The sequence below is a fragment of the Manis pentadactyla genome, chromosome X (genome assembly GCF_030020395.1).
Source record: "Manis pentadactyla isolate mManPen7 chromosome X, mManPen7.hap1, whole genome shotgun sequence".
Classification (NCBI taxonomy): Eukaryota; Metazoa; Chordata; class Mammalia; order Pholidota; family Manidae; genus Manis; species Manis pentadactyla.
Window position 1 is genome coordinate 57867711 of NC_080038.1, and position 132468 is coordinate 58000178.

Below are 132468 nucleotides of genomic sequence, written 5' to 3' on the forward strand. Positions count from 1 at the left end.
TATTTTTGATCAATAATCCCTATCTCATATGGTTAGGATGAGGATTTAGTGAAATAATTTATATAAACCACTGAACATGGTGTTCAGTATGTTTTAATCTTTCAATGAATGGCAGTTACCACTATTATTATCATGGATGTTATCAATTATGTGTATCTCTGCCTATATGAGTATATATGTCCATTTCTAGAAGTGATCATAAATACATGTGATTGCATGCTTCTGAGTGTTTGGGATTTTCCCAGATATGGCTATAACTATGGGTATATATGTGTTCTCTGTGTATATGCATGTGAGTGTGTAAGTATGTTTTATGGAAGGTAGTATAGCATAGTGATTAAGAGCCATACTTCTTGGGCTCAGAACCCAACTTTACTGAATGTTATCTAGGTGACCTTTGCACTGCTGTTCTATTGTTTCTCCTTCTGTAGTATGGTGATAATAATGGCATCTGCTTCATAATGTGGTTGTGGGGATTTAACAATTTAACCTTTGTGAAACACTTAGAATAGTGTCTGGCATGCCAGCACACACAATAAATATTGACTTATTATTATTATTATTATCATTCTGAAAATGACTAAGGCTCTATGTGATGGTGTGGTTTTATGTGCAGATACAAATGTATGCATCGCTGCTTGTAGATAAGAAATATATGTGCCTATATGTATGCAAGTATCTGTATATGTATGTTTATTTTATGTTTTCTGTATTTCTTGGTTTAACTGTAGCTGTGTATGGTATAACTGAGTGCTTTATCCCAGCCCCAAGAAGTCTATCCTCCTGGCTGATGTACTAGAATGAGAGGCTAAAGGCTTAGTTCTGACTCTGACTCAGCATTGGATCTGTGAAATGGTTTTGTGCATAACAGAGAACATTTCTTTTCAGAAGTTAATAATATTCCCCAATATTCTTATTATATTTTGTTTCATTTTCCACTTTTGTTGAAATATATATGCAAAAAAATGCACAAATGCAAAGCGCATAGCTCAATGTATTTTCACAGACTGAATAAACCTGCATAATCAAGTATGTGGATTAAGAAACAGAACATTTGATACTTGTCTTTTTCCACCTGGCTTATTTCACAGAGCATAATACCCTCTAGCTCCATCCATGTTGTTGCAAATGATAAGATTTGTTTTCTTCTTATGGCTGAATAATATTCCATTGTATATATGTTCACTCATTTGTGGAGTATAAGAACAAAGAAAAAAACTGTTGGAAAAAAACAGCAGCAAACTCACAGAACCCAAGAATGGACTAACAGTTACCAAAGGGAAAGGGACTGGGGAGGATGGGTGGGAAGAAAGGGATAAAGGGGAAAAGGGGGCATTACAATTAGTACACATAATGTAGAGGGGGCCCACGGGGAGGGCTGTACAACACAGAGAAGACAAGAGATGATTCTATAGCATCTTACTACATTGATGGACAGTGACTGTAATGGGGTATGTGGGGGGGGACTTGACGATGGGGGGAGTCGAGTAAACATAATGTTTCTCATGTAATTGTAGATTAATAATACCAAAAAAAAGAAACAAAAAATTATTAAGAAGCCTTCCTTCTCTTCACTTCCAAGTAATTGATATCTCTCTCAAAGGCAATCACTATCCTGGCTTCTAACAGCATAGATTAGTTTTACCAGATTGTGTACTTTATGTAAATGAAATCACACAGTATATACTCTTTGTGTCTGATTTCTTTCTGCAACATTATGTTTGTGAGAGGCATCCATATTTTTGTGTGTACTTGTAGTTTGTTCATTATCATTGCTATATAGAATTCCATAGTATGAATAAAATACAATTAACTCACTCATTTTAGTGTTAATAGACATTTTGGCTGTTTCAACTTTAGGTTTATTAACATTCTCTAAATGTCTTTTGGTGAATTCTCATTTGTTTTTAAACACAATTCATAGAGGATTGAAAATGGCAAAAATTAAAACTGGCACAGGGAAAATTAGTGACTTGATTCAGGAACTGAGTGGTCTAATCGGGCTTCTGGTGTCTATTTCCTGATTCTTGCACACAAGTACATTCTTCCTTCTGCACTGCTGAAGGAACTGGATTCAAATTTCTCTTCTGAAGAAGTGATATATAATTATCAGTATAAGTGACTTTAACTTTGCCTTCCAAAGTCCAAACTGTAGAGGTCATTGAATTCTTATTGAACTGAAAGGAATCAGGTAAGGTAGAGATTCTGGGCTAATTGCTTTTTGCTTTGTCAGTCACTTAGTCTGGGTCTCGACTCTTTAGTTTTCCAGACACATGCAAAACCCCTTTGTTCTTTTTCTTCCACAACAGCAGCTATTCATTTGCCTGTTTCCCAGAGTAATGAGGGCCATGGAGCCAGGCCATCTCCTCTGGGCTCTGCTGTTCATGCAATCCTTGTGTTCCCAACTGGCTGATGGGGCCACTCGAGTCTACTACCTGGGCATCTGGGATGTGCAGTGGAACTATGCTCCCAAAGGCAGGAATGTCATCACAAACCAGCCTCTGGACAATGACACGTAGGTTAATCTCTTGTGGAATTAGAGTTGGAGTTGGGGGGCTCACTCTTGAGGTTAGGAGGTAGCCTCCTGAGGACTTTTTTCAGGATGTGGTAGCAGCTGGCTCCTGATCTCTCTGGGCTGTACAGCCAGTGGTATGTTCCTGGGAAAAGGGCTAGTTGACGCAGGAGCCAGCATCCCATATGGAGTCTGTTTTTCTACACTGAGGTGCCTCAACATTAACAGGGTCCTAAAGGTAATTTCATATTCCCTTGATTCTAAGATGATACCCATGATGCTGTTTTAATAATAACAGTTTAGCTTTGAAAAAAAGAAGTAAACATGAAACATATACAGTGTTTAAAAGGTGTGTGTGGTAGAACTATGCTTCTACAGTTCAGTGGAAATATAGTGATTTTTAGAAAGTGTGAAACTATGAGAAAACAAGGTAAGCCTTAGAATTAAGGAAGTAACAATAATAGCTATCACTTATGTAACACTCAGTGAAAGGCACCATACTAGTTTACATACTTTGTCTCACCTTATTCTTACAAAAGCTCTAGGAGTTGAGTATAAATATCTTCATCTTATTGACGAGAAACCTGAGGCTCAGGGAGGTCAAGTGACTTGCCTCAGTCCCATAGCAGGTAAATGGAAGAGCTAGTATTTGAACCTGGATAATGTGGATGCAAAACTGATACTTTTTTCACCATTCTGTCTTATACACATCCCATAGAATTAACCTTCTCTAATCTTAGAGGCTTGCAGGTGCTCCACAAATATTTGTTGAAAAAAATGAATGAATGCATTAAAGAATCTCTTGTGATCATGAATCACTTTGTCTCTCCAAGGTCTCAGACTTTTCCAAAGTTGACTATAAAATCTCAGAGCTCTCAAGGGAGAATTAGAGTAAGAAAAGCAGTTACTTTTTTTTTTTTTTTTTAGCAAGCCATCTCCCTACCCATCTAGTTTTGGAGTCACAGTCTTTCTAGTAAAAGTGTTTTTGAGAGATATCTTTGTTATATTCCATCCTATACTTTGAAGTAATATTTAACATTTATTGTTTCTACTATTTTTTAAGTCATTGTCCTAATCTCATACTATATACAATGTATTTTAATTATTTTAGTCACCAGTAACAACTGTCTGAGTTTGGACTATGATTATATCCATTTTACAGACAGGGAAATTGTTCACAGGACAGTTAAGTAGCTTGTTCAGTTTCACAGATTTGGAAGTGGCAATATTGGAATTTAACCAAGCCGTCCTGTGTCCATAGCTTGTGATATTAACCACCATGCTATAAGACTTCTCATATATAGCAGGACACATGGATAGGGAGTTGATCACTTAAAAAGTCAATCCATAGTTGGTTGTCTCTACATTACTACATATTAGGTTGAACCATGTGAAATTGCCTTTTTAAGGTTAAAAGTGGTTAAACATTAGCAATTTCATATGCTTTAACTTAATACTTACCATTATCTTAAAATTAGACTCTAACCTAAGACTTTCATGTTTTGATCAGTACAATACCATTTCCTCTTCTTTTGCCCTGAACAGAGATGGACACTTTTTGGTAAGCCTCCTCTGGAAAATAACTCTCCAGAGGTTTGAAGATTGTAGCAAAATTGTGACTCTCTTTTTCTTTCTTTCCCAGAGTAGCTTCCAGCTTCCTTAAGTCTGGCAGGAATCGTATAGGGAGCAGCTACAAGAAGACCATCTACAAGGAATACAGGGATGGCTCATATAAAGATGAAATGGCCCAGCCTGCCTGGTTGGGCTTCCTGGGGCCAGTGTTGCAGGCTGAGGTGGGAGATGTTATCCTTATCCACCTGAAGAATTTTGCCACTCGTCCCTATACTATCCACCCCCATGGTGTTTTCTATAAGAAGGACTCAGAAGGTAAATCAGCTCATCCTTTCTGTCTTCTGCCCACAACAAATATCATTTTTCCTTTTCTGCCAGAGAGAGGAGCTGGGAGTGAGGATACTCTTTTCTTCTTTACTGATCTGAGGTGGCATGAACTCTCCTCAGAGAAATTATGGTTGGGTACTGTTATCAGTTATGCTATTCATATACTCTTGACTTTGGGTGAGTCACTGTCCCTCCCTGGGCCTCAGATTCTTCATTAGGAATGTGGACATTCAATCTGACTTTTATTGCAAATAATTACTTGAATGACTGTTCCATAAAATATTTAACTGTGTTTTGTAAAAAGAAGAGTGTTCTGTGAATGTAAGTGTTATTCTAGTGCCACAGTCTTTCAAAAGGTCCATCTTTTTTTCTTGAGAGTGAGTTACAGTTACTCATCTGTACATTCCACTATCCCAGGCCCAGTGGCCTATAATACTGACACAACAATGAGGGAGGGAAATAAAGCGGGATGTCAGAAAGCCCTGACTTGACCACTAATTCCCGATATGACCTTGGGTAAGTTACTTTTCCTGTTATATCTTTTGTAAAATGGGGAAGTGGACCAACTAATCATTAATTGCCTTTAGACTAAAATTCTGTGATTGTTTGTTTTCTGTTTTCCAAAGTAAATACTTGAAGGGAGGGAAATCTGTCTTCTCCCTTGCCTTTGTGCCACCAGCTTTGCCCTAGGGCACTGCTAGATCAGGCTGTGCAGCCTTTCTATGTGTATAGATTCTTTCCCCATGGCTGCCTTTATTGATGTGACGTCTGGGGTTCTTTGGCTAGATATTATTTGAATTTGGGCCCTCCTCAGGTTGTGAGGAACACTGTGCTGGACCCTAAAACTCTATCTTCCACAAGACTATGTCTTGGTGTCCCATATGTTGGCCCTGTCTTGGTTTCTATATCTTTCAGGCTCCCTCTCACTCACCCTGGGATTGAATATGTGCAATTTAATTTTCTAGGCTCCCTATACCCAGATGGCTCCTCTGGTTGGCAGAAAGCTGATGACTCTGTTCCCCCGGGAGGCAGCCACATCTACAACTGGACCATTCCAGAAGGTCACGCGCCCACTGATGCTGACCCAACTTGCCTCACCTGGATCTACCATTCTCATGTAGATGCTCCACGGGACATTGCAGCTGGCCTCATTGGACCCCTTATCACCTGTAAAAGAGGTACAGAACCCAAGGGTGAGCTATGCGATACAATTTGGGATAGTTAGGGGACGCAGTGATAGAGAAGAATCACCTACATACTGAACAGCTGCTGAGAAATGTTAACTCAGCACCCTTGTTTATTAACAGGAACAAACCCAGTCAAACTCCATTTCTATTCTTTTCCCCTATTTCATTTCCTTTTTCTCTAAAACAAAACAAAACAAATTTTCTACCTTCATATTTTTTCCTTTTTTGCTTTAAAAACTCAGAGTAGTAACGATGAAAGTTACACAAAAAAGTAAAGTGTGTGATAAGAGTAAGTGTGGATAGCATTGAAGGTGTAGCATCATAGTTGGGGAGGATTGTGGATTTGGTTGGAAGTAGGATATATTTAAGGTGTAGTCAGGCCTGAAGACCTGGGTCTTGCAAAGGTGATGTCAGGTTAAGATCCTGAGTTGGAGGCATAAGTGGAGATGGTGAAAGGGAATTAGTCTAGACCTTATGTGTCCCACCTTCAAGACTTAGGCTCAGCTGAATTGGTGGCTTTATCTGGGGAATTTAGAAATAGCAATTAGCAGCAGAAGGCTCTACCTGCTTTTCTTTTGCTGACAGACTCTTAAATGCGCCTCTCTTTCTATTCCTATTTTATGAGTATCCCCTTGCAGCTTACTGTTACTAAGGAAAAGAAGTTCTCAAGGGCACCTTTCTTACTTGCCCTAGGAACCCTGGATAGGAATTACCCTCCTCGGCGGCAGGATGTGGACAGTGATTTCTTCCTGCTCTTCAGTGTGGTGGATGAGAACCTTAGCTGGCATATTGATGAAAACATTGCCACTTACTGCTTGGACCCTGCCTCAGTGGACAAAGAGGATGAGGCCTTTCAGGAGAGCAACAGGATGCATGGTGAGCTGGAAGGAGGTGGCTATACCATGACAGTGAATGTTGATGGAGGGTCTCTAATGGGCCCAGCATTTGGTGGGTGCTTTCACATACCTGGTCCTTTTTAATCCTCACAAGGACCAGGAGTATTAGGTGGCTTTTCCATGTTTTACCTATGAGGCAACAGGCTCCAGGTTTACACAGCATATAAACAGCACAGATAAAATTCCAACCCTCATCTGACTGATCTGAGTATTTAAGTTGTGCTCTTGCCATTAGGTGTCCTGTCTCCTAATGTGGAGTAGCCCAGGTTATTGACTCAGAGTCATACATGTGCTCAGTCACTTTGGTGAGGATTCCCACTGATATAATTAGTTAACATTTCTTTGTTCTAAAATGGATGCCAGCTAGAAGAATTACCCACTATATGAAAAAAATGATTGCTTTTAAGGGATTTGATCATCTTAATTAAATTTAAAACAAACTAGAGGCACACAGGCCCGGAGGCATAGACAAACTCATTTTAGAAATAGAAGCACATTGATTTTCTTTTGTCTAATTAAGAGAATGATTTACCTTTGGTGACAAAGGAGGACTCAAAGCCAGGCAGTTCCAAGGGGAGGTGAAGACATAGAGGTAAGATGTAAGGGATAGTTTGGACAGCTTAAATTTCTCTTAGATTTTATACCAATTGCTTATAATAACCAGGGTTTTTAGTCAGCTGACTTGACAATTGCCTGCTGAAATTTCAGGAGGAAATTGGTCTGGCAGGAAAGAAGAGCTTGCAATATAAACTTCATTCCTTAGAAACCTTCCTCAGTCTGCTAAGTTGGGATCTTGGTTCTACCATTTAACAGCTCTGTGGTCTTGGAAGAAATTAACTTTACCTCTCTGAGCCTTGGTTGTCTCATTTTTTTGGGATGAGATCAATGATATCTACCTGATTCCCAGGGCTCTTTATGAAATTCAAATGAGCTAATGCATATGGTCAGCACATTGTCTTTAAAATATCATTTAAATGTTATCTATTATTATTGCAAGAAGGTAAGGCTTCTCCCATTGGGCTGTCCTTTCTAAACTCTGATACTTTCTTTTGGGTTTTCTTTTTCAGCAATTAATGGCTTTGTCTTTGGGAATTTACCAGAACTGAGCATGTGTACACAGAAGCATGTGGCCTGGCACTTATTTGGTATGGGCAATGAAGTAGATGTCCACACAGCTTTCTTCCATGGACAGATACTGACAATCCGGGGCCACCGCACTGATGTGGCTCACATCTTTCCAGCCACTTTTGTAACTGCTGAGATGGTTCCCCACGAACCTGGTTCCTGGTTAATTAGCTGTCAAGTGAATAGTCACTTACACGGTGAGATCCAACATCTCTGACCCTTGAGGTATAGGAGGGAGGTGGCAATAATGGTCATCAGTGACCTGGGTTTCTGGCCCGGAGCTGTACGATAGTTCTTTCAGGTAAAGATGGCTAGCTATAAAGGGTGAAACATTAGACTAGAACTCCTGGCTTGGTCATTAACTTTCAAGGTGACATTGGGCACAATTTTCCAGGTTTCATCATTCCTATCTCTAACATAATATGGTATAAGGATGAATAAGTGGACTTTTAAGCTGCCTTTTTTTTTTGCTCAGAATTCTAAGGAATTTAGACCTGGAGGTATTTGTAACTGATTGAACAGGGAATAAAAGAGAGACTAGTTAAAGAAGAGTAAGACTTCTGCAGAAGATCATGGAATATTAGGAAAATAGTGACACTTTAGTTGGGACCCAACAACAGAGGTAGAAGTTTTGGTTTTCAGAGAGATAGTGGTTGAAATGATGGCATAGTGCATTGAAGAGTACCAAAGGAGAGGAGAGACATATGAGGCAATGGAAAGAAAACTAGACAAGTGGTTAGAAGATTTGAATTGTTGTCTCAGCTCTCTGAAAAATTCACTGTATAAGTTTAGGAAAATTCCCTCCCATTTCTAGGACTCATTTGACACATCTATGAAACGGAGAATTTGGTCTAAATAGTTTCTAAGATCCTCTTCAGTTCTCACTTTCTAGAATTATTTTATGTATGGTAAATTACATGGGTGCCAGGAAAGTGATACATGAGTATGTGAAAGTGGATTTGAGTAGTTGAGGAATCATAGACTGGTGGGATAATGAGTCTAGGATGGTAGGTTTGACCCAATAGGGGCTAGTTACCCACGCTCCATCATCCAGGGTCTGCCCTTGGTCTCAAAGGTGCCTGAGTCAGAGAGTATGAATGTGGATGGAGGTTAGGGATGCTGCACAATAGTGGAACAAGTATGGGCCTTAGAGCCAGAAAAGCCAGGATTCAAATCCTGATTCTGCCAGTTGTTTAGTTAGCTTTGGTAAGTCATATCATTTCTCTGAGACTCTATTTTCTCATCTGAAAATTGCAATAATGATTCCTACCTCATAAAGTTGTAATGAGGTTTCAGAGAGCTAATGTAATTTTGGAACTTAGAGACTAGTGTAATGATGTGACCAAGGTAGTGGATATAAGAGAAGAAAATGAGCACTCAAATTTGACATTAGTCTCAACATCACCACTGACTAGCTATGAACTTAACTGCTCTGATCCTTAGTTGTGTTCGTCTGCAAAAGAGGACTTTAAAAATAAATTTTACATGAAGGTTATGGAGATTTAAGTAGATAACATATGTAAAACACCTGACACAGGGCTTGGCATGTAATACATATTCATCAAAAATGAATATCCTTTCCTCCTCCTTCTTTGTACCTTAGACTCATATTTACAAATTTCAAATATCCTTGGGATATTGTGAAACTCAAATGAGATAGAGTACCTGAATGACCTCTATAAGTTGCCAAGCAAATATAAGGCAGTATCACCTATTACCACTACTATTACCATTATGCATCAAAGCAGCATCTACATTTAGAAACACTACTTAGGATCTACATTTTCCTGACAGTCCTAAGTCTGAAGCTTCATAGTCGTATATAGAAGATGTTCCATTATTTTTGGCACTTAGCACTTTATAAATAACTTACTCCTATATATATATTTAAATTTGATGTTCCTACCAGCCCAGTGTGGTAGATTTTCCTGTTCTCCCTATTTACAAAACAATAGTTATTGTTCATGTCTAAGAAGTGACTTGCCCAAGGTTCTACAGATGAGGCAATGGAAAGAAAACTAGAAAACTGATAAAGCTTGGACTTAAACTCATATATTCTGACTTCAAGCTCTGCAATGTTGCTACAATGTAAACCTTTTGCAGAGAGGCAGGAATGAGGATCTGGTAATGAGTTAGTGGTGGTGAACAGGTGGAGGTACTTGAATTCCCACCTGGGCTCTCTCTTTCCCAGCCAGGATTTTGAGGAGTGAGAAAAAGTGTTCCATTTGAAGGTATGGGTAAAGAGCCTAGCAGAGGATGGAAGGGGAAAACAGAAGGTAGAAGGTGGGTCATCTGGGTAAAAGACCTGTTGGGTGGAATGGGGCTATCCATGATGTTCTTCCTCCAGATGGCATGCAAGCAATCTACAAGGTCAACTCTTGCTCCATGGCCCCTCCCATGATCCAACTTACAGGCAAAGTCCGACAGTACTTCATTGAGGCCCGTGAGATTCAATGGGACTATGGCCCAATAGGGCATGATGGGAGTACTGGGAAGAATTTGAGGGAGCCAGGCAGGTAAGAGTCAGTGGGCTTCCTCTCCCTATTTCTGAGCCAAGCCCCAAACACCTATTACTCCTTCATACATTTTTCACTTAGGAGTCACAATTATTGTCTATCTGGAGTTATATGACATAACTGTTAGCTAAATTCTTGTGGCCCCTTAAAGAGCTTGCTCTTTGGGATCTACAAAACTGTATGTAGGATTATGCCATATTCCCAGAGAAGGGTCTAAACAGATTTTAAATTGGTCCTTCTATAATCCCAGAAGAAGAATGCATTCAGAGAAGAAGGCCCAAGTGGAACCAGATCAGTTAAAATGTCATTTCTCTAACTCCTCTTTATTTTAACCATTATTTGCCTTCTTGCTCCTTGCTTTCTCTTCCATAGCCCAAAGGAAGTATTTAAGCAGGAGTGTATAAGGAACTCTGAAAAATATAGGAAGAGGGGAAACAATCTGCCTTGTGACCATTCAATGCCTAGCCTCTTGGAGGAATTTCTCCAAATTCTTCTGCCTCATCCATAACTCAGATGTGGGCAAAATAGAGAAGGTTAGTGCTCTATTCAGTTGATAGGCCTTAAATTATACTGACTCACTGCGATATCGCTGACTTCAGGTCTTTCACAGAAAAAGCACTTGGTAGATGAAAAGGAGAGCTGTGGGGGTATATCTTAGGGCACCCACCATGCTTATTTTCCATCAGGAAATAATGGAACAAATCTATAGAAAATATAAGAAAGTAGGCACTTGCATTTCAGTTGTACTTGCTAAGTTAATGGGCTTTCATTTTAGAAAGAAAGATATTCTTGATTAAGGGAAGAAAGGATCTTGAGTATCTGAGGATGATTAGGACAGATATAAGGCTACATTTATACTCCAGAGGGAAGAACTGGTCCCAGTGGTTGGAACTTACAAGCAATAAGATTTCAGCCCAATCATTAAAACTATCCAGCAGTAATAGGGATTGCTTTATCTGAAAATAAGTTCCCTGACCTTGGAAAGGCTCAAGCAGAAGATGTATATTACTTATTAGTGGTGTCACCAGAGGAGATACCTTCACTGGCTAGAATTTAACCTGGATGATCTCTGAGGACCTTCCTAGCCATAAATTTCCATAACGTGATTAGACCAAGGGTGAGTGGAGAGTCTATTTCACACATAATTGAATCACGTGTCATTTGCTTCCTTATGTGCCAGCGGCTCAAATAAATTCTTCCAGAAGAGCTCCAGCCGAATTGGGGGTACATACTGGAAAGTTCGATATGAAGCCTTCCTAGATGAGACATTCCAGGAAAAGCTGCAGCTAGAGGAAGATAAGCATCTTGGAATCTTGGGTGAGGAATCCTTAACTTATTAAATTCGTTGACTAGAGCCAGAGAACTGGGGAGGACTTAGAAACTGGAGCCTGGGGGCAGCTCAGAGGAGCACTTAAGACCAGCATTTTCCAAAATGAGTCCCAAGAGACAAGTGTTTGGTGTAAAAGGGCTATGGTTATGAATGTGTTTGCAAAACACTAGATTACTCACAGCAAATAGTGTTCTTTGTTGCAGGGCATTTCTGAGACTTGGATGTATTTTTGTTTATCATGAATCTCCAAGACTGGAATGGACCGTGTACTTTACTACTGGACCTTTTCTCAGTAAATATCTTCCAGTAGCACTGTTGTACAGATCACACCTTTAGAAGTTCTACTCTAGGTGTATTTCTGAAGGGCTATATAAGACAGTAACACTCTCCAGGTTCTTGGAAGTATGGAACCAGGAACAGATTGATGTGATATGCTGACATGCTTGCTATATATGGTACAGGATGCAGAACAAGACTTAGAGACTGACATTGAAGAAGACATCCAGAAAGTCTATTGAAATAGTATAGCACAGTATTGAAATAGTACATGTAGCAATGTTTGGTGTGGTGTACTCACTTGGTGGATCCAGGAAATAAATAGATCAGATGGAAGAAAACTTTGGAAACAAAAGTAACGCAATGGAACATATTCTGGGAATAGGTGTATGTCAGTTGATTCTAGGAGATCTGAGCATGGGCAATAGTCCTAACATCAGATGAATATGGAGATATAAGAAGCAGAAACCCACCTGGAGAATGAGGGTTGGCAGGGACTATCAAGGAGCTATAATTAGCTGGTGTTCAGTATGGGTCTCCAGGTTTTCTTTAATATTTTATTAGGGTAAAAACACATAACATGAAATTTACCATATTCAGCATTTTTAAGTTTACAGTGCAATGGTATTAAATGAATTCATAATGTTGTACAATCATCACTACCATCCAGTTTAAAAACTCTTTTCATTTTATAAAACTGAAACTCTGCACTCATTAAACACTAACTACCCATTCCCTACCTCTGCCCTGCCAAGCTTCTTGCAGGGCTTTTCTGCTATCTTCTTTAGAAAGGAGTAATTACTGTTCTACTTTCTGTGCCTATAATTTTGACTACTCTAAGTACTTCATATATAAATGGAATACAATATTTTTATTTGTGTGACTGGCTTATTTCATTTAGCATAATATCCTCAAGTTTCATCCATGTTCTACAATATGCAGAATTTCCTTCCTTTTAAAGGCTGAATTCCATTGTGTGTATATACTATGCTTTGCCTATACATTCATCCATCAATGGACACTTGGGTTGTTTCCACATTTTAGTTATAGGAAACAATGGTGCTTTGAGTGTGGGTGTACAAATATCTCTTTGAGACATGTTTTCAATTCTTTTGGGTATATAGACAGAAGTGGAATTGCTGAATCGTATGGTAATTCTCTTTTTATATTTGGAGGATCCACCATACCATATTCTACAGTGGCTGTACCATTTTACATTCCCACCAGGAGTGAACAAGAATTCCAATTCCTCCACATCCTTGCCAACACTTGATTTCTCTTTTTCTGATAGCCTTCCTAATGGGTGTGAGATGGTATCTCATTGTGGTTTTGATCGACAATTCCCTAATGGTTAGTGATGTTGAGCATCTTCTATGTGTCTATTGGCCATTTATATATCTTCTCTGGAGAAATATCTGTTTAAGTCTTTTGCCCGTCTGTAGTTGGGTTGCTTATGTTATTTTTTGTTGAGTTTCAGGGGTTCTCTCTATATACTGGATATTATAGCTATATGAGTTGCAAATATTTTCTCCCATTATGTGTGTTGCTTTTTTGCTCTGTTGATAATGTCTTTTGATGCACAAGTTAAAAATTATGAAGTACAGTATATCTATTTTTTTGTTACCTTTTCATTTGGTGTCACATCCAAGAAATCATTGCTAAACCCAGTGTTGTGATGATGTTGTACTATGTTTTCTTACAAGAGTTGTACTGTTTTAGGTCTCACATTTAGGTCTTTGATCCATTCTGAGAAAATTTTTGTTTTATTTTTATGATTTTTAATTAATTTTTATTTATTTATTGAAATATAGGTGATATACAATATTATGTTGGTTTCAAGTACACAACACAGTGATTCAACAGTCATCTACATTATTAAATGCTCATCCCAAAAGTTGTAGTTGCTACCTGTCAACATAGAAAGATATTAAAGTATTATTGACTATATCTTCTATGCTATACTTTTATCCCCATAACTGATTTATATTATAATTGAGATTTTGTGCCTTTTTATCCCTTTCACCCATTTCACCCACCCAACCTTAACACTCCCCCATGGTAATCACCTGTCTCCTTTCATTTTGAGTTAATTTTTATATATGGTGTTAGGTAAGAGTCCAACTTCATTCTTTTGCATGTGGAAATCCAGTCTTCCCAGCACAGTTTGTTTAAAAGACTGTCCTCAAATATGTGAAGGTCTATTTCTGGGCTCTCTTCTCTATTCCATTTTTCTATATATCTGTCTTTATGCTAGTACCACATTGTTTTATTTCTGTAGCTTTGTAATAAGTTTTGAAATTTTGAAGTGTGAGTCTTCTAGTTTTTTCTTTTTCAAGATTGTTTTGGCTATTTGAGGTCCCTTGAGATTCCATAGGAATTTTATGATGGGTTATCTATTTCTGAAAAGAATCATTGGGATTTCATTGGATCTGTACATTGCTTTGGCCAATCAAGGGCAACTTCCTTACTATCTAACAGTCTAACTTAACTTGGTCATTATGTTATTTCAAACACAAGCTAAAGGTTCTTTTTTTCTCCCTTCTTCTTCCTCCTCCACTCTTTATACATTAGATGTCATATTCTGTACTCTTTGTGTATCCCCTGACTGACTTTGTGGGTAGTTCATTTAATTTTACATTTGCTTAGTAATTAATTGGTCTACTTCCTTTACTGTGGTTTTATTTTCTCTGGTGACACCTATTTAGCCATAGGAGCACTTCGATCTACAGCAATCCCTTTAAAATACACTGTAGAGATGGTTTGTGGGCTGTAAATTCACTCAATTTTTGCTTACCTGGAAATGTTAAATCCGTCCTTCAAATTTAAATGATATTCTTGCTGGGTAGATATTCTTAGTTTCTCATCCCCCTTCTGTTTCATTGCTTTAAATATGGCACTCTTTTCTGGCCTGTAAGGTTTCTGCTGAGAAGTCTGATGATAACCTGATGGACTTTCCTTTACACATGATCTTTTTTTCTCTCTGTCTGCTTTTAATAATCTTTCCTTTTCTTTGACCTTTGCCATTTAAATTATTATGTCTTGTTGTTGTCCTTCTATGGTCCCTTGTGTTGGGAGTTCTCTGCACTTACATGACCTGAGAGACTTCCTTCCCCAGACTGGGAAAGTTTTCAGCAATTATTTCCTCAAATAGACTTTCTATCCCTTTTTCTCTCTCTTCTTCTTCTGGTACCCATATAATGTGAATATTGTTCAGTTTGGGTTGGTTGCACAGTTCTCTTATTTTTTCTTTCTGTGCCTCAGTTTCTTTGGTTTACTGTTCTCTAATTTCTATTTCATTTACAGTCTCCTCTACCTCATCTAATCTACTTTCAAATTCCTCCATTGTGTGTTTCATTTCAGATACTGTATTTTTCAAAGTTTCCATCTCTGTTGAAGTCCTCCCTGAGGTCTTACACATTTTCGGGTAGTTCTGTGAGCATGTTTATGTTTTTATTTTGAAATATTTATCAAAAAGATTGGTGACTGCTGTTTCACTTTGCTCTATTTCTGGAATCTGCTGAATTTTTGTTTGTACACATTTTTTTTGCTGATTCATTTTTCTAGTGATTCCTGTGGAATAATAACTGTGCAGGCAGTGCCCTCTAGTGTCCAGATGCTCTACTCTCTCCATCTGCTGAGCACCTGGAGCAATGGTGGGGGTAGCAGGTCAACGGCACCAGTGCCTGCCAGGAGGAAAGAGCTCTTTCCTGCTTCCTGGCTGCATTGCCTGCCTCAACTCTCAGGGCCAGTGGGCTGACCATGCAGGGAGTAGCCTCTGCATTATGCCCTTGTTGCTGCCCTATGCATTACAACCCTCCAGCTGGCCTGGCACAATGGCTGGGGCAGCAGGTGTGTGGACTGGTGACTGCCAGGGGGAAGGAACAGCAGTCTGAATGTCTCAATGGGGAACTTGGGGCTGTGTTGCCAGCCAGGGGTCTCGAGCGTTTGAAGCTCCTGAAAGTACCCAACCTGCTGGGATGACTGTGCCAGAGTGATTTTTCCCACCTCCGCTATTTCCTGAGCATCAAGCTCTGTGTAATCATTGCCCCTTTAGCACCACTCTCATTGTTGTGAAGGCTTTCAAAGTGCCTGCTTTTCTTTTGTACCAGAGTGGCCCATTGTGTGTATCTGTTCTCCACAAGTGGCTGGAATCTCAGTCTCTCCAATTATTCTGCCTGTCTTTGCTTTGGAACCCCTCTAATCTCCAGAGCACCATGTAATGTGGGTTTGTGCTCCTGGAACAGATCTCCATGGCTAGGTGTTTAGCAGGCCTGGACTTCTACTCCCTCCTTGCTCTGTTTCTCTTCCTCCTGCCTGTGAGCTGGGTTTGGGGGAGGACTTGGGTCCTGCTGGAGCATGGCTTTGCTACTTTACCCTTTTCTGTGAGGTCTTCTCTTTTCCCCAGATATAGGCAGTCTGTTCTGCAGTCTTTGGGTCACTCCTTCAGGATTAGTTGGTTTTTGCTGTATTTTCATGTTATATGTAGTTTTTAGAGGAGCTTTCTGCCTCACTTCTCATGCTGCCAAATTTTTGAATCTCAATAGCTATATAGTTTTCTTTTGAAATGTCTTTGACTTTGGTGTCAGGGTAATGCTGGCCCCATAGAATGATTTTGGCAGTATTCCTTCCTCTTAATTTTTTTTTGAAAAATTTGAGAAGTACTGGTATTATTTCCTTAAATGTTTACTGAAAGTCACCAGGGAAGTCATCAGGTCCTGGGATTTTCTTTGTTAGGAGATTTTTATATAGCAATTCAATCTTCATACTAGTTACAGATGTATTCATATTTTTTAATTCTTTATGATTTAGTCTTGTTAGACTTTCTGTTTCAGGCATTTGTTTATTTCATCTAGGTAATCCAATTTGTTGGCATACAATTTTTCATACTACTCTCATAATCTTTTTCATTTCTGAAGAGTCCATAGTAAAGTTCCACATTTATTTCTGATTTTATTCAAGTCATCCTTTTTCTTAGTCCCTATAGCTAGAGATTTGTCATTTCTGTTAATTTTTCAAAGAATCAACATTTGTTTTCACTAATTTTATTTATTGCTTTTCAATTCTCTATTTTGTTTACCACTGCTCTAATCTTTATTACCATCGTCCTTCCTCTAGCTTTGAGTGTAGTTTGTTTATCTTTTCATAAGTTATAAATTCCTTAAGTTATAAATTTGGATTGTTAATTTGAGATTTTTTTTGTGTTTATAGTTATAAATTTCCCCCTTAGTACAGCTTTCATTGCATCTCATATTTTAGTATATTGCATTTTCATTTTAATTTGCCTTTGAATATTTCTAATTTCCTTTGTGGTTTCTTCTTTGATCCATTGGTTGTTTAAAATTGTGTTGTTTAATTTCCATAATTTTGTGAGTTTTCCTTTTCTGTTATTAGTTTCTATCTTCATTCCATAGTGTTGGGGGAAATGCTTTGTATGATATCTTTTCAAATCTATTAAGACTTAATTGGCAGCCTAGTATATGTCCTATCCTGGGAAGTATCCCATGTGCACATAAAAAAATGTGTATTTTGTTGTTGTTGGGAGAGTATTCTGTATATATTAGATCTAGTTGTTTTTTTCTGTTAAGTCTTCTATTTCCTTACTTATCTTCTCTCTAGTTGTTTTATCCGTTATTGTGAGTGGGGTATTGGTCCCTAGTCTTTGAGAAGACGTGGAGCATTAGGTATGGAAATTAAGTAGAAACCAAGCCAGAAACTCTGAACTAGAGTTAGAGACAGCATAAGTGTTGAGGGTATTGTCTTGGTATTTCTGGTTGGTCTCTAAGGTGACCCAAGCTAGGTTAGAGGTGGTGGTTAGTAGAGCAAAGATAAGTCCAGAACTAGATTACCTAGTTCAGGGCCTGGATAGAAGATATAATAATTTTATATCTTCAGAATTGGTTTAGGATTGAAGCGTGATCAGATATTTAGATGGGTCAAACCAGGAAATGTAGCTATGGGAAGTGAGGCAATAAAGATAGGGAAAATGGGATTGGATCTGACAGTGCAGTGGGAGGAAGCACTGTCTTCAGGTACTGGCTCTGTTACTAATCAGTCATTTGAATTTGCACAGATGAATTCCACTTTTCTGAGCAGCATTTTCCTCATCTGTACAATGAAGATTTCCTGTGCCCTGTAATTTTTGGAGTGATGTTTAATGAGATAATAGATTTTAAAGTGTTTTTCTTATAACTGTAACTTGCAATATACTTGGAAAGGATTATTCTTATTTTTTCAGAGATTTATTCTTTTTTTTCACTTCCCTTTTCTTTCCTTCCTTCTTCTGTTTCCATCCTCTCTGGTCATCCTGTTTTCATTCCCATTGTATCTCCCTGACATTTTGCAGGACCAGTTATCAGGGCTGAAGTGGGTGACACCATCCAGGTAATCTTCTACAACCGTGCCTCCCAGCCATTCAGCATACAGCCTCATGGGGTCTTTTATGAGAAAGACTACGAGGGAACTGTGTACAATGATGGTGAGCATGCAGGGTTTCTAAGTAATGTTGGCTTTAGCTAAAAGCAGGCAGCTCTAGAGGACAGGTCAATAGGGGAGGGAAGGAGGGAGAAAAGGCAGAATTAGTTGCTGTGCATGTAGAGATGTGCTCATTAAGGGAAAACTTATTTTAAATATGTGTAAATATGTTCTGATTATAACTGTAACATGTACATATTATGGAATTTTGAAAAGCATGGGAAATTATAAAATAAATAAGCATCATTCATATAAAATAAACACCATTACATTTCAATATACATTTTAATATTTTTCTGTGCTTATAAAAATGTATATATTTACAGATTTGTGGTCATATGATCTATATAATTTTGTATCATACTACTTTAACTTATCATTATATTATGTCCATTGTCCCAAGACATCATAATGTTATAAACATTTTAAGTACTATATAATAGTCTATGACATGACTCTGCTATAATTTATTCATCTGGTTCTCTATTGTTTGCACATTAGTTTTTTTCAATTTTTCAATATTGTAAATATGTTGTAGTGAATGGATGCATACATTTGTTTTGGATTACTGTATCAGAAAAGAATCCTAGAAGTGGGATTATTGGGTAATTAATTTCTTATTTTCTCTGAGAAAAATATTAACATATACTAATCTCAAGGTAACATATTTTTTTAAATAGTGAAAGCATAAAAGGCAAAGTTACAGACAAATCTAGAATAAAATAACATTCTACAAGGCAATTAGTGTAGTCTCTTAAAGAAGATAATGACACAAGGAAAAAAATTAAAGAGACAAAACAAAGGGCAACACATAACACTCATCTGATCCTGTTTATAAAAGATAGCCTTAAGGTATATTTTCGAGATAATTGGAAATATTTTATATAGATTGGATATTACATGATTTTAGAGTATTTTCTTAGGTGCGGCCATGTCATTGTAGTCATATAGGGGATGCTTACTGATGTATCTAGAAATAATATGTCATGATGCTTGTATTTTACTTCCAAATGATTTAGAAAAAGCAAACAAAAATTGTGTGTGTGTAGATATACATACACATAGATATTGATGAACTAAAGGTGGCAAAAGACAAAGGATCAACTCCACATGGTAGGGTAATTATTGTGCTATCTCTTAAATATTTCTATATGTTTGAAAATTTAGTGAGGATAAATGAATAAAAAAGAAAAGATAGGAGGGCGGAGCCAAGATGGCAGCGTGAGTAGTACAGTGGGGTGGGAATCTCCTCCCAAAAATATATATATTTTTGAAAATACAACAAATACAGCTATCCTTAAAAGAGAGACCAGAAGACACAGGACAACAGCCAGAATACATCCGCACCTGTGAGAAACCAGTGCCTAGTGAAAGGGGTAAGATACAAGCTGCAGCCCAGTGGGACCCGAGGCCCCTCACCCCAGCTCCTGGCGGGAGGACAGGAGTTGGAGCGGGGAGGGAGAGGGAGCCCAGGACTGCTAAACACCCAGCCCTAGCCATACGCACCAGAGCGCAGACACACAGTGCATGCGTGGGGTGCTGGAAACTAGGGGAGCAGGACCGTAAGAACTTTGAGTGGGTCCCAGAGCCAGCGCCTCTGGGACAAAGAAAAGTGAGTGCTTTTTGAAAGTCTTAAAGGGACAGGGACCCCAAAACTGGACGGAAGCATCCCAAGTCACAGTCCAGCAGCTGGAAATTCCAGGGAACTCCGGGCACACTAACCCCCTGGGCAAAATCTCTGAGACCCCTCACGGAGGCAAACAGCCAAATAGCCCCCCGTCTATTACCCTTCTGGGGCCCAGCCATAGAAGAGCAGCAACCTGATGCTGGCCATGCCCACAGCAAGGGAGCTTCGTCCATACTGGCCGGGCAAGGTACAGAGTCCCAGTCTACATGCAATTGCCCAAAACAAGCGACTAGGGGTCGCAGTTGTCCCAGAAAAGAAAGACCAGGAGCAAGTGGAAAAAGTCTTGGCTCTCCCAGCTGACACATGAGTCAATAGCATACCACTGCACATATCAACATGAAAAGGCAAAAAAATTTGATCCAGACAAGACTAACCCAGACATCTTTGACATCTTCTACATCTTCCCCTGAGAAGCAACATGGGGAGATAGATTAAACCAGTCTTCCTGAAAAAGAATTCAATACGAAAGGCATAACCATGCTGATGGACTTGCAGAGAAATATGCAAGAACTAAGGAGGGAGAATACAGAAATAAAACAATCTCTGGAAAGACTTCAAAGCAGAATGGACGAGATGCAAGAGACCATTAATGGACTAGAAAACAGAGAACAGGAACGCAGAGAAGCTGATTCAGAGAGAGATAAAAGGATTCCCAAGAATGAAAGAATATTAAGAGAACTGTGTGACCAATTGAAAGGGAACAATATCTGCATTATAGGGATACCAGAAGAAGAAGAGAGAGAAAAAGGGATAGAAAGTGTCTTTGAAGAAATCATTCCAGAAAACTTCCCCAAACTGGGGGATGAAATGGAATCTCAGACCACAGACGTACACAGAACTCCCATGACAAAGGATTCAAGGAGGGAAACACAAAGACACATAATAATTAAAATGGCAAAGACCAAACACCAGGAAAGAGTATTAAAGGCAGCAAGAGAGAAAAAAAAAGGACACCTACAAAGGAAAACCCATCAGGCTATCATCAGACCTCTCAACAGAAACTTTGCAGGCCAGAAGAGAATGGCATGATATACTTAATGCAATGAAACAGAAGGGCCTCGAACCAAGACTACTGTATCCAGCACGATTATCACTTAAATATGAAGGAGGGATTAAATAATTCCCAAACAAGCAAAAGTTGAGGGAATTTGCCTCCCACAAACCACCTCTACAGGGTATCTTACAGGGACTGCTCTAGATGGAAGCACTCCTAAAAATAGCACAGAACAAACACCCAACATATGAAGAATGGAGGAGGAGGAATGAGAAGGGAGATAAATAAAGAATCATCAGACCGTCTTTAAAAGAGCTCAATAAGCGAGTAAAGCTAGAAAGTTAGATAGCAAAGAAGTTAACCTTGAACCTTTGGTAACCACAAAATTAAAGCCTGCAATGGCAATAAGTGCATACCTTTCAATAATCACCCTAAATGTAAATGGACTGAATGCACCAAAAGACACAGGTAATAGACTGGATAAAAAAGCAAGACCCATCCATATACTGCTTACAAGAGCCTCACCTCAAACCAAAGACATGCACAGACTTAAAGTCAAGGGAAGGAAAAATATATTTCATCCAAATAACAGAAAGGTAAAAGCAGGTGTTGAATACTAGTATCAGACAAAATAGACTTCAAAATAAACAAAGTAACAAGAGATAAAAAAAAGGATATTACATAATGATAAATGGCTCAGTCCAACAAGGGAATATAACCATTATAAACATATATGCACCCAATACAGGAGCACCAATATATGTGAAACAAATACTAACAGAATTAAAGGAGGAAATAGAATGCAATGCATTCATTCTGGGAGACTTCAACACACCACTCACTCCAAAGGACAGATCCACCAGACAGAAAATAAGTAAGGACACAGAGGCACTGAACAACACACTAGAACAGATGGACCTAATAGACATCTACAGAACTCTACATCCAAAAGCAACAGGATACACATTCTTCTCAAGTGCACATGGAACATTCTCCAGAATAGACCACATACTAGGCCACAAAAAGAGCCTCAGTAAATTCCAAAAGATTGAAATCCTACCAACCAACTTTTCAGACCACAAAGGCATAAAATTAGAACTAAATTGTACAAAGAAAGCAAAAAGTCTCACAAACACATGGAGGCTTAACAACAAGCTCCTATATAATCATGGATCAATGACGAAATTAAAATGGAGATCCAGCAATATATGGAAACAAACGTCAACAACAACACAAAGCCCAACTTCTGTGGGACGCAGCAAAAGCAGTCTTAAGAGGAAAGTATATAGCAATAAAGGCATATTAAAAGAAGGAAGAACAATCCTAAATAAATGGTCTAATGTTACAATTATCGAAATTGGAAAAAGAAGAACCAGTGGGGCCTAAGGTCAGCAGAAGGAGGGACATAATAAAGATCACAGGAGAAATAAATAAAATTGAGAAGAATAAAACAATAGCAAAAATCAGGGAAACCAAGAGCTGGTTCTTCGAGAAAATAAACAAAATAGATAAGCCTCTAGCCAGACTTATTAAGAGAAAAAGAGAGTCAACACACATCAACAGAATCAGAAACGAGAAAGGAAAAATCACGATGCACCCCACAGAAATAAAAAGAATAATTAGAAAGTACTATGAAAACCTATATGATAACAAGCTGGGAAACCTAGGAGAAATGGACCCATTCCTAGAAAAATAGAACTTTCTAAGACTGACCCAGAGAGAAACAGAAAATCTAAACCAACCAATTACCAGCAATGTAATTGAACCGGTTATCAATAAACTACCCAAGAACAAAACCCCTGGGCAAGGTGGATTAACCTCGGAATTTTATCAGACATACAGAGAAGACATAACACCCATTCTCCTTAAAGTTTTGCAAAAAATAGTAGAGGAGGTAATACTCCCAAACTCATTCTATGAAGCCAACATCACCCTAACACCAAAACCAGGCAAAGACCTCACCAAAAAAGAAAATTACAGACCAATATTCCTGATAAATGTACATGCAAAAATACTCAATAAAATATTAACAAACTGAATTCAAAAATATATCAAAAGGATCATACACAATGACCAAGTGGGATTCATCCCAGGGATGCAAGGATCGTACAACATTCGAAAATCCATCAATATCACCCACCACATCAACAAAAAGAAAGACAAAAACCACATGATCATCTCCATAGATGCTGAAAAAGCATTAGACAAAATTCAACATCCATTCATGATAAAAACACTAAGCAAAATGGGAATAGAGTGCAAGTACCTCAACATAATAAAGGCCATATATGATAAACCCACAGCCAACATCATACTGAACAGCGAGAAGCTGAAAGCTTTTCCTCTGCGACTGGGAACAAGACAGGGTTGCCCACTCTCCCCACTGTTATTCTACATAGTACTGGAGGTCCTAGCCACAGCAATTAGACAAAACAAAGAAATACAAGGAATCCAGATTGGTAAAGAAGAAGATAAACTGCCACTATTTGCAGATGACATGATATTGTACATAAAAAACCCTAAACACTCCACTCCGAAACTACTAGAGCTAATAGCGGAACTCAGCAAAGTTGCAGGATACAAAATTAACACACAGAAATCTGGCTTTCCTATACACTAACAAAAAACTAATAGAAAGAGAAATCAGGAGGACAATTCCATTCACAATAGCATCAAAAAGGATAAAATACCTAGGAATAAACATAACCAAGGAAGTGAAAGACCTATACTCTGAAAACTATAAGACACTATTAAGAGAAATTAAAGAGGTCACAAACAAATGGAAACTCATCCCATACTCCTGGCTAGGACGAATTAATATCATCAAAATGGCCATCCTACCCAAAGCAATATGCAGATTTGATGCAATCCCTATCAAATTGCCAACAGCATTCTTCAATGAACTGGAACAAATAGTTAAAAAATTCATATGGAAACACCAAAGACCCCAAATAGCTAAAGCAATCCTGAGAAGGAAGAATAAAGTGGGGGGATCTCACTCCCCAACTTCAAGATCCAATACAAATCCACAGTAATCAAGACAATTTGGTACTGGCACAAGAACAGAGGCACAGACTAATGGAACAGAATAGAGACTCCAAACATTAACCCAAACATATATGGTCAACTTATATTCGATAAAGGGGCCATAGACATACAATGGGGAAATGACAGTCTCTTCAACAGATGGTGCTGGCAAAACTGGACAGCTCCATGTAAGAGAATGCAACTGCATCACTCTTTAACCCCATACACAAAAGTAAATTCTAAATGGATCAAATACTTTTATGTAAGTCATGAAACCATAGAACTCTTAGAAAAAAACAAAGTCAAAAATCTCTTAGACATAAACATGAGTGACCTCTTCTTGAACATATCTCCCCAAGCAAGGGAAACAAAAGCAAAAATGAATAAATGGGACTATATCAAGCTGAAAGACTTCTGTACAGCAAAGGACACCATCAATAGAACAAAAAGGTATCCTACAGTATGGGAGAATATATTCATAAATAAAAGATCTGAGAAAGGGTTGACATGCAAAATATATAAAGAGCTCACACACCTCAACAATCAAAAAGCAATTAATCCAATTAAAAAATGGGCAGAGGTGCTGAATAGACAGTTCTCTAAAGAAGATATTCAGATGGCCAACAGACACATGAAAAGATGCTCCACATCGCTTGTCATCAGAGAAATGCAAATTAAAACCACAGTGAAATATCATCTCACGCCACTAAGGATGGCTAACATCCAAAAGACAAACAACAGCAAATGTTGGCCAGGTTGTGGAGAAAGGGGAACCCTCCTACACTGCTGGTGGGAATGTAAATTAGTTCAACCATTGTGGAAAGCAGTATGGAGGTTCCTCAAAATGCTCAAAATAGAAATACTATTTCACCCAGGAATTCCACTTGTAGGAATTTACCCTAAGAATGCAGCACTCCAGTTTGAACAAGACAGATGCACCCCTATGTTTATTGCTGCACTATTTACAATAGCCAAGATATTGAAGCAACCTAAATGGATAAAGAAGATGTGGTACATATACACAATGGAATATTACTCAGCTATTAGAAAAAAATAGATCCTACCCTTTGCAACAATATGGCTGGAGCTTGAGGGTATTATGCTCAGTGAAGTAAGCCAGGTGGAGAAAGACAGGTACCAAATGATTTCACTCACATGTGGACTATAAGAACAAAAGAAAACTGAAGGAACAAAACAGCAGCAGAAGCACAGAACCCAAGAATGGACTAACAGTTACCAAAGGGAAAGGGACTGGGGAGGACGTGTGGGAAGGGAGGGATAAGGGTGGGAAAAAAGAAAGGGGGCATTAAGATTAACGTATACTCTGGGTGGGCATGGGGAGGGCTGTGGAACCCAAAGAAGACAAGTAGTGATTTTACAGCATCTTACTATGTTGATGGACAGTGACTGTGAATGGGTATTTGGTGGGGACTTGGTGAGGGGTGGAGGCTAGTGAACATAATGTCCTTCATGTAATTGTAGATTAATGATACCAAAATAAAATTAAAGAAAAACAAGAAAATACAAGTTATACCATTTGAAATTATACTGCCTTGTTATGTTAAATAAGAAAAGATAAGTTAGAGGGTCACGGGAATATGGCAGCGTAAGTATTTCAGAGGAAATCTCCTCCCCAAAACATATATATTTATGAAAATACAATAAATACAACTATTCTTAAAAGAGACATCAGTGGATGCAGTACAACAGCCAGGATAAATCTACATCTGCGAGAACTCAACATCACACAAAGGGGATAAGATACCAGCCGTGGCCAGGTGAAACCTGAATGCTCCCCCACCCCAGAACCCGGCGGGAAGAAAGGAGTTGGAATGGGGAGGGAGTGAAAGCCCAGGACTGCTAAACAACTGGCTCTAGGAATACGCATCCGGAGCGCAGACACAAGGTGCACGGGGTGCTGAATATTAGAGAAACAGAAAAGCAAAACCTGTGGGCAGGTCCCCGCAACCGGTGCCCCTGAGACAAAAGAAAAGCTAGTGCTTTCTGCAAGTCTTAAAGAGACAGGGACCCCATAGTTGGACAAAGTCGTCCCGGCACACTTAGCCAGCAGCTGGGAATACCGGGGAACCTTAGGCACCATAAACCCTGGGGAGGCAGCGCAGCTCTGAAGCCCCTCATGGCACTAAGCAGCCTGCCAGTCATTCCTCCAACTGGCGCAGATCCCAACACACTGGCCCAGTAGCCGGAGAGTGTCAGTACATGCCAGTGGCGGCAGTGCCGAAAGGGACCGGGAGCAGATTGCATGCACCAACGACACCAGAGGGGACCAGGAGAGGCTTGTGAAAGCCCGCAGCAGTGGGGACCGAACAGCCCAGGTGTGGCTCACGTACACTGGCAGCAGTGGAGCCAGAGAAGCCCTGTAGAGGCCTGAGAGTGAGAGCCCTGGGAGCACCTACAGTGGAGCCAGAGGTAGAAGGCAGGCTCCCAGCAGCCAACCAGAATCCCAGCCCAACGCACAGCTGCCTGGGCCAGAACAAAAAGCCGTTACTGGCACACAGCTGACCGGCAGGGTTGCCGCTAACATGGAGGAACGCACCTGGCATGTCTGCCATTCCCTGCACGACTCCGCGCTGCTCTGATGGAGACCCTGACCACAGCAGCTTAGGGGACTAACAAAGTGGCTGTTCCAGGAGTGTAGGTAACTGACACAGGAAGCGGAGAAGGGCAAGGCATCCAGCAAGCAGGAAAGGACTTTCTTCTCCCAGCTGACACACTTGTAACCTGCCTACAGCCACCGCAATCACCAGGAAAAGGCAAAAAAGTTTAGTCCAGTCAAAGATAGTTCAGACAACACCTGAGAGAGGATATGCAGAGACAGATCTAACCAGTTTCCCTGAAAAAGAATTCAAAATGAAAATCTTAAACATGCTAACAGAGCTGCAGAGAAATATGCAAGAGCTAAGGGATGAAGTCCGGAGGGAGATTACAGACATCCAGAGGGAGATTAGAGAATAGACACAAACTCTGGAAGTATTTATAAGCAAAATGGAAAAGAAGCAAGAGGCCACTGATGGAATAGAAACCAGAGAACAGGAATGCATAGAAGCTGATGCAGAGAGAGATAAAAGAATCTCCAAGAATGAAACAATGTTAACAGAACTGTGAGACTGATCCAAAAGGAAATAACCGCATTATAAGGGTACCAGAAGAAGAAGAGAGAGAAAAAGGGATAGAAAGTGTCTTTGAAGAAATCATTGCGGAAACTTCCCCAAAATGGGGGAGGAAATAATTGCTCACACTACGGAGGCACACAGAACTCCCAAGAGATGGGATCCAAAGAGGTCAACACCAAGACACATAATAATTAAAATGGCAAAGATCAAGGACAGGGACAGAGTATTAAAGGAAGCCAGAGAGGGAAAAAAGGTCACCTACAAAGGAAAACCCATCAGGCTATTATCAGAGTTCTAAACAGAAACCTTACAGGCCTAAAGAGAATGGCATGATATATTTAACGCAATGAAACAGAAGGGCCTTGAGCCAAGTATACTCTATCCAGCGCGATTATCATTTAATATGAAGGAGGGATTGAACAATTCTCAGACAATCAAAAGTTCAAGGAATTTGCCTCCCACAAACCACCTCTACAGGGTATCTTAGAGGGAATGCTCTAGATGGGAGCACTTCTAAAAAGAGCACAGAACAAAACACCCAACATATGAAGAATGGAGGAGGAGGAATGAGAAGGGAGAGAAATAATCATCAGACTGTGTTTATAATAGCTCAATAAGCTAGTTATTTTAGACAGTAAGGTAGTAAACAAGCTAACTTTGAACCTTTGGTAACCACGAATCTAAAGCCTGCAATGTCAATTAGTACATATCTTTCAATAATCACCCTAAATATAAATGGAATGAATGCACCAATCAAAAGACACAGAGTAATAGAATGGATAAAAAAGCAAGACCCATCTATATGCTGCTTACCAGAGACCCACTTCAAACCCAAAGACATGCACAGATTAAATGTCAAAGGATGGAGAAAGATATTTCATGCAAATAGCAGAGAGATAAAAGCAGGTGTTGCAATACTAGTATCAGACAAAATAGATTTCAAAATAAACAAAGTAACAAGAGATAAAAAAGGACATTACATAATGATAAATGGCTCAGTCCAACAAGAGGATATAACCAATATAAACATATATGCACCCAATACAGGAGCACCAATATACGTGAAACAAATACTAACAGAATTAAAGGAGGAAATAGAATGCAATGCATTCAATTTGGGAGAATTCAACACACCACTCACTCCAAAGGACAGATCCACCAGACAGAAAATAAGTAAGGACACAGAGGCACTGAAGAACGCGCTAGAACAGATGGGCCTAATAGACATCTATAGAACTCTACATCCAAAAGCAACAGGATACACATTCTTCTCAAGTGCACATGGAACATTCTCCAGAATAGACCACATACTAGGCCACAAAAAGAGCCTCAGTAAATGCCAAAAGATTGAAAATCCTACCAAACAACTTTCCAGACCACAAAGGCATAAAAGAAGAAGTAAATTGTACAAAGAGAGCAAAAAGGTTCACAAACACATGGAGGCTTAACAACATGCTCCTAAATAATCAATGGATCAAAGAACAAATTAAAATGGAGATCCCGCAATATATGGAAACAAATGACAACAACAACACAAAGCCCCAAATTCTGTGGGACACAGCAAAAGCAGTCTTAAGAGGAAAGTATATAGCAATCCAGGCATATTTAAAGAAGGAAGCAGTATCCAAAATGAATAGTCTAAGGTCACAATTATTGAAAGTGGAAAAAGAAGGACAAATGAGGCCTAAGATCAGCAGACGGAGAGACATAATAAAGATCAGAGAATAAATAAATAAAATTGAGAAGAACAAAACAATGGAAAAAATCAATGAAACCAAGAGCTGGTTCTTTGAGAAAATAAAGAAAATAGATAAGCCTCTAGCCAGACTTATTAAGAGGAAAAGAGAGTTAACACACATCAACAGAATCAGAAACGAGAAAGGAAAAGTCACAACGGACCCTACAGAAATACAAAAAATTATTAGAGAATACTATGAAAACCTACATGCTAACAAGCTGGAAAACCTAGGAGAAATGCACAACTTCCTAGAAAAATACAACTTTCCAAGACTGACCCAGAAAGAAACAGAAAATCTAAACAGACCAATTAACAGCAATGAAATTGTATCAGTAATCAAAAAACTACCCAAGAAAAAAACCCCCGGTCCAAATGGATTTACCTTGGAATTTTATCAGACATACAGGGAAGATATAATACCCATTCTCCTTAAAGTTTTCCAAAAAATGGAAGAGGAGGGAATACTCCCAAACTCATTCTCTGAAGCCAACATCAGCCTAATAACAAAACCAGGCAAAGACCCTACGAAAAAAGAAAACTACAGACCAATATCCCTGATGAACGTAGATGCAAAAATATTCAACAAAATATTAGCAAACCGAATTCAAAAATACATCAAAGGGATCATACACCATGACCAAGTGGGATTCATCCCAGGGTTGCAAGGAATGTACAACATTTGGAAAATACATCAACATCATCCACCACATCAACAAAAATAAGAAGAAAATCCCCATGATCATCTCCATAGACACTGAGAAAGTATTCGATAAAATCCTACATCCATTCATGATAAAAACTTTCAACACAATCGGCATATAGGGCAAGTACCTCAACATAATATAGGCCATATATGATAAACACACAGCTAACATCATACTGAACCGCGAGAGGCTGAAAGCTTTTCCTCTGAAATCAGGAAAAAGACAGAGATGGCCACTCTCCCCACTGCTATTTAACATAGTAATGGAGGTCCTCGCCATGTCAATGAGACAAAACAAAGAAATACAAGGAATCCAGATTGGTAAAGAAGAAGTCAAACTGTCACTACTTGCAGAAGACATGATGTTGTACATAAAAAACCCTAAAGACTCCACTGCAAAACTACTAGAACTAATATCGGAATTCAGCAAATTTGCAGGATACAAAATTAACACACAGAAATCTGTAGCTTTCCTATACACTAACAATGAACTAATAGAAAGAGAAATCAGGAAAACAATTCCATTCACAATAGCATCAGAAACAATAAAATACCTAGGAATAAACCTAACCAAGGAAGTGAAAGACCTATACCCTGAAAACTACAAGACACTCTTAAGAGAAATTAAAGAGTTCACTAACAAATGGAAACTCATCCCATGCTCCTGGCTAGGAAGAATTAATATCATCAAAATGGGCATCCTGCCTAAAATAATATACAGATTCAATGCAATCCCTATCAAATTACCAACAGCATTCTTCAATAAACTGGAACAAATAGTTCAAAAATTCTTATGGAACCGTCAAAGACCCTGAATAGGCAACGCAAACCTGAGAAGGAAGAATTAAGTGGGGGGGAATCTCACTCCCCAACTTCAAGCTCTGCTACAAAGCCACAGTAATCAAATCAATTTGGTACTGGCACAAGAACAGAGCCACCGACCAGTGGAACAGAATAGAGACTCCAGACATTAACCCAAACATATATGGCCAATTAATATGTGATAAAGTTTCCATGGACGTACAATGGGGGAAATGACAGTCTCTTCAACAGATGGTGCTGGTGAACCTGGACAGCTACATGTAAGAGAATGAAACTGGATCACGGTCTAACCCCATACACAAAAGTAAATTCTAAATGGATCAAAGACCTGAATGTAAGTCATGAAACCATAAAACTCTTAGGAAAAAACATAGGCAAAAATCTCATGGATATAAACATGAGTGACTTCTTCATGAACATATCTCCCTGGGCAAGGGAAACAAAGGCAAAAATGAACAATTGGGACTATATCAAGCTAAAAAGCTTCTTTACAGCAAAGGACACCATCAATAGAATAAAAAGGTATCCTACAGTGTGGGAGAATATATTCATAAATGAAAGATCCGATAAAGGATTGACATCCAATATATATAAAGAACTCACACACCTCAACAAACAAAAAGCAAATAATCTGATTAAAAAATGGGCAGAGGAGCTGAATAGACAGTTCTCTAAAGAAGAAATCCAGATGGCCAACAGGCACATGAAAAGATGCTCACATCGCTAATCATCAGAGAAATGTAAATTAAAACCACAATGAGATATCACCTCACACCAGTAAGGATCGCCATCATCCAAAAGACAAACAACAACAAATGTTGGCGAGGGTGTGGAGAAAGGGGAACCCTCCTACACTGCTGGTGGGAATGTAATTTAGTTCAACCATTGTGGAAAGCAGTATGGAGGTTCCTCAGAGTGCTCAAAATAGAAATACCATTTGACCCAGGAATTCCACTTCTAGGAATTTACCTGAAGAATGCAGCACTCCAGTTTGAAAAGGACAAATGCACCCCTATGTTTATCACTGCACTATTTACAATAGCCAAGATATGGAAGCAACCTAAATGTCCATCAGTAGATGAATGGATAAAGAAGAGGTGGTACATATACACAATGGAATATTACTCAGCCATAAGAAAAAACAGATCCTACCATTCGCAACTACATGGATGGAGCTAGAGGGTATTATGCTCAGTGAAATAAGCCAGGCGGAGAAAGACAAGTACCAAATGATTTCACTCGTATGTGGAGTATAAGAACAAAGGAAAACTGAAGGAACAAAACAGCAGCAGAATCACAGAACCCAAGAATGGACTAACAGTTACCAAACGGAAAGGGACTGGGAAGGATGTGTGGGAAGGGAGGGCTAAGGGTGGGGAAAAGGAAAGGTTTCATTACGATTAGCGTGTATAGTGTGGTGGTGGGCACGTGGAGGGCTGTGCAACACAGAGAATACAAGTAGTGATTTTACAGCATCTTACTACGCAGATGGACAGTGACTGTGAAGGGGTTTGTGGGGAGTTACTTGGTGAAGGGGGAGCCTAGTAAACATAATGTTCTTCATGTAACTGTAGATTAATGATACCAAAATAAAAAAAATGAAGAAAAGAAAAGTTAAACCATTCTAAATTATACTACCTTCTGAATGCTTCTTTGAACACATTTATGATTATTTCTTCAGAATATATATTTAAGATGTGGAGTTGCTCTATCAGATGGTACACACATTAAAATTTTTGGTGTCTATGTCCAAATTGCTCTCCAGAAAAATTTCCAGTCACATCCATTTGGAGTTCCATCAATAGTAGCTAAGAGGAAGGACCAATTTTCTTATAATTTCACTAGCATAGAGCATCCATTTTAATAGTTAACAAAATTTCAGTCTTGTAGGTAAACAACAAAACTCAGCTGTTTTGATTTGCACTAGGTTGAACATTCTTGTCAGTACTGCAGGTCTCATTTTTTTGTGGGCATGAACCTTATTAATTCTTTTGATCCATTTTGTTAACATTTTTCCTAGAAAGAATATTCTCATTTACATTTACCCTCTTTACAGGTGAGTGAAAGGAGTAGATGCCATCTGAGTGACTTCTCCCCAGCCCTGATTATTATAATTTGTAAAATTTTCCTAATTTGATAGGCAAGATATTATCTAGATATTTTCATTTGTACTTTTTTGATTACTAATAAATTTGAAAATTTTAAATAAAATGTCTGTGCATTGTCTGAACATGACTTGTGTCCTTTTAAGAAATTATAACCTTAGTGTTTTTTACATATATACACACATAAATACATAACATAAGCACATCCACACATACAGGCACACATAAAGAAAGGAGAAAGTGTTCCATAATCAGAACCACTCAAAGATGAATCAGGCTATGATATTAGTTAGTGAATCTCCCATCGCTGGAGATTTTTAAACAGAGGTAGATATATAAGAGCAGATGAATGTGTGTTTTCAAATGAGGGGTGTTCCAAATAAGTTTTAAAGGCCCTTTTAATACTTAGGTACTATAAGTTTGGAAAATTATAAACTGGGAAATTTAAAGTTCCCTAGTTCATATAACAAGTAGCAGTAGAACCAGAGACCAAACAGGTCTCTCGAATCCTACCAACAATCCTTTTTGGTATTAAAAGTCCATATTGCTGCTAGTTCTGCTGTTTGGAACTAATGATGCTCACTTTAGCCACTGTGAGTAAATGAGTCCCATGTTTTCCCTGCAGGCTCATCCCACCATGCCATGGTGGCCAAGCCTTTTGAGAAAGTAACATATCGCTGGACAGTACCCCCACATGCTGGTCCCGCTGCTCAGGATCCTGCCTGTCTCACCTGGATATACTTTTCTGCTGCAGATCCAATAAGGGATACAAATTCTGGCCTGGTGGGCCCCCTGCTGGTGTGCAAGGCTGGTGTCTTGGGTGCAGATGGCAAACAGGTACTTCCAGGATTTCTGGTTGCAAGGCCTGCTGGGAGGAGGATAGGGCTGATTTGGTGAATAGAAGTTAAATATGAAACTGGGTTCTAGAGGTGCAGAAATAGAAAGAAAACAGCTATGGAATCAAAAAATAATAGTTGGTGACCTCATGCTATCTTGCATGTTGTTCTTACACTCACAAATACACTTCTTTCTTAGTCTGTATTCCTTTCTTTTTTTGTGGGTGTTGCTGTAAAATTTTTTTTTTAATAAAGGCTTCATCGATATGAAGGTTTCACATGAAAAACATTGTGGTTACTACATTCACCCATTTTATCAAGTTCCCCCCCCACACCCCACACAGTCACTGTCCATCAGCATGGTAAGATGCCACAGAATCACTACTTGTTTCTCTGTTCTACATTGTTTTCCCGTGACCACCCCAAACCATTTTTACCAGTCATAACACCACTGAATCCCCTTTTCCCTCCTTCCCCACCTACCATCTCCCACAGTGCCCCTTTGGTAATTGTGAGTCCCTTCTTGGATTCTGTGTGTCTGATGCTGTTTTGTTCCTTCAGTTTTGCTTTGTTGTTATATGCCACAAATGAGGAAAATCATTTGGTACTTGTCTTTCTCTGGCTTATTTCACTGAGCATAATACCCTCTAGCTCCATCCATGTTGTTGCAAATGGTAGGATTTGTTTTCTTCTTATGGCTGAATAATATTCCATTGTGTATTTGTACCACCTCTTCTTTATCCATTCATCTACTGATGAACACTTAGGTTGCTTCCATTTCTTGGCTATTGTAAATAGTGCTGCGATAAACATAGGGGTGCATATTTCTTTTTCAAACTGGGCTGCTGCATTCTTATGGTTAATTCCTAGGAGTGGAATTCCTGGGTCAAATGATACTTATATTTTGAGTTTTTTGAGGAACCTCCATACTGCTTTCCACAATGGTTGAACTAGTTTACATTCCCACCAGCAGTGCAGGAGGGTTCCCCTTTCTCCACAACCTCGCCGACATTTGTTGTTCCTTGTCTTTTGAATGTTGGCCATCCTAACTGGTGTGACATAATATCTCGTTGAGGTTTTATTTGCATTTCCCTGATAATCAGCAATGTGGAGCATATTTTCATGTGCCTGTTGGCCATCTGAATTTATTCTTTGGAGAAGTGTCTGTTCAGATCCTCCACCCATTTTTTAATAAGGTTATTTGATATTTGGGTGTTGAAGCATTTTAGTTCTTTATATATTTTGTATGCTAACCCCTTGTTGGATATGTCATTTATGAATATATACTCCCATACTGTAGGATGCCTGTTTGTTCTGCTGTTGGTGTCCTTTGCTGTACAGAAGCTTTTTAGTTTGATGTAGTCCCATGTGTTCATTTTTTCTTTTGTTTCCCTTACCCTAGTAGATGTGTTCAGGAAAAATTTTCTCATGTTTATATTCAAGATATTTTTGCTTATGTTTTCTTCTAAGAGTTTCATGGTTTCATGACTTAGGTTCAGGTCTTTGATCCATTTCAAGTTTACTTCTGAGTATGGAGTTAGACAATAATCCAGTTTCATTTTCTTACATGTACTGACCAGTTTTGCCAACATCACTTGTTGAAGAGGCTGTCATTTTTCCATTGTATATCCATTACTCCTTTATGGTATTTTAAGTGACCATATACGCTTAGGTTTATATCTGGGATCTTTATTTTGTTCGATTGATCTATGGGTCTGTTCTTGTTTCAGTACCAAATTGTCTTGATTACTGTGGCTTTGTAGTAGAGCTTGAAGTCAAGGAGCATAATCCTACCAGCTTTATTCTTTCTTCTCAGAATTGCTTTGTCTCTTCGTGGACTTTTGTGGTTCCTTATGAATTTTAGAACTAATTGTTCCAGTTATTTGAAGAATGCCATTTGTGTTTTGATGGGGATTGCATTGAATCTGTAGATTGCTTTAGGTAGCATGGCCATTTTGATAATATTAATTCTTCCTATCCATGAGCACAGATGTATTTCCATTTATTGGTGTCTTCTTTAATTTCTCTCATGAGTGCCTTGTAATGTTCAGGCTATAGTTCTTTCACTTCCTTGGTTAGGTTTATTCCTAGGTATTTTATTCTTTTTGATGCAATTGTGAATGGAATTGTTTTCTTTATTTCTCTTTCTGTTAGTTCATTGTTAGTGTATAGGAATGCAACAGATTTCTGCTTATTAATCTTGTATCCTGCAACTTTGCTGAATTCAGATATTAGATCTAGTAGTTTTGGAGTGTATTCTTTAGGGTTTTTTATGTACAATACAATGTCATCTGCAAACAGTAATGGTTTGACTTTCCTTACCAGTCTGGATGCCTTTTATTTCTTTGCATTGTCTGATTGCCATGGCTAGGATCTCCAGTACTATGTTGAATTAAAGTGGGGCAGTGGGCATCCTTGTCTTGTTCCCCATCTTAAAGGAAAAGCTTTCAGCTTTTTACTATTAGGTATGATATTGGCTGTGGGTTTGTCATATATAGGCTTTATTATGTTGAGGTACTTGCTCTCTATACACATTTTCTTGAGAGTTTTTATTGTGATAGGATGTTGAATTTTGTCAAATGCTTTTTCAGCATCTACAGAGATGATCATGTGATTTTTGTCTTATGTTGATGTGGTATATGATGTTGATGGATTTTTGAATATTGTAACATCCTTGCATGATTGCAATAAATCATACTTGATCATAATGGATGATTTTTTGATATATTTTTGAATTCAGTTTGCTAATATTTTGTTGAGTATTTTTCCATCTATATTGATCAGGAATATTGGTCTGTAATTTTCTTTTTTATGGTGTCTTTGCCTGGTTTGGTTATTAGAGTGATGCTGCTCTCATAGAATTACTTTGGAAGTGTTCCCTCTTCTACTTTTTGGAAAACTTTAAGGAGAATGGGTATTAGGCCTTCAGCAAATATTTGATAAAATTCAATGGTGAAGCCATCTGGTCCAGGCATTTTGTTCTTATGAAGTTTTTTATTCCCAGTACCATTTCATTGCTGGTAATTGGTCTGTTAAGGTTTTCTGTATATTTCTCAGTCACCCTTGGAAGGTTGTATTTTTCTAGAAAGTGGTCCATTTCTTCTCGGTTATCCAATTTGTTAGCATATAATTTTCATAGTATTCTCTAAAAATTATTTGTATTTTTGTTGTTTTTGTAGTGATTTTTCCTTTCTCATTTCTGATTCAGTTTATGTGTGTAGACTTTCCTTTTTTCTTGATAAGTCTGGCTAGAGGTTTATCTATTTTGTTTGTTTTCTCAAAGAACAAGTTCCTGGTTCCATTCATTCTTTCTATTCTTTTATTCTTCTCCATTTTATTTATTTCTACTCTAATCTTTATTATGTCCCACCTTCTACTGGCATTGTGCCTCATTCTCCTTTGTCTAATTTTATAAATTGTGGGTTTAGACTGTATAATTGGGATTGTTCTCTCTTCAGATAGGCCTGTGTTGCAATATATATACTTCCCTGTTTGAACAGCCTTCACTGAATCCCACAGATTTTGCAGTGTTGTGTTATTGCTTTCATTTGTCTCCATATATTGTGTGATCTCTGTTTTTATTTGGTCGTTGATCCATTGATTATTTTAGAGCATGTCATTAAGCATCCATGTGTTTGTGAGATTTTTTGTTTTCTTTGCATAATTTATTTCCACTTTCATACCTTTGTATTCTGAGAAGCTGTTTTTAAAACTTCAATTCTTCTGAATTTACTGAGACTCTTGTTGTGGCCTAGTAAATGATCTATTCTTAAAAGTGTTCCATGTGCACTTGAGAATAATGTGCATCCTGCTGCTTTTCTGTAGATGTCTGTTAGGTCCATCTGTTCTAATGTGTTGTTCAGTGCCTCTTTCTGCTTACTTATGTTCTGTCTGGTCAATCTGTCCTTTGGAATGAGTGGTGTGTTGAAGTCATCTAAAATGAACGTATTCCATTCTATTTCCTCTTTTAATTATGTTAGTATTTGTTTCACATATGTAGGTGCTCCTATATTGGGTGCATAGATATTTATAATGGTTATATCCTCTTTTTAGACTGACCCCCTTATCATTATGTAATGTCCTTTGTCTCTTGTTACTTTGTTTTGAAGTCTATTTTGTCTGACACAAGTACTGCACTTGTTGTTTTTTTCTCCCTACTACTTGCATGAAATATTTTTCCCATCCCTTCACTTTTAGTCTGTGTATGTCTTTCAGTTGAAGTGAGTCTCTTTTAGGCAGCATATGGATGGGACTTTTTTTATCCATTCAGTGCCACTATGTGTTTTGATTCGTTTACTCAGACCATTTACATTTAGGGTGATTATAGATATATGTACTTCTTTCCATTGCAGGCTTAGATTCATAGTTACGAAAGGTTCAAGACTTGATTCTTTTTTATCTAACAGTATAACTTAACTCACTTAGTATGCTATTACAAACACAATCTAAAAGTTCTTCTTTTTTCTTCCTCCTCCATTCTTTATGTATTAGGTATCAAATTCTGTACTCTTTGTATATCCATTGAGTGACTTTGTGGGTAGTTGAATTAATTTTGAATTTGCTTCATAATTAATTTTTCTACTTCATTTACTGTGGTTTCATTTCCTCTGCTGACAGCTATTTAGCTTTAGGAACACTTCTGTCTATAGTAGTCCCTCCAAAGTACACTGTAGAGATCGTTTGTGGTCAGTAAATTCTCTCAACTTTTGCTTATCTGGAAATTGTTTAATCCCTCTTTCAAATTTAAATTATAATCTTGCCAGGTAGAGTATTCTTGGTTTGAGGCCCTTCTGTTTCATTACATTAAATATATCATGCCACTACCTTCTGGCCTGTTAGGTTTCTGTTGAGAATTCTGATGATAGCCTGTTCGGTTTCCTTTGTATGTGATCATTTTTCTCTCTCTCTGGCTGCTTTTAATACTCTGTACTTATCCTTGATCTTTGCCATTTTAATTACTATATGTCTTGGTGTTGTCTTCCTTGGGTCCCTTTTGTTGAGAGATCTGACCTCAGAGACTATCTCCTTCCCCAGATTGGGGAAGTTTTCAGCAATTACCTCCTCAAAGACACTTTCTATCCCTTTTTCTCTCCTCTTCTTCTCATACCCTTATGATATGAATATTGTTCCATTTGGATTGGTCACACAGTTATGTCAGTATTCTTTTCATTCCTAGAGATAGTTTTCCTCTCTGTGCCTCAGCTTCTTTGTATTCCGCTTCCCTAGTTTCTATTTCATTTCTTGTCTCCTCCACCATATGTAATCTGCTTTTAATACCCTCCATTGTGCTCTTCAATTATTGGATCTCTGTTCTAAATTCGTTCCTGAGTTCTTGAATATTTTTCTGTACCTCCATTAGCATGTTTATGATTTTTATTTTGAAATCTTTTCCAGGAAGATTGGTGAGTTCAGTTTCACTTTGCCCTCTTTCTGATGTTTGTGGGATTTTTGTTTGTACCAGGTTCTTTTGATATTATTTGCAATAATTTGATGTAGGTGGCACCCTTGACTGCCCAGAATGTCTGCTCTTTGGATCTGCTTATCCCCTGGAGCAAAGGCGGGTGTCACAGGTGACTGGTTCTGGTGCCTGCTGGGAAGAAAGAGCTCTTTCCTGCTTCATGCCTAGAGTACTTGTTTCCACTTCCAGGGCCAGTGCACTGAGCATGCAAGGAGTCTGTGCTACACCCCACTAACTTCCCTAGGCAGGGCTACCCTCTAGGTGGCCTGGCTTAATGGTGGGGTCAGCAGGTTTCCAAGATGGTGCCAGGTGGTAGGAAGGAGTGGGGCCTCGGAGGTGCATTGCCAGTCAGACGGATGGAGTGTCTGAAGCTCCTGAACATTCCCAACCTGCTGGGCTGAGTGTGCTGGGGCAATTTCATCCACCTATCCTTTCTCCTGAGCAACAATCTCTGTGCAATCCTTCTCCATTTAGCAGCCCTCTTGCTGTTGGAAAGTCTCTCAGAGTGCTCACCTTTCTTTTGTCCCAGAGTGGCTGGTTGTGGGTAACTGATCTCCACAAGTGGCTGGAATTTCAGTCTCTCCAAGTATTCTGCCTGTTTTAGCTTTCCAATCCCACTAATCTCTAGAGCACTATGTAATGTAGGTTCGTGCTCCCAGAGGAGATCTCCAGGGCTCAGTGTTCAGTAGTCCTAGGCCTCCATCTGCTCCCTGTCTCATTTTTCTTCCTCTGGCTGGTAAGCTTGTGTGGGGGAAGGACTTGGGTCCCACCAGATTGTGGCTTTGGCACTTTACCATTTTCCATGAGCTCTGCTTTTTTCTCCAGTTGTAAGCAGTTTGTTGCAGCCTTCTTTCCTGTTGCTTTTTCAGGATAAGTTGTATTTGCTATATTTATATATTATATGTGGTTTTAGGAGGTGGTTTCTGTCTCACCTCTCATGCCACCATCATTAATTCCATCGTGCTCTCTCCACTCTATTTTTTAAATTAAAGTGTAATTGATATAGACTCTTATGAAGGTTTCACAAGAAAAACAATGTGGTTACTACATTTAACCATATTATCGAGTCCCCCCATAACCCATTGCAGTCACTGTCCATCATCATAGTAAGATGCCACAAAGTCACTACTTGTCTTCTCTGTGCTACACTGTCTTCCCCTTGACCTCTCCCACACCATGTGAACTAATCGTAATACCCCTCAATCCCCTTCTACTTCCTTCCCCACCCATCTTCCCCCTCTCCTCCCCTTTGGTAACTGCTAGTCCCTTCTTGGAGTCTGTGAATCTGCTGCTATTTTGTTCCTTCAGTTTTGCTTCATTGTTATACTCCACAAATGATCTCTCTTTTCTATTTTATATCCTTCTATCATCTCCTCATTAAAAAAAAACCTTATCAGCCTCTAAACCTTGCTCCTAATTCCTATATATGCTTCAATATTTGGTTGTCTTATTTCATATATAGCTCACTATTTCCACTTGTGTAACCTTGGGCAAGTTACTTAACCTTGCTTTTCCTTAGTTTCCTCATCTGTAGTTATAGGTTAAAAATGGAAGAAGGTATCTTGGGTTTCTGTGTAGATTAATTAAAATAATCCATATAAGTACTTAGCAGAGTGTTATATAGCAAGCACTCAGTACATTTTAGCAGTAATAATAATAATTAACAATAATAAAAATAGTATATCCATAATAATAATAATTTTTATCCTACTTTTGAATCACCTCCCCCAGAATTCTGCCCTGCTCTCTTAGCCACTTTTCGCCAATCCTCTTCCCAGGTGACTTCAGGTTCTCTTCAATAACTCTGTACCTCTTCTCTATAGTCCTCATCTTTTACTTCTTCCCTGCCCCCTTTCATACATTTCTCCTCTCCTGTCTTGTCACATTATTCTAATTCCTCCACCCACTTGTGATTTGAGGTTACTTGAGGGAAAACTACCTAGCAACAATTTCAGCTCTAGGAAGGAGATGTGAGCTTGCCTCTTCTCTGGGAAAAGATTGAGGAAGAATCAGGGATCATTGGTTCAGGAGCTGCACAGTCCACCACTACTGAAACCATTGTCATTCCTCCCTCTGTTCTCTTCCACTGGGCCTTCAGAAAGGAGTGGATAAAGAATTCTTCCTCCTTTTCACTGTGTTCGATGAGAACAAGAGCTGGTACAGCAATGCCAATCAAGCGGCTGCTATGTTGGATTCCCGGCTGCTCTTAGAGGACATCAAAGGTTTCCAAGACTCCAATAGGATGCATGGTATGGGAAGTACTTTTGCCCTGAACTACAATTGAGAAGTTACAAGTAAAATCTAACTTAAACTTAATCATGATCCATCTCTGAAAGCACTGATCCCATTGGTCAAGTTTGACTAAGAGAAGGGCTACATTGAGAGATCAAACCCAAGACAGTCTTATACTTAGCACCTTATTGCTGCTGTGTCCTGTGTTACATGTATAAAATACACTGAAAAAATGTACTGTGAAGTGAGGATTGCAAACACTGAATTGACAAGAGAATGAGGAGTGTGAACTGGGATGATACTGGTTTTATGTCATTCTCTCTTATTACCCACTACCCTCACTCCCCAAACTCATACTACAGACAAAAAGGGTTAGTTTTTTCTATATGTGGAAAAACCTTCTATTTTTATGATTACATGATTTTGCAGTCATTTGCCTTCTACTATAAATGCCCCACCTTACATCTTTGCCCTCAGCCTGTGGAAATTCTTCCCATTCTTTGAATCCCTACTCAAAAGCTACCTCCTTCATGTAACCATTTTTATCACCTAATTTCAGGGTGATGACACCTTCTGAATTACTATTGCATTTTTATCAGACTATTTTAATAGAAAATTCAATACACTACTAAATATTGTAGTTGTTTGTTACATGGCTTTTTACTTCTGCTGGGGTGTATTCTCCTTGAAGGTAAATATTGTTTGTTGCTTACCTTTTTATTTGCTACACTGTTTCATACATGGTAAATGTTTATTGAATCAGTGACCTATCAAATTAATGAGTGGGTGGGTGAATAAATAAATGGGAAGATAAAGGTCCCACTTTCCAAGGAGCTCCCAGCATTTGCAATACGACTAATAACAACCATGAAACAATTGTAGAGTAATCCAAGACAGACTATAATTAAGTGCTAAATTGTGTGAAACAGCTTTTAACTGACATAGAGTTCAGAAGATGAGAAAATTAATTAGAAAGAATCAAGTAAAATATTCCTGGAAGAAGGGAATACTTAAGTTGAAGGTTGAAGGCTAGACAGGATTGTAATCAGACATTACAGTTAAGGGAAGCAAAATCAGTAGGTTAGCAGTATTCCTGTCAGCATTCCAGGGAACTACCAAATAAGGTACTCATTAAAGCTTGTTCCAGTGGATATTGAAAAAGGGTCAGCTTCAAGCAGACTTCCCTGTATATCTGAGGGGAATGTGGAGGGCAGAAGGGGGATCATGACTAAAGGTGTTATCTTTTGCTCCATTTATTGGTTCCCATCAAGTCAGTTATATCAGATGTAAAAGGTAATTCTTGTTCAAAACATGTTCATTCCATTTTGAATTTATGGATCATCTGATTAGTACCAGGAAACATGAAGAAAAATGATGTGTTTCCTGCAAGGTCAGGCTAGTGTGGAAGATAGATTAGAGTTGAACTATGTGGGTAGTGATATAGAAGAATTTTGTTGGGAGGAATATTTCATTCCAGAGGTGTTATTTGAACGGGGGCATGAAGAATGAGTATCAGTTTGCAACAGAGAGACACTAGAGGAAAAGTTTATTCCAGTAAGAGGGAGAAGCATATGGAAAGTCAACAAGTGTTTTCTAAGCACCTGCCATGTTTAAAGCCTTGGAGATGCAAAGGCAAATAAAGCTAACAGGATAGTGGTATGAGTGTGTAAGAGAGGGCAGACTGTAAGCAGATGTGCCTCGAAAGTGCTATTGCAGGAGTTCAATCCAGAAATAATGAGGGCCAGAACCATGGCAGTAGCAGTGAGGATGAAGAGGAGGAGACAGATTGAAAACTGATAATGGAACCTTGGGGGAACCATTACCCTTTACAGAGGGATTGAAATTGAGAACAAGTTGGAGGAGGAACAATCATAGAGGTTGTAAGAGAACCAGAAAACTGTGATGCTACAAAAGCCAAAGGAGGAGAGTTTCAAGAGAGTGGGAATAGGAGAGATTGATAGTTTCGTGTGTGTTTATGAAGGAATTCTGGTCGTGGGAATAGTTCAATTTTGCAAAGATGTGGAGCAGAGTGGATGAGGGGACAGAAAGTGAGGCCAGAGATGCCAGTTAGGCTCTTATCCAAAAGAGGTAGATTTTCATAAGTAGAACTAATGTGGTTTATGGAAGAAGGCAAAAATGTTGAGGATGACTCAGAAATTTGAAATTGTAGGAAACCATAGTACAAAGCTGATGCCATGTGGCTGGCCAGTGCCTGGGCATTCTGGTTTCATCTCCCCATCCTGTCTTGTGTTTTTTGTTTTCCAGCCATTAACGGGTTTCTGTTCTCTAACCTGCCCAGGCTGGACATGTGCAAGGGTGACACAGTGGCCTGGCACCTGCTTGGCCTGGGCACGGAGACTGATGTGCATGGGGTCATGTTCCAGGGCAACACTGTGCAGCTTCAGGGCATGAGGAAGAGTGCAGCCATGCTCTTTCCTCACACCTTTGTCATGGCCATCATGCAGCCTGACAATCCTGGTAAGTGCTTCATCAGTTGGCCCTAGGTTCGGACACTGTTGGGTATGCTACTGGATAAGAGGGAACCTGGTGAAAAGAAAACAAGAGTCATGCTGAGTGTCTTTGGGAAATTTTCAAAACACTTCTGTCTTCTCCATCCTCAGTTTTCACCATGTTCTGGTTATTTGTATTCTCTTCTCATCTCAGTAGATTTTTACTTATTTGTGTCTTCACAATAAGTAGTAGATTTCACAACACATGTAGTAGATTTCTACTTATTTGTGTCTTCAATTTCTTTCGTGTTATAGATTTTACAATACAGGTTTTCTACCTTGTTGATTAAGTTTATTCCTAAGTATTTGATTCTCCTTGACGAAATTATAAATAGTATTGTTTTCCTGATATCTCCTTCTACTGGTTTGTTGTTAGTATACAGGAATGCAACAGATTTCTGTATATTGATTTTTTTCCTGCAACTCTGCTGAATCCAGTTATTAGTTCTAATAGATTTTGGTGAAGTCTTCAGGGTTTTCTATATACTGTGTCATGCAATTTTCAAACAGTGGCAGGTTTACTTCTTCCTTACCAACTTGGATGACATTTATCCCTTTATCTTGTCTCATTGCCATATCTAAAACTTCCAGTACTATGTTGAATAAAAGTGGTGAATGTGGATATCCTTGTCTTGTCCCTGATCTTAGAAGAAAATCTTTTAGCTTTTCACTATTCATTATGATGTTAGCTGTGGGTTTGTCTTATTATATTGTCTTTATTATAGTGAGGTACATACCTTTATACCCATTTTGTGGAGAGTTTTTATCATGAATGGATGTTGAATTTTGTCAAATGATTTTTCAACTTCTGTTAGGATGATCATATGGTTTTTATCCTTCCTTTTGTCAATGTGGTATATGATATTGATGGATTTATGAATATTGTACCTTCATCCTTGCATCTCTGGAATAAATCCCACATGGTTATGATGGATGACTCATCCATCATATTTTTCAATTTGGTTTTCTAAAATTTTGTTGATGATTTTTGCATCTATGTTCATCAAGGATATCGGTCTTTAAGTTTCTATTTTTGTATTGTCTTTGGTTTTGGTATTAGAATGATGGCCTCATAGAATGAGTTTGTAAGTATTTTCTCTTCTTCTACTTTTTGGAATACTTTAAGAAGGATGGGTATCTGCTCTTCTTTAAGTGTTTCATAGAATTCAGCTGTGAAGCCATCTGTTCCTGGATTTTTGTTAGTTGGGAGCTTTTGATTTCCAGTTCAATTTCCTTACTGGTAATTAGTCTGGTCAAATACTTCGTTTCTTCCTAGGTCAGACTTGGAAGATCATACTTTTCTAGTAATTTGTACATTTCTTTTAGGTTGTCTAATTTATTAACATATACTTTTCATAGAATTCTCATAATTATTTGTATTTCTGTGATATGTGTTGTGACTATTCCTTCTTAGTTTCTGTCTTTTTTTCCCTAATGTCTGGCTAAGGGTTTGTCTATTTTGTTTATCTCCTCAAAGAACCATATCGTGGTTTCATTCATTTTCTTTTCTATTCTTTTATTTTGCTGTATTTTATTTATTTTTGCTCTGAATTTTATTATGTCTCTCCTACAAACTTTGGGTTTCATTTGTTCTTTTTTTGCTAATTTCTTTAAATATGAGTTCAGATTGTTTATTGGGTGTTTTCTTGTTTCTCGAGGTAGGCTTGTATTGCTGTTACCCCCCTCTTAGAACTGCTTTTGCTGCATCGCACATATTTTGAACTGTTGTGTTTCTCTTTTCATTTGTGTCTGTGTATTTTTTATTTTCTCTTTGATTTATTAATTGATGCATTGATTATTTAGAAGTATGTTGTTCAGGCTCCTTGCGTTTGTGGGGTGTTTTTTTGTTTTCTTCATGTAATTTATTTCTAGTTTCATACCATTGTGAGCTGAAAAGCTGCTTGATACAATTTCAATCTATTTCCCACTTTAGGTCTGTTAAACTTTTACATATTTAGTTGCTTCTTTATTGGGTGCATATATATTTAGAGTTTTTATAGCCTACTGTTAGACTGACTCTTTTATCATTATGTAATATCCTTCTTTCACTCTTGTTGTTTTGTTTTGAAATCTATTTTGTCTGATATAAGTACTGCTACTCCTGCTTTTTTCTTCTTTTGTTGTACAGAACGTCTTTTTGCATCCCTTCACTCTTAGTCTATGTATGTGTTTAGGTCTGAAATGAGGCTCTTGGAGGCAGCATATAAATGTTTCTTTACCCATTCTGCCATCCTGTGTCTTTTGATTGGTCTATAAGAGTTTCTCTTATAGTTAACTGTCTGCTTCTCTTGTGCTGCTTTCAGTACCTCCTCTTTATCTTTAATTTTTGCCAGTTAATTATCATAGGTCTTGGTGTTGTCTGCTAGGGGTTCCTTTTGATAAGGGATCTCGGTGCTTCCAGGACCTGGGTGTCTATTTTCTTCCATGGACTGGGGAATTTTTCAGCTATTATGTCTTCAAATAGACTTTCTACTCCTTTGCCTCTCTCTTCTCCTTTTGGGACTCCTGTTATGTGAATATTGTTTCATGTGGAGTTGTCACACAGCTCTCTTAGCATCTTCTTTTTTAGAAATTTTTTCTTTCTGTTCCTCAGCTTGGTTGTTTTCCTGTTCTCTATTTTACATCTCATTGATTCTTTTCTCTTCTTTCAGAAGTCTACTATTCATTACTTCCACTGTATTTTTCATTTCAGTTATTATATTCAGATCTGAGTGGTTCTTTTTCAGACCTTCTATTACTTCGTTGAAGTTTTCACTGAGATCATCAATTATTTTCTCAGGTCAGTGAGCATTTTTGTGACTGTTACTTTGAAACCTTTGTCAAGAAGACTGGTAATTTCCATTTTTATTTAGCTCTATTCTGGTGTCTTATCTTGTTCTTTTGTTTAGAACATATTACTCAGCATCCTCATTTTGTCAGGGTTTCTGTGTTTCTTCTTTTGTATTAGATCAGCTATTCCTCCTGCTCTAGAAAGTAATGACTTTATGAAGTAGATGTCCTTTGTTGCCCAGAAACTCAAGACTCTTTTCTCACCAGTTCATGGTTCCCCTTTGCAGTGGAGCTGAAATTGTTGGTGGGCTGTGGGTAGAGAAACTTTTCTGCCTGGCTGCCATTAGTGACTCATCTTTGTCAGCAGAGGATATCAGCTCACCTCAGCTTCCTCTTTGTGTGCATTGAGGAACTTCTGATATAATTCATTGTGGGTGGGGTTACCCTCTGCTCTCTGCTCAGCAATAGCAGCTATTGCTGGACCAGGCATGCTGGGTATGTTGAGGGCATAGGGTGGTGTGCCACAGGGCTATGCTGCCATTGAGGAAGATAGAGCATTTAGAGCTGTCTCCCTCAGGCACCCAACAAGTTGGTCTGAAGCATCATCCACCTGATCTTTCTCCTCTGGAGAAAGCTCCCTTCAGTCACCTTTCTGGCACACTTCCTCCTGCTAGCAAATCTTTCAAACTGCTTTCTCCATGTTGGGTCTTAAAGGAACCAAGGTAGTGTGCCTGTCCTCCACAACGGGCAGGAGTTTTAGCCTCCCAGAATGCTCCAACTCACCCTGGTGTCCAGCTCCATTAATCACCAAACCCAATTGCAATGTGGACTTATGTTCTCAGAGAAGGTCTCCAGTGCCAGGTATACAGGATTTCTGAGTGCTTATCCCCTCCCCTCTGTGTTCCTCTTCCTCCTGTTTATGGGCTGGGATGAGGGAAGGACTTGAGTCCCAATTAATCATGGCTCTGCCACTTTACCCTTCTCATTGTGGTCTTCTCTTCTTCACCAGGTATAGACAATCTGTTCCGCAGTCTTTGGGTCACTTTCAGGGTTAGTTGTATATGTGAGAGGTGGTTTTTATTTTTGTGTATGTGAGAGGTGGTTTCCACCATGCAGTCCTACTCTGCCGTCTTTTCCATCACAGTCCCTCATTCCATTCTTTTTGTACCTACTCTTTCTTCTCTTCCTTCTTTTTCTTTTTTCCTTCCCTTTTTTCTCTTTTCTCGCTTGTATTTCTTAATTTTTTGTCTTTGATTTTTCCATCCCATGTTTTCACTTCCCTTCACTCCACTCCCCTCCCTTTATTTCTGTATCTTTATCTTCCTTTCTTCTTTTTTCTTTATTTCTTTTCCTTTACCCTTCCTCCTATTTCCTTTACTTCTTTTCCTTTTCCTCTCATTTGTATGTTTTCTTTCCCCCTCTCCTTGTCTTTTCTGTTTTTCCCTCCTTTTTTCTAACTTACTTTTTTTTTCATTTTCTTTTACAATTACACTTCCCCTAATGAAGTAAACATGTTTTCTTCCATTCATTGGCCTAGATGCTAGGAACATGAGAATGGATGACGAAGGTCACAATTAGTGTGAAAGTGAGATAGGCATTTATTCACAAGGTTATGGTGATGCTATCTGCAAGAGCTATGGCAATACAAAGGAATTTAAAACAAATTCTCCCTGACTCATGGAGTAAAACTTTCCTAGAAAGTGGACATTAACACTGATCTTTTAAGGATGAGTATCTCCCACCAGGCAAAGAAAGGGCATGGATGATGAAGAAGACATTATAGGCAGTACAAACCATGTGGGTGTGATTTGAAGTAGTGTCTTCCTTGAGAAAGTTGTGTAAACTAATTTGATTCAGGGATTCTCAACTCAAGGCAGTATGCTAAATGTTGTTTTGAAAGGTGTGGCAGTACTTTTAGTTGTCACATGACTCACAATATGGAGGAACTGATATTGTCATTTGGATGGTGGGAGTTAGAGATGCTAAATTTTCTGTAATATATAGGACATTCTCAAACAATGAAGAATAATTCCATGCAAAATACTAATATAAGCCTTGTTGTGGAATACCAAGAAATAAGGTTTACAGTAAGGCAAAACAGGATTCTCTTGCAAGAGGTCAGGACAGCCCGCTAATAATGCAGTAAGGATGAAGGATTGAGTTGATAGTTTGGACTACAGTTATAGAAGCCTTTAAAATCCAGCAAGAAGAGTTATAGTGATGGGATAGGCAGTTGGTATCAATGAAAGGAATGATGAAAAAAATGTTCCAAGAATCTTACTTTCTCCTGATCAGTGTTCTATAAATTTTAATGTTCTTGACATAGAAACCGGGAGATTGAGATCAGGTCCAGGCAGCTCTACAACTCAGATGTTTAAGACTGCTATCAAAACATTAAATTTTAAAAACCTAGGGGAGGCCAGACCAATATTCTGTAATGTAAGAATCCTCGTGATCAAGATGCATTTTTTTCAGACTTACATTCATGGATTATTCTGTAAAAATAAAACTTAGGGATTGACTGTGCTTTATCTGAGTCAATAATTTGGGCCAAACTTTTCAATGGAAAATGAAACTTCACACCACACCCTGTCAAAAAAAACTTTGAATACATTAAAAATAATGTAATCCTTATAATTTTGCATGAATATTTTGATTACAGATCTACTATAATATTAGAAACATCTATTCAACTCAAGTGTGTAGCAGCTACTTGTAGGGTTTTTTTTTCAGACTTACTTTCATGGATTTATTCTGTAAAATAAAACTTGGGGATTGACTGTGATTTATCTGAGTCAATAATTTGGGCCAAACTTTTCACTGGAAAGTGCAATTTCACACCACACAATGTCAAAAAAAATTTTGAATGCATTAAAAATAATGTAATCCTTATAATGTTGCATGAATATTTTGATTACAGATCTATTTTAATGTTAGAAACATCTATTCAACTCAAGTGTGTAGCAGCTACTTGTAGGTTTTTCTCTTGGTATCATTAATCTACAATTACTGAAAGAACATTATGTTTACTAGGTTCCCCCCTTCACCAAGTCCCCCACACATACCCCTTCACAGTCACTGTCCATCAGCGTAGTAAGATGCTTTAAAATCACTATTTGTCTTCTCTGTGTTGTGCAGCTCTCCACGTGCCCCCCACGCACTATACATGCTAATCATAATGCCAACTTTCTTTCTCCCCACCCTTATCCCTCCCTTCCCACCCATCGTCCCTGTCCCCTTCCCTTTGGTAACTATAATGCATTCCTGGGTTCTGTGATTCTGCTGCTGTTTTTTCCTTCAGTTTTCCTTTGTTCTTATACTCCACATATGAGTGAAATCATTTGGTACTTGTCTTTCTCCGCCTGGCTTATTTCACTGAGCATAATACCCTCTAGCTCCATCCATGTTGTTGCAAATGGTAGGATCTGTTTTTTTCTTAAGGCTGCTTAATATTCCATTGTGTATATGTACCACCTCTTCTTTATCCATTCATCTACTGATGGACATTTAGGTTGCTTCCCTATCTTGGCTATTGTAAACACTGCAGTGATAAACATAGGGGTGCATCTGTCTTTTTCAAACTTGAGTGCTGCATTCTTAGGGTAAATTCCTAGAAGTGGAGTTCCAGGGTCAAATGGTATTTCTATTTTGAGCATTCTGAGGAACCTCCATACTGCTTTCCACAATGGTTGAACTAATATACATTCCCACCAGCAGTGTAGGAGGGTTCCCCTTTCTCCACAACCTGGCCAACATTTGTTGTTGTTTGTCTTTTCAATGATGGTGATCCTTACTGGTGTGAGGTGATATCTCACTGTGGTTTTAATTTGCATTTCTCTGATAATTAGCGATGTGGAGCATCTTTTCATGTGCCTGTTGGCCATCTGGATTTCTTCTTTACAGAAATGTCTATTCAGCTCCTCTGCCCATTTTTAATTTGATTATTTGCTTTCTGTTTGTTGAGGCATGTGAGCTCTTTATATATTTTGAATGTCAATCCTTTATCGGATCTGTCATTTATGAATATCTTCTCCCATACTGTAGGATACCTTTTTGTTCTGTTGATGGTGTCCTTTGCTGTACAAACGCTTTTCAGCTTGATATAGTCCCATTAATTCAGTATTACTTTTGTTTCCCTTGCCATGGGAGATATGTTCAAGAAGAGGTCACTCATGTTTATCTCTAAGAGATTTTTGCCTATGTTTTTTTCTAAGAGTTCCATGGTTTCATAACTTACATTCAGGTCTTTGATCCATTTGGAGTTTACTTTTGTGTATGGGGTTAGACAGTGATCCAGTTTCATTCACTTCCATGGAACTGTCCATTTTTGCCAGCACCATCTGTTGAAGAGACTGTCATTTCCCCATTGTATGTCCATGGCTCCTTTATTAAATATTATTTGGCCATATATGTTTGGGTTAATGTCTGGAGTCTCTATTCTGTTCCACTGGTCTGTGGCTCTGTTCTTGTGCCAGTACCAAATTGTTTTGATTACTGTGGCTGTGTAGTAGAGATTGAAGTTGGGGAGTGAGATCCCCCCACTTTATTCTTTCTTCTCAGGATTCCGTTGGCTATTCGGGGTCTTTGACGGTTCCATATGAATCTTTGAACTATATGTTCCAGTTCATTGAAGAATGCTGTTGGTAATTTGATAGGGATTGCATCGAATCTGTATATTGCTTTGGGCAGGATGGCCATTTTGACGATATTAATTCTTCCTAGCCAGGAGCATGGAATGAATTTCCATTTGTTAGTGACCTCTTCAATTTCTCTTAAGAGTGTCTTATAGTTTTCAGGGTATAGGCCTTTCACTTCCTTGGTTAGGTTTATTCCTAGGTATTTTATTCTTTTTTATGCTATTGTGAATGGAATTGTTTTCCTGATTTCTTTTTCTATTAGTTCATTGTTAGTTTATAGGAAAGCTACAGAATTCTGTGTGTTAATTTTGTTTCCAGCAACTTGGCTGAATTCCGATATTAGTTCTAGTAGTTTTGCAGTGGAGTCTTTAGGGTTTTTTATGTAATATATCATGTCATCTGCAAATAGTAACAGTTTGACTTCTTCTTTACCAATCTGGATCCCTTGTATTTCTTTCTTTTGTCTGATTGCCAAGCCTAGGACCTCCAGTACCACATTGAATAACAGTGGGGAGAGTGGGCATCCCTGTGTTGTTCACGATCTCAGAGGAAAAGCTTTCAGCCTTTCGCTGTTCAGTATGATTTAGCTGTGGGTTTATCATATATGGCCTTTATGGTGTTGAGGTACTTGCCCTCTATGCCCATTTTGTTGAGAGTTTTTATCATGAAAGGATGTTGAATTTTGTTGAATGCTTTTTTTTTTTTTAATAATTATTTTTTTATTGAAGGGTAGTTGACGCACAGTATTACATTACATTAGTTTCAAGTGTACAACACAGTGGTAGAACATTTATATACATAATTCGAGGTTCCAGCTATCACCCTACCAGGCTGTAATAAATAAGTAACCGGGATGTAATGTATAGCATAAGGAATATAGTCAAGATAATGTTGAATGCTTTTTCAGCATCTATGGAGATGATCATGTGGTTTTTGTCTTTCTTTTTGTTGATGTGGTGGATGATGTTGATGAATTTTCAAATGTTGTACCATCCTTGCATCCCTGGGATGAATCCCACTTGGTCATGGTGTATGATCCTTTTGGTAGATTTTTAAATTAGGTTTGCTAATATTTTATTGAGTATTTTTGCATCTACATTCATCAGGGATATTGGTCTGTAATTTTCTTTTTGGTGGGGTCTTTGCCTGGTATTGTTATTAGGGTGATGTTGGCTTCATTGAATGAGTTTGGGAGTATTCCCTCCTATTCTATTTTTTGGAAAACTTTAAGGAGAAAGATTGTTATATCTTCTCTGTATGTTTGATAAAATTCTGAGGTAAATCCATTTGGCCCGGGGGTTTTGTTATTGAGTAGTTGTTTGATTACTGATTCAATTTCATTGCTGTTAGTTGGTCTGTTTAGATTTTCTGTTTCTTTCTGGGTCAGTTTTGGAAGGTTGTATTTTTCTAAGAAGTTGTCCATTTCTCCTAGGTTTTTCAGCTTGTTAGCATATAGGTTTTCAAAGAATTCTCTAATAATTCTTTGTATTTATATGGTGTCCGTTGTGATTATTCCTTTCCCGTTTCTAATTATGTTGATGTGTGTTGACTCTCTTTTCCTCTTAATAAGTCTAGTTAGAGGCTTATCTATTTTGTTTATTTTCTTGAAGATCCAGCTCTTGGTTTCATTGACTTTTTCTATTGTTTTATTCTCAATTTTATTTATTTCTTCTCTGATCTTTATTATGTCCCTCTGGCTGCTGACCTTAGGCCTCATTTGTTCTTCTTTTTCCAATTTAGATAACTGTGACTATAGACTATTCATGTGGGATTGTTCTTCCTTCTTTAAATATGCCTGGATTGCTATATACTTTCCTCTTAAGACTGCTTTTGCTTCATCCCACAGAATTTGGGGCTTTGTGTTATTGCCGTCACTTGTTTCCATATACTTCTGGAACTCCATTTTAATTTGGTCATTGATCCAATGATTGTTTAGGAGCATGTTGTTAAGCCTCCATGTGTTTGTGAGCCTTTTTGCTTTCTTTGCACAATTTATTTCTAGTTTTATACCGTTGTGGTATGAAAAGTTGGTTGGTAGGATTTCAATCCTTTGGAATTTACTGAGGTTCTTTTTGTGGCCTATTATGTGGTCTACTCTGGAGAATGTTCCATGTACACTTGAAAAGAATGTGTATCTTGTTGCTTTTGGATGTACAGTTCTATAGATGTCTAGTAGGTCCATCTGTTTTAGTGTGTTGTTCAGTGCCTCTGTGTCCTTACTTATTTTCTGTCTGCTGGATCTGTCCTTTGGAGTGAATGGTGTGTTGAAATCTCCCAAAAGGAATGCGTTGCATTCTATATCCTCCTTTAATTCTGTTAGTATTTGTTTCGCATATGCTGGTGCTCCTGTATTGGGTGCATATATGTTTATAATGGTTATATCCTCTTGTTGGACTGAGCCCTTTATCATTATGTAATGTCCTTCTTTATCTCTTATTACTTTCTTTATTTTGAAGTCTATTTTGTCTGATACTGGTATTGCAACACCTGCTTTTTTCTTTCTGTTGTTTGCATGAAAATCTTTCTCCAACCCTTGACTTTAATCTGTGCATGCCTTTGGGTTTGAGGTGAGTCTCTTCTAAACAGCATATAGATGTGTCTTTCTTTTTTTATCCATTCTATTACTCTGTGTCTTTTGATTGGTGCATTCAATCCATTTACATTTAGGGTGATTATTGAAAGATATGTACTTATTGCCGTTGCAGGCTTTAGATTTATGGTTACCAAAGGTGCAAGGTTAGCTTGTTTACTACCTTACTGTCTGACCTCTCTCGCTTATTGAGCTGTTATAAACACAGTCTGATGATTATTTCTCTCCCCTCTCATTCCTCCTCCTCCATTCTTCATATGTTGTGTGTTTTGTTCTGTGCTCCTTTTAGGAGTGCTCCCATCTAGAGTAGTTCCTCTAAGATATCCTGTAGAGGTGATTTGTGGGAGGCAAATTCCCTAAACTTTTTCTTGTCTGGGAATTGTTTAATCCCTCCTTCATATTTAAATGATAATCATGCTGGATACAGTATCCTTGGTTCAAGGCCTTTCTGTTTCATTGCATTAAATATATCATGCCTTTCTCTTCTGGCCTGTAAGGTTTCTGTTGAGAAGTCTGATCATAGCCTGATGGGTTTTCCTTTGTAGGTGACTTTTTACTCTCTCTGGCAGCCTTTAATACTAGGTCCCTGTCCTTGATCTTTGCTATTTTAATTATTATGTGTCTTGGTGTTGACCTCTTTGGATCCCGTCTCTCGGGAGTTCTGTGTGCCTCCGTAATCTGAGCAACTATTTCCTCCCCCAGTTTGTGGAAGTTCTCAGGAAGTATTTATCCAAAGACACTTTCTATCTCTTTTTCTCTCTCTTCTTCCTCTGGTAACCCTATAATGTGGATATTATTCCTTTTGGATTGGTCACACAGTTCTCTTAATATTGTTTCATTCCTGGAGATCCTTTTATCTCTCTGCATCAGCTTCTATGCATTCCTGTTCTCTGGTTTCTATTCCATTAGTGGCATTTTGCATTTAATCCATTCTGCTTATTAATCCTCCCAGAGTTTGTTTCACTTATGTAATCTTCCTCTGGACATCTGTTATCTCCCTCTGGACTTCATCCCTTAGCTCTTGCATATTTCTCTGCAGCTCTTTCAACATGTTTATGATTTTTATTTTGAATTCTTTTTCAGGGAGAGTGGTTAGGTCTGCCTCTGCAGATCCTTTCTCAGGTGTAACTATCTTCGACTGGACCAGATATTTTTGCCTTTTCAAGGTGATAGCAGTGGCTGTAGGCAGGTTGTGTGTGTGTCAGCCTGGAGAAGAAAGTCCTTCCCTGCTTGCTGGATGCCTTGCCCTTCTCCGCTGCCTGTGACTGCTACGTGCACTACTGGAGCAGCCACTGAGTTAATCTCCTAAGCTTCTGTGAGCGGGGTGTCTGTCAGAGCATCACGGAGCCCTGCAGGTAGTGGCAGGCATGCCAGGTGCATTCCTCCATGCTAGCAGCAACCCTGCTAGGCAGCTGTGTGGCAGCAGCGGCCTTTGGGTCTGGCCCGGGTGGCTGTGCATTGGGCTGGGAAGTGTGCTTGCTCCCTCTGGCTCTGCTGCAGGTGTGCCTGGGTCTCTTCTGTGCAGGCTTCTACCGAGCTGTGTCTTCACTGCCACCAGTGCACGCGAGCTGCGCCCAGGCTGTTCGGTCTCGCCTCTGTGGCCTAGCCCAAACCTCTCCTGTGGTGCACGGATCTGCTCTTGGTTCCTTCCAGAGCTTCCGCCCCCGGTGCGCGCTGCTACTCTCCTGCTACTGGGTCCGTGTTTCTGGGTCCACGCCAGTTTGAGGAATGGCTGGCAGGCTGCTTAGTAGTGTGAGGGGCTTCAGAGCTGCACTGCCTCCATTTGGGGCACCTAAGTTTCCCCGGTATTCCCAGCTGCTGGGACAACTTCATCCAGCTATGGGGTCCCTGTCTCTTTAAGACTTGCAGAAAGCACTCGCTTTTCTTTTGTCTCAGGGGCGCCAGTTACGGGGACCTGCCCACAGGTATTGCTTTTCCATTTCTCTACTATCCAGTACCCCGTGCACCTTGTGTCTGCGTTCCAGGTGCGGATTTCTAGAGCTGGTTGTTTAGCAGTCCTGGGCTTTCACTCCCTCCCCGTTCTGACTCCTTTCTTCCTGCCAGGTTTTGGGGTGGGGGAGTGTTCGGGTCCCTCCTGGCCACGGCTTGTATCTTACCCCCTTCGTTTGATGCTGAGTTCTCGCAGATGTAGATGTATTCTGGCTGTTGTACTGCATCCACTGGTGTCTCTTTCAGGGATAGTTGTATTTATTGTATTTTCATAAATATATATGTTTTGGGGAGATTTCCTCTGAACTACTCATGCTGCCTTCTTCCCGTGATCCCAAGATGCACTTTTTAAAAACACCTATTTAAGCTCACCCTTTGTTTCTTTCTCTCTTGGTAGAAAAGTGAGACTGCTGGTAAGTACCTTCCTTGGAAAGTAATTACTACACCTTTATTTACTTATTTATAGATTCACTTATTAAACATTTACTGTATTCTCTGGTAAGCAATGTGTGCATACTATTTTATTTAATTATAAAATAATCTGAAGAAATATGTAAAGTGATCCCCATTTTACCATGAAGGAAGTGAAACATATAAATCTTGCCTCTAACTAATGTCATATAGGGTGATCAACCACTCCAATTTGCTCAGAACTGAGGAGTTTCCAGAGATATGGAACTTTGAGTACTAAAACTGGGAAAGCCCTCAGTACACAGGGAAGAGTTGGCTATCTTAGTGGCAGAGTTAGTTTTAAACCCAGGCAGTGAAATTTTTGAGCCAGAGTTTTAACCTCTATGCTCATTGCTTTCAATAAACTTGTAACAATATTTTATCTAATGCATAGAAGAACTTTATCTGAATCTATCCACTCTCTGCAGTATGTGTAGAAAGAGGCAAAGAAATCCCCTGGGCACTACATGGTGGTATTCTGATTCAGATTTTGCTCTCTCTTCCTTCGTCAGGCACATTTGAGATTTACTGCCAAGCAGGCAGCCATAGAGAAGCAGGGATGAGGGCAATATATAATGTATCCCAGTGTCCTGGCCATCATGCTACCCATCACCAACACTACCAAGCTGCAAGAATCTACTACATCATGGCAGAAGAGGTGGAGTGGGACTATTGCCCTGATAGGAGCTGGGAACTGGAATGGCACAACCAGTCTGAGAAGGAAAGGTAGGCTTAAGAAAAGAAAAAGAGATCACACTTTCATAGATTCTGGACTATTTTACAGTTTAGAAAGTTACTGAAATTCTGTGGTGTGGATGTACTTATCTAAAGTCACCTAACAAGATACCAACAATTCTAAACCAGAGACTAGTATGTACGTAATCTGGAAGTCCATGCTTCTTCTGTATTACTGTACTATGGTGCTGAAATAAAATACTTTTCCCACTTCTTTATGCTTTTAATCTTTCCTTTCCTCTGGTTATCCAGAAGTACCTATACTGAGACTTAAAATTTCTAGAGAACTTACTCAAGGGACTGAATATGCCAAGCTCAGCTGCCTCTTGACAAAATGTCGTTAATTTACAGGTAAGCTGTATAGCAGCAAAAGCACAAAATTGAGTGGCTTAAATAAATTATATTTGTTTTATGTCTTGCTCACATGACAACAAAATTATCAGCAGTCGCGGGCTAGTAGGTTAACTAGTCACCCATAACAACTGCTTTCATCTTGGGAACGAAGATGCCCGTTTCAGTTGTAGTCATTCCCAGATATTAAGAAAGGGGAAAGAAATCCATGGCAAGCAGTATTGTCTGTAATGGTATGACCTGGAAATTATATACATCACTTTCTCATACCCCATCATCTTGAATTTATTCATATGACCATATCTACCTGCAAGAAAGTCTAGGAAATGTAATATCTGATTAGGTAGCCATGTGCTTAGCTAAAACATAGGTAATTTTATTACTGAAAAGGAAGGAGGGGAGAATAAAAACTAAGGTACAGTGGCAATTTCCACTACAGTTCATTTTTGTGCTGTCATTACCCTTTGTCAATTCTTGTCTCTATGTTGGTTGTTGAAAGTTGAAGCCTTCTTGCCAACTTGTTCTGAAACCTAGGAAAAGTGATTTATATTCTCTGGGCCTTGGTTTACTCATCTTTAAAGTGATGTGATATACTTGAGAGAACTTGACTAGAATGAGGTAGGTAAGGAACAGAAGACTTGAATCCACATCTGGGTTACCTTTCTGCATGACAGTATCAATGAAAACAAGTCCCATTACCTCTGTATCACTGATTCCACCTCTGGGACGTACCTACCTTATCAGCCTATTAGAAATGTCAAATGATTAAAATGAATAATAAAGCCCTTTGTAAACAGGAATGCATCCCATAAGGAAAAATTTGCGAGATTCCATTTCCTATCTATGTCTTCCCATCCCTTATCCTCCAGCAGCAGAAACAGTTACTACTATCCTGCCTCCTTGTACACTGTCCTTTTGACAGACTAATTCCATGTAAGACAACACTAAGGCTGGGGCCAGAGTCTAGGGCTTCTGACTCTTATCCCATTGTTCTTGCAATACTAATTGTATGTCAAATTACTATCAGGATGATGGCAAAGAAGAAAACATAAATAGATATTGAAATCTTCCATCTTTAGTTGTAGTTATGCAGGCAATGTTGTGGGAAATCTGACATTAGAAAGAGTAAGTCCCATCCCTCTTCTATCTGATATGAGGTTGGGTCTGACTTAGCTTTCCATACCTGAAAATGAGGGTTTGAGGTCCAAGTGCTAATACCAGTCTTTTGGATTCCTTTAGTTACGGTAACATCTTCCTGAGCAACAAGGATGGACTTCTGGGTTCCAGATACAAGAAAGCTCTATTCAGGGAATATACTGATGGTACATTTAGGATCCCTCAGCCAAGGACTGGACCAGAGGAGCACTTGGGAATTTTAGGTAAGGTGCTTTCACTTCCCTCTTTGTACATAGAAAAACTGTGAAACTAGTAGGGAGACTATGTCATATCAGGAGTCCTCCCCATTCCCCATTATAAGTTTTCATGATGATATACTAGAAATATAGTCATACTTTACAAATCATCCATGAAAATAAGAACGAAAGGGGGGAGATTCATGAATTCTGTTGCATCATGAACCAGGTTTTTCCAGGCTTCTATATCTATAGATTTCTGAGCATGATAGATTTTTTTAAAATATTAAAGTCAGGGTGCCCAAAGTCAGTAGAAAGGGGACATAATAAAGATCAGACAATAAATAAATAAAATTGAGAAGAATAAAATAATAGAAAAAATTAATAAAACCAAGAGCTGGTTCTTTGAGAAAATAAACAAAATAGAAAAACCGTTAGCCAAACTTATCAAGAAAAAAAGAGAATCTACACACATAATCACAAATGAGAAAGAAAAATTCACTACAGACACCACAGAAATACAAAGAATTGTTAGAGAACACTATGAAAAATTGTATGCTAACAAATTGGATAACCTAGAAGAAATGGACAATTTTCTAGAAAAATGCAACCTTCCAAGACTGATCCAGGAAGAAACAGAAAATCTAAACAGAGCAATAACAAGCAATGTAATTGAGTCTGTAATAAAAAAGATACACAAGAACAAAACCCCCAGACCAGATGGCTTCACCACTGGATATTATCAGACATTAGGGAAGACATAATACCCATCCTCCTTAAAGTTTTCCAAAAAAAAAGAAGAGGAGGGAATACTTCCAAACTCATTCCGTGAAGCCAGAATCACTCTAATACCAAAACCAGGCAAAGACATCACAAAAAAAGAAAACTACAGACCATTATTTCTGATGAACATAGATGAAAAATACTCAACAAAATATTAGCAAACTAAATTCAAAAATACATCAAGAGGATCATACATCATGATCAAGTGGGATTCACCTCAGAAATGCAAATATGGTACAACATTAAAAAATCCATCAACAGCATCCCTTATATCAACAGAAAGGACAAAAATCATATGATCTTCCAGCATCTCCATAAATGTTGAAAAAGAATTTGACAAAATTCAACACCCATTCATGATAAAAAGTCTCCACAAAATGGGTATATATGGCAAGTGCCTCAACATAATAAAGGCCATATATGACAAACCCACAGCTAACATCACACTTAAAAATGAAAAGCTGAAAGCTTTTCCTCCAAGATCAGAAAAAAGATCGGAATAATGCCCATTCTCCCCACTTTTACTCAACATAGTACTGGAGGTCCTAGCCAAGACAATCAGAAAACACAAAGAAATAAAAGGCATCCAGATAGGTAAAGAAGTCAAACTGTCACTCTTTTCAGATGACATGGTATTGTACATAAAAAACCCTAAAGAGATGGAAAGATGGCAGCGTGAGTAGTTCAGAGCAAATTTCCTCCCTAAAACATATATATTTATGAAAATACAATAAATACAACTATTCCTAAAATAGACACCAGTGGATGCAGTACAACAGCCAGGATACATCTACATCTGTGAGAACTCAGCATTACATGAAGGGGGTAAGATACAAGCCGTGGCCAGGAGGGACCTGAACACTCCCCCACCCCAAAACCTGGCAGGAAGAAAGGAGTCAGAACGGGGAGGGAGTGAAAGCCCAGGACTGCTAAACAACCAGCTCTAGAAATCCGCACCAGGAATGCAGACACAAGGTGCACAGGGTACTGGATATTAGAGAAACGGAAAAGCAACCGGCACCCCTGAGACAAAAGAAAAGCGAGTGCTTACTGCAAGTCTTAAAGAGACAGGGACCCCATAGCTGGACGAAGTTGTTTCAGTAGGTGGGAGTACTGGAGAAACTTCGGCGCCCTAAATGGAGGCAGTACAGCTCTGAAGCCCCTCACAGCACTAGGCAGCCTGCCAGTCGTTCCTCCAGCTGGCACGGACCCGGACACATGGGCCCAGTAGCAGGAGAATAGTAGCACACGCCGGGGACAGCAGCACTGGAAGGAACTGAGGGCAGATCCGTGCGCCACAGGAGAGGCTTGGGCTAGGCCACAGTGGCGTGACTGAAGAGCCCGGGCACGGCTCGAGTGCACTGGTGGCAATGAAACCACAGCCTGGTAGAAGCCTGCACGGAAGAGCCCTGTGCGCACCTGAAGCGGAGCCAGAGGGAGCAGGCGTGCTCTCAGGAGCTGACTGGAATACAAGCCCAACGCACAGCCACCTGGGCCAGACTCAAAGGCCGCAGCTGCCACACAGCTGCCCAGAAGGGTCGCCAAGGAGGAGGTGGAAGAAGAAGGGAAAGAAATAATCAGACTGTGTTTATAACAGCTCAATAAGCGAGAGAGGTCAGACAGTAAGGTAGTAAACAAGCTAACCTTGAACCTTTGGTAACCACAAATCTAAAGCTTACAATGGCAGTAAGTACATATCTTCCAATAATCACCTTAAATGTAAATGGACTGAATGCACCAATCAAAAGACACAGAGTAATAGAATGGATAAAAAAGAAAGGCACATCTACATGGTGCTTAGAAGAGACTCACCTCAAATGCAAAGACATACACAGATTAAAAGTCAAGGGTTGGAGAAAGATGTTTCATGCAAACAACAGAGAGAAAAAAGCAGGTGTTGCAATACTAGTATCAGACAAAATAGACTTCAAAATAAAGAAAGTAATAAGAGATAAAGAAGGACATTACATAATGACAAAGGGCTCAGTCCAACAAGAGGATATAACCATTATAAATATATATGCACCCAATACAGGAGCACCAATATATATGAAACAAATACTAACTGAATTAAAGGAGGAAAGAGAATTCAGTGCATTCATTTTGGGAAACTTTAACACGCCACTCATTCCAAAGGACAGATCCACCAGACAGAAAATAAGTAAGGACACAGAGGCACTGAAAAACACGCTAGAACAGATGGACCTAATAGACATCTATACAACTGTACATCCAAAAGCAACAGGATACACATTCTTCTCAAGTGCACATGGAACATTCTCCAGAATAGACCACATACTACGCCACAAAAAGAACCTCAGTAAATTCCAAAAGATTGAAATCCTACCAGCCAAGTTTTCAGAACACAAAAGTATAAATCTAGAAATAAATTGTACAAAGAAAGCAAAAAGGCTCACAAACACATAGAGTTTTAAAACATGCTCCTAAATAATCAATGGCTCAATGACCAAATTAAAATGGAGATCCAGCAATATATGGAAACAAATGACAACAATAACACAAAGCCCCGACTTCTGTGGGATGCAGCAAAAGCAGTCTTAAGAGGAAAGTATATAGCAATCCAGGCATATTTGAAGAAGGAAGAACAATCCAAAATGAATAGTCTAATGTCACAATAATCGAAATTGGAAAAAGAAGAACAAATGAGGCCTAAGGTCAGCAGACAGAGGGACATAATAAAGATCAGAGAAGAAATAAATAAAATTGAGAAGAATAAAACAATGGAAAAAATCAATGAAACCAAGAGCTGATTCATCGAGAAAATAAACAAAATAGATAAGCCTCTAGCCAGACTTATTAAGAGGAAAAGAGTGTCAACACACATCAAGAGAATCAGAAACGAGAAAGGAAAAATCATGACGGACCCCACAGAAATACAAAGAATTATTAGACAGTACTATGAAAACCTGTATGCTAACAAGCTGGGAAACCTAGGAGAAATGGACATCTTCCAGGAAAAATACAATCTTCCAAGACAGACCCAGAAAGAAACAGAAAATCTAAACAGACCAATTACCAGCAATGAAATTGAATCAGTTATTAATAAACTATCCAAGAACAAAACCCCCGGGCCAGATGCGTTTACCTCCAAATTTTATCAGACAGACAGAGAAGACAAAACACCCATTCTTCATAAAGTTTTCCAAAAAATAGAAGAGGAGGGAATACTCCCAAACTCTTTCTATAAAGCCAACATCACCCTAATACCAAAACCAGGCAAAGACCCCACCAAAAAAGAAAACTACAGACCAATATCCCTGATGAACGTAGATGCAAAAATACTCAACAAAATATTAGCAAACTGAATTCAAAAATACATCAAGTGGATCATACAACATGACCAAGTGGGATTCATCCCAGGGATGCAAGGATGGTACAACATTAGAAAATCCATCAACATCATCCACCACATCAACAAAAAGGACAAAAGCCACATGATCATCTCCATAGATGCTGAAAAAGCATTCGACAAAATTCAACATCCATTCATGATAAAAACTCTCAACAAAATGGGCATAGAGGGCAAACACCTGAGCACCATAAAGGCCATATATGACAAACCCACAGCTAACATCATACTGAACAGCAAGAGGCTGAAAGCTTTTCCTCTGCGATCGGGAACAAGACAGGGATGCCCACTCGCCCCACTCTTATTTAACGTGGTACTGGAGGTCCTAGCCACGGCAATTAGACAAAACAAAGGAATACAAAGAATCCAGATTGGTAAAGAAGAAGTCACACTGTCACTATTTGCAGATGACATGATATTGTACATAAAACCAATAAAGACTCCACTGCAAAACTGCTAGAACTGATGTTGGAATAAAGCAAAGTTTCAGGATACAAAATTAACACACAGAAATCTGTGGCTTTCCTATACACTAACAATGAACTAAGAGAAAGAGAAATCAGGAAAACAATTCCATTCACAATAGCATCAAAAAATACAATACCTAGGAATAAACCTAACCAAGGAAGTGAAACACCTATACCCTGAAAACTACAAGACACTCTTAAGAGAAATTAAAGAGGTCACTAACAAATGGAAACCCATCCCATGCTCCTGGCTAGGAAGAATTAATATCGTCAAAATGGCCATCCTTCCCAAATCCATATACAAATTTGATGCAATCCTTATCAAATTACCAACAGCATTCTTTAATGAACTGGAACATATAGTTCAAAGATTCATATGGAACTGTCAAAGACCACGAATAGCCAATGTAATCCTGAGAAGGAAGAGTAAAGTTGGGGGGATCTCGCTCCCAACTTCAATCTCTACTGCAAAGCCATAGTGATCAAGTCAATTTGGTACTGGAACAAGAACAGTGTCACAGAGCAGTGGAATAGAGACTCCAGACATTAACCCAAACATATATGGCCAACTAATATTTGATAAAGGAGCCATGGACATTCAATGGGGAAATGACAGTCTCTTCAACAGATGGTGCTGGCAAAAATGGACAGCTCCATGGAAGAGAATGAAACTGGATCACTGTTTAAACCCATACAGAAAAGTAAACTCCAAGTGGATCAAAGACCTGAACGTAAGTTATGAAACCATAAAACTCTTATAAATAAACATAGGCAAAAATCTCATGGACATAAACATGAGTGACTTCTTCAAGAACATATCTCCCCAGGCAAGGGAAATAAAGGCATAAATGAACAAGTGGGACTATATCAAGCTAAAAAGCTTCTGTACAGCAAAGGACACCATCAATAGAACAAAAAGGTATCCTACAGTATGGGGGAACATATTCATAAATGACAGATCTGATAAAGGATTAACATCCAAAATATTTAAAGAGCTCACACACCTCAATAAACAAGAAGCAAATAATCCAATTAAAAAATGGGCAGAGGAGCTGAATAGACATTTCTGTAAAGAAGAAATCCAGATGGCCAACAGGCACATGAAAAGATGCTTCACATCGCTAATCATAAGAGAAATGCAAATTAAAACCACAATGAGATATCACCTCACACCAGTAAGGATCACCATCATTGAAAAGACAAACAACAAGAAATGTTGGCGAGGTTGTGGAGAAAGGGGAACCCTCCTACACTGCTAGTGGGAATGTAAACTAGTTCAACCATTGTGGAAAGCAGTATGGAGTTTCCTCAGAATGCTCAAAATAGTAATACCATTTCTCCCAGGAATTCCACTTCTAGGAATTTACCCTAAGAATGCAGCACTCCAGTTGTAAAAGATAGATACACCCCTATGTTTATCACTTCACTGTTTACAATAGCCAAGATATGGAAGCAACCTAAATGTCCATCAGTAGATGAATGGATAAAGAAGAGGTGGTACATATACACAATGGAATATTATGCAGCCATAAGAAAAAACAGATCCTACCATTCGCAACAACATGGATGGTGCTAGAGGATATTATGCTCAGTGAAATAAGCCCAGTGGAGAAGGACAAGTACCAAATGATTTCACTCATATGTGGAGTATAAGAACAAAGGAAAACTGAAGGAACAAAACAGCAGCAGAATCACAGAACCCAAGAATGGACTAATAGTTAGCAAAGGGAAAGGGTCTGGGGACCATGGGTGTGAAGGGAGGGGTAAGGGCAGGGAAAAATAAAGAGGGCATTATGATTAGCATGTATAGTGTGTGTGGGGCACGTGGAGGGCTGCGCAACAGAGAGAAGACAAGTAGTGATATTACATCATCTTACTACACAGATGGACAGTGACTGTGAAGGGGTATGTGGGGGGACTTGTTAAAGGGGGGAACCTAGTAAACATAATGTTCTTCCTGTAATTGCAGATTAATGATACCAAAATTAAAAAAAAACCCTAAAGAATCCACTCCAAAATTACTATAACTTATGTCTGAATTCAGCAAATTTGCAGGATACAAAGTTAATACACAGAAATCTGTTGCATTCCTATACATTAAAGATGAACTAGCAGTAAGAGAAATCAGGAAAACAATTTCATTCACTATTGAATCAAAAATTATAAAATATTTAGGAATAAACCTAACCAAGGAAGTGAATGATCTGTACCCTGAAAAATACAAGACAGTCTTGAGAGAAATTAAAGAAGACACTAATAAATGGAAACATGTCCCATGCTCTTGGGTAGAAAGAATTAATATTATCAAAATGACCATCCTGCCTAAAGCAGTCTACAGATTCAATGCAATCCCTATCATAACACTGACAGCATTCTTCAACGAACTGTAACAAATAGTTCTAAAATTCATATGGAACCACAAAAGACCCCAAATAGCCAAAGCAATTCTGAGAGGGAAGATTAAGCAGGGTAAGTATTTCTTCCCAACTTCAAGTTATATTACAAAGTTACAGTAATCAAGACAATTTGGTACTGGCACAAGAACAGACCCATAGATCAATGGAATAGAATAGAGAGCCCAGATATTAACCCAAGCATATATGGTCAAGTAATTATATGATAAAGGAGCCATGGATATACAATGGGGAAATGACTGCCTCTTCAACAGCTGGTGTTGGCAAAACTGGACAGCTACATGCAAGAGAATGAAACTGGATTACTTTCTAACTCCATACACAAAAGTAAACTCGAAATGGATAAAAAACATAAATGTAAGTCATGAAACCATTAAACTCTTAGAAGAAAACATAGGCAAAACTCTCTTGAATATAAACATGAGCAACTATTTCATGAGCATATCTCCACATGCACGGGAAACAAAGCAAAAATAAACAAGTGGGACTACATCAAGCTAAATAGCTTCTGTATAGTAAAGGACACCAATAGTAAAACAAAAAGGCATCCTACAGTATGGAAGAATATATTAATAAATGACATATCAGACAAGGGGTTGACATCCAAAATATATAAAGAGCTCATGCCCCTCAACAAACAAAAAGCAAATAATCCGACTAAAAATGGGCAGAGTATCTGAACAGACACTTCTCCAAAGAAGAAATTCAGATGGCCAACAGACACATCAAAAGATTCTCCACATTGCTAATCATCAGAGAAATGCAAATTAAAACCACAATGATATATCACTTCACACCAGTTATCATGGCCAACATCCAAAAGAGAAACAACAACAAATGCTGGTGAGTATGTGGTGAAAGCGGAACCTTCCTACACTGCTGGTGGGAATGTAAATTAGTTCAACCATTGTGGGAAGCAGTATGGAGTTTCCTCAAAAAACTAAAAGTATAAATACCATTTGACTCCTAGGAATGTGCCCTAAGGAAACAAGACCCCAGATTTAAAAAGACATATGCACCCCTATGTTTATCACAGCACTATTTACAATAGCCAGGAAATGGAAGCAACATTAGTGTCCATCAGTAGATGAATGGATAAAGAAGATGTGGTACATACACACAATGGAATATTATTCAGCCCTAGGAAGAAAACAAATCCTACCATTTACATCAATATGGATGGCACTAGAGGGTATTATGCTCAGTGAAATAAGCCAGGTGGAGAAAGACAAGTACCAAATGATTTCACTCATTTGTGGAGTATAACAAAGCAAAAACTTAAGGAACAAAACAGCAGCAGACTCACAGAACCCTTGAATTGAGTAACATTTACCAAAGGGAAAGGTATTGGGGGGGTGGGAAGGGATGGATAAAAGGATTAAGGGCCATTATGATTAGCACACATAGTATAGGGGAGGCATGGGTAAGGAAGTAAGGCACATGGAAGACAAGTGGTGACCTTATAGCATCTTACTATGTACAGTCACTGTAATGGGGTATGTGGTGGGGACTTAATAATGGGGGGTATCTAGTAACCACAATGTTGCTCGTGTGATTGTATATTAATGATGCCATGATAAAAAAATACTAAAGGCATGGTAAGTTAGGAACAGCACCCACTTTAATTATTGTTGCAGTTTATTCACTTTTGTAGGGGCCAATGAATTTCCTCATTCTTATCCTCACAGAGAGCAGACACACTGGCCCTTGAAAAGACTCCAGAAATTCTGTATTCTTTGCCAAACTCTCACTTCCTACCAACAATGATTCCACAGAGCCTTGATTATCTAGAAACTTGAGCTATTATATATACAGAAAATTGGAGTGAGAAAATTGGGGGTAATTAGAGACACAATCCTGTTTCTGCAGTGTCCCCATCCTGTTGGTAGAAGTATAAGTTTAAGAGTTTCTGAATTTAAAAACGGAGCCAGTCATGACTTTCAGTCTCAGAAGGATACTTTCTCAGGGATAACCCCTAATTCTAGGGAGCTCCTATATATGTTTCTTTCTTTAATGCCTTAATGTGCCTATTCTACTCCTCTATTAATGAGACTTTTCCTTCTCCCATGCATATTAGGTCCACTTCTCAGAGGAGAGGTTGGTGATATTCTCACCGTGGTGTTCAAGAATAATGCCAGCCGGCCCTACTCTGTGCATGCCCATGGAGTGCTGGAATCTAGCATTAGCTGGCCACTGGCTGCTGAGCCAGGTGAGTGTGAACAATTAATGGACAAAAGATGTGTAGCACCTCTGCTTTAGTACTCTATATTTCCCTTTCTTAAAAAAATGCTCCTAGATAATTGAAACAGGGAATATTAGCCACGACTAAGCCATAGACTGAGTTCATCTATGAAATACTCATTCTCTAAATCTGAGAACAGGCTACATACCTTAGGTGTTTTGTTTCATCAAAGACATCCTTAACACTGGAGGCTTATACTGGCTTTCACTCTGAGTACAAATTGAGCTTCTAACCCTCTCTAGATCTGAGGTGTACCTTGGCTGTAGTCTGAGCACCTAATCATGGCTACAGAGTGACCTGTCCAGACCAAAACTGATCTTTAACCACAACTATAGAGGAAATTCTTGTTACCTTACTACGGAGAAAATCCTAACTCCAGTCACATACTAAGCTCCTAATACTAAATATAGAATGATTCTAATTTTGACCACATTCTCTTTTACCCATTTATTTATTGAATAAATGCTTCCTGGAGGCCTACTTGGCACAGGAACAATTTTAGAAGTTATGGATGCAGTGGGAAGTAATATGTGTTCCTATACTTTATTAATTTTGGCTGTTATGACAGACAAGTAAACTGCTTACTATAATGCAGTGTTTTAAGTGTTAAATAGGGTTTTTAAAAGTGTGGTCAAGGAAGGTTTCTTAGAGTAGGTGACACCACAAATGAGACCTAAGTCAGTAGTTCTCAAATTTTAGTATGCATCATAATCACCTGGAAATCTTGTTAAACTATAGATTGCAGGGATCAAACCTCAGAGCCTCTGATTCAGTAGGTCTTGGAATGGAGCTCAAGAATTTGCTATTTCAAACAAGTTCCCATGTGATTCTGATGTTGCTGAATAAGGAATTATAGATCTAAAAGATGAGAAATGAGCCCACAGGTAAAGGAATAGCATGGAAGAAAAGCAATGAAAATGAAGTTTCAGATGCAGGGAATGCAATGTGTAAATTTCCAGTAGTAAGAGAAATGAAAAATGGAATATGAGAAAGGGGATAGATAGGTTCTAAAGAGGTCAGTGAGGTGGAATAAAAAATATTAAGTGATTAAAGGGATATTGAAAGTGAGAGGAGAAGGATAATTTAATGACACCAATAGTTTTGGAAGAAATTTCAGAAATAATACCCAGAGTTTAATCTTTGACAACCAGGTTAACAGTGGAGTCATTCACCAAGATAAAAAACATGGAAGGAAGCTGATTTGGGATGGAGGAGATTGGATGATGATGAGTTTACCTCTGAATTTGTTTAATTTGATATGTCTGTAAAACAATGAGAGTTATCTAATGGACATAAGGTCTGGAGCTCCAGAGAAAGGTTTAGATTAAGGAAAAGATGTGAAAGGCATCAACATTTAAATTTTAATTGAAGGCTAATTATGAAAACATTCACCCTGGAAGAGTATATTAAGTGAGACATTAGGAATCCTAGGGTAAGACCTGAAGAAGACCAATTTTTTAAAGAAGGTACTGATTAAAAATTAAGCCTGAGAAAAAGTGGGCCAGAAGTTACAAGGAAAACCAGGAGAAGATGGTATCAAAGATGTTAAGATCGTTTCAAAGATGAAAAGGTGAAGATTTCAGCTCCTTCAGAAAAGATAAGTAAGATAAAAACAGCTAATTTCCCATTGGATATAGCAACAGGGAATTGGCTGGTGATTTTTTTTATTGAAGTGTAGTTGATATACAATATTATATTGTTTTCAAGTACAAAACATTTATATACATTATTAAATCCACACCCCACCTAGTGTAGTTACTGTCAATATAGAAATGTGTTACAAAACTGTTGACTATATTCCATATGCTATACTTTCATCCCCATGACCAGGTAATATTATGATCGAGATTTTTTGCCTCTTTATCCCCTTCACACACACACCCCAACCCACACTCCGTGGTAACCACCAGTCACTTCTCAGTGCCCATGAGTCTACTGCTGTTTTTTTTTCATTTTGTTTTGTATTTAGATTCCATATGTAACTGAGATCATATGGTATTTATCTTTGCCTGCCTTATTTAACTTATTGTAATACTCTGATAGTTCCATCCATGTTATTGCAAATGGCAGGATTTCTTTCTTTTCTTTGGCTGAGTAACATTCCATTGTGTATATGTATCATATCTTCTTTATCCATTTGTCTATCAATGAACACTTAGGATGATTCCATGTCTTGCCTGCTGTAATAATGCACTGATTAACAGAGGGGTACATATATCTTTTTGAATCAGGTATTTTGTTTTCTTCAGGTAAATTCTTAGAATTGGAATTACTGGGTTGAATGGCATTTTTTTATTTTTATTTTTATTTTTCATGAAGAACTTCAATACTACATTCCACAACAGTTGTACCAATTTATACACCTACCAAAAGTGTAGAAGGGTTCCCATTGCTCCCCATCCTCCCCAACACTTCTTATTTTTTGTCTTTCAGATAGTGGTGATTATAACAGGTGTGGGGTGATATCTCATTGTGGTTTTGATTTGCATTTCCCAGATGATTAGTGATGTAGAGCATCTTTTCATGTGCCTGTTGGCCATCTGTATTTCTTCTTTGTAGAAATGTCTGTTAAAGTCCTCTGTCCATTTCTTATTTGGGTTATTTTATCTTGGTATTGAGATATATGAGTTCTGTAAATATTTTGGATGTCAAACCCTTATTGGATAAATTGTTTATGAATATATTCTCTAATATGCTAGGTTGCCATTTTATTCTGTTGATGGTGTCCTTTGCTGTTTAGAAGCTATTTAGTTTGATATAGTCCCACTTGTTCATTTTTTATTTTGTTTCCCTTGCACAGAGATATATGTCCAGGAAAAAATTGCTCATATTTATGTTTAAGATATTTTCCCTGTGTTTTTTTCTAAGAGTTCTGTGGTTTCATGTCTTACATTCAGGTCTTTGATTTGAGTTTACATTTGTGTATGGAGTTAGACAATAATCCAATTTCATTCTCTTGCATGTAGCTGTCTAGTTTTCCCAACACCATTAACTGAAGAGGCAGTCTTTTCCCCATTGTATATTCATTGCTCTTTTATCATATATTAATTGACCATGTATGTGTGGGTTTATATCTGAGCTTTCTATTCCATTCCATTGATCTATGGGTCTGATCTTGTGGCAGTACCAAATTGCTTTCATTACTGTGGCTTTGTAGTAGAGCTTGAAGTTTAGGAGCATAATACCCCCAGCTTTGTTCTTTTTCAGGATTGCTTTGGTTATTTATGGTCCTTTGTTGTTCCAATGAATTTTAGAAGTATTTGTTCAAGTTCAGTTAAAAATGCTGTGGGAATTTTGATAGGGATTGCATTGAATCTGTAAATTGCTTTAGGTAATATGGCCATTTTCACAATATTAATTGTTCCTATTCATGAGCACAGGATATATTTCTCTGTTTTTGAGTCATATTTAATTTCTCTTATGAGTGTCTTATACTTTTCAGAGTACATATCTTTCACCTCTTTGGTTAGGTTTATTCCTAGGTATTTTATCCTTATAGATGCAATTGAGAATGGAATTGCTTTCCTGATTTTCTGATATTTTCTTGTTAATATATAGGAATGCAACAGTTTTCTGTGTGTTAATTTTGTATACTGAAAATTTGATGAATCCAGTTATTAGTTCTAATAGTTTTTTGGTGAAGTCTTTAGGGTTTTCTATATTTAATGTCATGTCATATGCAAATAGTGACAGTTTAACTTTGTCATTACAAATTTGGATGCCTTTTATCTCTTTGTGTTGTCTAATTGCCATGGCTAGGACCTCCAGTACTGCATTGAAAAGAAGTGGTGATGGTATACATCCTTGTCTTGTTCCTGATCTTAGAGGAAAACTTTCAGCTTTTTGCCATTCACTTTGATGTTGGTTATGGATTTGTCATATATGGCCTTTATTATGTTGAAGAACATACCCTCTATAAACATTTTGTTAAGAGTTTTTATCATGAAATGCATGTACAATTTTTTCAAATGCTATTTCAGCATCTATTGAGATGTTCATGTAAATTTCATCCTTGCTTTTGTTTACATGCTGTATGATACTGATTGATTTATGAATATTATAGCCCCTTTGAATCTCTGGAATAAATGTCACTTGGTCATGATGGCTGATGTTCTTTATGTATTTTTGAATCTGGTTTGCTAATATTTTGTTGATTAATTTTTCATCTATGTTCATCAGGGATACTGGTCTATAAGTTTCTTTTTTTATAGTGCCTTTGGTTTTAGTATTAGAGAGATGTTGGCTTCATAGAATGAGTTAGTAAGTATTTCCTCCTCTTCTGTTTTTGGAATATTTTAAGTAGGATGGATTTTAGCTCTTCTTTAAATGTTTGGTAGATTACAGCTGTGAAGTCATCAGGAATTGAACTTTTGTTTTTAGCTAGTTTTTTTGGTAACCAGTTTGATTTCATTGCTGATAATTGGTCCGCTCAGATTTTTTATTTCTTCTTGTGTCAGTCTTCATAAGCTTACATGTTTTTAGGAATATGTACATTTCTTCTAGGTTGTCCAATTTACTGGCATATAATTTTTCATAGTATTCTCTTATAATTCTTTGTATTTCTGTGATGTCTGTTGTGACCATTCCTTCTTCATTTCTGATTTTATTTGTGTTCTCACTCTTTTTCTTGATAAATCCAGCTAGGGGGTTGTCTGTTTTGTTTATATTCTCAAAGTACCAGCTCTTGGTTTCACTGATTTTTTCTATTGTTTTATTCTCTATTTCATTTATTTCTGCTCTGATATTTATTATGTCCCTCTTACTAACTTTGGGTTTCATTTCTTCTTCTTTATCTAGTTTCTTTAATTGTGAATTTAGACTGTTTATTTGGAATTGTTATTGTTCCTTGAGGTCGGCCTGTATTGCCATGTACTTTCTTTTTAGATCCACTTTTGCAACATCCCACTAAATTTGAACTGCTGAATTTTTGTTTTATTTTGTCTCCATGTGTTGCTTGATTTCTGTTTTAGTTTGTTTATTTATCAATTGATTAATTAAAAGCATGTTGTTTAGCTTGTATATTTGTGGGCTTTTTTGTTTTCTTTGTGTAGTTTATTTCTAGTTTTATACCACTGTGGTCTGAGAAGATTCTTGATACAGTTTCAATCTTTTTGAATTTATTGAGGATATTTGTGTGACCTGTTATGTGATAAATTCTGGAGAACATTCCATATACACTTAAGAAAAATGTGTATCCTGTTGCATTTGGGTGGAATTTTGTGTGAATATTTGTTCAGTCCATCTTATCTAATGTATCTTTCAGTACCTCTCATTCCTTATTTATTTTCAATCTGGTTGATCTGTCTATTGATGTAACTGCCATGTTAAAGTCCCCTAATATGAGTAAGTTGCAGTCTATTTCCCCATTTCGTTCGGTTAGTATTTGTTTTACATATTTGGTGTTCCTATGGGTATGCATAGATGTTTGTAATTGTTATATTCTCTTTTTGGAATGATCCCTGAATTATTATGTAATGTCCTTCTTTGTCTATTACTTTATTTTGAAGTTTGTTTTTTCCAATGTAAGTCCTGCTTCTCCTGATGTTTTTCCTCTGTTATTTGCATGAAATATCTTTTTCTATTCCTCCACTTTCAGTCTCTGTATACATTTGGTCTAAAATGAGTCTGTGTAGGCAGCATATAAATGGGTCCAGTTTCTTTATCCATTCTGCCACTCTGCATCTTTTGATATGGGTATGCAGTCCATTTACATTTAAGGTATTTATTAAACATGTACTTATTGACATTTTATTTATTGTTTTCTGGTTGTTTTTGTAATTCCTCTCTCTTTTTTCTTCCCTTATACTCTTCTCTTGTTATTTGATGGTTTTCTTTAGTGTTGTGATTTGGATTTCTTTTTTAGATTTTTTGTCTATCTATTATAGTCTTTAGGTCTGTGGTTACCATAGGGCTAATGGATGGTTTCCCAACTACATAACAATTTATACTGAGTTGATTATCACTTAATTTCAAACACAATCTAAGAGTACTGCACTTTTATTCTTCCTCCTCCATACTTTGCATATTAGATGTTATAGTCTGCATATTTTGTGTATCCCATGACTACGTTTGTGTATAGTTGGTTTTTGTTTTGTTTTAATTTCATACTTGTGCTGTAAATATTTGGTTACTACCTTTACTGTGGGTTTATTTTCACTGGAGAAAAATATTTAGGATTACGAACATTTCTTTCTACAGAAGTCTCTTTAACGTATACTGTAATGACAATTCTTGGTGAATTTCTTCAGCCTTTCTTTACCTAAGAAATATTTAATCTCTACTTCAGTTTTGAATGATGAACTTTCTAGGTAGGGTATTCTTAGTTGAAGGTCTTCTGTTTCAATTCATGCTACTCCCTTCTGGCCTACCTAAGAAATATTTAATCTCTACTTCAGTTTTGAATGATGAACTTTCTAGGTAGGGTATTCTTAGTTGAAGGTCTTCTGTTTCAATTCATGCTACTCCCTTCTGGCCTATAAATATCTGCTGAGAAATCTGCTAATATTCTGATGGTTTTTCCCTTATTTGTAATTTTTTCTCTCTTTGGTTACTTTTAATACCCTCTCTTTATCCTTAATCTTTGTCATTTTAATTATTATATGTCTTGGTGTTGTCTTTTTGGGGTTACAGTTGTTAGGTGCTCTCTGTACCTCCAAGACATTGGTTTCTATTTCCTTTCCCAGATTGAAGATTTTTCAGCATTTATTTCTTCACAGACTTTCTACACCTTTGTCTCTCTCTTCTCCTTCTCATCCCTCTAAATATGCAAATGTTGTTTTGCTTGGAGTTGTCACACAGGTCTCTTAGCATCCTCTTTTCTAGAGGTTCTTTTTTCTCTCTGTTCTTCTCATTTGTTGTTTTTCTGTTCTCTAATTTCCATCTCATTGATTGTCTCCTCTACTTGCAGCAATCTATTTGTATTTTTCATTTTTTCTTTTTCGTTCAGTTACTGTATACCTCAGCTCTTATTGGAGCTTTTTCAGCCTTCTGTTTTTTGAAGTCCTCTCTGAGATCATTAATACCTTTTTGCAGATCAGTGAGCATATTTATGGCTGTTTCTTTGCAATTTTTATTAAGAATATTGGTGTTCCCCATTTCATTTAGCCCTTTTTCTTGTGTCTTATTCTGTACTTTGGAATATATCCCTCTTCCTCCTTATTTCTCTGGATTTTTGTGTTTCTTCCTTTATATTAGATAGATCTACTATGCTTCCTGGTCCAGGGAGTAATGGCTTTATGAAGATGGCATCCTGTAGTGCCCAGAAGTTCAATATTCTTTAGTCACCAGTGTCTGGTTCTCCTCTTTGGTAGATCCCCAGTTGCTGTTGGTAGACTATGGTTGGGGCCACCTTTCTATCTGCTGGTAGTGGCCTATCTCAGTACTTCATGGGTGGGTGCATCTTGCCTCATCTAGCCCTTTGTGCACCAAGCATGGGAACTTGTGCTTGGATCATTGTAGGTGGGGACACCCTCTGCCTGACCTGCAGAGATGTGGGTACCGCTGGTCTAATGAGTGGACAGGGTGGGCCTATGAGGTTGAGGCATGTGCACTCCTGGCTGAGCCACCAGAGAGGTGGAAGTAGCACTCAGAGATTGCTAATTCAGACACCTCACCAGTTGGGTTGAGAGAGGGCCAGGAAATCTGGGAAATCATCCCTCTGCCTGCCAGGCAGCAGAGTCTCCCTCTACCTGCCAGGCATCAAAATGTGTCTGTTGCTTGGCAGTACAGTTCTGGCAGGTGGGTGGGTGTTCAGGGAAGTGCGCCTTGGTGCTGAACTACCAGCAAGGGGGATGGAGTGTTTGGGACTCCCATGAGCATCCAAACAGTTGGGCTGAATGAGGCCTGGGGAAGCATCATCTACTTCCTCATTCTTCTGCAGAGAGACCTGTCCAACCTTTGACACTTTGACAACCTTCCCACTGCTGGTAAATCTTTAAACCTGCTGCTTCTGTGTTGGGTCTGTGGGACCAATGAAGTGTGCCTGTCTTCCACAATTGGTAGGAGTCTCAGCCTCCCAGAGTACTTCAGTTCTTCCTGGTGTCCAGTCCCATTAACCACCAAAGCCCAATGCACTATGGACTCATATTTCCAGAGCAGATCTCCAGGGCCAGTTGTGCAGAGTTCCTAAACACTTATCCTTTCCCTGCTCCATTCCTCTGCCTCATGCTTGTGAGCTGGGATGGGGTTAAGAGATTGGCTCCTGATCAATCATTTCTTAGTCACCTTACTATTTTCTGTGTGGTTTTCTCTTCTTCTCCAAGTGTAGGTGGTCTGTTGTACAGTCTTCAGGTCATTTTCATGGTTAGTTGATTTTGCTGTAGTTGCTTCCTTGTTGTATGTGTTGGAGGTGTTTTCCACTTTGCCTTCTTACTCTGCCATATATTTCAGGTCTTTCTCTGGTTCTTTTTGTAGTTCCTCTGTTCTTTTCTTTCTTTCTTATACTATTCTCCTGTGATTTGATGTTTTCTTTGGTGTTATGCTTGGATTTGTTTTAGTTTAAAATTTTTTTTTGTATCCATTTTAGGCTTTAGGTTTGTGGTTACAATGAGGTTCATAGAAATTTTCCTAAATATACGAGTGTATATTAAGTTGATGGTCACTTTATTTCAAACCCAATTTAAAAGTACTACTTTTTCTTCTTCTTCTTCCTCCACGCTTTTTGTATAAGATGTCATAACCTGTATGTTTTGTTTATCCCTTGACAGATTTTGTGTATAGCTGATTTTACTACTTTTGTTTCTTTAACTTCAAACTTGTTTAGTAAGTAACTGGTTTACTACCTTTAATGTAGCTTTATTTTTACTGATTCAAAATATTCAGGCTTAATGTCATTTCCATCTACAGAGGTCCCTGTAACTTCTTCAGTAAATCTGATTTAGTGGTATTCAGTTCTTTTAACTTTTGTTTATGTGGGAAACTTTTGATCTCTCCTTCAATTTTGAATAACCTTGCTGGGTAGAATATTCTTGGTTGTAGGTTCTTCCCTTTCAATACATTAAATATTTTATGGCACTACCTTCTCTCCTGTAAAGTTTCTGCTACAAAATCTGCTGATAACCTTATGGAGTTTTACGTAGAGGTAACTGTCTGCCTCTCTCTTGCTGATTTTAAGATTCCATCTTTATCTTTATTCTTTGCCATTTTATTTACTGTATGTCTTCATGTTATCTTGTTGTAGTTCTTTTTATTAGGGGATTTATTCACTTCAAAGACATGGGTGTTTGTTTCCTTATCCAGATTGGGGGATTTTTCAGGTATTATTCCTTCCAATAGACTGTCTACTCATTTGACTCTTCTCAGGACTCCTATTATGCAAATATTGCTCCATTTGGAGTTGTCACACAGCTCTCTTAGCATCTTTTCATTTTTAGAAATTCTTTTTTTTCTCTGTTCCTCAGCTTGGTTGTTTTCTTGTTCTATATTTTTCATTTCATTATTCTTTCCTCTTCCATCAATCTATTATTCATTCTTTGCATTATATATTTTATTCCATTATTACATTCTTCAGCTCTGAATGGCTCTTTTTCAAATTTTTTTGTTGAAGTTCTCACTGAAATCATCAATTGTTTTCCTCAGATCAGTGAGCATTTTTATCACTTAATTTGAAAACTTTATAAGAAGATGGGTACTCTCTATATCAGTTAGCCTTCTTTCTGGTGTTTTATCTTGTTCTTTTGCTTGAAACATATTCCTCTGCCCCCTCGTTTTGTCTGGATTTCTGTGTTTATTCCTTTGTATTAGATAGATCTTCTGCCTCCTGGTCTAAAAAACAATGGCCTTATGAAATAGGCATCCTGTCTTTCCCAGAAACTCAAGACTCTTTGTTCACCAGTGTATGATTCTCCCTTGTCATGGAGACACAGTTGCTTTTGGTGGGCTATGGGCAGGGCTGCCTTTCTGCCTGTCTGCTGGCTGTGTCTTATCTTTGTCATAAGAGACTAACAGCTCACCTCTGCATGTCCTTTGTGTGACATGTGTTGCTTCTTCTGGGATCATTGTGGGCAGGACCACCCTCTGTCTGTTAGGCAGCAGTGGCCACTTCTGGACCAGCAGTGTGGGTAGAGAATGTGTACCCAAGGGTGCTACCATGGGTCTCAGCCACACTCATGGTGCATTTTGTACTCACTCCCACACTTTTCCCACCACTTGGGCTAAGAGAGGGCTGGGAAACCTGGGAAAGCCTCCCTTCTCCTGCAAGGAAGCAAATTCTCTCTCTGCCTGCCTGACAGCAAAGTATGACAACTGCTGGGCTGAGCTGGCTAAGTGGGATGGTTTCACAGGGAATTACACCATGGGTCTGAGCCGTCAGTGAGGGATATGGAGCATTTGGAACTGGCTTCCATGAGCACCCAATCAGTTGGGCTGAGTGAGGGCTAGCTACGTGTTATCCACCTTCCGTTTGTCCTCCAGAGAGCGCTCATTCCAACCCCTCCCCTATGGCATAGTTCCTGCTGCTGGTAAATCTTTGAAACTGTTGCCTCTGTGTTGGGTCTCTGTAGGTTCAATGGAGTATGTATGTCCTTCAAAAGTGAGAGTTTCAGGCTTCCAAAATGCTCCAACTCTCCCTTTTGTCATCCTCATTAATCACCAAAGCCCAATGCAGTGTGGACTTGTGTTCCCAGAGCAGATCTCCAGGACCAGTTGTGTAGGGTTCCTGAGGGCTTATTCCCTCTCCTTTCCATTCCTCTTCCTCCTGCTTTTTGCTGGTATATGGTAAGGGCTTGAGTCCCAGCTGATTGAAACTCTTCCACTTTACCTTTCTCTTTGTGGTCTTCTCTTCACCAGGTGTAGATGGTTTGTTTCACAGTTTTCAGGTCATTTTCAGAGTAAGCTGTATTTGCTTGCTTGGTGTGTATGTAAGAGGAGGTTTCTATCTTGGCTTCCTACTCTGCCATCTTTTCCATCTCTTTCCTTCACAAATTACATCTTTATACTTTGTGTGCCTAATAACATACTGCTATAATTATTTATGGATTTTTATTTCAAATCATGTAGGCAATAAAAAATTGGAGTTACAAACCCCATGTACAGTAGTACTGACTTCTCTTTATTTGCCTATGTAGTTTCCTTTAACAGAAGTCTTTATTTCTTCATTTGTCTTTGAATTAATATCTAGTGTCCTTTCATTTCAACCTGAAGGTCTTCCTTCGGCATTTCTTGATAGACAGATCTAGTGGTAATGATCTTCCTCAACTTTTGTTTAACAGGTAGTGTCATAATTTCTAGCTCATTTTTTTTTCTTTTAGAGTTGGGTTTTAGTTGTTTGGGGGATCAGTACAAAGACATTTCAATTTTTACACAATTCTTAATGTACATACCAAATATCTAGAAAACCATGTGGTCTTGTTTCTTTTCTAAAGAGTCATTGCAGTGACTTTCCAGCTTAATCTTTTGAGGCAAATTGTCCTTAGTTGGTAATCAAGCACCATTATCTTTCTATGTTGGACTGTAGAAGATGAGAGAGAAAGACCACCGATAAGACATTGTATATCATGTTGGTAAGACTTGGCTTCTTTCTCTCTTGCTTCATCAGGGGCTGGACTCTCTTCATTTTTAGTTTCTCTATTTTCTGTAGGTAAATCGTCTTTAGTTTCCTGATTTTTCATTTCTTTAATTTCCAGGTTCAGTCTGTTTTCTCTTTTCTCCCCTTTTCCCTTTTGTTTGCACTGTTTTGTCTGAAGATTTATCCTTTCCTGCCACCTTTTTTGGCTTCATTTCCACTTTTTAAGGAGCAGGTTTATCTGAAAACATCAGTGATTCCCCCCTCAGGCTCTTCTTTTGCCATGTTCTCAGTGAAATTGACCTTCCTCTTTGACATCATGGTAGTGGAGTAGGCACATGCCAGGTGTCCGTGGGCTGCAGCCCACTGAAAACCTTCATGAAGGTGGGCTGCCTGGCCACTACTACTATTTCTGCCTCTTCCTCATTTTTGAGGGATCATTTCTTCCAGATATAGAATCTTAGTTGACAGTTCTATATTTTAGCATTTTAAATATGTCAACATAATTCTTTCTGGCCTTAATGTTTTTTGATGAAAAATCAGGTGTTAATATTGAAGATGTTTTCCATATGATAACTCTCTTTTCCTTATAGCTTTTAAGATTCTTTCTTGGTATTTTTTCTTTTTTTTGCTGCAGTTTGATGATGTGTCTTTGTGTAAAGGACTTTTAATTTACCCTACGTGAAGTCAGTTGAGCTTCTTGGGTGTGTCAAATCATTTAATCAGATTTGTGAAGTTTTCAGCCATTATTTCTACAGATATTCTTTCTGTTATTTTCCTTTTTTCTTTCAGGGACTCCCATAATATGTTCATTTGTCGCTTGATGTCCCATATGTTCCTTGTATTCTGCTTCTCTTCATTTTTTTCCTGCTTTTCATATTGCATACATTCAGTAGTCTAATCACTAAGTTTGAGATTGTGTATTCTGCCTACTCAAATCTGCTGTTGAACACTTATAGTGAATTGAATTTTTGTTGTACTTTTCAACTCCAGAATTTCTATTTTTTCCTATTAATTTCTGTCTTGTTCTTAATATTCCAATTTTGTTCATGCATACTTTTAAAATTCCTTAGTTTTTGTCAACATTTTCCTTTAGCCCATTGAGCATATTTAAACAGCTGTTATAAAGTACATATCTAGTAATTCCTATGTTTGGGCTTCTTCAGTGTGGTCTGAGAATTTATTGTGTTTCTTTGAATGGGTCATATGTTCCTCTTTCTTTATAACTTGCATACTTTTGTTGAAAATTGGGTGCTTGAATATAATGTGATAAATGTGGAAATTAGGTTAGCTCCTCTTCACCAAGGTTTACTGTGTTTGTGTGTGTGTGTGTGTCTGTTCATCATTGAAGGTTGTAATATTCATTTTTTAGTGATTTTTCCCAACAGTTTTTACAAAGACTGTATTCTTTGTTTTGCATGATCACTGAAATCCTTTTTCCTTAACTTTTATTTAACTAGTGCTTTGACAGAAATTTTCTTGAATGCCAGAAACTAAGAGATAGAAAGAACAGTTCTTCCAGTCTTTTCAGGTTGGCTCTGTGATAGGGCTCTCTTTCAACACTTGCTAAATTTTCCCTGAACCTACAGATCTGCCTAAGGTATGACTGTAGAGTCTTCTCAGATCTTCTGGAGCATGTATTTTGCCCTGGGATTTCTAAATTCCCCAACATACATAGGTTACTGATTGTCCTAATTGCCCAATGAAGCTGTCTCTCAGGCTTTTCCTTCCATGATGACTTGTTGTATATCTCAACCATAATATTTTGTCCCAGGTGGCTCTGGGTTATCCACTCACTTTACAATATATGTAAACAATGGCTGTTACTTTTCCATCCTGGATTAATTCAGAGTTAGGTGAATCAGTGACAAACACCTTGTATCAGTCCTTCAGGTAGCCCTAGACTGTACTCTACAAACATTGGTTGTATTTCCAGTATTTATCCTATAAAAATATATGTTCACCAAGAGGCCCATTCAATGCCCATTCTATCCTGCAAATGGAACATATAAACACAATAAGTTTTGAATTAAAAATTCTGAGTACATACTAGTACAAAAATAGTGTAAGAAGATATAACCATACATATGCATAAAATAATACATGCTCCAAAATATATCAAATAACACCCGAAAAGACTTCAGGGAGTAAAAATAAGAACTATAGTTGATTTTAATACTTCCTTTTCTGAAAGAAGGTATTTGATGAACCAAAACAACCAACATATTAAGGTTCTAAAAAGTGAAAATACTAATGTTAAGTATGTAGATAAGTACTTTTTATGAAAGTTATCACTTTCAGAATATTTTTATAAAGACTTGTAAACAACTGCAAAAATAATTTTGCTAGAACCAGAGACCAGGTTCCCACACTAGGTACTGGACACAAGTCTTCAAGACTTCTATGCCAGGGATGGGTGGCAAAAAGCCATGAAAAATCTATAAATGTGTATTAGGGTTTCTAAGTTCTTGATTCAGTATTCATGAGGTTACTGTAAACCATTAACTGTTTTCCAGTATTCTGGAAAAGTTATCTATGAAATTTTCTTCTTGCTTTTCCATTTTTTTGAGGGGATTGATAGTAATTAAGAGATGCCTAATCCAGCTTTATGCTGACAACTCCGCCACTTTTTTATGGTATCATTAATATACAATCACAAGATCAACATTGTGGTTACTAGATTCCCCCAATTATCAAGTCCCCACCACATACCCCACTACAGTCACTGTCCGTCAGCATAGTAAGATGCTACAGAGTCACTACTTGTTTTCTCTGTGCTCTACTGCCTTCCCTGCGCCCCCTACATTATGTGTGCCAATCATAACACCTTTTAATTCCCTCTCCCTCCCTTCTCACCCACCCTCTCCAGTCCTTTTCCATTGGGTAACCTTTAGTCCATTCCTCCATTCCTTGGTTCTGTGAGTCTGCTGCTATTTTGTTCCTTCAGTTTTTGCTTTGTACTTATACTCCACAGATGAGTGAAATCATTTGGTACTTCTGTTTCTCCACCTAGCTATTTCATTGAGGATAATACCCTCTAGCTCCATCCATGTTGTTGCAAATGGAAGGATTTGTTTTCTTATGGCTGAATAATATTCCATTCTATATATGTAACACATCTTCTTTATCCATTCATCTACTGATGGACACTTAAGATGCTTCCATTTTTTGGCTATTGTAAATAGTGCTGTGATAAACATAGGCATGCATATGTCTTCTTGAAACTGGGCTACTGCGTTCTTAGGGAAAATTCCTAGAGTGTAATTCCTGGGACAAATGGTATTTCTGTTTTGAGTTTTCTGAGGAACCTCCATACTGCTTTCCACAATGGTTGAACTAAATTACATCCCACCAGCAGTGTAGGAAGTTTCCTTTTCTCCACATCCTCGCCAGCATCTGCTGTTGTTTGTCTTTTGGATGGTGGCCATCCTAACTGATGTGAGGTGATATCTCATTGTGGTTTTAATTTGCATTTCTCTGATAATTAGTGATGTGAAGCATCTTTTCATGTGCCTATTGGCCATCTGAATTTCTTCTTTGGAGAAGTGTCTGTTCATCTCCTCTGCTTATTTTTTAATTGGCTTATTTGCTTTTTGTTTGTGGAGGTGCGTAAGCTCTTTATATAATTTGGATGTCAACCCCTTATTGGATACATCATTTATGAACATATTTTCCCATACTGTAGAATATCTTTTTGTTCTACTGATGGTGTCCTTTGCTGTACAGCAGCTTTTTAGTTTGATATAGTCCCACTTGATCATTTTTGCTTTTGTTTCCCTTGCCTGGGGAGATATGTTCATGAAGAAGTTGCCCATGTTTATGTCCAAAAGAGTTTTCCTATGTTTTCTTCTAAGAGTTTTATGGTTTCATGACTTACATTCAGGTCTTTGATCCCTTTCTAATTTACTTTTGTGTATGGGGTTAGACAATGATCCAGTTTCATTCTCTTACATGTAGCTGTCCAGTTTTGCCAGCATCAGCTGTTGAAGACGCTGTCATTTCCCCATTGTATATGAAGAGGCTGTCATTTCCCCATTGTATATCCATGGCTCCTTTATCATATATTAAATGACCATATATGCTCTGCTTAATATCTGGACTCTCTATTCTGTTCCACTGTTCTGTGCATCTGTTCTTGTGCCAGTACCAAATTGTCTTGATTACTGTGGCTTTGTAGTACAGATTGAAGTCGGAATGTGAGATTCCCCACTGCTTTATTCTTCCTTCTAAACATTGCTTTGGCTATCCGGGTTCTTCTGTGGTTCCATATGAATTTTAGAACTATTTGTTCCAGTTCGTTGAAGATTACTGTCAGAATTTTGATAGGGATTGCATTGAATCTGTAGATTGCTTTAGGCATGATGGCCATTTTGACAATATTAATTCTTCCTACCCAAGAGCATGGGATGAATTTCCATTTATTAGTGTCTTCTTTAATTTCTCTCATGAGTGTCTTGTGGTTTTCAGGGTGTAGGTCTTTCACTTCCTTGGTTAGGTTTATTCCTAGGTATGTTATTTTTTTTGATGCAGTTGTGAATGGAATTGTTTTCCTGATTTCTCTTCCAGCTATTTCATCATTAACGTATATGAATGCAACTGATTTCTGTGTATTAATTTTGTATCCTGCAACTTTGCTGAATTCAGATATTAGATCTGGTAGTTCTGGAGTGGATTCTTTAGGGTTTTTTATGTACAATATCGTGTCATTTGCAAACAGGGACAGTTTAACTTCTTCCTTGCCAATCTGGATGCCTTTTATTTCTTTGTGGTGTCTGATTGCCATGCTAGGACCTTCATACTATATTGAATAAAAGCGGGAAGTGTGGGCATCCTTGTCTTCTTCCTGATCTTAGAGGAAAACCTTGCAGCTTCTCACTGTTTAGCATGATGTTGGCTGTGGGTTTGTCACATATGGCCTTTATTATGTTGAGGTATTTGCCCTCTATACGCATATTGTTGAGAGTGTTTATCATGACTGGATGTTGAATTCTGTCGAATTCTTTTTCAGCATCTATGGAGATGATATTATTTTTATCCTTCTTTTTATTGATAATAGGGGATGATGTTAATGGATTTTCGAATGTTGTAACATCCTTACATCCCTGGGATGAATCCCACTTGATCATGATGTATGATCCTCTTGATGTATTTTGGAATTTGGTTTGCTAATATTTTGTTGAGTATTTTTGTATCCATGTTCATCATGGATATTGGTCTGTAGTTTGCATTTTTTGTGGTGTCTTTGCCTGGTTTGGTTGTTAAAGTGATGCTGGCTTCCTAGAATGGGTTTGGAAGTATTCTCTCCTCTTCTATTTTTTGTAAATCTTTAAGAAGAATGTGTATTTTGTATTCTCTAAATATTTGATAAAATTCAGCAGTGGAGCTATCTGGTCCGGCAATTTTATTCTTGGGTAGTATTTTGATTATTAATTCAATTTCTTTGCTGGTAATTGGTGTGTTTAGGTTTTCTGTTTCTTCCTGGGTCAGTCTTGGAAGGTTGTATTTTTCTAGAAAGTTGTCCATTTCTTCCTGGTTATCCAGTATGTTAGCATATAGTGTTTCATAATATTCTCTAATAATTCTTTGTATTTCTGTGGTGTCCATAGTGATTTTTCCTTTCACATTTCTGATTCTGTTTATGTGTGCAGATTCTCTTTTTTTCTTAGTAAATCTGGTTAGGGGTTTATCTGTTTTGCTTATTTTCGCAAAGAACCTGCTCCTGGTTTCATTTAGTTTTTCTATTGTTTTATTCTTCTCATTTTTATTTATTTCCTCTCTGATGTTTATTGTATCCCCCCTTCTACTGACTTTGGGCTTCATTTGGTCTTCTTTTTCCAGTTTCAATAATTTTGAATTTAGACTGTTCACTGGGGTTGTTTTTCCTTCTTTAAATAGGCCTGGATTGCTATATACTTTCCTCTTAAAACTGCCTTTACTGTGTCCCGCAGAAGTTGGGGCATAGTGCTGCTATTGTCATTTGTCTCCATATATTTCTTGATCTGTGTTTTAATTTGGTCATTGAGTCATTGATTATCTAGGAGCATGTTGTTAAGCCTCCATGTGTTTGTGAAACTTTTTGTTTTCTTTTTACAATTTATTTCCAGTTTTATACCTTTGTTATCTGAGAAGATGGTAGAATTTCAATCTTTTTGAATTTACTGAGGCTCTTTTTGTAGCCTAGTATGTGTTCTATTCTGGAAAATGTTCCTTGTGCACTTGAGAAGAATGTGTATACTGCTGCTTTGGGGTAGAATGTTGTATAGATGTCTGTTAGGCCTATTTGTTCTAATGTGTTGTTCAGTGCCTCTGTGTCCTTACTTATTTTCTTCTGGTTTATCTGTCCTTTGAAGTGTGTGGTGTGTTTATATCTTCTAAAATTAATGCACTGCATTCTATTTTCTCCTCGAATTGTGTTAGTATTTGTTTCACATATGTAGGTGCTCCTGTGTTGGGTGCATACATATTTATAATGGTTATATCCTCTTGTTTGTCTGACCCCTTTATCATTATGTAATGTCCTTCTTTGTTTCTTATTACTTTCTTTGTTTTGAAGTCTATTTTATCTGATACAAGTACTGCAACTCCTGCTTTTTCTCCCTATTGTTTGTATGAAATATCTTTTTCTATCCCTTCATTTTAGTCTGTGTATGTCTTTGGGTTTGAAGTGAGTCTCTTGTAGGCAGCATATAGATGGATCTTGATTATATATCCATTCTGTAACTCTATGTCTTTTGATTGGTACATTCATTCCATTTACATTTAGGATGATTGTCAATAGATATGTTGTTATTGCCATTGCAGGCTTTGGATTTGTGGTTACCAATGGTTCAAGGGCACCTTCTTTACTCTATCAATCTAACTTACCATACTTATTATGCTATTATAAACACAGTCTGATGATTCTTTATTTTTCTCCTTTCTTATTCTTCCTCCTTCACTCTTTATATGTTAGGTGTCATATTCTGTACTCTTTGTGTTTCATTTGACTGACTTTGTGTATTTCTGATTTTATTTGACATTTAGTTAGAATTTAGCTGATCTACTTCCTTTGCTGTGATTTTATTTTCTCTGGTGACAGCTATTTAGCCTTAGGTTCACTTCCATCTAGAGCAGTCCCTTTACAGTACTCTATAGAGAAGGTTTTTTTGGGGGTAAATTACCTCAACATTTGCTTATCTGGTAATTATTTCATCTCTCCTTCAAATTTAAATGATAATCTTACTGGATACAGGTTTCTTGGTTTGAGGCCCTTCTGTTTCATTGCATTGAATATATCATGCCTCTCACTTCTGGCCTGTAAGGTTCCTCTGAGAAATCTGATGATAGCCTAATGGGTTTTCCTTTATAGGTGATATTTTTTCTCCCTCTGGCTGCTTTTAATATTCTGTCCTTGTCTTTGATCTTTGCCATTTTAATTATATGTTTTGGTGTTTTCCTCCTTGGTCCCTTGTGTTGGGAGATTTGCAGACTTCCATGGCCTGAGAGACTCTTTCTTTCCCCAGATTGGGGAAGTTTTTAGCAATTATCTCTTCAAAGACACTTTTATCCTTTTTTCTCTGTCTTCTTGTACTGGTACTCCTGTAAAGTGAATATTGTTCCATTTGGATTGGTCACACAGTACTCTTAATATTCTTTCATTCATGGAGATCCTTTTATCTCTCTGCCTCAGCTTCTCTGTATTCCTGTTCTCTGATTTCTATTCCATTAACAGTCTCTTCCACTTCATCCACTGTACTCTAAAATCCTTCTGTTGTTTGTTTCATTTCTGTTATCTCCCTTCTAAATTCATCCCTTAGCTCTTGAATATTTCTCTGTAGCTCCATCAGCATGCTTATGACTTTCATTTTGCATTGTTTTTCTGTAATATTGAGGATTTCAGTTTCACCAAGCCCTCTTTCTGGTTTTTGAAGTATTTGGAATTGAACAAGTTTCTTCTGCCTTTCCATGGTGATGGGAGTGGTCACCAGCTTTGGGAACAATGTCTGTTACTGTTGCCAGTCCCCTTTCGTGTCTCCACTGTCTGTGCCGGTTAACCGTGCACTTGGAGTAGCTTGTGGGTTAATCTCCCTGACTGCCATTGGTGGGGCAGCCCTCGGGATGGCCTACAGCACTGTTGAGGTTGCAGGCCAACAGTGCATGTGTCTGCCACAAGGAGAAGGACACTTTGTGCCTCCTGATCTCTGTACCCATCTCCTCTCTCTGTGCAGGTCAACTGTGTGCAGGGAGCATCCTCTGGGTTAATCCCCTACTCTGCTGTGTGTGGGGTGGCTTTCGAGATGGACTAGGGCAACAGCGGGTGTCTTCAGCCAGCAGCACATGTTCTGCTGCAAGAGAAAAGCGCTTTCTTGCCTCCTGGTCTCTGTGCCCCATCTCTGCTATCTGTGCTGGTCAACTGCATGCTGGGAGCAGCCTCTGGGTTAATCCTCTATGCTCCCATGGGCAGGGAGGCCCTTGGGATGGTCTAGGGCACTTGGTAGGGTTTGCAGCCCTGCAGCACATGTTCTGCCATGAGAACAGAGCCTTTTTGTGCCTCATTGTCTCCTCCCTTGCCCACCTCCACCTGTCAACTGCCTGCAGGGAGCAGTCTCTGGGTTAATCCCCTAAGCTGCCACGTTTGGGGCGACACTTGGGATGGCTAAGGCATTCACAGGGGTTGCAGGCAAGCAGTTTGCGTTCTGCCATGAGAACAAAGCTCCTTTGGGCCTCCCAGTCTCCACGCCTCTCCCTGCTGTCTGTTCCTGACAACAGTGTGCATGGAGCAGTGCATGGGTCTGGGCTGGCTAGCTCTGCAGGCAGAAGCCTCTCTGTTAAGCTGTGTGGTTGCTGTAGATGCAGCTGCTCTCTGGCTGGTCTGCAGCAATGGAAGGGACAGCTGGTTTGCTTGCACGTTCAGGCAAGGATGAAGGAATGTTAGGCTGCTTATTGCCGTGAGGCGCCTCAGAGCTGCATTGCCAACCAGGGGGATAGGGCACCTGAAGTTCCTTAAAGTTCCCATCCTGCTGGGATGAATGTGCCAGGACAATTTTGTCCACCTTTTAAACCCCTGTCCCTTTAAGACTTTTAAAGCACCTGCTTTTCTTTTGTTCAAGCACAGCTGGCTGTGGAAATCTGTTCTCAGTCTTAGTCTCAGATTTCGCTTTTCCACTCCTCTAATATCCAGAGCACCATGTAACGTGTGTCTGTGCTCCTGGGGAAGATTACTTGGCCTGGTTATTTAGCAGTCCTGTGCTTCCACTCCCTCCCCACTCTGATTATTTTACTCCCTTTGGTGAGCTAGTGCAGCAGGAGTGCTCTGGTCCCACTTGGTCATGGCTTTGTATCTTACTCTTTACATGAGATGTTGGGCTTTCACAGATGTAGACTGGATGGTGTACTGTAACTTGTGGTCCCTCTTATAGGAATAGTTGTATTTGCTGTATTTTCAAAATATATATGATTTTGGGAGAAGATTTCTGCCACCCTGCTCACACTGCCATCTTTTCCTCTCTCTTCCTGTATAGTGCTTTTTAAGTCATGTTTCTGTATTGATTCTCTGTCCGGATGTACTATCCACATTTTTAAGTAGGATGTTGATATGTCCTACTGTTATTGTATTTCTGTCAATGTTACCTTTATATCTTTCAATATTTTCTTTACATATTTAAGATTTGATTTTCGATATGTATATATTTATAATAAATATTATTGTTGAACTGACCCTTTAATCATTATATAATGACCTTCTTTGTTTCTAGACAGTTTAAGACTTAAAATCTATTTTCTTTGATATAAGTATAGCAATTCTTATTTATTTTTGGTTACCGTTTGTGTGAAATATCTTTTTCCATCCCCTTAATGTCAACTTAAGTGTATCTTTAAATCTAAAGTGAGTGTCTTGTAGACAGCATATAGCTGCATCTTGCTTTTTGTTTATCCATTTAAGTACTCTATGCCTTTTGATTGATGGGTTTATCCATTTACATTTAAGGTAGTTATTGATAAGCAATGATTTATTTTTTTATTCATTGATTTCTGTCAATTTTGCCATTATTACCTCTCTTGCTGTCTTCCTTTTTTATTTCATGATATCTTGTAACAATTTGCTTTGACTCTTTTCTGCTTATCCTTTGTGTATTTATCATTTCTTTGTGTCTATTCAGAGTTTGCATAAAATATTTGTAGTTATAATGCACTTTAAAATGATAACAACTTAATTTCATTTGCATACAAAAACATTTTTAGTTCCTATCCTCCACACTTTGTGCTCTTGCAGTCAGTTTGCTTCTCTATATATTAAACATCAATTTGCGTATTTGCATCATCTACCTTTTAAATTAGTGTCAAAATGAATTTATGCACTCTTATTACAGTATTTCATTAATTTATATATGTCTACATATTTACCTTCACTAGTGAGATTCACACTTTCTTCTGCTTCGGTGTTGCTGTCTAGCATGTTTTCATTTTGATTTGAAGAGTTTCCTTATGCATTTCTCATAAGGCATATTTAGTAGAACAGACAAGTCAACAAAATCAGGTAAACAATACATTAACAAAACAGAAAGTTCAACAGAGATAAAAATATTAGAATATACAAATAAATATTCTGAAAGTAAAATATGAATGAAGTAGAAAATATAATAGAGAACATCCAAAAGAGACTTGTTCAAGGAGTGTTATGTTTACTTTATTTTTTATGTTTCTTTTGGCCTTTATTTGATCTCTGTCTTTGAGGGATCAGTCATGTCTTCCAGACTTTATGGGCTTGTTTCCATGGAGAAATACCTTCACCTATGGTTGGGTATAAGGGCGCCAGCAGAGTGAGGTGAAGTAGCTTTGATTCTGAGGATGTTCAGCATTGGTTCTGTCTCTGGGGATGGCACAGAGGTATAGCCTCCTTGCCGCTCCATCAGTTGAGGTTGGTGTCAGTGAATATTGCAGGTCTTTGGTCATCAAGTTTGGAAGTGTCTACAGTAATGGAAAGAGCTATTGTAGTAATGGTGAAAGACATTTGAGTCCTCCTGCTCGCTTCTCCCCCATAAGGCAGAGTCATGGCTGATGACATCCCTCTTGGCACCATGTCCAACATATGGGTGCATATCCAGCAACTCTGGATGTTGTGTCTGGAATGCACATGAAGTCGCTGTGGCTACAGAATTATGTGGTGTGGGCCCACTCACTGCTGTGGTAGTGTAAATGTCTTGGGGGTGGGGCAACTCCTGTTTGGTATGAAGGACCAAGTGGTAGCTACTTCCAGTGGGGTGGAGCAGCAGTGGATCCTTCTGAGTAAAGGAGCCAGAGCATAGCCAACAACTTTTCGGGAGTTGAGTGGCAGCAGCTCTTTCTTTGAGAGAACACAGGTGCTGGCTTCTTGTGAGGGAAGTGGGCATCAGTGGCTCATTCTTGGGGGGAGTTGGTGATCTATCTGGGGAAATAGAATGCCAGTGGCTCTTTTGCTGAAGAGTTTAAGCAGCTCCTTTTTTGGGGGCTGTGGAACAACAGTGTCTTCTTCCGGTGGAGGGTAGAGCATCAGTGGTTTCTTTTCCTGGGAAATGTTGCATTGATGGTTCTTTGTCAGGGGTATGGGGCAGAAGGACAGCAGTTCCTTCTGGATAGTGGGGGCAAGGAGTGGCAACAGCTCCTTCTCAGGAGGATGCAGTGGTGGTGGATCCTTCTAAGATGATGGAACAGTGGCAGCTCGTTCTCTGGAGATGCACAGAAACAGTGGTTCCTTGTGGAGCCAGAGGCAAATCACTTGTGTTTCTTTGTGAAGAGGGTAGATTATAGGTTGCTCCTTGGGTAGGGGGAAGGGTAGCAGCTGCTTTTTGGAAAAGCAGGGTGGTGGAGACTCCTTCATGGGAGTTGAGGTGATGGCAGCTCATTCTGGGGGCTTAGAACAGCTACAGATTCTTCTTCAGTTGAGCAGAATAGGGATGGCTCTTCCTTATAAAGGTGGAAAATGGCCATTGACTCCAGGCATCTTAGGTCAGTGTCAAGAAATATTGGCTGGTGGTGAGGTCTGGCAGTTGTTCCTTCTGTCCTTGTCTCCCATGAGGGTTCCCTCTTGCCACCAGCTATGCCACATTGATGTGATGTAGATAAGGTACTTCCTATACTTTTCTATATAGACATATTTAGCTTTTTTGCTTCACTGGGATGCTATAGGTTTTAGTATTCTTTAGCCATCATAGGGCTATTTTTGAGAGTATATAGTTATTATTCCTTGTTTTGGTTATTTTTTTGAATAGAAACAAGCACTGGTACTTCCTTAGTTTGCCATCTTGCTGACGTCACTCTTGTATAATTGGTTTCCCAGGGTTTAAATGAGTGGGTGGATTAGTGAATGATGGTTAAGAAGTGCAGTGATTTTTTTGGTGGTAATGATTTTTAAAATATTGATTGTGGTGATAATTACAAAATTCTGTAGTTATACTAGAGATTATTGAACTATACACATTAAGTGGGCAAATTGTATGGTATGCAAATTATATTTCACAAATCCATTATAAAAATTAGTATGGCATAAATTGGAAGATGGATTGGGGACTGCAAATTTATAGGCAGAGTAACATGTTATGAGGTTTTGTAATAGGCCAGTACAGAAAATAAGGGTCTAATCCAAGGCAGGAGTATTGGGAATTGGAAGGGAGTATGGCAATAAAATTTATTGTAGAGGTACAATCAGTAGGGATTACCATTTGGTTGGATGCTGATGGGGAAACAAAGATTAATGTTTTGAGACTAGTGACTAGGAGAGTTTTGATGTCATTACTAGACACTTGGCAGTACAGTTTGAGTAACAGAGTTTTTTTCTCAAAGGGGCAAATTGAGTTCATAATGATTTTAGTTCTTGATGTGCTATCATGACAATCTTCAAAAGATGTCCAGTATCTAATTGAAAATTTTGTATTGGAGCTTAATGACCAAGATGTCTGGCTGTACACAAATACACTGATCATGACTGACATGAGAAAAGTGGCTTAAATATTCCATGGAGAGAGTATAAAGAAGGAGAAAAGGTCTGGAGACAGAGCCTTGGGGAAATATCTGAGTATAGGGGCAGCAGCAGGAAGAGGCAACTACAACTGAACCCAAAATGGCAGACATTATAAGCAAAGAGAACAGTAGCATAGCTGCCTTATTAAATGAATGGGCCTGGGTATTTAAAATAGGCACAGTAAGAGAAATACTCTGGGTGTCCAAGGAGGAAGAAAAAACTCACAAAAAATGGAGACCTGTATATAAATGATGGAGAAAGTTGTTAAAGGTCCTAGGACTCACCTACTACATCCTCATGGGAAGACCTGGAAATTGGTATTAACTTTTGATTAGCCCCTACTGGAGATTTCTCTTACCCTTTCCAGGTGAGATTCTTACTTACCAATGGAACATCCCAGAGAGATCTGGCCCAGGGCCCAATGATTCTGCTTGTGTTTCCTGGATCTATTATTCTGCAGTGGATCCTATCAAGGTAAAGACAATATTGATTTCCTGAAGGTTAGTCTCAGAAATTTTCATACTGCCTGACAAAAAGAAGTTATTAAACAGGTATAGTAAAAAGTGCAGCCCTGAAATGCTAGAGACCAGGATTTGGAGGAATTTCCATAAATGCTTGGCTTAGTTTAATAAGCAGGAGGAAGAATAAAGGGAATAGGTAACATCTTTTTTCTGAGGATTTCCTTCCTTGTTTCTTCTTCTTGGATCTTTTAAGTCAATATGTTCTCATTTAAAAAGTCTAGGATTTGTTGTCAATAGATTGGGGTTCTAGTCTCAAATTTGGTTCTATCTTGCCTCTGCAGTGATTTTAGACAAATCATTCTTCCTATTTTCTCATATGAAAAATTGGTTTATCAATCTAGCCACTCATCCACAGAGAGCTGTCAGCAATCATTATTGAAAGCCTACTATATTTTTGGTATTTTCTTGGTGCTCTGGATGATACAGATGCAAGGTACAGCTCCCATTGTCAAAGAGTATGATATAGTTGGGGGAGACAGAGGAATATAAATATAATATTAGCCATTTATAACAAAAATATATTTTAAATATAGTATAATATGATCAGCTGCTTAAAACCACATAATAGAGGTTTTTGAAGGAGAGGATGGGCAGGAGGGAAGTTAAGGAAGGTACTACAATGGAAGGTACATGCGCATTGAGTTGAATAGTAGTATGCCATAAGATAAGAGGTATTGAAGAGGGGAAGACAATAGAGGAGGGAGAAACAGAATGAGAAAAGGCACTGGATTTTAAAAATACTTGGTGGGTTTGGCAATCAATGACTAGTTCAACCTAGCTAAAGCATAAATTGAATTAGTGCATGTTATCTATGCCTCTATATATTTGTCAGGATGAATTCAGATAACATAGTAGAGGTTATGATGAAGAAATTATTATGAAGTGCTGAGAGCACAGTGGGCTTGGATGTCAGCCTGGCTCCCTGTGGAGCACTGCACCCCCCCACAGGAACAACCCCTTATCTTTTACTCTCGCCCCCTTTCTTCCATCCTCAGGATATGTACAGTGGCCTGGTGGGGCCTTTGGCCATCTGCCGAAAGGGCATCCTGGAACCCCATGGAGGACGGAGTGACATGGACCAAGAATTTGCCTTGTTATTCTTGATCTTTGATGAAAACCAGTCTTGGTATCTGGAGGAGAATGTGGCATCCCATGGGTCCTGGGAGCCAGGCCGTGTTAACCTACAGGATGAGACTTTCATGGAGAGCAATAAAATGCATGGTCTGTAGAAAAGAAACTATCTCTCTTCCAAAGAAGTCCCCACTGGTAGCATGGGGCTATCTGATAGGCCTATCACTACCTGAGAGAGCATAATCCCTGAAAAACTGGGAAGGTAGAAAGAGGGAACAGGGACAAACTGGAAGGAATTTCTCCTAATATTGTACATTTATATATAAAAGGAAGATATGTGGTCCACATTAAATCAAGTGCCCAGAAATCAGGAAGCTGGTTATGTAAAGTTGTTGTGGTAACACAAGCACATTTTAACATATTAGAGAAGGCAAGATGGACATTTATGATCCTTATTGTGCCTGGTAAGCCGGCTGGTTAGTGACCCTCTACTTCAAAATTCTGATTTTAGTCTCTTAATATTATTTTATTATTTTACCACACTGTATCTGAGATCTTTCTCAACAGATTCCAAAATATACAGATAAAGGACAGTATGACTTCTTGTCTATATTTTTTAGTTTGCTATCATTAATGTACAATTACATGAACAACATTACGGTTACTAAACGCCTCCTACTATCGAGTACCCACCATATATCCCATTACAGTCACTGTCCATCAGCATAGTAAGATGCTATAGAATCACTATTTGTCTTTTTTGTGTTATACTTCCTTCTCCTTTTCCCCTCCCACACATTGTACATGCTAATTGTAATGTCCCTATTTCCCCCTTATCCCACCCATCTCACCCATCCCCACCAGTCCCTTTCCCTTTGGTAACTGTTAGTCAATTCTTCACTTCTGTGAGTCTGCTGATGTTTTGTTCATTCAGGTTTTCTTTGTTCTTGTACTCCACAGATGAGTGAAATCATTTGATACTTGTCTTTCTCTGCCTGGCTTATTTCACTGAGCATAACACCCTCTAGCTCTATTAATGTTGTTGCAAGTGGTAGGATTTGTTTTCTTCTTATGGCTGAATAATATTCCATTGTGCATATGCACCACATCTTCTTTATCCATTCATCTACTAATGGACACTTAGGTTGCTTCCATTTCGTGTTTACTGTAAATAGTGCTGCAATAAACATAGGGGTTCATATATCTTTGTCAAACTTGGCTCCAGCAATCTTGGGTAAATTCCTAGGAGTGGAATTCCTGGGTCAAATGGTATTTCTATTTTGAGCTTTTTGAGGAACCTCCATACTGCTTTCCACAATGGTTGAACTAATTTACATTCCCACCAGCAGTGTAGGAGGGTTCCCCTTTCTCCACAACTTCACCAACATTTGTTGTTGTTTGTCTTTTGGATTTAGGCCATCCTAACTGGTGTGAGGTGATATCTCATGTGGTTTTAATTTGTATTTCACTGATGATTAGGGATGTGGAGCATCTTTTCATGTGCATGTTGGCCATCTGTATTTCTTTTTTGGAGAATTGTCTGTTCAACTCCTCTGTCCATTTTTTAATTGGCTTATTTGCTTTTTGTTTGTTGAGGTGCATGAGCTCTTTATATAAGTTGGATGTCAACCCCTTATCAGATATGTCATTTATAAATATGTTCTTCCAAATGATAGGATATTTTTCTGTTCTACTGATGGTGTCCTTTACTGTACAGAAGATTTTAGTTTGATATAGTCCCACTTGTTCATTTTTGCTTTTATTTCCCTTGCCCAGAGAGATATGTTCATGAAGAAGATGCTCATGTTTATGTCCAAGAGATTTTTGCCTGTTTTTTTCTAAGAGTTTTATGGTTTCGTGACTTACATTCATGTCTTTGATCCATTTTGAGTTTACTTTTGTGTATGGAGTTAGACAGTGATCCAGTTTCATTCTCTTACATGTAGCTGTCCAGTTTTACCAACACAAGCTGTTGAAGAGGCTGTCATTTCCACATTGTATATCCATGGCTCCTTTATCATATGTAAATTGACCATATATACTTGGGATAAATCTGGGCTCTATAATCTGTTCCATTGGTCTAAGGGGCTGTTCTTGTGCCAGTAACAATTTGTCTTAATTACTGTGGCTTTGTAGTAGAGGTTGAAGTCAGGGAATGTAATTCACCTTGCTTTATTCTTCCTTCTCAGGATGGCTTGGGCTATTTGGGGTCTTTTGTGGTTTCATATGAATTTTAGAACTATTTTCTCTAGTTCATTGAAGAATGTTGTTGGAATTTTGATAGGGATTGCATTGAATCTGTAGATTGCTTTTGGCAGGATGACCATTTTGACTATATTAATTCTTCCTATCCATGAGCATGGGATGTGTTTCCATTTATTGATTTCTTCTTTAATTTCTCTCATGGGTGTCTTAAAGTTTTCAGAGTATAAGTCTTTCACTTCCTTGGTTGGGTTTATTCCTAGGTATGTTACTCTTTTTGACTCAATTGTGTACGAAATTGTTTTCCTGATTCCTCTTACAGGTAGTTCATCGTTAGTGTATAGGATTGCAAAAGATTTCTCTGTTACTTTTGTATCCTGCAACTTTGCTGAATTCAGATAACAGATCTAGGAGTTTTGGAGTGGATTCATTAGGGTTGATTATGTGCAATATCATGTCATCTGAAAACAGTGAGAGTTAGACGTCTTCTTTGCCAATCTGGATGCCTTTTATTTCTTTGTGTTGTCTGATTGCTGTGGCTAGGACCTCCAGAACTATGTTGAATAAAACTGGGGAGACTGGGCATCCTTGTCTTGTTCCTGATCTTAAAAGAAAAGCTTTCAGCTTCTCACTGTTAAGTATAATGTTGGTTGTGTGTTTGTCATATATGGCCTTTATTATGTTGAAGTACTTGCCGTCTATACCCATTTTGTTGAGAGTTTTTATCATGAATGGTTTTTGAATTTTGTCGCATGATTTTTCAGCATCTATGGGGATGATCATGTGGTTTTCGTCCTTTTTTTGATGTAGTGGATGATGTTGATGGATTTTCAAATGTTGTACAATCCTTGCATTCCTGGGATGAATCCCACTTGATCATTATGGATGATCTTTTTGATGTATTTTCAAATTCAGTTTGCTAATATTTTGTTGAGTATTTTAGCATCAATGTTCATCAGGGATATTGGTCTGTAATTTTCTTTATTTCTGGTGTCTTTGCCTGACTTTGTTATTAGAGTGATGTTGGCCTCATATAATGAGTTTGGGAGTATTCCCTCCTCTTCTACTTTTTGGAAAATTTTAAGGAGGATGGGTATTAGGTCATCACTAAATGTTTGATAAAATTCAGCAGTGAAAGCATTTGGTCCAGGAGTTTTGTTCTTAGGTAGTTTTTTAGTACTACTTCAATTTCTTTGCTGGTAATTGGTCTATTCAGATTTTCTGTTTCTTCCTAGGTCAGCCTTGGAAGGTTGTATCTTTCTAGAAAATTGTCCATTTCTTCTACGTTATCCAGTTTGTTAGCATATAATTTTTCATAGTATTCTATCATAATTCTTTGTATTTCTGTGTTGTCCCTAGTGATTTTTCCTTTCTCATCTCTGATTGTGTTTATGTGTGTAGATTCTCTTTTTTTCTTGATAAGTTTGGCTACAGGTTTATCTATTTTGTTTATTTTCTCAAAGAACCAGCTCCTGCTTTCATTGATTCTTTCTTTTGTTTTATTCTTATCAATTTTATTTATTTATGATTTAATCTTTATTATGTCACTCCTACTGACTTTGAGTCTCAGTTGTTCTTCTTTTCTAGTTTCATAAGTTGTCAGTTTAGACTGTTCATTTGGGATTGTTCTTCTTTCCTGAGGTAAGCCTGTATTGCAATATATTTCGCTCTTAGAATGGCCTTCACTGCATCCCACAGATTTTTGTGGTGTTGAATCATTGTTGTCATATGTCTCCATATATTGCTTGATCTCTGTTTTTATTTATTCATTGATCCATTGACTATTTAGGAGCATGTTATTTAGCCTCCATGTGTTTGCGGGCTTTTTCATTTTCTTTTTGTAATTTATTTCTAGTTTTATACCTTTGTGATCTGAGAAGCTGGTTGGTACAATTTCAATATTTTTGAATTTACTGAGATTGTTTTTGTGGCTTAGTATATGATCTGATTGAAAATGTTCCATGGGCACTTGAGAAGAATGTGTATTCTGTTGCTTTTGGATAGACTGTTCTGTAGATGTCTGTTATATCCATCTGTTCTAATACATTGTTCAGTGCCTCTGTGTTCTTACTTATTTTCTGTCTGGTGGATCTGTCCTTTGGAGTGAGTTGTGTGTTGAAGTCTCCTAAAATGAATGCATTTCATGCTATTTCACCCTTTAATTCTGTTAGTATTTGTTTCACATATGTAGGTGATCCTGTATAGGGAGTGTAGATATTTATAATAGTTATATCTTCTTGTTGGACTGACCTTTTTATCATTATGTAACATCCTTCTTTGTCTCTTCTTACTCTCTTTGTTTTGAAGTCTATTTGTTGATACAAGTACTACAACTCCTGCTTTTTTCTCCTTATTATTTGCATGAAATGTCTCTTTCCATCCCTTTACTTTCAGTCTGTGTATGTCTTTGGATTTGAAGTGAGACTCTTGTAGGCAGCACATAGATGGGTCTTGTTTTTTTATCCATTCAGTGACTCTGTGTCCTTTGATTGGTGCATTCTGACCATTTATGTTTAGGGTGATTATTGATAGGTGTGTTCTTATTGCCATGGAAGGCTTTAGATTTGTAGTTAGCAAAGGTTCACTGGTAATTCCCTTACTATCTAACAGTTGAATTTAATTCACTTTGTATGGTATTACAAACAAAACCTAAAGGTTCTTTTGTTTTTCCTCCTTTTCTTCTTCCACCATTCTTTGTTTGTTTTGAATTATATTCTGTACTCTTTCTCTATCCTTTGGGTGACATCTATTTAGCCTGAGGAATACTTCCATCTATAGGAGTCCCTCTAAAATTCACTGTGGAGGTGATTTGTGGGAGGTAAATTCTCTCAGACTTTCCTTATCTGAAAATTGTTTAATCTCTCCTTCAAATTTAAATAATAACCTTGCAGGGTAGAGTATCTCGGTTCAAGGCCCTTCTGCTTTGTTGCATTAAATATATCATGTCACTCCCTTCTGTTCTGTAAGGTTTCTGTTGAGAAATCTGATGATAGCCTGATGAGTTTTCCTTTGTATGTGATCTTTTTCTCTCTCTAGCTGCTTTTAAAAGTCTGTTTTTATCCTTGATCTTTGCCATTTTAATTATTATATGTCTTGATGTTGTCTTCCTTGGGTCCCTTTTGTTGGGAGATCTGTGCACCTCCATGGCTTGAGAAACTATCTCCTTCCCCAAATTGGGGAAGTTTACAACAATTACCTCCTCCATGACACTTTCTATCCCTTTTTCTCTATGTTCTTTTTCTGGTACCCCTATATAATGCTAATATTGTTCCGTTTGGATTCATCACACAGTTTTCTCAATGTTCTTTCAATCTTAGAGATTCTTTTTTCTTTGTGCCTCAGCTTCTTTGTATTCTTCTTCTCTAATTGCTGTTCCATTTACCGTCTCTTCTACTATATCTAATTTGCTTTTAAACCTCTCCATTGTATGTTTCATTTCAGCTATGGAATTTCATAATGATTAAATCTCTTTTAAATTCGTTCCTGAGTTCTTGAATATTTTTCTGTACCTCCATAGCATGTTTATGGTTTTTATTTTGAACTCTCTTTCAGGATGATTGGTGAGTTCAGTTTCATTTAGTCCTTTTTCTGGTGCTTGTGAGGTTTTGGTCTGAACCAGGTTCTTTGGCCATTTCATATTTCTATGTGGTCTCCACTAGTGCCCAGAAGCTCCAGTCTCTGGAGCTTCTCAGTGACTAGAGTGAAGTTGTTGGTCATAGGGGAGTGAAGCTGGTGCCTGGAGAGAGGAAAGTTCTGTTTCCTGATTCCCGTCTGTGGTGACTGTGTCCAGTATCAGAGCCAGTGGGCCAAGTACACAGGTGTAAGACTCTTTGCTTGGTTTCTCTAGCTGTTGTAGGTGGAGCCTCCCTCTGGTTGGTCTTATGCCAGCACAGTGACTGCTGGTTTGCAAGCCAGTGCTGTCTGGCCAGGAGGAAGTCTCGGCAGGCTGCATGTCACAGTGGGGACCTTGGGGATGAACAGCCATCCAGGGGGATGGAGTGCCTGGAGCTCCTCCAAGTTCCCAATCTGCTGAGCAGAGTGCACTCAGTCAACATTGGCCCCCTATCCCTTCTCAAGAACAGCAAGCCCCATGCAAACCTTGCCCCTTCAGCAGCCCCCTTGCTGTTAGGAAGCCTCTCAGACCACCTTCCTTTCCCTTTTCCCAGATAAGCTGGGTGTGGCTCCCATCCTCCACAAAGGGCCGGAATCTGTCTCTCAAGCACTCCACCTGTCCCAACTCCCTATCCTCCAGAGCACCACACAATGTAGGTTTCTGCTCACAAAGCAGACCTCCAGGGCTGGGTGTACAGCAGTCCCAGGCTTCCAACCCATCCCCTGCTCCATTTCTCTTCCTTCCACTGGTGAGCTGCGTGGAGGAAGGGCCTGGTCATGCCGGATCAAGGCTTTGGTATGTTACTGTGTTTCATGAGGTCTGCTCTATTCATGCGGTCTGTATGCAGTCTGGTGCAGCCTTCTTTCTTGTTGCTGTTTTAGGGTTACTAGTATTAATTAAATATATTTTCATACTATTTGTGGTTTTGGGAGGAGTTCTCTGTCTCAACTCTCTTGCCTCCATCTTGAATCTCTCGTCTATTTTTCAAACAAAAGTTTAATTTATAGATGGAATTATTATAGGAGAAAGCATCAGAGAATAATAGTATACTGAGTTTATGTTACATACAAGGGAGAACTTCTTGATACTCTAACAAATTTTGAAGGGAAATTGTTCTTCCAAGCCTTCCTTTGATTTAGAGATCTGTGTATCTTCTCAAAACAGGAGAAAATATCCAATAAGAGGGAGAACTTAATTGCAGTGGAAAGTATGAACTGATTTCTCACTATCCCTTCTAGTGCTATATTTCTTTATTCTGAGGATAAGTTGCAGCTTTGATAGTGAGTGTAATTGAACTCAAAAGTAGTATCTCATTATGACATAAATTCTAGTTATTTTCCTTTGATGAAGATATGAGTGGTTCACATTGAAACTTGACAAAGTGAACACTTTAGATCTTGTCACATTAGTGAAATAAATTACCCAGAAAAAAAGAAATGGAAATGAGGACACAGTGAGATCTTGTTAGTACAAAGGTTGGCTAATGCCCATTTCCATCTTGCATTTATTCTTTCAAACTCTTCAGGTATCAATCTGTGTACCTTTCTGTCTATCAGGAAATTGTTGAGCACTTTCTCAGTTCTTGTACTGGAGATATAAAGATAAATTTTGGAGCTTGAGGGCAAATAAATAATTTCCTTCCCTTTTAGATTCCTGAATCAAGTGAGAAAGGGACAGAGTTGCTTAAGATCAAATGTGAGCTTAATGAGGTTTATTGGAAAACTTAATTATGTTCTGCAACTAAATGGACTTACTAAAACTCCCCCAAAATGGATATATTTTTCATCCTATCATTGATATGGATGGAAAATGATTGTCTTCCATTTCAGGGGAAGACTTCTTCCCATAATAAAACAGTTCATTGTTTTTTACCCCTTTCTGTCGTCAGACTGATACAAGAGAAAGACAATTCAGAAGGGGCTGAGTTAAGCATGTTTAGTTCCTTCTCTCAAATTCAGTTTGGTGGGGGTACATACAGAGGCAGACTATAAGTGTTCCATTACTTTTCTCTTGGTGTGTAGAGTGGAAATTGCCTTCCTTTTGTGAGAACATGGGAAGTAGGGAATGTGCCCTGGAGATAGTCCTGATGGTGTGAATCAGCATGGCAATGAGTGGTTTGTCATCTTTAGAGCATTGAATGTGCCCTGAGAAGAGGCAGATGATGAGAACCATGAATTGATATCATTATTCCAAGAATGTGACAAGTCTTTTCTTTAACACATTGTAAGATCAGGTGTTTTTGCTGGTTGTTCTGAAGAATACAAAGAAGCTGTAGTACTATAGTACATAGTATATACATTCATCTCCTGCTCACTAAGAACCTACAATATAGCTGGGAATATGAACTTCCACAAATTAAAAGATAGGTGAAAATAGAAGGCAGTTTCTGGTGAGTTCAAAAGAGTACAGACTACATAAATTCAGAGGTAGAAGGGGATGCAGGGAATGAGAAGAACTTAGATGATCTAGATCAGGGAAGCATTCTCAGAGGAGATTGGGCCTTGAAAGAGTGGATAAAGGAAGGCAGGATTTCTAGGAGGGAAAATCAGAAACAAGAGCAAAGGCAAAAATAACATACATATGGGACCATATGAAGATAGTGAAGAAATCACCCTAATTGGAATAAGTGTTGGACAGTGGGAGATGAATCTGGGAATGTGGTTTGGGGCTATATTTTGAAGGACCTTGCTGGAAGGCCAAGGTAAGGAGTCATGGATTTGATCTTTTGGGCAGGAGGGAGATATTAAAGTATTTTAAACAGCATATGACATAGTCAGTTTAGTTATTTAAGGAGACCACTCTGATTATATCAATGCAGAAAACAGACTGGAGGAGGAAACACAGAATAGAGATGAGAGAATTTGGGAGGTCGTTGCTATCATCAGAGATGACAGGGATTAGTCCTAGGGCAGTGGCAGTTGATATTCAAAAATCAATATAACAATCTACTGATGTTTTGTTCATTTTATTTTTTCAGTTTTTAGATTCCACATATAAGTGAAATCATATGGTATTTGTCTTTTCTCCACCTGGCTTATTTCACTTAGCATAATACCATGGGAGAGGGGTTGGGGTGGATGAATGAAGTAGGTGAGGGGGATAAAATGACACAAAATCTCAATCATAATATAAATTGCTCATGGGGATGAAAGTACGGCATAGAGAATATAGTCAGTGGTTCTGTAACATCCTTCTATATTAACAGACAGTAATTATACTAGCTGGGGCGAGGAGTTGATAATGTGTGTAACTGTTGAATCACTATGGTATATACCTGAAATGAATATAACATTGTATGTCAACTTTATTTATATGAAAAATCAAAGAAAAGATCTAAGAGACTTTTTCTTCTTTTACAGCCATTAATGGAAAGCTGTATGCAAACCTTAGGGGTCTTACCATGTACCAAGGAGACAGAGTAGCCTGGTACATGCTGGCCATGGGCCAAGATATTGACCTACATACTGTCCACTTCCATGCAGAGAGCTTCATCTATCGGGTAAGTAGGAAAGACAGCTGAGTTCCTCAGGGGTGATTGGAGGAATTCTTTGAAGAATAAGTGAATAGGAAGGAACAAGATAATAATCAATTAAAATAGGAGAGGTCTTTGTACATGGAAAACTGAGCTTGGAATTCTAGTTTGACTGATCCCTTCCCTCTAGGGATAAATCACTTCCCTCTAGGCCTTAGCTTTTGTCCTCTATAATAGAATAAATAAATGGTCATTTATGGTGTAAGGAGATTGAAGGAATAAATGTAATTAGGTCTCAGTCAAGGACTTGAGACACAGTAAGCAGTGATCCTTAGGGCAAGGGATTTCAGAGTCATCCCAAAATATTTGAAAGTTATTAATCCATTATAAAAAGAGCTTCAATTCATGAGCTACATAGAACAACATGTTGGTTTTGAAGAACACTTAGTCTTACAGAAAGGGGACAGAGTTGGAGTCTTTGATATAGACTTAAAAACCTGTATGTGCTGATGAAAGAGATAGCATGGAGGAGAAACTAAACTGAGTTCCATTCCTCAAGTAAGTATGTGGCTCCTTCTAAGGGGTCAAGTCTTAAACGAAATTCTCCATATTTCAGACTGCTGAAAAGTATGTAGTTACTACTTTTTAGCTCACTCAGGGAAGCTGGAAAGTCTTTTACTTTTGGACACTTTAAGAAAAAAGTAAGAGAGTGTGTCCTCTGTTGATTCAGTTTGTATGGGTGGATTCATAAGGAAGATGAGTAAGGTGTACTCTTGGAGTCACATGATCCTGATGTGGTCATCCAAGTCTTTTAGTTCCTATAACCTCTGAGATGATCTCTACACACATAACTACCTCTCTACTACCCTCTGTCTCTCTTGCAGAATGGAGAGAGTTACCGGGCAGATGTTGTGGATCTGTTCCCAGGGACCTTTGAGGTTGTGGAGATGGTTGCCAGTAACCCTGGTACATGGCTGATGCACTGCCATGTTACTGACCATGTCCATGCTGGCATGGAGACCCTCTTTACTGTCTTGTCCCAAAGAGGTAAGGCCTAACTAACCAAGATTGGCCATATTTTAGCACTTTATCTACATTATAGGAATTGGATAATCCCAAGAAGTCTCTTGCACTCTCCTTCTGATCCCAGAACCAGGACTTAAGAAAAGCATTGCCCTACACCCCAGTGTTCTATCAGCAAGTATTTCTTATTCTCCATTGCTCTCTCACCCCTACTCCCTCCCAATTGCTTTGATACCTGTTGAACTCACATAGATTAACCCAACCTGAACCTGGTTGGTATCTATGCATTGGTGCTTAGTGAAGATTTGCTTCCTTTGAAATACATTTAATTTTAATATAAATGTATTATTTTAGAATTCATTAGAGTCACTAATTTAAGAAATCTTTTCAATGAGTCCTTCAATACAAAAGGAGAAATGTAATTCTAATAGTCACCAATTGATTTATTTGTTTTATTTTTTTTAAGATAATTATTTTTTATTGAAGGGTAGTTGACACACAGTATTACATTAGTTTCAGGTGTACAGCACAGTGATTCAACATTTACATACATGATAATTCTAGGTACCAGCTATCACCATACCAAGTTGTTACAATATTTTGACTATATTCCTTATGCTATACATTACATCCCGGTTACTTATTTATTTTACAATTGGAAGTGTGTATACATATATACATATATATATATTTTTTGTGAGGGAATCTCCCATATTTATTGATCAAATGGTTGTTAACAACAATAAAATTCTGTATAGGGGTGGTCAATGATAAATGCACAATCATTAATCCACCCCAAGCCTAATTTTCGTCAGTCTCCAATCTTCTGAAGCATAATGAACAAGTTCTTACATGGAGAACAAATTCTTACATAGTGAATAAGTTACATGGTGAACAGTACAAGGGCAGTCATCACAGAAGCATTCAGTTTTGCTCATGCATTATGAACTATAAACAGTCAGTTCAAATATGAATACTCATTTGATTTTTATACTTGATTTATATGTGGATACAACATTTCCTCTTTATTATTATTATTTTTAATAAAATTCTGAAGTGGTAGGTAGATACAAGATAAAGGTAGAAAACACACTTTAGTGTTGTAAGAGAGCAAATGTAGATGATCAGGTGTGTGCCTGTAGACTATGTGTTAATCCAAGCTAGGCAAGGGCCATAAAACATCGACATATGCAGAAGATTTCTCTCAGAATGGGGGGGGGAGGTTCTAAGCCTCACCTCTGTTGATCCTCCTTTTTCTCACCTGATGGACACCCTGCGACTGTGCCTGTCTTAGGCTGTTCCTCCCTTGAGGAATCTTACCCGTCTCTGGCTAACCAGTCATCTTCCGGGGCCATACAGGGAAATGTAAAGTTGGTAAGTGAGAGAGAAGCCTTATTGTTTGAAAAGGTTAGCTTTTTACTTCTTTGCATATTTATGTCCTGTGGCGTCTATGCCCAGCATTTGTCTTGAGGTGTCTTTACCACTTGGAAGAATTATGATACCCGGTAAATTAGATCGAGACACTAATTCTATTTAAGGGTTGTTGTTAGGAAGGAAGAAGCAAAGCTATAGAAGTAGCAGGCAGAAGAAAACATGGGAAGATTGATTATTTTTTTGACATATCTTCTTGTAGAGTAACTTCAGCATGTATAGGTTTTAAACTACTAATAAATTGCGCACACACATTAACATAATAGGAGTACAGTTGCATAACCAAAGCATACCTGTAATTACCAGCCATCTCCAGTGAAACCAAGAAAACCAGTTAGGCACCCTAGGCATTTGTGAAAACTGATCTATGATATGGTGGATATTGTCCAACTGAACTTGAAAAGTCTGAGAGAAATCAGACAAATTAAAACAGTCCTTTCCTGTGGACTGTTCACATCCCATATGTTCTTTTAACAGTAAATAGTCTGTAGTTGTAAGATTTTGGAGAGCTACAATTTGCAGTTCTCCTAATTCTTGGTTGAGTTCCAACAGTATAGATCCAGTCAAATTTGTTGTTTTACTGTATGCACAGGCCAGCTTAGATATCTCCTTCTTCATTTCCATGGCAAGTCCAGGTACTGGTGGGATGAGTGCATCCACACCTGTAGCAGTGCGTGGAACTTTGTTGGGGCTTTTGATGATCATCTTCTGGCATGATAATTCCTGAGAGTGCTGATACTGGATGTTCTTTTTCATATCATATCTTAGTTCATTTTCTGGGTAGCCAAATTAGGCTTTGATCCTCTGTATAAACACAAACAGACCCTTTGCCTACACATTTATATGCCCTATATATCATTGTGTAGAACTCATTGGAGGTCACCACACAGGAACTGCTTTTTCTTTCTTTTTTTATCTGTAATCTACACTTACATGATGAATATTTTGTTTACTAGGCTCTACCCTATACCAGGACCCCACTATATACCCATTTACAGTCACTGTCCATCAGCGTAGCAAAATGTTGTAGAATCACTACTTGTCTTCACTGTGCTGTACAGCCCTCCCCTTTCTCCCAACCTCCCATGAAAGCTAATCATAATACCTCCCTTTTTCTCTCCCCCCTTATCCCTCCCTACCCACCCATCCTCCCCAGTCCCTTTCCCTTTGGTACCTGTTAGTCCATTCTTGAGTTCTATGATTCTGCTGCTGTTTTGTTCCTTCAGTTTTTCCTTTGTTCTTATACCCAAAAGATGAGTGAAATCATTTGGTATTTCTCTTTCCCTGCTTGGCTTGTTTCACTGAGCATAATACCCTCCAGCTCCATCCATGTTGCTGCAAATGGTTGGATTTGCCCTTTTCTTATGGCTGAGTAGTATTCCATTGTGTATATGTACCACATCTTCTTTATCCATTCATCTATCAATGGACATTTAGGTTGCTTCCAATTCTTGGCTATTGTAAATAGTGCTGTGATAAACATAGGGGTGCATTGGTCTTTCTCATACTTGATTGCTCCATTCTTGGGTATAATAGTAGGAGTGCAATTACTAGGTCAAATGGTAAGTCTGTTTTGAGCATTTTGATGTATCTCCATACTGCTTTCCACAATGGTTGAACTAATTTACGTTACCACCAGCAGTGTAGGAGGGTTCCCCTTTCTCCACAGCCTCGCCAACATTTGTTGTTGTTTGTCTTTTGGATGGCAGCCATCCTTACTGGTGTGAGGTGATACCTCATTGTAGTTCTAATTTGCATTTCTCTGATAATTAGCGATGTGGAGCATCTTTTCATGTGTCGGCCATCTGTATTTCTTTTTTGGAGAATAGTCTGTTCACTTCCTCTGCCCATTTTTTAATTGGGTTATTTGTTTTTTGTTTGTTGAGGCGTGTCAGCTCTTTATATATTCTGGACGTCAAGCCTTTATCAGATGTGTCATTTTAAAATATATTCTCCCATACTGTAGGGTTCCTTTTAGTTCTACTGATGGTGTCTTTTGCTGTACAGATGCTTTTCAGCTTAATATAGTCCCACTTGTTCATTTTTGCTGTTGTTTTCCTTGCCCGGGGAGATATGTTCAAGAAGAGGTCAATCACGTTTATGACTAAGAGGTTTTTGCCTATGTTTTCTTCCAAGAGTTTAATGGTTTCGTGACTTACATTCAGGTCTTTGATCCATTTTAAGTTTACTTTTGTATATGGGGTTAGACAATGGTCCTGTTACATTCTCCTACATGTAGCTGTCCAGTTTTGCCAGCACCATCTGTTGAAGAGACTGTCATTTCACCATTGTATGTCCATGGCTCCTTTATCAAATATTAATTGACCATATATGTCTGGGTTAATGTCTGGATTCTCTAGTCTGTTCCATTAGTCTATGGCTCTGTTCTTGTGCCAATACCAAATTGTCTTGATTACTATGGCTTTATAATAGAGCTTGAAGTTGGGGTGTGAGACACCCCTACTTTATTCTTCTTTCTCAGGATTGCTTTGGCAATTCGGTGTCTTTGGTGGTTCCATATGAATTTTTGAATTATTTGTTCCAATTCATTGAAGAATGTTGCTGGTAGTTTGATAGGGATTGCATCAAATCTGTATATATTGCTTTGGGCAGGATGGCCATTTTGACAACATTAATTCTTCCTACCCACGAGCATGGGATGAGTTTCCATTTATTGGTGTCCCTTTAATTTCTCTTAAGAGTGACTTGTAGTTTTCAGAGTATAAGTCTTTCATTTCTTTGGTTAGGTTTATTCCTATGTATTTTTTTTATGTAATTGTGAATGGAGTTGTTTTCCTGATTTCTCTTTCTGTTAGTTCATTGTTAGTGTATAGGAAAGCCACAGATTTGTATGTGTTGATTTTGTATCGTGCAACTTTGTTTTCCGATATCAGTTCTAGTAGTTTTGGGGTGGAGTCTTTAGGGTTTTATATGTACAGTATCATGTCATCTGCAAATAGTGCCAGTTTAACATCTTCTTTACCAATCTGGATTACTTGTATTTTTTTGTTTTGTCTGATTGCCGTGGCTAGGAAATCCAGCAATATGTTAAATAACAGTGGGGAGAGTGGGCATCCCTGTCTACTTCCCGATCTCAGAGGAAAAGCTTTCAGCTTCTCGCTGTTCAATATAATGTTGGCTGTGGGTTTTTCATAGATGGCCTTTATTATGTTGAGGTACTTGCCCTCTATTCCCATTTTTCAGAGAGTTTTTGTCATGAATGGATGTTGAACTTTGTGAAATGCTTTTTCAGCATCTATGGAGATGATCATGTGGTTTTTGTCTTTCTTTTTGTTGATGTGGTTTATGATGTTGATGGACTTTCGAATGTTGTGCCATCCTTGCATTGCTGGGATGAATCCCACTTGGTCATGGTGTATGATCCTTTTGATGTATTTTTGAATTCGGTTTGCTAATATTTTGTTGAGTATTTTTGCATCTACGTTCATCAGTGATATTGGTCTGTAGTTTTCTTTTTTGGTGTTGTCTTTGCCTCGTTTTGGTATTAGGGTGATGTTGCCTTCATAGAATGAGTTTGGGAGTATCCATCCCTCTTCAATTTTTTGGAAAACTTTAAGGCGAATGGGTATTATGTCTTCCTTGTATGTCTGATAAAATCCCGATAATAATCCATCTGGCCCGGGGGTTTTGTTCTTTGGTCGTTTTTTGTTTATCTCTTCAATTTCGTTGCTGGTAATTGGTCTGTTTAGATTTTCTGTTTCTTACTGGGTCAGTTTTGGAAGCTTGTATTTTTCTAGGAAGTTGTCCATTTCTCCTAGGTTTCCCAGCTTGTTAGCATATAGGTTTTCATAGTATTCTCTAATAATTCTTTGTATTTCTGTGGGATCAGTCATGATTTTTCCTTTCTCTTTTCTGATACTGTTGTTTTGTGTTGACTCTCTTTTCCTCTTAATTAGTCTGGCTAGAGGCTTATCTGTTTTGTTTATTTTCCCGAAGAACCAGCTCTTGATTTCATTGATTTCTGCTATTGTTTTATTCTTCTCAATTTTATTTATTTCTTCTCTGATCTTTATTATGTCCCTCCTTCTGCTGACCTTAGGCCTCATTTGTTCTTCTTTTTCCAATTTCGATAATTGTGACATTAGACCATTCATTTGGGATTGGTCTTCCTTTTTTAAATATGCTTGGATTGCTATATACTCTCCTCTTAAGACTGTTTTTGCTGTGTCCCACAGAAGTTGGGGCTTACTGTTGTTGTTGTCGTTCGTTTCCATATATTGCTGGATCTCCATTTTGACTTGGTCATTGATCCATTGATTATTTAGGAGCGTGTTGTTAAGCCTCCATGTGTTTGTGAGCCTTTTTGCTTTCTTTGTAAAGTTTATTTCTAGTTTATGCCTTTGTGGTCTGAAAAGTTGGTTGGTAGGATTTCAATCTTTTGGAATTTACTGAGGCTCTTTTTGTGGCCTAGTATGTGGTCTATTCTGGAGAATGTTCCATGTGCACTTGAGAAGAATGTGTATCCTGTTGCTTTTGGATGTAGAGTTCTGTAGATGTCTATTGGGTCCATCTGTTCTAGTGTGTTGTTCAGTGCCTCTGTGTCCTTACTTATTTTCTGTCTGGTGGATCTGTCCTTTGGAGTGAGTGGTGTGTTGAAGTCTCCAGAATAAATGCATTGCATTCTATTTCCTCCTTTAGCTCTGTTAGTATTTGTTTCAAGTATGTTGGTGCTCCTGTATTGGGTGCATATATATTTATATTGGCTATATCCTCTTGTTGGACTGTGACCTTTATCATTATATTATGTCCTTCTTTGTCTTTTGTTACTTTCTTTGTTTTGAAGTCTGTTTTGTCTGATACCAGAATTGCAACACCTGCTTTCTTCTCTTTCTGGTTTGCACGAAATATCTTTTTCCATCCCTTGACTTTAAGTCTGTGCATGTCTTTGGGTTTGAGGTGAGTCTCTTGTAAGCAGCATATGGATGGATCTTCCTTTTTTATCCATTCTATTACTCTGTGTCTTTTGATTGGTGCATTCAGTCCATTTACATTTAGGGTGTTTATTGAAAGGTATGAACTTATTGCCATTGCAGGCTTTAAGTTTGTGCTTACCAAAGGTTCAGGGTTAGCTTCTTTGCTATCTTACTGTCTAACTTAACTCGCTTGTTGAGCTATTATAAACGCGGTCTGATGATTCTTTATTTATCTCCCTTCTTATTCCTCCTCCTCCCTTCTTCATATGTTGGGTGTTTTGTTATGTGCTCTTTTTAGGAGTGCTCCCATCTAGATCAGTCCCTGTAGGATGCCCTGTAGAGGTGGTTTGTTGGAGGCAAATTCCCTCAACTTTTGCTTGTCTGGGAATTTTGTAATCCCTCCTTCATATTTAAATGATATTCGTGCTGGATACAGCAGTCTTGGTTCAAGGCTCTTCTGTTTCATTGCACTAAGTATATCATGCCATTCTCTTCTGGCCTGTAGGGTTTCTGTTGAGAAGTCTGATGATAGCCTGATGGGTTTTCTTTTGTAGGTAACCTTTTTTTTCTCTCTCGCTGCCTTTAATACTTTGTCCTTGTCTTTGATCTTTGCCATTTTAATTATTATGTGTTTGGTTTTGCCCTCCTTGGATCCCTTGTCATGGGAGTTCTGTGTACCTCTGTGGTCTGAGAGGCCATTTCTTCCCCTAGTTTGGGGAAATTTTCAGCAATTATTTCTTCAAAGACAGTTTCTATCCCTTTTTCTCTCTCTACTTCTTCTGGTATCCCTACAATGCATATATTGTTCCTTTTCGATTGGTCACTCAGCTCTCTTAATATTCTTTCATTCCTGGAGATCCTTTTATCTCTCTCTGCATCAGCTTCTCTGCGTTCTTGTTCTCTGTTTTCTAGTCCATTAATGGTCTCTTGCATCTCGTCCATTCTGTTTTGAAGTCCTTCCAGAGCTTGTTTTATTTCTGTATTCTCCTTCCTTAGTTCTTGCATATTTCTCTGCAAGTCCATCAGCATGTTTATGACTTTTGTTTTGAATTCTTTTTCAGGAAGACTGGCTAAATCTATCTCCCCAGGTTCTTTCTCAGGGGAAGATGTGGCAGATGCCGAAGCTGTCTGGGTTAGTCTTGTCTGGATTATATTTTTTTGCCTTTTCATGTTGACAGGTGCTATTGACTGTCAGCTTGGAGGACCAAACTTTTCACTTGCTACTGTCCTTTCTTTACCGGGACAACTGCGACCCCTAGTGGCTTGTGTTGGGTAATTGCATGTAGGCTGGGTCTTTGTGTCCTGCCCGGCCGAAGTGAAGGAATTTTCCTTTCCGTGGGCATGTTTTGCCTTAGGCTGTTTCTCTGCTTTCGCAGCACCCAGAGGTTTAATGGATGGTGGGGCTGTTTGGCTGTTTACCTCCGTGAGGGTTCTCAGAGATGTTGCCCAGGGGATTAGTGCGCCTGGTTATACCTGTAATTTCCAGCCACTGGGCTGTGACCTGTGTTGTTTCCATCTAGCTGTTACATCCCTGTCCCTTTAAGACTTTCAAAAAGCACTGGCTTTTCTTTGTCACAGGGCATCAGCTTTGGCACCCTCTCAGAGGTCTTGCTGCCCTGTTTCTCTAGTTTCCAGACCTCCACACATGCACTGTGTCTGTCCTCTGGTGTGGGTGGCTGGGGCTGGGTGTTTAGCAGTCCTGGGCTCCCTCTCCCTCCCGCTGGGAGCTAGGGGGAGGTGTGCTCGGGTCCCGCTTGGCCTGGGGTTGTATCTTACCCCTTTCACCAGGCTCTGGGCTCTCACATGTGTGGATGTAGTCAGGCTGTTGTCCTGTGTCTTCTGTTCTCTCTTTTAGGATTATTTGTATTTGTTCTATTTTCAAAAATATATATGTTTTTGAGAGGAGATTCCCACTGTCCTTCTCACACCGCCTTGTTGGCTCTGCCTCTGATTTATTTGTTTTGTGGGGTTGTGAAAGGCATTTATTTCTGTCCTGAAACAGCCCTGTCTAAGGCTGAAAAGAGATATTGGCCTTTACTTATAGCTTATCCCTGACTGAGTTACTACCAAGAGTGAAAAAAGCTTTTTCCTTTATTTTTCTATATGAAGAGGGAATAGCTGGGGGTAGTTCTTTACCAGTCAATCTTTGTTCATCAGCAATATTATAGAAGGGTAGGTTATGTTGGATTTTTGTGTTTGGGTCATTATAGGGTTAACTGTCTCACTTCTAAGTCTTCTTGACCTAAATGAGTTCTTAATATCACCCCCATTTGAAGAGGCTTTATAGAACCTCCTGGGAACCCACAGGAATCCGGGGATTTTTTAAATCTTGTGCTTTTAAAGAAATGTCATACTGCTTTGAAAACTGGTGGTACTGAGATAGGTGTTGTGGGGTTGCCAGCCATTGACACTGTATCAACAGTAATGGAAAGTGGGAAACTGTCTTTGAATATTCCAACAGGCTTAACAGGGTAGAATACAACTCTGCTATTTACCCACATGGAGGGGGACAAATAATTGTACATTATGATTTCCTATGTCTTTGAAAATCTTTTTGTGTTAATCCATACCGCTAGAATGTGGCTTCCACATGCTATGCTAGTACCTCCCCCCACAACCCAGATAAGCATGCAGAATTCTTTGTTCTGTTCTGTCAGTCCTTAGAACCAAAATCAAGTGTTTAATTGGTGTGGCATCAAGATACCTTAGGTCCAAAACAGCAGGTTGTGTCTGTGTAATAATGGGTCATCCTAAATCTGGACTACCTCAGTACATACCATTAGGGATCTTCCATGAATAAGGATAGCTCATATCTATCTATGACAATGAGCCAGCCCATAAATGTTACCCATTTGCATTTTTATTTGTTTACACCCAACTATGATCTAATTCAATATTGCTCAAGCCACAAGTGTGCTAAAAGGACAACCAGAAGACAGAGTTGAAAACAGACAGGGAATAAAGGATTAATTGTTAGAACAATGCCTCTGGTGAAAAATCTGGGGATGAAAACCAGAGCTAAAATAAAAGATTATACTGGAATAAGGTATATTTTTCTACTAAAAGTAGAGAACATAGAAGGATCAGTGTATAGGTTTGGGTGATTAACTTGACATAAAGGTGGAATATTTCTGTCTTATGGTATTTGTTTCATCTGTGATGGAAGACACAGAATCATCTGCTCAAAGTGAAGGATAGGTGGTCAGATTAGGGGTTTGAGGAGAGAGGACAAAGGTCTGAAATAACCACTCTGGGAAATAGAAACATGCTCACTCTGAGTGATAGGAAATTAATTAATTATTGCCAGGCAACACTGAGGGCTTAAATTTGGAAACAAATAATATTGATCTTAAACAATTGTTTGATTTTTCTCCACCAGCATTCATCATATCAGCCTAAATATGTGGAAGATGTAGTTAGCTGGGTTTCAATAGATGATTGTAACACTCCTGGTATGATAGTAGTTGAAGTGATAGAACATGGAGTCAAACCTGACCAGGCATGGGAATAAAGACAGAATGAAGCAGGTAGGTTGGGAATAAGATGGAAGGGTCCAGAAGCTAGAGGTCTATATGAGAGGGGAATAACAGGTGAAGTGGAATAAATAACATTGAACATGGAAGGATAGAATGCTAATGTTAGATTTTAGATTTCTGCGATGGTACATTTATGCGTAACAAGTTCAATGTCACAATGGGTCAGGTTAATAGAATTGGAGAAGATATATAAATTGTTAGAGTTCAAAGGCCCCCAAAATTTGAGGCTTGAGTGATGGAAGGGTCAACATTCATGGTGGTAATTGTGGAAGTGGAAGACTGAGCTAGGTAACAAAGACTTCCATGAATAAAGAGAATTGTGAGTGCACAGTTACAAGAAGTGGTGGTGTTTTTTTCTAGATAAATCAGATGTGCCTATAAAAGAGATAAATCTTTACAAAAAAAGGAGTAACAGTAATCTCAGAGCAGTATTGATAAGGATGAAAAGGAAGCATAGCCTTTAAAGAAGAGTTCAGCCTCATTAAATCAAAGAAAGGAAGAAATATTATTGAGAAGAGATTGAATATGTAGAGATATATATTTGACACAGAGCAGGGGCTTCCTGAAGAGAGGGTGGGAAAGGCTGGCAAAGAGAGCAATAATGAGATGAGCATTAAAGGAAGTGCCAATAAATATGTATATAATGACAGAAGTATGGTTTGCCTTTGGACTGTTAAGCCTATGATATTGCTCATATTTTGTGTTACTATTCAAAATCAAACCCACATATGAATACTGACTTTGATCATAAATTATTTAATTCTAGACACCTCCATTTTGCTTTTATACTACAGAGAGATTCCTCCATCCAATGCCAACCTCCTAAGTTATGCCTGTGGATCAGTAGAAAGAATAACAGTATTAACCTCTTACCTTTTTTTTCCTCCAGAACGCTTAAGCACTACCACCATCACAAATGAAATTGGAAAAGGTAGGGAGAATGATGCCTGGGTAGTTATATGTGGTATGCATTTGGGGAGGAGGTACAGTGCCCTTAGAAAATGGGATGCACATGACCAAAATGTGGACCACAATATTAGTAGGAAGCATTCTGAGATGCTTCTAAGATGCATCTGTAAGATTTCAGAAGCCAGAAACCCAGAGTTAACCTTCCTTCAGCAGGTTGATTATTTCTAGCTCCTACCCTCAGCTTCCTGAGTTGGGGGAAACAGCCTCATAGCCAGTTGAAGGCTGATCTTAGCTTCCAATCTGATGGGGAAGAAAATTCAAGGTATTGCTGGGTTGGGTATAAAGGAGCTATAGAAGAGATACAAAAATTCCCACAGGAACAGTGTGAAGCTAGAACAAATATCATACATTTTTTACCAGCTAGTTTTATTCTTGCATCTGTAGAATACTGAATAGTTGACTCTTTGGAACTAGTTATTTCTGCCCCTCAGGAAATTAGAGATTCTTTTCCTACCAAGCCTATTACAAGATAGTGCTTTTATGCTCCACCCCATCTTTACCTGGATTGAGAAAGATTCAGAAAGTTATGAGAGTTAGAAGAGACATTAGAGATCATCAAATTAGTCGGAAGGTTTTTCATCTGTGTTTGGAAAGGTTCTACTTATCTGCATAAGTATCTTATAAGGTATCAACCAGGGGACTAGGATATGTCCTGGAGGGGTTGGGTAGAGGTAAGGTGAGGTTGAGAGAATAGAGTACCATATATATATATATATATATATATATATATATATATTTGTATATATACAAACACAGATATATATGCATATATATATTTGTATACACATATGTGCATATTTGTGTGTACACACATGCATGGATTCTTACAAGCTCTTTATTTGTTAAAGGTTCTACAGTGGGGGAAAATACCTTAAAATTGTTGATCTAATAAACCTTTGTAATTTTCTACATGAGAAAATGACAGATGGAAAAATGATTTGTCCAAGGTAACAAGAGGAGAAATCGTAGAATGTAAACTCAGAATGTTTTTCAGCTTCTGTTTGAACTCATTATATTTGATTTTATCCCAATTCTGTAATAGCATTAATCAAATATGTACTGAGTTGCAGGAACACTGAAACAATGAAGACATAGTTACTACTTTCCAAGAAATTTGTATCTAAAGTTGGAATGAGACAAATAAACAATGAATGAAATGTTGGATTTTATATGCTGTAAGAAAGGCCAAGCAATAATAACAGCTTTTAATTATTTGCATTTGCTATATTCTAGGTGTAATGATAAACATCTCATTAATATTAGCTCACAATAAACCCCATGGTTAAGTGTGGTTATTAACCCCATTTTATAAAAGGTGGTCCTGACTGAAGTCCAGAACTGAGGGGGTATCTAAGTCTTTGTCCCAAGCAAGTAACCTGTGGGAACACAAAGAGTACAGATACTTGGGGAACATGGAAGAAAGGACTATTATCTTCCATCGGAATTGAAGAAAGCTTTACAGAGACCTGTAACATTTAAGTTGGGTATAGAAAGTTGAGAAGGAAGGAAGGGTATTCAGAAAGTCTTAAAAGACTGAAAGAAGATGACCTATTATTGGAATAAAGAATAAGTTGCTGTAGCTGAAGGGTAGTAGGTAAGGCTAAAAAGGTAGGTTAGAACCTGTTTGAGAGTTGGAATGCCTGGCTTGAGTATGAGCTTTACTCTGTAGGTTAGTTGGAGAACATCAAAAGTTTCTATGCCAGAAGCTAAGACAACTAGATGTTTCACCTGGGAAGATTAGTGTGACATCAGTGTTATCATGACCCAAAGAAGTGAGAAACCAGGCTACACAGTGGAAGGCTATTTTCATGGTCCAACAACCAAAGTGAGCATTTGTCAGCTAGGTGACTGAGTTAAACTGCTTCCCTGGAATTTCCACTTATTGCTCTCAGTTCTATCCTATGGAACCATGTGCACTAAATCCAATTATATTTTTTCTACATCCTAGTCTTTTATATGTTTGAAGAAATATATCAAGGCCTGTTCTACTATGAGTCTTAGCTCTTTCCATGGGAGTATTGGGGTCTCAATGATACCTAAGGACTTTTCATCCATGGTATCTTACACTCTGATTCTCTGTAACCTTTGAATCTGTCTTTCTCAAGTGGTCTTTTGCGGGATAAGGACAGCTCCTCTGTCATATTTGCATAGACATATTTATCCCAGGACTTAGTGCAAAAGGTGCTTCTTTAGAGTACTCTCCAGCTCAGAGTTCCTATTTTCTTATTGTTCCATTTCAGCAGTAATCCCCAAAGACATTGGAGAAGAAAATGTGAGGATGCTGGGCATGCAGATCCCTGTAGAGGATATCGAGATGTTTGCTTCTGTCTTGATTGCCATGGGTGTCATTCTCTTGCTCATTGCTCTGGCTCTTGGTGGTGTGGTCTGGTATCAGCATCAACAGAGAAAGCTACGGCGCAACAGGAGATCCATACTGGATGACAGCTTTAAGCTTCTGTCCCTCAAGCAGTAACAACTGAATCCCACAACCACACATCTAGAATGCACCCCCAGCAAGCCATGGACTAGCAGCTGACCCCACTGTCAAAAGGGCATGGGTATTAGAGTGGCAGAGGAGGGAATCAAGCTCTCTGAGTATTTCTTCACTTATTTATTTGCATGGAAATGATATGCTATCTCTTTTTCTTTAGTTTATTTGTTCCACTTGGGCACCTGGGACTAGGTGAGTTCCCTAGTATCCCACATCACAAATTTCAATAGATAGATTACATCACCCATGGACATTTGGAAGTCTGGAAATTTCTAAAACTTGATCCTTTTTAAAAAATATATAACAAGAGTAAAACTTATTAATGAGGTTTCTACTGTTCTCTAGGACATAAGCAAATTCACTCTAATCTGTGAAGTGCCCTGTGAAGATAGTCAACATTTAAATGAAGCATGAAAAACATAGGCATCATGGGGAATGTGTAGCATGGAATTTGAAGATAAAAACTAGTTTGATTATCCTCGGCAGTGAACTATTTTTGGAACAAAGGTTGGATAGAATATTGTTGCCATGATTACCTATAACCTCTGGAGCCAGAAGCTTTTCAGGAAGCCAGTCCTCCAAATTCATGGCACACTTGCACTGAAGGGAATGTTGACTGTCCCTTCCATGGTTTAAGCAGAAAATCCTGTACATTAAAGTACTTGGAAAAATTCATATGGAAACACCAAAGACCCCAAATAGCCAAAGCAATCCTGATAAGGAAGAATAAAGTGTGTGTGGGGGGGGAACTCCCTCCCTAACTTCAAGCTCTACTACAAAGCCACAGTAATCAAGACAATTTGGTACTGGCACAAAAACAGAGCCACAGTCCAGTGGAACAGAATAGAGACTCCAGACATTAACGCAAACATATATGGTCAATTAATATACGATAAAGGAGCCATGGACATACAATGGGGAAATGACAGTCTCTTCAACAGATGGTGTCAGCAAAACTGGACAGCTACATGTAAGAGAATGAAACTGGATCACTGTCTAACCCCATACACAAAAGTAAATTCGAAATGGATCAAAGACTTGAATGTAAGTCACGACACCATAAAACTCCTAGAAAAAAATGTAGGCAAAAATCTCTTGGACATAAACATGAGCGACTTCTTCATGAACATATCTCCACGGGCAATGGAAACAAAAGCAAAAATGAACAAGAGGGACTATATCAACCTGGAAAGCTTCTGTAGAGAAAAGGACACCATCAATAGAACAAAAAGGTACCCTACAGTATGGGAGAACATATTCATAAATGGCAGATCTGATAAAATGTTGACATACAAAATATATAAAGAGCTCATACACAACAAACCAAAAGCAAATAATCCACTTAAAAAATGGCAGAGGAGCTGAACAGACAGTTCTCCAAAGAAGAAATTCAGATGGCCAAAAGACACATGAAAAGATGCTCCACATCACTAGTCATCAGAGCAATGCAAATTAAAACCACAATGAGATATCACCTAACACCAGTAAGGATTGCCACCATCTAAAAGATAAAAAACAAATGTTGGCAAGGTTGTGGAGGAAGGGGGGGGAACCCTCCTACACTGTTGTTGGGAATGTAAATTAGTTCAACCATTGTGGAAAGCAGTATGGAGGTTCCTCAAAATGCTCAAAATAGAAATACCATTTGACCCAGGAATTCCACTTCTAGGAATTTACCCTAAGAATGATGGAGCCCAGTTTAGCAAAGACAGATGCACCCCTATGTTTATCACAGCATTATTTACAATAGCCAAGAAATGGAAGCAACCTAAGTGTCCATCAGTAGATGAATGGATAAAGAAGATGTGGTACATATACACAATGGAATATTATTCAGCCATAAGAAGAAAACAAATCCTACCATTTGCAACAACATAGATGGAGCTAGAGTGTATTATGCCCAGTGAAATAATCCAGGTGGAGAAAGACAAGTACCAAATGATTTCACTCATATTTGGAGTATAAGAACAAAGAAAAAAACTGAAGGAACAAACCAGCAGCAGAATCAGAGAACCCAAGGATGGACTAACAGTTACCAAAGGGAAAGGGACTAGGGAGGATGGGTGGGAAGGGAGGGATAAGGCCAGGGAAAAAGAAAGGGGGCCTTACGATTAGTATGTATTATGTAGAGGGGACATGGGGAGGGCTGTGCAACAGCATGAAGACAAGTAGTGATTCTACAGTATCGTACTACACTGATGGACAGTGACTGTAATGGGGTGTGTGTGGGAGACTTGGTGAAGGTGGAAGCCTAGTAAACATAATGTTCTTCATGTAATTGTAGATTAATGATAACAAAATAAAAAAAAAAATAAAGTACTTGGTAGAACATTATAAGAGTGAACTTGGTGATTTTGATGGTTCCTGTCGCCTCTGGGAGTTTGTGACTGTTATTTGTAATAGAGAGGAAGTAGGGGTATGGGGTGAATGTAGTATGGGCTGGCCCATCCTTTGTGGAGCTGGCATTCTGGAAATGAAGAAGCAAATCCAGACGAATCCTCAAAGTCAGAGGAGCAGGTACCATCTTTTGGCTCATAGATGACAAACAACTTCTGAATGCCAAGAAAGGTTCCAGAGGGAAATAGAGGGCTGACACAAGGCTCAGGCCTGTCTACTGGTCAAGAAGAAATGGGCACAGATCTTGTGTGCACAACTCTTTAGATAGATGGAGTTATGAGATTATCTACTTGAAATTTTGGGGGCCTCTTTATAGAAGAGAATCTTTCAATTTGGTACCTTAAAGCAATATTCCTTTGTCAACTGCAATTTGAAGCCTCTCTGAAACTTTGGTCAGAGAGCACAGGCAAGAGAGAGAGAGTAAAGATGTGATATGACAGCCCACCCTCACTGTACAGTACCCACAATGCTATTTTACATGGCAAGTAGAGAACAAAAAAGGCATCAGAGACAGTGAAGATGATAACTGAAATACATAGTGCTTTAGACTTTATGCAAAATTTAATACATGATTGCATTTGATTTTTCATAGTTCTTTCTTTGTTTTATAGTTCAGTAAACAAAGAATGAGAAAGAGCAAGTGTTTTTACCCAAGGACATTCAGCTAGCAATTTAGCAGGGATTCAAGACTTCTACTTGACTCCAAATATCTGTTCCTTCTTCCTATTTCATGGAAACCTCCACTAATCTCCATCTTTTGTATCCATACTGACTACAACATTTCTGTCTTTCTAGACCACCTGTCTGTTTAGTTAACATCCCTTTGAATATCAAATGTAAATCTCACAGGACTGGTATTCAGTTGTCATGTAATGTTAAAGGTTGGAGGAGAAAAAATTCAGAGTTTGTGAGTTATCTTGCTTTACTATGGTCTGTGGCTTTCTGGAGGGCTTTACTGCTAATCTCAGAAACACAGCAGGAGGTAAAGACAAAGAATATTTGAATTGCTACTTTCAAAATAAATGTTAGAGTATTTAAGGCATTACATAATCAATACACTTAACAGCAGAACTCTTTTGGCCTTCTATTAACATGGAGGTTACTGAAAACCTAGTACACTCTAGAGATTCCAGTCAATAGTTATAATTTGCATGCAACTGAGTGGTTGTTAGCTTGGTCCCAGTCCAGAATCTGAGTCGAAGAGAGTTATATGGGATTGGTGTACATTTCTTCTGGGTGTGTAATTCTGCTCCAGATTTGGGAATATAAACTCAAGCCTGTGTATTTCAGAAATGGACGTATTTTTGTGATGGGTTTACTCCCAGTGAGGACATAAAAGATGTTTTTGACAATTGAGAGGCATTTCAGTCCATTCAGTTGTTCAAGCCAGAAGTCGTCAGAGTCAATACACAAGAGCATCTTGTTGGTTTTGTCTCCAAAATTGATTCACTTGTTTCTATCTTCACTGCTACCACTTCTGTCTAAAACACAACCATCTGTTACCTGGACTAGTGAGGTAGCCTCCTGATTACTTACTTTACATTCAGTCTAGTCCTTGTAATAGACTCTACGTGCAGAAAAGTATGTTTAAAAGATACAAATTAGGCTTCCAGTTCAGAGGAGTTGCCATAGACTCATATCTCCCTGGAGATAAATAAATCCTTTAAAGAATTAAAAGGGAGACAATAGAAGGCATAAAATATAGAAAGAGGAAGGCAGCCTGGAAAAGAAAAGAGCAAGAGAGCAACTGGGCATCTTCCCAGCAGCAAACCTAGAAGAATGTATTCCAAGATCAAAAAGGACTCCTAGTGCAATACCAAGTGAGCTTGGAGGCACTGAAACGAGGGAATGATGAGAATCCCTGCTGACACCAAATAACCATGTTTTCTAAAACAAACATAGAATATTCATCAAGAAAAACATACACTAGACTATAAAACAAACATTAGTCTGTTTAAAATAACCAAAATCATGTGGCATGTTTAATATTGCTAAATTTGGCAATCTTAAATGGGCCATAGAATTAAAAGTCTATTTAAGAGCAGATAAAACATTGGCCAGAGCTGGCAACTTGAAAATCTTCCCAACCAGCGCTTCATTAATGTGTTTTAATGGGGTATCCCACCAGTGTCCTTGATGACTGACAGGGGAGATGAGACATGGATTCTCAGGATGCTTGGGGCACTGGGCAGGGCTGGAGTGGCCAGAGACTGAGAGGACCATCTCTGGCCTCTAGGGACCTAGTCAGTAACCTCTGGAGTCATGTGGTATTATCCTTGTCTATTTTTGTCACCACGTTAGGAAAGTTGGGAGATTCTTTTCAAATGTCCTTTCCCATTCTTTCCCACCTGTAGTAAGATCTATGCTGGTTGTTAGGCACTGATGGGGTTCCAGGCAGAATGTTGACAGAATTACAATAGAACCAAATTATAAATTAATAACAGGCAATAGGAAAATCTTTAAACACTAAGAGATTTAAAAAACACATTTATAAATAATCCATGAATCAAAGGCACCTCAAAGGAAATTTAAAAATACATGGAACTGTTTGAAAATGAAAAGAGAACATCACAATTTTTGGGATGCCTCTATAGCAGGGCTAAGGGAAATTTATAGGACTAAAATGCATTAGAAAGAGAAAACGTCTAATCAACTGATAAATTCCTATATACATACAGTATAAATGCAAGAGAAAATAAGCCCAAAGCAAACAGAAGGAAGGAAAGCATACAGGCAAGAGCAGAAATCAATGAAACTGAGGAAAGGAAAATAATAGAGAAAACTAATTTAAAATTTTAAATCTGGTTCTTAAAAAACATCAATAAATAATAAAATAAAATTGATAAAACCAGCAACTCTGACAAAGAGAAAAAAGGATAAAGTACAACCAGCATTACCAGAATTGAAATGGGTTACCATTATGCATCTTGCATTCATGTGAGGTGCTATCATAAAATGGCAACATGTCCTTCCAACTTCAGGCTCCCTCACAAGAAAAACAGCCATAAACTATTCAGAGACAAGACACTGTTGAGAAATCCAAGAACCCAGATGTGAGGAAGACACACCACACTGGACCACAGAGATGGAGGATTGTATTAGAAGGGTAAGATGAACAATTTCACTTTAACCACATAGTTTTCCCTGAGGAGTTTCCCACAATGCTCCAATGAGGGGGCCTCTGGGTCTGTGCCTTTTCCAAAGGTAAAAGAAGCCCAAGGAAATCCAGCTACTCAGAGATGTGAGATGCTCCCCAGGTGGCCCACTCACATCTTACCTCATTGGGATCACGGAGAAATCTGTAGGGCTTGCCCATCAGTGATCAGATAAAGATGGAGAAAGAGGTGGGGCTTACATTAACAAATACTTAGATTTTGGTGGACCATATTCCTTTTTGCAGCAACACTTGAGCAAAGATCCCAGCCAACAGTCCTGCCTATCTGCAGAGCAAAGGGGTGGCCCTATCTGGCCAACAAGCTTGGCTGGCAGTTCTGTCCAATTTGGGTATCCAGCATACTGACAATGGAACCAATACTATAGCCCTGCCTTAGTAGGGAAGCAAACTTACTGCCCTTCCCAACTGCTAAATATAGCCACCAGTAATACCTAGCAAGAGAATCTGGAAAGCTGAGCAGCACAAACTATAGTTCCTCTCAGGTAGGAAGTAAAGGCAGATGTCCAGCCCACTGCTGAGCATAGCCTCTGTCTCTGAATAACCATGAAGCCTAAACCATGTCCCCATGAGACCTTTGGGTCCTGCTTATAGACTTGCCCATCCATGGAGCTTACAGCCTATAGCCCTGCCTAATTACTGACCAAAGCCTGCAACATCACCAGCCAAAGGTGATTGCAGACCTCAGCTGGTGGCTCCACTTGACTACAGAGCCCAGCAGGCTTGCCCAAACAGGGATTCAACCCAGATGTCCTGCTTGAATGCAGGACCGAGAGAACAGACACAAACAACTACAGAGCCCAGCTGGTGGTAAACCCTTCAGAAAACTAGCAGTGGTCTTACTCAAATAGGGACTCTGATAACAAGCTTCAACTGCCTATCAGTGCTACCAGATGACCCACCCAGTACCCCAAGCAGGGCTGATTGGTGAAGGTCTTTTCCTGCTGAAGTCAACCTGGAAATTCTGGAAGCGGAGACTGTTTATTTAAACATGTAAACGCCAATGCAATGATACAAGGGTCATGAAGAACCAGATAATAATGACACCACTAAAGGAAATTAATAAAGCTCTAATAACTAGGCCTAAAAAATGGAGACCTAAAAAAAATCTCTGAAAAAGAATTCATAATAATACATTTAAAATATTTCAGTAAACTACAAGAATATGCAGACAACTCAGCAAAACTATAAAATAATGTATGAACAAAATGAGAAGTTCAACAAAGGAACCATAAAAAAACATAAATCATAGAGATGAAAAATAAAATGGCAGCACTGAGGAATTCAAGAGTGCTTCAAGAGCAACTCAACCAGAAGACAGAACCAGTGAACTTGAAGATAGGTCCTTTGAAATAATGCAGTCAAGGGAGCAAAAAGAGGAAGAAAATGAGAAAGAGTGAAGAAATCCTATGGGATTTTGGGGATAGTATCAGGAGAAACAACATACACACCCTGAGAATCCCAGAACACAAAGAGAAAAGGAAAGGGAAAGAATGTTGATTTTAAGCAGTAACATCTGAAGTTTCCAAACATGGAGAGACAAATGAACATTCACATTCATGAGGTCCAAAGTACTCCAAATAGGATGAACCAGTAAAAGGTAGCAGTGAGAACATTATGATTAAATTGCCAAATGTCAAAGACAAAGAATTTGAAAGCAGTGAGAGAAATGTGGCTTGTCATGTACAAGGGAGCCCCCTAAGATTATTAGTGAATTTCTACCCAGAAACTGCAGGCCAGGAGAAAGTGGGATGACATATTCAAAATACTAAAAGAAAAAAATCTGCCAACCAATATTGCTATGTATAGCAAAAATTTGTGTATGAAGGAGAGATGAAGACTTTTCCAAAAAACAAAAGGTGAGGGAGAACATCACCACCAGATTTGCCTTATAAGAAATACTGAAAGTCATTCTTCAAGCTGAAATGAAAGATGCTAATTAACATAAAATCACATAAATATGTAAAACTCACTGATAAAAGTAAAGATATAGTCAAAGTCAGAATGTCTAATATTATAGTGGTGGTATCTAAATCACAACTCTAGCATAAAAGTAAAATTATTAAAAATAACCATAACAACAATAACTTATTATTGGATATACAATATTAAAAAGATGTGTATTTAGCATCAGAAAACCAAACTGTGATGGGGGAAGTAAAGTATAGAATTTCTGTAAGCTATTGAAATTAACTTGTTTCCAGCTTAATGTAGATTGTTATAGCAATGATATATTTCATGTAAACCTCATTGTAATCACAAAGGAAAAACCTATTTCATATCCAGAAAAGAAGGTTGCAAAGAGTAAAAGTATACCACCACAAAATGTCATTAAATTATAATGGGAGACAACATGAAAGGAAGGTAGGAACAAAGGATCTACAAAATTATCAGAAATATAATTAATAAAACGGTAATAGTAAGTTCTTACCAACCAATAATTGCTTTAAACAAAAATTGGTAAATTCTTCAATAAAATTAATAGAATAGCTAAAATAAACAAGATTCAGTGATATGCTGTCTACAAGAGACTCATTTTAGCAGTAAGGACACACAAAGGCTGAGAGTTAAAGGACAGAAAAAAGTATTTTTATGGGTGGAGCCAACATGGCAGCGTGAGTAGGACAGTGGGAATCTCCTCCAAAAAACATATATATTTTTGAAAATACAACAAATACAACTAATCCTAAAAGAGAGACCAGAAGACACAGGACAACAGCCTGACTACATCCACACGTGCGAGAGCCCAGCACCTGGGGAAAGGGGTAAGATACAAACCCCGGCCCAGCAGGACACGAGCACACCTCCCCCAAGCTCCCGGCGGGAGGGAGTGGGAGCCCAGGACTGCTAAACACCCAGTCCCAGCCACCCGAACCAGAGCGCAGACACAGGGCAAGCGTGGAGGGCTGGAAACTAGGGAAATAGGGCAGCAAGACCTCTGAGAGGGTGACGAAGATGATGCCCTGTGACAAAGAAAAGCCAGTGCTTTTTGAAAGACTTAAAGGGACAGGGATTTAACAGCTAGACGGAAACAACACAGGTCACAGCTCAGTGGCTGGAAATTACAGGGAAAACCGGGCATGCTAACCCCCTGGGCAACATCTCTGAGACGCCTAATTGAGGTAAACAGCCAAACAGCCCCCCCGGCCATTACCCCACTGGGCGCTGCAAAAGCAGAGAAACAGCCTAAGGCAAAACACGCTCACAGAAAGGAAAATTCCTACACTTTAACTGGGCAGGACACCAAGACCCAACCTACACGCAATTAACTAACACAAGCCACTAGGGGTCCCAGTTGTCCAAGTAAAGAAAGGCCAGTAGCAAGTGAAAAGTTTGGCCCTCCCAGCTGACAGTCAATAGCACCTGTCAACATCAAAAGGCAAAAAAATATGATCCAGACAAGACTAACCCAGACAGCTTCGGCATCTGCTACATCTTCCCCTGAGAAGGAACCTGGAGAGATAGATTTAGCCAGTCTTCCTGAAAAAGAATTCAAAACAAAAGTCATAACCATTCTGACGGACTTGCAGAGAAAAATGCAAGAACTAAGGAAGGAGAATACAGAAATGAAACAAGCTCTGGAAGGACTTCAAAACAGAATGGACTAGATGCAAGAGAACATTAATGGACTAGAAAATGGAGAACAGGAATGCAGAGAAGCTGATGCAGAGAGAGATAAAAGGATCTCCAGGAATGAAAGAATTTTAAGGGAGCTGAGTGACCATGGAAAAGGAACAATATACGCATTGTAGGGATACCGGAAGAAGTAGAGAGAGAAAAAGGGATAGAAAGTGTCTTTGAAGAAATAATTGCCGAAAACTATCAAAAACTAAGGGAAGAAATGGCCTCTCAGACCACAGAGGTACACAGAACTCCCATGACAAGGGATCCAAGTGACGTGCGGGTCCCATGACAAGGGAGGGCAACACAAAGACACATAATAATTAAAATGGCAAAGATCAAAGACAAGGACAAAGTATTAAAGGCAGCCAGAGAGAAAAAAAAGGTTACCTACAAAAGAAAACCCATCAGGCTATCATCAGACTTCTCAACAGAAACTCTACAGGCCAGAAGAGAATGGTGTGTTATACTTAATGCAATGAAACAGAAGAGACTTGAACCAAGACTACTGAATCCAGCATGAATATCATTTAAATATGAAGGGGGATTAAACAATTCCGAGACAAGCAAAAGTTGAGGGAATTTGCCTCCCACAAACAACCTCTTCAGGGCATCCTACAGGGACTGCTCTAGACGGGAGCACTCCTAAAAAGAGCACATAACAAAACACCCAACTTATGAAGAAGGGAGGAGGAGGAATAAGAAGGGAGAGATGAAAAGATTCATCAGACTGCGTTTATAATAGCCCAACAAGCGAGTTAAGTTAGACAGTAACATAGTAAAGAAGCTAACTCTGAACCTTTGGTAACCACAAACTTAAAGCCTGCAAAGGCAGTAAGTTCATACTTTTCAATAATCACCCCGAATGTAAATGGAATGAATGCACCAATCAAAAGACACTGAGTAATAGAATGGATAAAAGAGCAAGATCCATCCATAAGCTGCTAACAAGAGACTAACCTCAAACCCAAAGACATGCACAGACTTAAAGTCAAGAGATGGAAAAAGATATTTCATGCAAACCAGAAAGAGAAGAAAGCAGGTGTTGCAATTCTGGTATCAGACAAAACAGACTTCAAAATAAAGAAAGTAACAAAAGACAAAGAAGGACATTATATAATGATAAAGGGCTCAGTCCAACAAGAGGATATAACCATTATAAATATATATGCACCCAATACAGGAACACCAACATACCTGATACAAATATTAACAGAACTAAAGGAGGAAATAGAATGCAATGCATTCATTCTAGGAGACGTCAACACACCACTCACTCCAAAGGACAGATCCACCAGATGGAAAATAAGTAAGGACACAGAGGTACTGAACAACACGCTAGAACAGATGGACCTAATAGACATCTACAGAACTCTACATCCAAAAGCAACAGGATACACATTCTTCTCAAGTGCACATGGAACATTCTCCAGAAGAGACCACATACTAGGCCACAAAAAGAGCCTCAGTAAATTCCAAAAGATTGAAATCCTACCAACCAACTTTTCAGACCACAAAGGCATAAACTAGAAATAAACTTTAGAAAGAAAGCAAAAAGGCTCACAAACATATGGAGGCTTAACAACACGCTCCTAAATAATCAAGGGATCAATGACCAAATCAAAATGGAGATCCAGCAATATATGGAAATCCGAATGAAAACAACAACACTAAGCCCCAACTTCTGTGGGACACAGCAAAAGCAGACTTAAGAGGAAAGTATACAGCAATCTAATCATATTTAAAAAAGGAAGAACAATCCCAAATGAATGGTCTAATGTCACAATTATCGAAATTGGAAAAAGAAGAACAAATGAGGCCTAAGGTCAGCAGAAGGAGGGACATAATAAAGATCAGAGAAGAAATAAATAAAATTGAGAAGAATAAAACAATAGCAGAAATCAATGAAACCAAGAGCTGGTTCTTCGAGAAAATAAACAAAACAGATAAGCCTCTAGAAAGACTAATTAAGAGGAAAAGAGAGTCAACAAAAATCAACAGTATCAGAAAAGAGAAAGGAAAAATCATGACGGATCCCACAGAAATACAAAGAATTATTAGAGAATACTATGAAAACCTATATGCTAACAAGCTGGGAAACCTAGGAAAAATGGACAACTTCCTAGAAAAATACAACCTCCCAAAACTGACCCAGTAAGAAATAGAAAATCTAAACAGACCAATTACCAGCAACGAAATTGAAGCAGTAATCAAAAAATGACCAAAGAAAAAAACCTCCGGGCCAGATGGATTTTCCTCGGAATTTTATCAGACATACATGGAAGACATAATACCCATTCTCCTTAAAGTTTTCCAAAAAATAGAAGAGGAAGGGATACTCCCAAACTTATTCTATGAAGCTAACATCACCCTAATACGAAAACCAGGCAAAGACAACACCAAAAAAGAAAAATACAGACCAATATCCCTGATGAACGTAGATGCAAAAATATTAAATAAAATATTAGCAAACCGAATTCAAAAATACATCAAAAGGATCGTACACCATGACCAAGTGGAATTCATCCCAGGGATGCAAGGATGGTACCACATTCGAAAGTCCATCAACATCATCCACCACATCAACAAAAGGAAAGACAAAAACCACATGATCATCTCCATAGATGCTGAAAAAGCATTTGACAAAGTTCAACGTCCATTCATGATAAAAGCTCTCAGCAAAATGGGAATAGAGGGCAAGTACCTCAACATAATAAAGGCCATCTACGGAAAACCCACAGAAAACATTATATTGAAAAGTGAGAAGCTGAAAGCTTTTCCTCTGAGATCGGGAATTAGACAGGGATGCCCACTCTCCCCATTGTTATTTAACATATTACTGGAGGTCCTAGCCACATCAATCATACAAAACAAAAAAATACAAGGAATCTAGATTCGTAAAGAAGAAGTTAAACTGTCACTATTTGCAGATGATATGATAGTGTACATAAATAAACCCTAAAGACTCCACCCCTAAACTACTAGAACTGATATCAGAACACAGCAAAGTTGCCGGATACAAAATCAACACACAGAAATCTGTGGCTTTCCTATACACTAACAATGAACCAACAGAAAGAGAAATCAGGAAAACAAGTCCATTCACAATTGCATCAAAAAAAATAAAAATACCTAGGAATAAACATAACCAAAAAGTGAAAGAATTTTACTGTGAAAACTAAAAGTCACTCTTAAGAGAAATTAAAGGGGACACTAACAGATGGAAACGCATTCCATGCTCGTGCCTAGGAAGAATTAATATCGTCAAATTGGCCTTCCTGCCCAAAGCAATACACAGATTTTATGCAATCCCTATCAAACCACCAGCAACATTCTTCAATGAACTAGAACAAATAAAACAAAAATTCATATGGCACCACCAAAGACCCCGAATACCCAAAGCAATCCTGAGAAAGAATTATAAAGTGGGGGGATCTCACTCCCCAACATCAAGTTCTACTACAAAGCCACAGTTACCATGACAATTTTGTACTGGCACAAGAACAGAGCCACAGACCAGTGGAACAGAATAGAGGCTCCAGACATTAACCCAAACATATATAGTCAATTAATATTTGATAAAGGACCCATGAATATACAATGGGGAAATGACAATCTCTTCAACAGATGGTGCTGGCAAAACTGGACAGCTACGTGTAAGAGAATGAAACTGGATCACTGTCTAACCCCATATACAAAAGTAAACTCAAAATGGATCAAAGACCTGAATGTAAGTCATGAAACCATTAAACTCTAGGAAGAAAACATAGGCAAAAACCTCTTAGACATAAACATGAGTGACCTCTTCTGGAATATATCTCCCCAAGCAAGGAAAACAACAACAAAAATGAACAAGTGGGACTATATTAAGCTGAATAGCTTCTGTACAGCAAAAAACACCATCAATAGTACAGAAAGGAACCCTACAGTATGGGAGAATATATTTGAAAATGAATCATCCGATAAAGGCTTGACTTCCAGAATATATAAAGAGCTCACACGCCTCAACAAAAAAAAACAAATAACCCAATTAAAAAATGGGCAGAGGAACTAAACAGACTGTTCTCCAAAGAAGAAATACAGATGGCCGACAGACACATGAAAAGATGCTCCACATCACTAATTATCAGAGAAATGCAAATTAAAAGTACAATGAGGTATCACCTCACACCTGTAAGGATGGCTGCCATCCAAAAGACAAACAACAACAAATGTTAGAGAGACTGTGGAGAAAGGGGAACCCTCCTACACTGCTGGTGGGAATGTAAGTTAGTGCAACCATTGTGGAAAGCAGTATGGAGGTACATCAAAATGCTCAAAACGGACATACCATTTGACCCAGGAATCGCACTCCTAGGAATTTACCCTAAAGATGCAGCAATCATGTATGACAAAGATCAATGCACCCTTATGTTTATCGTAGCACTATTTACAATATCCAAGAATTGGAAGCAACCTAAATGTCCATTGATAGATGAATGGATAAAGAAGATGTGGTTACATATACACAAAGGAATACTACTCAGCCATAAGAAAAGGGCAAATCCTACCATTTGCAGCAACATGGATGGAGCTGGAGGGTATTATGCTCAGTGAAACAAGCCAAGCGGTGAAAGAGAAATACAAAATGATTTCACTCATCTGTGGAGTATAAGAACAAAGGAAAAACTGTAGGAACAAAACAGCTGCGGAATCACAGAACTCAAGAATGGACAAACAGGTACCAAAAGGAAAGGGACTGGGGAGGATTGGTGGGTAGGGAGGGATAAGGGGGGGAGAAAAAGCGGGGGTAGTAAGATTAGCATGCATGGGGGGGTGGGAGAAAGGGGAGGGCTGTACAACACAGAGAAGACAAGTAGTGATTCTACAACATTTTGCTACACTGATTGACAGTGACTCTAAAAGGGTTTATAGGGGGTACCTGGTATAGGGGAGAGCCTAGTAAACAAAATATTCATCATGTAAGTGTAGATTACTGATAAAAAAAAAAAGAAAAAGCAGTTCCTGTGTGGTGTCCTCCAATGAGTTCTACACAATGATATAAAGGGCATATAAAAGTTTAGGCAAAGGGTCTGTTTTTATACAAAGGATCAAGCCTAATTTGGCTACCCCGAAAATGAACTAAGATACGATATGAAAAGAACTTCCAACATCAGCGCTCTCGGGAAGACTCATGCCAGAAGATAATCACCAAAAAACCCCAACAGAGGAGGCGGAGCCAACATGGCAGCGTGAGTAGGACAGTGGGAATCTCCTCCCAAAAACATATATACTTTTGAAAATACAACAAACACAACTAGCCCTAAAAGAGAGACCAGAAGACGCAGGACAGTGGCCAGACTGCAGCTACACCAGCGAGAACCCAGCGACTGGTGAAAGGGGTAAGATACAAGCCCCGGCCTGGCGGGACCCGAGCGCCCCTCCCCCCAGCTACCGGCGGGAGAAGAGAAGGCAGAGCGGGAGGGAGACGGAGCCCAGGACTGCCGAACACCCAGCCCCAGCCATCCAGGCCAGAGCGCAGACACAGTACATGCCCAGGGGGCCCTGGATACTGGGGGAACAGGGAGTAAGACCTCTGAGCAGGTGCCGAAGCTGATGCCCCTGTGACAAAGAAAAGCGGGGGCTTCTTGAAAGTCTTAAATGGACAGGGACTTAACAGCTGGACGGAAACAACCCAGGTCACAGTACAGCAGCTGGAAATTACAGGGAAAACCGGAGGCACTAAACCCCTGGGCAACAGCTCTGAGACCCCTCACAGAGGCAAACAGTCAAGCAGCCCCCCCATCCATTACCCCACCGGGCGCTGCGAAAGCAGGGAAGCAGCCTGAGACAAATTCCGCCCACAGAAAGGGAAATTTCTCCCTTCTGGCCAGGCAAGACACAAAGACCCACTCTACACGCAATTACCCAACACAAGCCACTAGGGGTCGCAGTTGTCCCAGTAAAGAAAGGCCAGTAGCAAGTGAAAATT

At 38.6% G+C, this 132468-nt stretch overlaps 1 protein-coding gene and 1 pseudogene across 2 annotated transcripts; one reads left to right on the forward strand and one right to left on the reverse strand.

Moving 5' to 3' along the window:
- Positions 1–2335: 2335 nt before the first annotated feature.
- On the forward strand, positions 2336–118437 carry HEPH (hephaestin). Of its 2 annotated transcripts, XM_036892750.2 has the most exons (20): positions 2336–2515; positions 4155–4399; positions 5377–5589; positions 6292–6474; positions 7562–7816; positions 9967–10135; positions 11316–11452; positions 18085–18216; positions 33048–33259; positions 40815–40965; positions 43214–43426; positions 56367–56580; positions 58180–58319; positions 67404–67535; positions 92412–92518; positions 93561–93786; positions 102811–102950; positions 103808–103970; positions 114737–114778; positions 117057–118437. In XM_036892750.2, the coding sequence occupies exons 1-20, from the start codon at positions 2340–2342 to the stop codon at positions 117287–117289; spliced, it is 3483 nt and encodes a 1160-aa protein (XP_036748645.2). In that variant the 5' UTR covers positions 2336–2339; the 3' UTR covers positions 117290–118437. The 2 variants fall into 2 exon arrangements, with proteins under 2 accessions (XP_036748645.2, XP_036748647.2); XM_036892752.2 differs by lacking the exon at positions 114737–114778.
- LOC130681985 (non-histone chromosomal protein HMG-14-like) lies at positions 78923–79386 on the reverse strand (annotated as a pseudogene).
- Positions 118438–132468: the final 14031 nt, after the last annotated feature.

Excerpts from the sequence above, each read along its gene's own strand:
- HEPH (XM_036892750.2), top strand. The coding sequence starts at position 2,340 with ATGAGGGCCATGGAGCCAGGCCATCTCCTCTGGGCTCTGCTGTTCATG. Across the intron at positions 6,475-7,561 it reads GGAGAGCAACAGGATGCATG|CAATTAATGGCTTTGTCTTT; the intron begins GTGAGCTGGAAG and ends TTTCTTTTTCAG. Across the intron at positions 102,951-103,807 it reads CAGAGAGCTTCATCTATCGG|AATGGAGAGAGTTACCGGGC; the intron begins GTAAGTAGGAAA and ends TCTCTCTTGCAG.